At 35.6% G+C, this 144,179-nt stretch overlaps 1 protein-coding gene across 10 annotated transcripts; it reads right to left on the reverse strand.

Annotated features, from left to right (window-relative positions):
• Nucleotides 1-339: 339 nt before the first annotated feature.
• SCN2A (sodium voltage-gated channel alpha subunit 2) lies at nucleotides 340-90,301 on the reverse strand (the record flags this gene model as incomplete). 10 transcript variants are annotated; one of them, XM_082658533.1, is made up of 26 exons in its annotated part: nucleotides 340-1,535; nucleotides 3,267-3,537; nucleotides 8,303-8,400; nucleotides 8,769-8,910; nucleotides 11,893-11,946; nucleotides 13,242-13,523; nucleotides 14,521-14,643; nucleotides 18,360-18,533; nucleotides 20,124-20,278; nucleotides 28,594-28,714; nucleotides 38,442-38,921; nucleotides 44,510-44,866; nucleotides 46,778-46,951; nucleotides 52,827-53,065; nucleotides 57,352-57,484; nucleotides 63,232-63,579; nucleotides 68,523-68,810; nucleotides 70,612-70,818; nucleotides 70,960-71,101; nucleotides 72,661-72,724; nucleotides 75,774-75,986; nucleotides 77,057-77,148; nucleotides 77,537-77,665; nucleotides 78,397-78,486; nucleotides 89,034-89,152; nucleotides 90,035-90,301. In XM_082658533.1, 26 exons carry the CDS (start codon nucleotides 90,299-90,301, stop codon nucleotides 340-342), a joined length of 5,958 nt encoding a protein of 1,985 aa, XP_082514659.1. The 10 variants fall into 10 exon arrangements, with proteins under 10 accessions (XP_082514659.1, XP_082514656.1, XP_082514662.1 ...); XM_082658530.1 differs by having other exon boundaries at nucleotides 63,193-63,579; XM_082658536.1 differs by having other exon boundaries at nucleotides 63,379-63,579; nucleotides 68,523-68,807; nucleotides 75,714-75,986.
• Nucleotides 90,302-144,179: the final 53,878 nt, after the last annotated feature.

Below are 144,179 nucleotides of genomic sequence, written 5' to 3' on the forward strand. Positions count from 1 at the left end.
TGTTATCAAGTGTCACGTGTTGAATTTACATAAAAATTTAACTTCCCTCCCCCCTTTAAATTGGTTCCTAGAGTCTGAGTAGCCATTACTCTCTGCTCTTCAGCAGTGTCAGCTGGTTGTGAACACAGAAACCTCCTGTCGATGTTGTTTCTCTGGTTTGTTGAGTCTCAGTTTGCTGACCAGAGGCCCCTGTCTTGTTATAGGCACTGACCTTAAGTATACAGTTGTAAAAACAGTCAGTTTGGCATTGACCTCCTGTGGGAGTCCTGTTGACACAAACACATCACCATCACAGGCTGTAAACAATTGATCACAAAATGGAATATTTTTTGTTTCTTTTTACTTTTTACTTTCCCTGATATCTTTCCCTTTGTCTTCCTTTTCTGATTTGTCTTTTTCAAATTTTTCTTTTTCTGGTTTTGTCACACTGTCATAGGAAGGTGGAGACGTGGTAGAAGGTGTCACATCGGTTTTCTCTGGAGTTGAATTCTCATTTAGTTTATCAGTGAGGATATCTTCTTTGATGGGTGTCCCATCACCTTCTTTACCTTTGTCCTTCTTATATATACATGAAACTTTTTTAACTTTTTGCTTCAAGAGGTAGCGTCTATAAGCCCTCTGGATAACAATAGCAGACACCTCCTCTTGTTTGCGTTTCAAAGTGGTTGTAATGGGCTCATAGGAGACTTTGGAGGGGTTCGATGCCATGAATCTCTCTTCCATCTGTATTCGAAGGGCATCCATCTCTCCACTCTCACCCAGAACACGCTTTGTAAAGGCAAATAAAATGTCGAGGCAGTGGATCCTGTCCCCACTGACCATGGGCAGATCCATGGCAATGAGCTGGACTTTGTTTGGTTTTGCTATGAGAAGAGGAGGATCCAGGGCAGCCGCAAAATCAGAGAGCTTGGAGAACTCTATGAACTGGGTGGCATCAGGATCAAACTTCTCCCAAACCTCATAGAACATCTCAAAGTCATCCTCACTCAGGGGCTCTGCACTTTCTTCAGTAGCAACACTGAAGTTCTCCAGGATGACAGCGATGTACATGTTCACCACGACCAGAAATGATATGATGATGTAACTGACAAAAAAGAAGATCCCCACAGATGGGTTCCCACAATCTCCCTTAACTGAGCTGCCAGGGTGATCTTTTTCAGGGTCACAGTCTGGAGGTCCACTATTAAGAATAGGTGCTAGCAATCCATCCCAGCCAGCAGAGGTGGTAATCTGGAACAGGCAGATCATGCTGTTGCCAAAGGTCTCGAAGTTGAACATGTCATCAATTCCAACCTCCCTCTTAACATAGGCGAAGTTGGACATCCCAAAGATGGCGTAGATGAACATGACCAGGAAGAGCAGGAGGCCGATGTTAAACAACGCAGGAAGGGACATCATCAAAGCAAAGAGCAGCGTGCGGATCCCCTTGGCCCCTTTGATCAGACGCAGGATTCGGCCAATCCTGGCAAGACGGATCACTCGGAACAGGGTAGGGGACACAAAATATTTCTCTATCAGCTCAGCCAGAAACATACCTATGGAAAGCCAAGATAAAACAAAAATAAGGTTATACTTAATGGCAGTAAATGAAAATTTACATTTCTAAGATAAGCACTAACTAGTTTTACAAAATGTGGACATGAGAATTAGGTATACACATACACACACTTACATACACACAATCTGTAATATTTGTTTAGCAAAATGAAACTGGTATGTTTAGTGTTATAACATTAACACCTTTATACTAACTGAAGGTACTAATGGTCATTTTTTCTGGTTCAAGAAAAGCATCCATAAAGGACACAATGTATATGGCAGCCAAGCACAGAAATTTATGTTTCTTTTTTTTTTTTTTTTTTGCGGTACGCGGGCCTCTCACTGTTGTGGCCTCTCCCGTTGCGGAGTACAGGCTCCGGACGCGCAGGCTCAGCGGCCATGGCTCACGGGCCTAGCCGCTCTGCGGCATTTGGGATCTTCCTGAACCGGGGCACGAACCCGTGTCCCCTGCATCGGCAGGCGGACTCTCAACCACTGCGCCACCAGGGAAGCCCAAGAAATTTATGTTTCTTAAATACTAGTTCTAGTGTTTGCATAAGATTTAATGGATAAAGCATATGATTTTTGGATCAGGAATATGAGAGTTCTTATTCTTCTGAGATGGTTTTGATCCATCTTATTTGGGAGGCGGCAGCACAACGTACTGGAGACAATCCAGGCTTTCAAGACAGACATACTTGGGACTGAATCCTGGCAATGATTTTATGCATTGCTAAATGATGATAATAGCTACTTTTGTTGTCGTCGTTAGGCTTAACATTTACTAAGTCTTTTCTTTGTGCTAGGCACAGTGCTAAGTGCATTTACTTTCATAATCTCATTTAATCTTCATAACACCACTTCACAAAAATGTTCCTTGGAAAACTAAGGATTGGAAAGGTGAGGTACTTGCCATAGGTCACAGAGCTGGTAAGTAGTGAAAATAGGGAAGCGCTCGGTCAGGTCTGTATGACCCAGGAGTCTCATCCCTTAATCACTGTATTATCCTGCATACCACAGTCGTCAGGATCAAATGGAATGCTACCTTGTCTTTCTATTTAACCAGCAGAAGTGTATAAATAGTGGAATACTATTTGTCTCTCTATGTATATGTTCTCTTTCCTCAAACAAGCAGAACCTTACTTCTAGCACCTGATTTAATGTCCTACACACAAACACTTAATATGTATTGATGAAATGAATTTGCTTTGAATTTTTGAACAAAATATGTACTTGTGAAAAAGAATATTACACACCATAGAAAACTATCTGAACCCAAAGATAACATGAAGCTTGTATGAGTGTGAATATATATAAACACACAACATGATATTCCAATTATCAAGGACAATTATTTATGGACTATTTGACTACTTGTAAGGATTTATATGTGTACATGTGTGTGAATTGTTTATTCAAAACAATACTTGTCTATACTACAGGAGTATGACTGAGGACAGGAGTATTATGCTAAAGTTGCAGTTATTTTCTTCTGAAATGAGACAAGATGATAAATGAAACCTGCAGAATATAAATTCCTTTTTTTATACATCATTTCATACACAGCATGCAATTAGAGAAATGACAAGCTGAAAATGGACTAATAATTAGACTTTTATTTGAAATTTCGGGGTGAATGAGTAAGATTAGCGAAAAAAACTTTAAAGCTTTAAAACACAAATTTTCACCACTAATTTCCTTAACTGAGTAAAAGCAGCTCTTCTTACCTACAATGGAGAGAATGACCACCACAAAATCAAAAATATTCCATCCAATGGTGAAATAGTAATAACGAAGAGAGATTAGTTTCAGCACACATTCTCCAGTGAACAGAACAATAAACACCAGATTAATCCAGTACAGAATGTTTGTCATTTCTTGACTCTGGTCATCAGTTTCTACCATCATGGTGACCATGTTGAGGCAGATGAGGATCATGATGCTGATATCAAAGACTTGTTTGGTTACAAAATCAAAGACCATCCCTTGAAATTTGTTCTGAAACAAAGAGTAGGTAAAGTTCACTTAGAAACTGAAAAAAAAAAAAAATCAAGTTCAACTTATCTGATTTTAATATAGCAATATGAAAATGTAGCTTTTATTAAAAAACACTACATTTGTTTTACACTTGGAAGAAAATGTGTATATTGGAATATCCAGCTCTTTCCAAATGTATTTGTTTTATTTATACTGTTCATGATACCAGATTTTATAAACTGATTTTATGTTAAGAACCACCTGTTAAGTTCTCAGTGCCCAGAACATCACCATGTGTACGATGGACAGTTAGTAAATATTTGCCACTATAATGAGTCTTTGTTATTGCCTGTGTTGGGGGTGAGCATCAAAATTAACTTTGAAGAACTAATGAATAAGTACTTCTCTTGCTTTTCCTGTCATTTCCCCCCCCAGCTTCTCCCTTTATATACCCCCCAACCCCCGGCAAAGCCAAAGCGTCTTAAATTCTACCTTAATTCTACCTCAAGGTTCAGTTGAGAAGATGTTTCTAGAATTATAGTTCAAGAAAAAGGACATTAGTGGAATAGTTGGTGAAATCCAGTTAAATTCTACATTTTATTTTATGGTATTACAGCAAGATTAATTTCTTAGTTTTGCTAACCAATCTATGGTTATGTAAGAGGTTAAAATAAAGGAAAGTAGGGTGAGGATTTTGTGAGGTAACTCTTCTATAAGAATAAATTATCTTTAAAAAATTACAGTTCACAATTCAAATGTTCAAACTCTGCCCTATTCAATTTGGACCTTATTCCAAGCACTAACTGGCCTTACGTCTTGTTTATGAAATTAAGTCCTCATCTTGTAAACCAATTAAGCCCATTGGACCCTATTTTCTTCCTTTTTGCCCCTATCTGCTTGGTATTGAGGCACTCTAGAGCTTGGGCCTTGGCTTACCTCTGCTAGGTTGTCCTCTACCTTCTCAACTAGAACTACAGACGTTCTGCTACCTCTACGCTCATAGTCTGCTTTCCCAGATCGACACATTTATTGGTCTGGATTCTCTATGTTAGTGTTTTGTCCTCTCCCTAGTGGAAGCATCCATTACTCCCTATTGAAATTCTGGGACATCAAACACCACCTGTTTGTTATATTTTGCTATTTTCTCTGAATACATATTTAGCCTGCTGGGTTGGACTTACATTGTTTCAGCTGGGTCTGTCCTTCTAGGGCCTTCTTCAACCTAATAAATGCATCTAATTCCAGTTCTAAACACTTCATTCTTAGCTCTTGTGTACTGAAGTTTACTTTTCCAAGGCTAGTTATGGTCCCCTTATTTCTACCCTTCTGATACTTCCTACCACTCTTGTACCATATCATTTTATCTTGTTTATCTGTCTCCTCTGTCCTAACACCTCTGTCAAGGGATATTATCAGACAGCCCTTCTCAGTCTGGTGAATCCTAACTCAGTTTTAAGTTTTAAGCACTCTGTGATCTCAGAAAACTTTGTGCTTACATTTGTCATAAAAGTGATGACATTTTATGACATCAATTGCTCTTATTTAATTAAAACCTTTTTCTCTTCCACAGATATAGCACCTACAGTGTAGTAGATTCAAAATTGCATAAAATCAGAAACTTGGTGTTTATTTTCATATCAGCATGATCAATAAAAAGCTCCTTAGATTCCCTGTCCATTTAGTTTTCCAGTGGATTACCTCAACATACAACTCCAATTCCCAGTTATAGATCACTGTCTCCAATTTAAATCCCAGAATATGCTGGAGGAAGCTATATAACCTTGGAGGCCTTGTTCACCAAAGATTTATGTTCTCTCACTTTACCTTGGCCCTTGACAATGATTAGCAATCCTTTGTTCCTCACTTGGTCCCAGGATAATTTCAAACTTCTCAGAAATTTCCCATTCTCTTGCCCTCTATTCTTCTTTTTTGAGAACACCAAAGTCAACTGGTGTAAAGAAACTCTTCTACTTCCTTTTTCATTTCATATTATCTTGTCTCCCACACCTATCTTTTTTATATATTACTCCAAATTCATTGGAGGACTCAGTCCCTTTTGCTCTCTAACCTAGACTACACTGTTCTTGAGCCACATCCTGTGCAACTTTATTCTATATTTATTCCCTTTCTCTTCAATCTCTTCTTCTTCAGAACTCCTGCTTTGCTCTGCACCTAATCTCTCAATCTTTAGAAACTTTATTTTACTACTTCTTCTAAACATTCATTCTCTTTCAGACTCCCTTTTTGATTGTAAAATTCTGTAAACTAGCATCCCCAATTTTTTCTCCATTCATGTCCCTACTTCATATTCTGCGTGACACCATTATTCATCCAGTTGTGTGAGGCAGAAACTCATAAGTCATCTTTGTTGCTTCCTTCTTCACCTTTCATATTCAATTAATAAACCTTTTAATTTCATTCCTGTGATAGCTTACAAATCCATCCATTTTATTCTTCTCCACACCACTCTACCTATCCTCTCTGAAATAGTTCCAAAACAAGTCTACAATGCACATACTGCCTCTGTCAGTGCTGGTTGAGTGATATTCACAAAACCCAAACGGACCAGGTCCCCTTCAATGACTTCCCATTGCTCTAAGGACAAAGACTACTCTTGAACATGGCCTATGAAGCCCAGAAAAGTGTGGACCATCCTAACCTCTTCATTCTCCCCATGTCCCAAATGAACCCCCACGCTCTGCACTCCAATTCACTGGCTTTCCTACCTCAGGGCCTTCACATATACATTCCTCTTCTCTTCCCACATTGCCTACTGACGCTTCCTCATTCTTCTCCATGCCTCAGTTCATGCTTCAGTGAAGCCTTCCCTAACTTCCCTGATTCATCAGTCCCCTCTTTCTTATCAGCTCTCATAGCCAAATGGATCTTTCCTTCTTGGATATTTCTATATTTGTTGGGGTGACTATTTGATTACCAAATAGACTCTTTATTGCTCAATATTTAAATCCAAATGTTTAGCATAGTACATTGTTAATGAATGACTGAAAGGATGGATTTTACCAAATCATTTCTTAATTTGCCAAATTGTTGCCAATAATAGTCTAGTTAAGTGCACTGATCGTTTCCTGTGCATCCCTGTCCCTGTCCAGGTAAACCTATGTCATTTGATGTAATTAAACAGCCATTTAAAAATTTCTTTCTCAATCATTTATCTACATATATATGTTGCCTATTGATAAATCTCACTCCTTCACTGATTTACCTTTTCCTATAATGGTGAAGTGCCCAAGGCTTCATGCTCAGAACTTTTTGGGTCTTTTTTTTAAAATATATATTCTAATTATCTTTCAAAAATGAATCTAAGCTTCAGAGCTCAACTGAATTATGTCTGACAATGACAACTCTAAAATCTTTGTCTCATATTCATAAGACCTAATTTTTCCAAATGCCTTTATAAGACTTTATGTTAGTGCAATCAGTAATTTCACAAAACATTAACTGTTTTACATTTTTCATTATCTACATAATGAAATGTAGATAATAATAATCCTCCCTCTTTTCCTATATTTTATAGCTGCCTCATCCCACTGAGTCTTCTTGTTGGCTCATTTATTTCCTATGTTCCAGTCCTACTGGCATGACCCCATATTGTGGACTCATCTTCTTGTCCAAGGCCCAGCACTATTTTGTCTCTAACATCTTCTCACGCCAGTCTCTAAAATTCTTTTTCTTCACATTACTATGCTGTTCACTTAACTATATTATATTTTCATTTGGCTTAATTAAGATCGATTTCTTCAGACTCATAGGGGTAACCTTGACTCATTTAACCCAGAAAACCTTGTGTTTACTACTCACTATTTCAAATATATCACTATTCTCCACTGCAATATTTATTTCCATGGCTTTGGAGTATATGTTTTTTTATATAGGGCATTACTCTGCTTTACTCCCCATCCATTCAAGTTGTATTATTTCTCAAAGAGTAGGCTCAAATTGTCCATTCCTAATGTTTTGTCCAATATAACTATCCACTTTCTTTGAGCTTTTGGCTAACTTACAAACAAAACATGGGCATGGCCAGTTTTAGCTTGGCCAGTTTTACATCGTCACTAATGGAGTCATAGAGTCATGATTCCTTGGGAACACTGGATTGCCTTGTACCATGTATACCTTGGGGGAGGACTTCTGAAACATAGAAAAACTCAGGAACTCTCCTGACAACAATTCCTTGAAGCAACCAAACAGAACCAGTAGACATTGGCAAATATACAATTGGAATAGCCATGAAAAGTCTTAAAGAATGATGTCATCTGATTTAGGGGCAAGATGCTAGGAGGAAATAGATTTTTCTTAAAAACCAGGAAAAAACAAGAACTGTGACTTTTTCCATTAATAATTCCATTCAATCTGCAAAGTTGGACAGAATATGGGGCATATTCAAGAGGTACCAGTTATCCCAATTGGTCCCCACTGCACTCTGAGAACGTTCAATATTCCCACACGATGTATATATGAATATGTTTTCTTCTCTGCATTATTAGAAGCTCCTCAATGACATCAATCCTATGGAATAATATTGGCATATAAGTCTGAACATTATTATTAATATGTATTTTATGTCTGTATATAAAATATATTACATAATTTCTACATAGTATGTATATATAAATTACAAATACTTAGGCTATTTAGGCTAGCTAGTCACATTGCTAAGGCAAAAACTTTGTTTTGCAAATGCACAAAAATTAGTATCTAGCAATTTGGGCTGTAAAAGTGATAGATAGCATAGCTTTTATTGATGATGAAAGTATGTTATTCTTACAGCAGGTCGAGGTATGGGCTTTTGTGGTTTCTTTGAACCCAGTTTTTTCATTGCATTGTAGTATTTCTTCTGTTCTTCTGTCATAAAAATGTCTTGACCTCCAAAGTAAAGAAATGAAAGAAAAACTTGTAAAAATCACGTTCTTTGCTAGCTACAAAATTCATCTTAGTAATTGTGTGAAAAATGGCTCCACATTCTATTCTAATGCTACTAATTAATATATGTATTTTAGAGATGCATATATTCAATGCATAAATTATGCCATATTAGTCAGATTTCTATACTGGAAATATCAGTACATGCTATCTGAATTATCAATCACTTAAAAACTCATAGATGATTAAGTCTCTCAAAACAATTTCTGAATTTTATATTCTTTCTTTTTGTTGACTGCATTTGGAGCCAAAAGGAAACGGTGTGATATGTTTAGTTCACATTTTAGAGCAAAGATGAAGTTTTAGTATACTTATCTTCTTTTTCTGTTGGTTGAAGTTATCTATGATGACACCAATGAAAAGATTCAGAGTAAAGAATGAACCAAAAATAATAAAGATGACAAAATAAAGATACATGTACAGATTGTCTTCATACTTGGGTTGTAATTCTACCTACAAAATATGAAAAATGATAACTATTAGACCTACTCCATGTTTCATAAAAAGACATCAGTGAATTTTTGATTCTCAAAGCATGTCTCTATCACTGGAAATTTAAAAAAATTAAACAGATTTTATGAAACATCAAATCTAACACCTATTGAAGAGTCTCTAATAAGGTTCACTGACTTGAGAAAATGAAACAATTCATAGAAAAGTCTGAATAATTAAAATTAATTTCACCCAATAAATGCCTAGATTATGAATGCACTTGCAATGCAGTTTCAAGACCCCAATGGGGCATGCAAAGTGAGGATTTCCTCTTCCTACAGAAGAGGTGTTGTAGTCACACTGTTCTATGTTAAAAACTTTCAAATTTTACCCTCTCTGACTCAGCTTCTTCATCTGTAAAATGGAAAAATATAGAGCCTACTCCTCATATGGTAGTTGGGAAGGTTAAATGTTACTATTGTATATGAGAGGTGTTAGAACAGCACCTGGTCAATAGTAAAAGGTTAAGAGTAAAGGTTTGATTTCTAGTACATATTTCTGTTGATAGACTAGAATTATTACTGTACGTGTGGACATAGGTACATCAGTAGGATCTTTCCATTCTGAAAATGAGTCTATTGATTCATCCTATTCTGCAGGCCTTAGGCATTGTTTTTGTAACAATGATGCCCTCTCTCATCCAGCACAGTTCTGATGAAAAAAGTATGATGGCTGGTTTAAGCTTCGGCTGTAATCTGTAGTTCAGGTCTCACAGGACATTGTTCTAACCAACTCAGTTAACTAGTCACAGGTGACAATGAATGCAGGTAATGACACATTGTGTCATGAAATCAATTTAGAGGGTAATGGCCAACATGGAATTTTTTTTTCTAATGAAATAGGGTAAAATAGAAAATATTGGAAATATTGTAAAACTGCCTATTCTTTGATAAGACTTCTATTTTATTTATGCATGTGTGTAGTGGACAGTGATATAAAATATTTTAAAATGTCTTAAAATTAAATGCTATGTAAACACAAAAGTGCACAGTACATAAGTGTTAGATGTAATAAACTCTTTTAAAGTGAACTTTACAACCCAAGATGTCAGAAACCCTTGGTATATCCTTCCCAAACATAAATTCTACCATCCCTGCTAAAGGTAATCATTATCCTGACTTTTACAGTAATTATTTCCTTGCTTTTTCTCTAGAGTTAGAACCTAAGTATGCATTCTTGAACAATAAGGTTAGTTGTGTCTACATTTTGTCTAGTAGACACATTTGTTATAACAGTTACATTTTAAGATTCATCTGCATTATGTATACTGGATTCATATATCATTTTCAATACTGTTTAATATTCAATATTTGCCTATTTCTACTACTTTTGAGTTGTTTCCAGTTTTTCACTAATGAAAAAAAGTTATGCTCATTCTTATACATAGATTCTCCTATATATGTACATAAGTTTCTATAGAATATATTGCTAAAAATGGAATTGTGGGGTTAAAGAATATCTTGAACTTTAATGAATAATGTTGGTAATACTCAACTTTTTTAAAGGAATATTTATCCATTTCCCCCCAATCAGCATACTAGAGTTCTTGCTGCTGTTTATTCTTAGCAGCACTTGGTACTGTCAAACTTTTTAATATTGCCAATCAGGAAGGTTTGTAGGTAATATCTAATTTTGGTTTAAATTTGCATTTCTCTATTAACTAATGAGAGTAAGAGTGAATAACCTGTCATAATTATAGTGGCCAATTGGACTCCATCTTTTGGGAAGTGCTTGAATGCTGAGGGGTTACATAGCAGATAGTGTATGCTAGGTTATTAAGGAAGAAACTGAAAGCAAGTTGTGTGTCATGTAGGTTATTGATGAGAAAGGTGGAGAGAATTTTAAATGAATTAATCAAATAGGTAGGAAACCACTGCAAAAAATGAGGTAATGTAAGAAAGCCAGCACAGTGAGTTGTAATACATAATAAATTGTAACTATTATTCAAAAAAACCCATAACTGGGATTCCTGACAGTAATAGATACAATGCAGGGTGTTAAGCGCTTTCATTCTTTTTTTTTTTTTTAAATAAGGTGAAAAAAAAATCAGGAATTCTTTCTAAGTTACCACCTGGTTTTTGGTGTCAGGGATATAATATTTTGAGCTTAATTACTATACTCTGGCAATATATCAGAAGCCAATCTCTTTTTCAAAATGTGATTTCCTCCCTTATTGTTAGTGAGAAATTAATGGAGATTATACAAAAAATTTCAAAAGTGCTGATGTGTATAAGGTAGATTATGAAAGCCCCTTTTTCTACCACAAAAATCTCACTTCCCAGAGAGAAACACCATTAGGATTTTTTTTTTTTTTTTTTTTTGCGGTACGCAGGCCTCTCACATTGCGAAGCACAGACTCCGGATGCGCAGGCTCAGCAGCCATGGCTCACGGGCCCAGCCGCTCCGCGGCATGTGGGATCTTCCCAGACTGGGGCACAAACCCATGTCCCCTGCATCAGCAGGCGGACTCTCAACCACTGCGCCACCAGGGAAGCCCAGGATTTTTTTTATATGTTTATTTTGCTTTCTGTTTGCTTTTTTCACCACTAGTCAGATCCTTCCTATCAGAGGAAAGATCAAAAGCTGGAAGAAATCTGTGACAGATGAAGAAAGTGCCTGTGCAGGCTTTTAATTCATGGCCAGAACTATCAGAACCAAAAATAAGATGTCTCATTTTACAAATAGAGTCAACAAATTTTTAAGTGCCAGGCACCATGCTAGATACTAGGAAAGATATGTTAAAAGATTCACAGTGAGTAGAGAAATACATTTAAATCAAATTTTGGAAAGTGTAATATAAGGTTGAATATTTTATTTTTCTAATATAGATGTAATCTATAAATTTACCTATGATTTCACTTTATTGACAATATCACTAAATAACAACACTTCAGAAATATTCACTGGATCAAATTAAACAATTTTCTCTCTAAACAGACTTACATTTCGTGAATCAACAGCTGCATACATGATATCCATCCATCCCTTAAATGTGGCCTGTAAAAAAAGTCACATCATTTAATTTTTTCCCTCACAAATTATAATTCTAGAAAAGAGATTAAATATCAGATTGATTGACCAAGATTCATTCAAAATGGGTATATAAAATAGTTTTGAATTAATATTTAAACTCTTTGGGCAAAGTTTTATAACATATGCATTGAAAACTCTTCCTTTGCATTCTTCTATAACATCTTTTTATGCAACTTTAACATCTATAATGAAATCATGATGGATTACAACTATATGCTATCATAAAAGCAATTATCAATAACTTTTGACTCTGCTGTATCTAAAGAATATAACATGAAATAATTTCACGTATATAGTACTACCTTCAGACAAATGAAAACATATGCTGTGTTGTTTGATCTTAATGCTTTCTTTTCTGCTCATCCCTTTCTAAGTGGTATTATCACTAACCATCAATCATGATGGTTTGTTCTTGAAACTCTCCTCAGTATTGCTAAATATACTATTTTGAGGCAGTTATTCTATAAAAAGCAGCATTATAATCTGAAGCAAACATATTTAATTGCAATTTACTTTTTAAAATATTTTGGTTTTGTGTGTTTGTGTGGGCATAGTAATCCTGAAGACAAGTCTTGTACATTTTTTTTCAGTTCCTTAGTGCTACAGGACCCTGCAATATTTACCTAGTGTTGGGTATTGTGTAGGTGGATCATCTCAGGGAGCATGTGGACATGACTTAGAGAGGTCAGTTGAGAAGTTGAATGGATATTTATGAAATTATAGCAGACATAGTAGACTTGATAGGAAGGTTTTCATTTGCAAGAGAGCAATCTCCCTATCTGAAAGCATTCAAGCAGCAGGAAGGAAGAGGGGAATCAAGGTAGAGTTCGTGTGAGGGTACATTTGGTTACGGTGTTGGTGAAGGTTGGGCGGGTGGAGACTTGGCGAGGGTTTAGAGACTGTCTGGTACCTGAGAAGGAGGACAGAAATCTACCACGCCTCTCCCCACCACCTTTCCAACCCCACCCTCAGGCCACTGCCTCTACTTTGCTCAGATTAGGGATGGGGGAAAACAGTAGGAACCTACACAGAAATCTCAGTAACAAAGACCTGTGCTGGGAACCTAAGGCTTAGTCTGAGAGACTATAAACTTTGTAGAGCTGTCCAGTTTTCAACATGGCACAGAAAAGACAGTTCGGCCATGACTGAGGAAGAATCTAGGCAAATGGGCTCGAGGAAGTATGTATTTGCAAACACTGAGAAGAATTTTGGACTCCTTTTCATAATACATCACGGTGAATAATAAGGTGGTTACTTACTACTTGAAGTAGAGAAAGATACCCGAGTCCCACATTATCAAAATTGACTTTCACGTTCTTCCACCGGGCAGTTTGGTTGCTCTCTATGAGGGCCTTACACTCACTGTAGTTGTTGACCACGCTGACATCAAACATTTCTCCAGTGGTGTAGTTAATACAGTGATAAAACTTGCCAGCAAAAAGATTCACTCCCATGATACTGAATATTAACCAAAAGATCAGACAAACCAGAAGTACATTCATTATGGATGGAATGGCTCCTAAAAGAGCATTGACAACAACCTGGCACAGAAATGAGATGGAAAAAGAAGTGAAGAGAGTTAGATCTATGGAAGGACTAGGAATTTAGGTCATTATATATGCAAACTTGATATAGAAAATATGAAAATCATTCTAGTACTGAAAGTTTGATTCTCTTTTTAAAAAATTAAAACAGCTACTTCAAAAACAGTAGATTTTAAATTGGTAAAGTGAAAAGAATTTAAGAGCTAGCCATTCCTTTCTATGCAACCATGTGCATACAAACATAGGAGCACACACACCTACACACATCATCTGCTTCTGGTTGTTTTTGCAACATTCAGAGAAAGTCCTAAGTAACTATTTTAAAATATCACAAAAAAAAGCATCTAAAAGTTCTTTTTTGAATAGCTAAATGTAGGGAGACAGGGCATCACCATTTCCTCAGTGCTGAGGGTATGTGGTCTCAGGTTTTGTGCCCCAGGGGATGACAAATGGCAGCACAAATTCCTCTGAGTTCTTTTGTACCACCTTTCTAAATGAGTGTTAGATTTCCACAGCTGACCTACTTTTTAGCCATCTCAGCCTTCGTTTGAAAGCTAAAAGGCCAGATTTGAACTTTAAAAGGCTCAAAATACATCATATGGAACAGGGAAGAAAAATGATGAGGAACGATGTGGTGGTTTCAAATTACAGTGAGTGGGATTTTGTGCACGTTTATAAATGGAAGGAATATAACTAATCTTGATTCACATCAGAAGCCTATACAACATGCTAGAAATTTCCCACAGAGTGAACAAATCTAATTAGAAGCAATCTAATTGTTTCTAATTAGAAGCAACCATTCAGGCATTATGTTCTGTGAGTGCCTCCAACAATGTCAAGTTTATGGATGTCTGGCAAATATTACTGATTGATTGGCGATGTGAGTCTGAATGTAGAAGACACAAATTCAGCATGGATTTGTCATGTCTAAGGTTCAAAGCAGCAGTTTGTTCTCAATTCTAATTCCAACAAATTCTAAAGCATTTGGTCTTACCCTCATTCCTTCAAACCGGGATAAGGCTCTCAATGGCCTCAGAGCTCTTAGTGTTCTGAGGGATTTGATGGCACCAAGTTCTGAGTAACCCAAAGCATTTGCAGTTAAGCTAACCAATGAGACCTATACAGAAAAAGCAACACAGTTTTCTCATTTACAAATAAAAATGCTTATACAATTCAACCTTGCTCTATGTAATAAACCAGTAGTTCTCAAACTTTAGTATCAGAATCACCTGGACAGCTTGCTGTAAACACAAATCGCTGGCCAAGGTTTGAGGTAGGGCCTGAGAATTTGCATTTCTTCGAGTTCCCAGGTGAGGCTAATGATACTGGCCTGTGAGCCACACTTTGAAAACCACTGCTATAAACTTATGAAAAAGAAGAAGCTATATGTGTTTTTTTTCAAGATTCTTGACAAGAAAATTTTTAAAAATTAAATGTAAAGCAAGAAAAAGAATGACACCGAAATGAAATTTTCATCTATAGATCTGTAAAACTTTATCATTCCTCATATTACTGAGCAGACCTGAAAGAGAAATTAAAACTTAGTACAAGTATGCAAGTAAACTACGCAAACCACTATTGACTCTGAATATAAACACATTCAGAAAGATCTAGGTTTCTAAACAGTGGCTTAGTCTTCCTGTAAATGTCAGTGTGAGGGCATAAGATCATTAATTAGGGAAAATTAAAATAATTCATTAAAAAAAGTTGAGATTTTAGTATAACTAATTAGAAATTGTCAGAAAAATGTTTTCTTTAGTCATTTACACAGATGACAAATGCAGTTGATAGAAGTTCTAAAATCTCAGCTAAAAAGGAAAAGAACAACTGCCATAGGTGGCACAGAAATGTCTGATTTCCTTTGAAAATACATAGAAAACTCATTAAAGCCATATAAACTAAAAAAAGATATTTTCTCCTAAAGTGCACCTGAATTTCAAAAGTAGAAAACTGAAAACAGATGTGTAATATAGGTTTTAAGAATATGGTGTTAGTGTATATTTAAAAAATACATTTTTTAAGAAGAATAAGTGAAGCACAGAGAAAATTTTTACAACAAAACTTGACTTATTCGAACTAATTTTGCACATGTCCTCTGAGATAGAAAAACCTTTAAATTTAGAAAAAATTAATCTATAAAAATTTCTGAGGTGGTTTTTATATTTTTCCTAAAATCTAAACTTTTAGACTTTGTAAGTCTCCTCTTCACAGATAACTGAAAAATAGTTACTGAATTATCATTTGTTGTGAAGATCTTCTACATATAAAACAAGAGGACCTATAGTACTTTATCTTCTCTAAAGACAAAATGAAAAAGAGATAGGCATACATTAAAGGAGGAAAGATAAAAGTTAGACATAAGAAAAAAAATTCTGAACCGGGGCAGTATTTATTGGCTAAAGAAGTAGTAAAATATTCAAATTTACATGTCTTGTGTAGCTGAATATGAAAAGGAGATACCTGTAGACCCTCTTCTTTTTTTTTTTTTTTGCGGTACGCGGGCCTCTCACTGTTGTGGCCTCTCCCATTGTGGAGCACAGGCTCTGGATGCGCAGGCTCAGCGGCCATGGCTCACGGGCCTAGCCGCTCCGCAGCATGTGGAATCCTCCCCAACTGGGGCACGAACCCGTGTCCCCTGCATCGGCAGGCGGACTCTCAACCACTGCGCCACCTGGGAAGCTCCCTCTTCTCTTTTTGATCTTTATTGGTCTTTGGCCTGTAAATAGTAATCTCCTTCTATTCCATCACTGACACCTCCACCAAATTTCTCTCCCTGAAAGAGCGAGCTTTTCTTGTCACTTTCCATAGACAATTCTTTAGTGGCTTCATTACTAAATCATAAATCTAAATCTCTTTGTATGGCATCTCAGGTCCTTCAACCTCTTCTCCAACTTACCTTTCTTACCTTATCATCCAATTACAGAACGCTTTCCCTCACTTGTTTTGTGAACAAGCCCTGCTTGGCATGCATCAGTGTCTTTAAGACTTTGGTGTCCTTCCCCTCATCTGTACCTGCTGACATGTCATCCCTCAAAAGCCAGCTCACACTGCCCTGGCCTCATGAAGCCTTTGCTCCTTCCTCAGTGAAGCAGATAGCACTTTTAATATAGATGTCATCTTCTCGCTGTATACTATCTGTCCTCACTAGTTGTCTGTAAGCTCCCATAGGCCCAGAAAAATGGCATTCATATTTGTCTCTTCCATAACAAAATAGATGCTCAATAAATATATTTGACATAAAGCAAAGTATGGATTAGTTTAATGCATTATAATAATAGTTTTCTTAAATCTAAGAAGGTAAATATCAGGGTATGCTAGGTAATATGAGTAGCAGCTTATAGACTTCAACTAGATTTCTCTTAAGAATTTCTTCATATTTAGGTAGTGTTGACTTAATGCCTTTATTATCACATAGATATATTAAATGCCAGATATTTTTATTAAAAATCATAACCACATACAGAAAATAAAGAAAAGTATCATCCATAATCTCATTATACAAATAAAATAACTGGTACTGTCTTGGTATATTTTTCCTTTGTTTGTAATGTCCACACAGATGTGGTTTTAAGTATTAGTTATTGTCTTATTTCATTGCCAGTAAACTTTTGATATAATTCTTCATGTAGCTCTATATGTTATTTAAGAATAGATTTGCTTTAGGCAGATTCAAGGGAAAAAAGATATTTTTGTCTCTTAAATTCAAAGAATTCTCTTTGTCTCTTACAAATTTTTTCCTCTGTTTGGTGATCAGAAAACTCCTACTACATTAAAAGTTGATATATTTTTCACCTGAAGTTGTAAAAAATAATTTTCTCCATGAAAGGGTCCGTTTTTTTCTTTGCTAGCAATATATGTAAATTTTATATTTCAAAATACATCTTTAATTGCCAAGGAATTATTATAATCAACAGAATATTATCTTTAAAGTACACTACTTAACACATTGTGCTTTCCTGAAAATTCCAGAGCCCTCCTCCTCCCTTAGCTCTGAGCATCACCCATCCCCTCCCCGCAGGTGTTCTGTCCCCTATTCTCACTGGCTCGCCTAGTCTTTTCTAGACAAAAGGCCTTTAAGTTCCTTTCTAGTCTTTCAAAATGGACTATTAATTTAAAAGGAGTTTAAGAAGTAAATCTCCAAAACTAAATGAAAGTGATTTAAATTTTTTTTTTTTAGTTAAGATATTATATGCATTAAAAAAGGTGAGATCTTCCTCAGAATTTTCCCTCAAAAATCAGGGAATAACCTCATATTCATATTTTTAAAGCTTCATATTCTGATACTGCATCTTTATTTTCAACACCATCGTGGTTTCACTAAACTTTTAAATAATTGGTCCAATAGCCAATCTGTTTCTGCCATCATACAAATCAAGAAGTGTCTCTTGCTATTTGGACTTTCAAATTTTTTGGAATTAGTAATCCACCTGTGGGACAAACACTTTGCAACAGGCTCTGGTGATGATGAATATAGTAACATCAAAGATGCCCTTGAAGAATTTAAATACAGTTATTGTATGAAATGTGAGAGTGATAAAAGCAAAACTTCTATGGTAATATATTATTTTGTATAACTTGGAATCTTAAATATTAATTTAAACTAAATCAATACATACAATAAGTTCCATTTGACTGTTTCATCTCTGAAAGTATATACATTTAAACCAGCAAAAAAATTGTTTTGGGGCATTTTCTTATTGGGAAGATGGGAACCATCATTTATATTTGGGGCCATGCAGTACTTACTGAGTGCCTTTTATATGCCAGGCACCATTGCTAGCACATATCATTCACATGCCAACAGAATGAATCAAGAATGTGCAGAATACTCACATCGACAATCAGGAAATCTAGCCAGCACCAGGCATTGGTAAAATACACTTGAAAGCCGTATGCAACCCACTTGAGAAGCATTTCCAGGATGAATATATAAGTGAAAACTTTGTCAGCATATTCTAACATGGTCTTAATGGTTTTTCGCTGTTCAATATATATATCTTCAAAGGCCTGTAAGTGAAAAAGCTTCACTGAATTTCATTTTCATAAACTGTCTCTAATTGGTATGTTATTAGAGAAAAACATGCTGCAAGCCTGTTCTCAGGTGCTTAAGGGTGGAACACTTTGTGCTTCCCAGAGCTGCACTTTGCTTTATAGTTATCTATATGCAAATGACTGTTGACTGAGCATTTATCAACCAATTAATTCAAATAATTTTTAAATTTTGGTATCAGGGTACCCCAAAAGAGCTTAAAATTTTTGAGACATTGCCAGCTGCTTCTCTCTACAGCAGGAGGCAGAAAATCATCTGCAAGCAGATCTGCTTTGTTCAGTGCAGAGTTGTGGACTGTAGCCTTTCAGTAATGCAAATGTAAGGCAAGGAGCCCCCTTAGCCTGGGAAAGGGGAATGGATTATGATCTCTAGCTTTCTCCTCTATCTCTCTTGCTCAATCTGGGCATGTGTGTGGTGTATATCTAGAACCTCCTTATTTTGCAGAGCTCTTTGGAAAGGGAGGGGGAATTCATTTGCCGGAGTCCCTAGGCCTTCTGGAATGAAAAGAGCATTTATCTAATTCAGTCCTCTTACAAGAAAAACTATCAGGGTAACCTGGTGGTCTGGATCAAGGAGAAAGGAGAATTTTATTTTTTTTTTGGAGAAAAGGGGGATCTGGGCTTGTAAGTGGGGCTCAATACAAGGGCCTAAATGCTTTTCAACTCTATCTATAGCTGAAGCTAGAAGCCCCTCAGAAGCCAGCCTTTGTGCATGTTGGTGCATTTTGGTGATCTCTGACTGGGTGTAATTGATAACAGTGAGCTGCTACAGCAAGGGCACTAGTCACCGACAAGATGTCACAGTTCCCTCTCTACTTGGCATTAAAACACAGAGCTGACCTTCTTTGCTCCAAGTACATGACAGGCTGCAGAATCCTTAATCAAATCAGAGGTGGGCTTTGAGGCCTCCAGATATAATGCCATGATCCTCCTACTAAAATCAACTCACCAAACACTAGCAACTAATAGAAAAATAAACAAATAAAAGAAAGGTAACCACATTTACATTAACAAATGGAAAACGGGACACACTGTTTTCATTATATTAATCAATATTTTGACCAAATTGACCATTCTGTGGAATGAAATCAGATATAAAATAAGTTTGTAATGCTTTCACTTTGCTACTCATTGGTAATTAAGTTAGTTTACTATTTGCCATTCAATGTGATTGGCACTAGTGAATCAGCATGAACAAGACAGGTGGGTTTTATGTAGCAATGGAGCTTATGTTAAACAGTTTGATATTTAGCTGATAATCCCATATCATGTCTACATACTCATTCTTAACAGGAACTGGTTCTGATGACTAAAAAAAAGATCCTTCCTTAAATATTCACAAAAAATCATACTGATCTAAATTTGATTCAGTTTGAGGCCTATTCCAGAACAATGAAAATTGCTCTTTAAGTACTGTGCTAAAAATGTCATACAATGTCTCTCATATTCACAAACACCTTGCTGTAAAAACATGTAAGAGGAGGTTCATTAAGGGGAAAGGTGAAGGATTTCAGGTAAAAGTAAAAGAGCAAATCATATTTCACCTACCAGTGCCCCACTGCTGAGTAGAATCATGAAGACAATGAAGGTTTCAAACCAGTTATGCTCCACTATCTTATAGCAAGTTTTTCTCAAGTTCCACCAGAGTTTCCCTTTGCCTTCTTCTATGCTTATCTGACAACACTTAAACTTCCGCACACAGTCTAAAATATGTCAAAGTAAATGAAGAAAAAAATTACTCTTTGATTATGTATATTTGTGCTGGTGTGAGAGTCATCTACATTATTACCTGATATATTGTAAATAACTAGTTGTTAATATGGCTTTCACTTGTAGAAATAGAAATCATCTATACTTTTTTTACTCATTCATTCAACATTTTTTAGTGTTTATGGGACTATTATAATGAATTATATTGCATTATAAAAACATATTATAGAACAACAGAAAGAAGTAAAATCACCAAAAGTTGATATTTCCATCCTATCCTTATCCTATGAGTATGATTCCACTCATATACAGACTTTATATATATTTGATTTCTAATTAGTTAACTTAATGGTATAATATAAACATTTCCCTTTTTGTTACAAGTAAATAGAATTTTGAAAGGTTTCACATGCTTCTCTAAATAAGATTACCAGACATAAACAAAATTTATATAAAGATTCCACTATTATTGAATATTTTTTTGTATTTTATTTATTTTTTTATACAGTAGGTTCTTATTAGTTATCCATTTTGTACATATTAGTGTACATATGTCAATCTCAGTCTCCCAAGTCATCACACCACCTATTATTGAATATTTATGTTTCTTTAACTCTAGCTATTATCAGCAATAATGTAATAGACACCTTTGCAGTCTACTATATCAAAGGCTTGTCAACAAATATTTCTTGAATAACTGTTTATTCAAGGAATTATATTGGACAAATTATAAAACTAGAATGTGTGAAACACAGCCTTGTTCTAAAAAGAATGTGTATTTTGAGTAGGGGAGATTTGCCCACAGATATTACAGTTATAGAAAGCAAAATAGGTATTGTGAGAGTTTACTAGCAGATTAATTTCTAATACTGCGCTCACTTTGGCAACACATATAAAACACTGGAATGATACAGAGAAGATTAGCATGGCCCCTGCACAAGGATGACAGGCAAATTCATGAAGTGTTCCATATTTTTTACAAGGGAATCCCCATAAGGTTAACAGCTGATCTTTCAGCAGAAACTCTGAAAGCCAGAAGGGAGTGGCAGGACATATTGAAAGTGATGAAAAGGAAAAACATACAACCAAGATTACTCTACCCAGCAAGGATATCATTCAGATTCAACGGAGAAATTAAAACCGTTAGAGACAAGCAAAAGCTAAGAGAATTCAGCACCATGACACCAGCTTTACAACAAATGCTAAAGGAACTTCTCTAGGCAAGAAACACAAGAGAAGGATAAGACCTACAATAATAAACCCCCAAAATTAAGAAAATGGTAATAGGAACATACATATTGATAATTACCTTAAATGTAAATGGATTAAATGCTCCCACCAAAAGACACAGACTGGCTGAATGGATACAAAAATAAAACCCGTATATATGCTGTCTACAAGAGACCCACCTCAGACCTAGGGACACATACAGACTGAAAGTGAGGGGATGGAAAAAGATATTCCATGCAAATGGAAATCAAAAGAAAGCTGGAGTAGTAATTCTCATATTAGACAAAATACACTTTAAAACAAAGACTATTACAAGAGACAAAGAAGGACACTACATAATGATCAAGGGATCAATCCAAGAAGAAGATATAACAATTGAAAATATTTATGCACCCAACATAGGAGCACCTCAATACATAAGGCAAATACTAACAGCCATAAGAAGGGACATCGGCAGTAACACAATCATAGTAGGGGGCTTTAACACCCCACTTTCACCTATGGACAGATCATCCAAAATGAAAATAAATAAGGAAACACAAGCTTTAAATGATACATTAAACAAGATGGACTTAATTGATATTTATAGGACATTCCATCAAAAATCAACAGAATACACTTTCTTCTCAAGTGCTTATGGAACATTCTTCAGGATAGATCATATCTTGGGTCACAAATCAAGCCTTGGTAAATTTAAGAAAACTGAAATCTTATCAAGTATCTTTTCCGACCACAACGCTATGAGACTAGATACCAGTCACTGGAAAAAATCTGTAAAAAATACAAACACATGGAGGCTAAACAATATGCTACTAAATAACCAAGAGATCACTGAAGAAATCAAAGGCGAAATAAAAAAATACCTAGAAACAAATCACAATGAAAACCCGATGACCCAAAATCTATGGGATGCAGCAAAAGAAGTTCTAAGGGGAAGTTTATAGCAATACGATCCTACCTCAAGAAACAAGAAAAATCTCAAATAAACAACCTAACCTTACACCTAAAGCAATTAGACAAAGAAGAACAAAAACCCCAAAGTTAGCACAAGGAAAGAAATCGTAAAGATCAGATCAGAAATAAATGAAAAAGAAATGAAGGAAACGATAGCAAAGATCAATAAAACTCAAGGATGGTTCCTTGAGAAGATAAACAAAATCAACAAACCATTAGCCAGAATCATCAAGAATAAAAGGGAGAAGACTCAATAGAATTAGAAATGAAAAAGCAGAAGTAACAACTGACACTGCAGAAATACAAAGGATCATGAGAGATTACTACAAGCAACTATATGCCAATAAAATGGACAACCTGGAAGAACTGGACAAATTCTTAGAAAAGCACAACATTCTGAGACTGAACCAGGAAGAAGCAGAAAATATAAACAGACAAATCACAAGCACTGAAACTGAAACTGTGATTAAAAATCTTCCAACAAACAAAAGCCCAGGACCAGATGGCTTCAGAGGCGAATTCTATCAAACATTAAGAGAAGAGCTAACACGTATCCTTCTCAAACTCTTCCAAAATATAGCAGAGGGAGGAACACTCCCAAACACATTCTACAAGGCCAGCATCACCCTGATACCGAAACCAGATAAAGATGTCACAAAGAAAGAAAACTACAGGCCAATACCACTGGTGAATATAGATGCAAAAATCCTCAATAAAATACTAGCAAACAGACTCCAACAGCACATTAAAAGGATCATACAACATGATCAAGTGGGGTTTATCCCAGGAATGCAAGGATTCCTCAATATACACTAATCAATCAATGTGATAAACCATATTAACGAATTGAATGAGAAAAACCACATGATCATCTCAATAGACGCAGAAAAAGCTTTTGACAAAATTCAACACCCATTTATGACAAAAACCCTCCAGAAAGTAGGCATAGAGGGAACTTACCTCAACATAATAAAGGCCATATATGACAAACCCACAGCCAACATCGTTCTCAATGGTGAAAAGCTGAAACCATTTCCACTAAGATCAGGAACAAGACAAGGTTGCCCACTCTCACCACTGTTATTCAACATAGTTTTGGAAGTTTTCAAACAGCAATCAGAGAGGAAAAAGAAATAAAAGGAATCCAAAACGTTAAAGAAGAAGTAAAACTGTCCCTGTTTGCAGATGACATGATCCCATACATAGAGAATCCTAAACATGCTACCAGAAAACTACTAGAGCGAATCAATGAATTTGGTAAAGTAGCAGGATACAAAATTAATGCACAGAAATCTCTTGCATTCCTATACACTAATGATGAAAAATCTGAAAGAGAAATTATGGAAACACTTGCATTTACCATTGCAACAAAAAGAATAAAATACCTAGGAATAAACCTACCTAAGGAGACAAAAGACCTGTATGTAGGAAACTATAAGACGCTGATGAAAGAAAATAAAGATGATACAAATAGATGGAGAGATATACCATGTTCTTGGATTGGAAGAATCAATATTGTGAAAATGACTATTCTACCCAAAGCAATCTACAGATTCAATGCAATCCCTATCACACTACCAATGGCATTTTCCACAGAACTAGAACAAAAAGTTTCACAATTTGTATGGGAAAACAAAAGACCCCAAATAGCAAAAGCAATCTTATGAAAGAAAAACAGAGCTGGAGGAATCAGGTTCCCTGACTTCAAACTATACTACAAAGCTACAATAATCAAGACAGTATGGTACGGGCGAAAAAAAAAACAGAAATATAGATCAATGGAACAGGATAGAAAGCCCAGAAATTAACCCATGCACATATGGTCACCTTACCTTTGATAAAGGAGGCAAGAATATACAATGGAGAAACAACAGCCTCTTCAATAAGTGGTGCTGGGAAAACTGGACAGCTACATGTCAAAGAATGAAATTAGAACACTTCCTAACACCATGTGCAAAAATAAACTCAAAATGGATTAAAGACCTAAATCTAAGGCCAGACACTATAAAACTCTTAGAGGAAAACATAGGCAGAACACTCTATGACATAAATCACAGCAAGATCCTTTTTGACCTACCTCCTAGAGAAATGGAAATAAAAACAAAAATAATCAAATGGGACCTAATGAAACTTAAAAGCTTTTGCACAGCAAAGGAAACCATAAACAAGACAAAAAAACAACCCTCAGAATGGGAGAAGATATTTGCAAATGAATCAATGGAAAAAGGATTAATCTCCAAAATATATAAACAGCTCATGCAGCTCAATATCAAAAAAACAAAGAATCCAATCCAAAAATGGGCAGAAGACCTAAATAGACATTTCTCCAAAGAAGATATACAGATTGTCAACCAACACATGAAAGGATGCTCAACATCAGTAATCATTAGAGAAATGCAAATCAAAACTTCAATAAGGTATCACCTCACACTGGTCAGAATGACCATCATCAAAAAATCTACAAACAATAAATTCTGGAGAGGGTATGGAGAAAAGGGAACACTCCTGCACTGTTGGTAGGAATGTAAATTGATACAGCCACTATGGAGAACAGTATGCAGGGTCCTTAAATAACTAAAAATAGAACTACCATACAACCCAGCAATCCCACTACTGGGCATATACCCTGAGAAAACCATAATTCAAAAAAAGTCATGTACCACAATGTTCATCGCATCTCTATTTACAATAGCCAGGATATGGAAGCAACCTAAGTGTCCATCAACAGATGAATGGGTAAAGAAGATGTGGCACATATATATATAATGGAATATTACTCAGCCATAAAAAGAAACGAAATTGAGTTATTTGTAGTGAGGTGGACAGACCTAGAATCTGTCATACACAGTGAAGTAACTCAGAAAGAGAAAAACAAATACTGTATTGTAACATATATATAGAGAGAGTCTAAAACAAAAAAAAGTTCTGAAGAACTTAGGGGCAGGACGGGAATAAAGATGCACATGTAGAGAACAGACTTGAGGACACGGGGAGGGGGAAGGGTTAGCTGGGATGAAGTAAGAGAATGGCATGCACATATATACACTACCAAATGTAAAACAGACAGCTAGTGGGGAGAAGATGCATAGCGCAGGGAGCTCAGTTTGGTGCTTTGTGACCACCTAGAGGGGTGGGATAGGGAGGTTGGGAGGGAGACGCAAGAGGGAGGAGATATGGGGATATATGTATACGTATAGGTGATTCACTTTGTTATAGAGCAGAAACTAACACACCATTGTAAAACAATTATACTCCAATAAAGATGTTAAAAAATAAATTTCTAATACTGAGCTTTACAGAAAAAGTGGACTTGGGGATAGACTTTGAAGGATGTGTAAGAATCAGGTCTAGTACATGGAGCTGTAAAGGAATGCAGAAAAAGTGATATTAATAAACCTTGGTGATAGAAAAGTCTAGAAATTGTATGAAGCAGAGAATTGGGAGTCAAGACTAGAAAAGACACTTGAAAGCCAATCTCAAAAGGACTCGAATGATTCAGTTAGAGAACTTAGATTTTATGTGCTATATAATGGGGAAAACATTGAAGGATTTATTTGGGAGTTATGGAGATTTACCTGATAAGAATACTGATTTAGAATGATCTTTACCTGCACAAGGCAGTGGATGACTAGAAGAGAGAAGATGGAAAAGGAGTCCAGAGTCTATGAGATTCAATCAACTTAACATTAAAGAAAGTGAAAGCAAGGGTAATGCTAGTGATAGTGGTCAGGAATCAAAAGATACTGCTGAGTTGACAGGACCTGGCAGCACACAGTATATTGGGGAGCTGGGGTGTGAGAGAGGAGTCATGACATAGAGTTTTAACCATGACAGAGAGCTCTCCTTCAATGAATAGAAAAATGGAAACCTCATTTTGAAGGAGCTTAATATTTTAATGCATAAATATTTAACAGATGCTACTTTATAATGTCAGCCAGATCATATCCTTTGTTTCATGAAAATTTAATGAAGTCCACTTAAATGTTATTAGTTTCTCAAGAAAGAAAGAAATAGCATTGTATTTCTTGTTTCTTTGAGGCAAGATCTTTCTCACGTTTCTGACTCCCAAAGGATTAAGAAGAATTACATGCCCTGAAAATATTTGTTGTAATGAATTAAATGGAACTGGATTTAAGGGGTTTTTTTTCCCCTAAAGAGGATATGGGATGAAAAAACACTGTTTAACATAAAAAGACCAACATTAGTGGGAAGGATAAATGCCGAATTTGGGATACTGATTCACTTCTGAGAGAAAACCAAGGGAATGGGACACTGAAAGGGTACAAAAGGGGCCAAATCTGTATCTGTTTTATTCCTAAATAAAAAGTCTGAAGCAAATATTACAAAAATATTCAAATTGTTAAAGTTGGTTGGTGGGTGTCTATGTATTATTTTTGTTTTCTATAATGTTATGTTGGTGACATTTCATACTTAAATGCTTTTTTTTAACTTCACAAAAGACAAATGCTGATACTACCATAAATATTATTATGCATATATTGTGACCCTAAAAATAAGCTAATGGTCTGGGAAGGAGTAATAACTAATGCTACAGAAATTATTTTTGTGATATACCACTTAAATGTTTTGTGAAGTCATAATTTTTTCATAATCAACGTCACTGAAATGTGTGTAGAATTTTGGAGGAAATAGTGAAGAAAAGTGGCTTCCCTCATAACTTATGCTGAACAAATAGCTCTTTCTCTGAAATAATTTAAAAATTGACAATTAATATATAAATATTTGTTTTCTCCAATGCATTTAAGTCCAAAAGCAATAGGTGTATGCAACATAATCATCTGCAAAAGCCTTGAATCTATTGACCTCAATTTTGATTTCTAACTTTGTATAATCACATATTTTTAAAGTTAGCTTAAGTCTAAATTAAAACTGCTTTAACGTTCTTAAATAAAATGAAAATGAATGAAACACTTTTAGAATTAGTTGTAATTAAATAGCATTACTACAGTCATTGTTATTAAAATAAACTTTTGCTTAAGCAATTACTTTTGAATCTGGGTCTAAGACATAGTATGAATTGTTAAATAGCTGTTAACTAAAAAAATGAGTTAAGAATGAAGTGATTCCTAGGGCTTTAGAGAAAAAGTTCTGTACCTACAATAGTGATTTATATAAGAAATATAAGGAATTTCATACTCTGCAATATTGCACTAATTTTTTACGCCTCTTTGTATGTAGCGCATTCCCACATTGAATCTGGATTGGTGACTGCTTTGGTGAACAGGACAGAAGCAAACCTGATGTAAGTGGAGGATTAAGTGCTTGGCATTTAGGCTTCCTCTCCTGCTCCTTTGCTTTCGCTATGAGAACAAGCCTGGGCCAGTGTGTGGATGGAGCTGAGTCAGGCAGCAGTCTCATCTAAGAACTCAGCCGTATGACTAATCTTAACCAAGATCAGCAAAACCACCTAGCCAGCCATGGGCTTGTGAGCAAAAATATACGTTTTTTTGTTATATGATAAGAAGTTCTGGGTGGTTTGATACACAACATTATTGTTCAAGAGATAACTGATGCATACCTCAAATAACATAATTTTAGTTTTCTTCACAAAATCCTCTTAGTATTACTCCAATGGCATGGAGCCCGGTATTATATGGCTCAGTATATTTTGGCATTTCATTATCTACAATCTAGTATCATTCAGAGCTAATAAAAAATATTTGACCTTGACAGATACAGGTAATTGTTATTCATGGACAGTTTGAAATATACATTAATCAATTCATACCCATTATGACCTGACAAAACAGTAAACAATAAATTACTTCTTTGATTTAAAATTTTTTTTTTTTAAAGCTAAAGAGAGAGATGTATGATTTGGCTTTCTCTCCTATCAAAGATTCTAGAAGGCCACCAAAAAACCCAGACAGTTAACAGCATTTCTTAAAGTTGAACAGGATTCACAAAAATAGAATATCTGATTACATAAATTAAATCTTACCTTTTCAAAAATCATCTGTGTTTTGATATAGAAAAAGCAACGAACAGACAAGTAAAGGAACAGTTGCTGGATAGATATGGACGATTAGAGAGAGCCCGGGAGGGAGAGAATAGATGGCTAGATCAGAGAAGTCTAATGAGCATACACACATTGTTTCCTCACCTTCCGTAAAACAGGCTTCAGGTTCCAGAGATTCTTCAGGTTCAACCTCAGGTTGTTCTCCCTCAGCGGGAGCTCCTATGTCAACAGTGCTGCCTTCAGATGAACTAGTTGCATTTAGCTTCTGAAAATCAATTCCACAGAAAAGCTTTTAAAATATTTTCTTTAATCTACAATATAAAAATTTCAAGGGCGTGCCCTTAAGTCTTCTGTATTCATTTCCTTGATCTGTAATTTAAGAATATCTTAAACATAATGCCAGTCCGCTTTAGTAGAAGTGGGGGTCACAAGATTAGATACAGCACCACAAAATTTTTTCCTTTAAAAATATGGTGCTAACAACTTAAATAATTTTTGATTAAGCTCCTGCATAGAGAGAGATTCTGAAATAAAATCATGCAGAGAGCTTACGTAAGCTGCCAGAGTAGTATTGTGGTCTGTGATCTTGCTTTTGTAAATTAGTTTGCAAATGGTCTAGTTTGTTTTATTCTAAAATTGTGACCCAACCAACAAAAGCTGTATGAGTGTATTTTCATGTCAAATGCAGAAAAGATTTGATCAGATGCACATAAACAGCAACAATCTAAATTTACCCACTTTTCATTGACATGAAAACATATACCACTTGTTGTTATTAAATATATTCTATAGTTTTCTAATTCTGAAGAGAGCAGCACATTGTTAGCTTTATAGCAAGAGCTGATATTTTGCATTCTCTTTGGCCAATGCACTCCTGTGTTTCATTGTGCATTTGGAAACTACTTGTTACTCTGGCACTCTTACCTCTCCGGTTAATAAAGGCAGAAATGAATCTTTGGTTGTTGTTTTGTTTTCCTTTAGGTTAAATCAAATACCACCAAAAGAAAAATATAATAGAAAGAAGTTGTTTTAAATCTTGAAATACAACAAACTTTAGCCAGGTCAGGTCGTTCATGGGATCAGTATAAATGAAGGGATCCAGTCTTTAACCTGGTCTTCAAATGCTGCAGGAATGACACAGGGCCAGGTATGAGTGCCACATGGAATCAGAGTAGTTTGGGCCACAGCATTCTCGGACCTGTTACAATGTTATTACCATTAGTGCATAACATTAGGAAATGGCTGAGCTGATAGGAGCTACTTTATAGAGGGGATGAGGTAAGCATATGATAAAATGCACATTGAAATATGTTGAACCCACTCTAAAATAGATGTTGTAGTCAGTACTGGAAACATTATATTTGGGCTAAGGATTCTATGGATTTCCGGAGGAAGCTGGCTCCTTTATTTCCTGAAAATAATTTTCTTTATATAAAATATTTCCTTGGCATAGTGGTGCTGATAAAGTAAAAATATTTATATAAGCTATAGATAAGATTGAAAATGCTTTTGTGTGTGTAATTTAACAGTACCAATGATAGAAGCATAAATATATATGTATCCTCAATTAGAACTCGTTCAGGATTATTTTTAAATCTAACCAAACTACTTAAATCAAGGATTATATATTATAAGGTGCCTGAAGTTTGTTGATTTCTTTTTCTACTCACCAAGTATATCACAATACTAGACACTCAATTATAATATCTTTACTGTTAAAATTTGAATATATTTTGTTTTAAATGAAATATTATATGACTTTTTCTCATTTCCTGTCCTTGATCTTTTGATTAGACTCTTTCTTTGATAAGTGTAGCTGTGTTTATAAACATGTAATTGACTAAGAAATGGCTAAATTAACCTATCAGTCCCATCCATCTGATTCACATAAAGCTGTTACACATTAGGGACCTGAAAATACTGATCTTATCATTTACTGGATATTGAAACATGACATAGGTAATCAGAATAAGTGAAGCTTGGTCATATATAATCTAACTACAAACAGCCCACAATAACAAATGGAAAACATTCCTTTTAGGAAAAAGGATAACACTGCAATTACAGATTGGGGGATGACCTGGGGGTAAATGAGAATCCTTATTCAGGGTGCTCCACATTGGCAAATGACTGCATCAGAGCCTGCATCAGTGCTGGCTATATTACACGTCAGGTACTCAACAATTTTTAAAAAATGAATGAATGAATGAACTTCTTCATAACAGAATGAAGGCTAGTCCTTGACAGTGATTGGGAGAAGTCACCAGACAACACATTCCAGGGAATCTTGGTTCAAAAGTTTCCAGAGGATCTCTGTAACATCAACTACAATGCCTTTCATTTAGTGCAGTGCCTTAGTACTGACATAGAGTTAATAGATATCTTTTTAATTGAAGCCAAACATTTATATATTTAAAGGTCAAATCATTACTTTTTCAAACGTACAACATAAAAGTATTCTGCTTTTCTAGAAGATGTATCTCACCAGACAATCTTTCGAAGCAAAGATCATGCTTTTGCCACCTCTGCATCCCTAGCACCCATCACAATGTTTGTGTTTAATAGATGTTTATTGGGTAAATGAATGAATGACCAATGCATGCACTATTTTATTCTACCACTAACTACTTCTAACACCTCCTATCTAATACTTACTTTCACATTCAATGGAATTCATATAATATTCTCATGTAAGTACAGAGAAACACAAATCCTTCAAGATTCTAAATTGTGTAGGTAATGACCAACAACCCTTAGAATCTGAAGTGCTGTCTAAACATCAGGCTTCCAATTAACCAGACCTATGATGAAACTACGAAGTAAACTGTACTTTAACTCTGGAGTCAGGAAAACTAAAACTGACTCATTTTGACAATGTTTTTCCTGTTTCTACTCTATGTACATGGATCTACAATCCCAGCAAAGAATGAAACCTCTCTAAGGAAAGGCAATATCTCATCCTCCTCCATCTTTTCCCTGATGTGGAACAGCACAGGATCTACCTGTCACATTTATTACTTGAATAACTTTATTTGGTTTACAAATAAAAAATCTAGGGTACACATTAATCCTCAACACCAACCAATCCAGTGTCTAGTTAGAGAAGAAAATGTGGCTTTAATCATCTTGTCAAAAGTCATACCGAGTCAGTAGCTGGACTCTAGGTCTTCTGTACCCCACTTTGCTAGGATTCCCTAGAGAATTTCTCTGATGATCCATAAGTTAAGCCAATCTTTATCAATTTAAAACATTTAGTAGATGTGATATGTAATTAAACATCGTAGGTTCAAGATAGTGTTGGGATACTGTTGATTCCCATGTTTCATGACCATGAACTTAGTATTGGTTTCTTATATTCATATCTTTATATGTATTAATGTAGAATGAAGCTAAACATATGTTGGGATATTTTATAAACAAAAGTTTACTTTAAACAATAAGCCTGAGATATAGGCAAGAAATTCTGATTTATAAAATCTTTCTTGATAACATCAATTCAATGACTTCCTTAAAATCACATAAGAGGCAAATATCATAATATCATAAAATATGTTGACGAAAACAGTTAAAATGTATAAAGAGCCAATAAAAACCAAATGAATCAAATTAAGAATATAAAACTCTTCAGCTTCAGATAAGGTCATAATTATGATTAATTTTAACTACAGTGCAAATTCACCAATTAGAATTATCAAATACACATCATTTTATGGAATTATTAGTACTCATATACTTAAAAGAAGAATTTTCAAATAAAGATTATTTGTAAATTCTCCAATCTAGGCACCATTCACTGTAAAATGCCACATGAGTAAGAGACCAATATATTAACTACTTAGAAATAGAACCAGTTTTTTATTTTCAAGTTCTATTCTTCCCTTTGGTAAAATTTAGATTTTTAGGTTCCTTTTTTATTATTTGTGCTTATTTGCTGGAAGACAAGTGGACTGAATGATGTTGTTAGAACAGCCCTTCCTTACTCAACCTTTAAGAAAATATGGATGTTCCCTCAATGTCAGGATAGTCAAGAGATCAAACAGGAATAACAAACTGTTATTTGCTATGCCTGGCATTGACAATCATTTATTTTCAGATGAAAATATTAGCTGAACTTTTTTTTTTAGTGAAAACTTCATGTTACAGGGCTCTTACTATTGAAAATCTGCTGGATTCCTCTAAGTGCTGGGGAATTATAATCATAGGAGTTAAACAGGGCAGAATCATATTTTGCTTAATGATGTAATAAATAAATTTCAAGACACACAGTATTTCACTTCACGTTTTTAAACATTATACTTCTAACTTTTACTTTCCAAACTATTGTTAAACATCTACATGCCAGACTCATAGTCCTTCTTTCAGAAAGTAAAAGTATTTTTGAAAATAATTAATCACAACAGAAAAAGGGAGGGAAAACATCACTTCTTGTTAAGTTTTTCAAAGGCACACTTTTTTTTCTCATTATGAAGTTAAGATATATTTTTGAGAAAACGTAATTAGTAAATATTGTATATATTTTGGGGAAAATGTATATTCTTAACTTAGTCAATAAAAGAAATTGGAATTTTTTTAAAAAAGAGATAATTCAAATATAGATTAAATCAAATATTCCATATCTAACTATTTTGGTCACCACAAATGGCAATCTTTTGTTCCACATGGATCCTAATCTGTACTTAAAGAACTCTAGGTCATTTTACATGAAAAATCTTAACATCGAAACAATGCAAGTGATGGTTATGCTTACTTTGGAATAGGCCTAAGGCCAAAGTGATACATTAATATTAGAAAGGAACTGCTCTTCTTAATAAGGAAGAAGGCAAAATCAAAACTATCATTATCATCATACTATATTATCAGATAATCATTTTTGTCTCTATAATAGATACATTATAAAATTCTATAATCCATAAATAGCAGGGTCTTAAATATGTCTTGGGATGGCAAAAGGAACCCTTATGTCGTGCTGACCTACCCCTCAGCATATTAACAGTGCCCCAAAGACACATGTTTGGTCAATTTTGTTCTTACATTAAGGATATTTAGAGCTTTTTTTATCCTTTAATCACTATCCCATTGGAAAACTTTCCCTTGAAGACTACACATTCTCCAGTATAAAATTATAGATGGGTTTCTATTGAAACCACTCTACCAATGCTTACCCAAACCGTCTCTACACATCCTTCTCTCCCTTCCTACCCCTTGTGTTGGAATTCAGTATACTACTCTTTTAGGGAGCAGACAATGTTTTCTGGCCAGAGACATATTCAAGGAAGTTGGAAAGTGTAATAATGTGAGGGTGAGAATAAATGAAGTCACTTGCATCAGTTCTACTTAGTTTGTGTTCCACCACACTTACTCCAGCTAAATCTCTTAAATACTGGTAGATGATATTCCTGATTGTCACTTTCCCTCATACACCTCTCTACACAGGAACTTGGAAAATGATACTCAGAGAATAAGAAAACTAACTTACCTCTTTCTAAGAAACTAGGAAAAACAAGCCATTATCCTAAGGAGTCAAATCTCACACTTTTCTGAAGAATTAACATATAATAGGAAAAAATAATTCTCTCTAGTCCCTGTGTATATGTTTTTAGTATGTATCTGTGTTTAGTTGTGAGCATTTTTTACCTTGGGTCTCACTTTATATGACCAATGATATTGGTTTCATTCCTCCAATATAAGGCATTATCTTTCATGAATGTAGAGTGCCAGTGACTGAATATTTTGTTCTAAGATATAAAAGAATGTTCCCAAAATGACATGATTATTGCTCCTTCCAAAGAGGCAAATATGCTTATGTTAGGGTTGTTTTATGATTTTAATGGTAGAAGGAGAGGAAACTGCATCTAAGTGACAAAACATTTAATTAACATTTCTTGAAAATAACTAAGTTGGGTTGAGCAATTTGGTTAACATATTTTAGCACAAAACTGTGATTTCAACATCAGGAAATGAAAGGTCCTCCAAATGGAGCCCATAGAAAGGTGTTACATTCACTGCCTTAGTTGCGTGACTAGGAGGTCCCTTCATTTAATAAACACGAAAGGAGCAAAAGCTCACACTGATTCTCTTCCTATATGAATTTGCAGTGCATGATATATTTAAATAATATTCTTCAAGAGAAAGTTTCCCAGCAGGTCTGGATGAAATAAAAGAGAGACAAAAACACCAAGTACAGAGGAGCAACACGATGAAGAAAGTGGATTCCAGATCTCTTTTCAGAATGAATATACCACCTATAACACTTATTTCCTTCCTTCCTTCCTTCCTTCCTTCCTTCCTTCCTTCCTTCCTTCCTTGCTTCCTTCCTTTCTTTTGGTGTATAAAATGTATTTCCTTTTCTTTCATTCTCAAGAGTTTTAGGGGTAAATATCAACAGATTCTCCAAGGGAATTGTATTCTAAATACAAAGAGCTTTTGGTAAATTGCTAAATAGGGAGATGGCATTTTCTCTGAAATGAAGCAGATAAAAATTGTACCCATGCTGGTAGCAGCCAAAACATAACATTCCAATTCATTTACATTCTAATCACATTAAAACATCCTTTAGGAAGTTTGCACATGAATAAGGGATTGCTTTAATTTGCAGATTACCCTTCAGAAAAATTTAATATGACACTGAACAAAAAAATACCAACAAAGTACACTCATTGGGGCTTTGTTTATTTAAGGAAAGGGCAGGGGAGAGAAAGCTTTCTGCAAGAGTTTTTCAAAGAGTATCTTATATTTCTCCTTTTAGACCCTTAGCACGTTCAAAACTCTGTAATGTTAAATGGTAACTAAATAATTCATAAAGGCATGCACTTTTACTTTTCACTGAATGTAATTTCTATAAAAATCTATGTAAGAAAATTAGCAGCTAACTCATTTTTTAAAAAAAGTTAGGGTTGCCAGACTTGCCTGACCATGCTTTATGACTCAGCATAAGAGCAGCTGTGCATGTTTTTATTTTACTGCCAATGGATGGGCAAGGAATGTAGCTGAGTAACATGCAGGCCAGTCAAAATTCATTTAGAAACTAATTATATTTATATATGTACAACTTGCTTAGGTAACCTGGATAAAAGTGGTGGCACGAGCCTCTGGCTGGTTAAAAAACACCAGAGCTGCATTCTTGATGGCTCCAGCTTGATTTTACCCCTGTGAGAAGTAAGAACGGTAAGCAGTGAAGGTCACCATATTGCACTAGTAAATTTCACTTTGAAAAATAATCATTGCGGCTTCAACATTATTAAAACTCTATAAGAAAAATCAATCATTCAAAATCACAAAGTATGAAAGGAATTACATTATATATAGTCAAAATAATATGAGTTAAAACATATAATTAAGATATGAATTTAAAATAATATACTCTAGAGAATCTACAGAAAGCTGTCAAAGAATCACACAAATTTGGCAAAGATAAAATAGAAGAGGATTTAGTTCAAACACCTAAACAACCTCTGGGTCCACTTGGTTAGTCTGCCCTATAAAAAGGAATTCATTAGGTATTCCAAAAATTAAAAGGTGCTCCGTTTTTTTCCTTTAATTTTTCAAATCATTTAGAAAAGAATGTCAATTAGCCTTATTCCATTTATTACTACTCCACATGTGATATTTAACAGCACAATCCAAACCTACCAGTTAAGAAAATGACCAGACAAAACTAACTTGAAGGCAGAACACTAAAAAGATATCTGAGGTGGGAATATTTTCAATTCTTGAATAATTATGTCCGTTCTCTTTTGTTTTCTAGTATAGAGTTACAAGGTAAAATACCAAAAAATTAAAACATGCACATAGTCCCTTCCTAGACTATTGCTCTAATCCTTTATTTGTCAGTGAGCTTATATTTAGGAAGTCTGATATAAAGCCATAATTAAAAATTTCACCAAATAATAAATTTTAGCACACAAGTAACAATCACTATGATGGGAAAGTATTGAAAGGACTCTACAGCTAAAGCAATAAAATAATTCTGTCTACTTTCAACTGGCAGATCAGTTCTCTGCCTCCAATTCCAAAGTACTGACTTCACATATATTACTTTGGAGTACCTAACTCAAACAGAAAACAGATGAAAAAGCTCAATGGTAACAAGAGAAACTGGGAAGAGTTTGGATTTTTCCTTCTATAAGTCCCACCTTAACTAGATAATTCTCTAATGTCAAACACAATGGTTTGAGATGAGGCAAAATACATGCTCCTTTGGAGAAGTCTGAGGCTTTAAAATTTCTGAAAATTAGGAAGACTGGATGATGAGTTAACCATACCTCAAAAGATCCTCAGCCGGAAGTTTAAATTGACTGATGGCTTCAACATTTGATTCTCCATAATTCATTCTTAGTTAATATATTTTTTACTAGCTAAAAATAAAAATTGACTTCTGTACTGTAAGGGAGATATTTGCTATTAGGTATAATGTCAAAATAATGAGAGGGGAATATATATTAAAATTTAATGACCAAATTCTATCTTCCAAATGCTGACTTTAGTTTCTAGTAATATACAATGCCAGAAGTTAGTCCCCACCCTTTCAGCATAGCCCAATCAAATATGCTTATTATCCAACATTTTATTAACTAGATCTTAAGATATTAGTCAGTTTTAAAATAATGATCTTATTAGTGAACAATTGAGTTCAACTAATTATAGCAATTATTTGTCCAAGGCTATAAGGTTTTAAAATTTTCCCCTTTAATCTCATCTGTTATTTTGTGAAACTAGTAGCTATGGCCTTGTTACCTATATGCTAATTTTAGTACCTATATTTAAACTTTCTCTGAATTTCACATTTAACATCTACTTCTATGTAATCACTGAATTAGCAATACTACCTATCTTACAAACAAGAACAAATGGAAATAGCGTCTTCTTCAGTAATCTTATAGAATAAATATAGTAATACTGATTGAAATATCTAAGGTTCCTTTCTTAGAAATATATTTTTGCTCATAATTTTATTAACTGATCCCTAATTTTTGTGACTTTGTTGCACTACTTAAACTGTACCCTTCAGCATCTCAAACTCCCCCAAATCATCTTTCTTAGGATGAGAATAATAATAGAGGTATTTTTGTTCCCTGCCAATCACTTCAAATGACAAAAAAAGAATGAATCTTTTTGTTTTTCATTGTTATTTTTATTTGTTTATGCAAGCTTTAATTGTTGGGAATTCTGTCTTCATTTTTGTGTAGTTGAACATCAAGGTTTTAATTCCTTCTCTTTATTCCCAACTCTGTGCTTATTAACCTATAAACAAACCAGGAACATATCCTGGTATTTACACTCTTCTAGTAAATCAAAGAATTCTTTAAACTGCCAAGACTCTTAACTGTAGTTGGTAAATTTAGAATTTTACATTCTATAATGTATCAAGGCTTTTTGTTTGTTTAGAGAGCATGTACCGGGTTCAGTAGGGTTAAAAACATTTTCAACCTGATTCTTCATCACTACCTTCACTTCCTTTAAAAAATTATTTACTTCAGGAAACATGAAACTATATGTAAATATCAAGTCAATATCCCAATCATACTTCCATTAATAAATATGCCTGTGAAAACTAAATAAGATCACAGTTTATAAATTATTCCATAAGAGCCAAGAATGTAGCAAAATGAGAATTGGAACTGCCCTCTCACCAAGTATTGTTCTAGTACATACAAAAAAACCACCATTGTGAGAGAATTATAAGGAAGAAAGTGTATAAACTGAGGCACTGTTCACAAATCAAAAATTATTTAAAATCTGCAAAAATTCATATTAATCTGAATATTCATATTATCAATAATTCAAAATGGTGAATATTTGAAAAAATGAGTCAACATATCATTTGTCTAGTTATATATTAAGGTACTGTTAATTTATCTATCGCCAATTTTGCCATAGAAATTGTGTCAATAGATATTTCCTATTTTCTTACAGAAAGAAAATATAATTTTTAAAAGTCTGATAGTTTAAAGCATACATAACACCAAAATATCTTCTGACGTAGAAATTCCTACCTCTTTGCTTTCCTCCATATCTGACTCGCTGCTGAATTCTTCAGTATTTAAATTTTCAAAGTCAGATTCTCCGACAGCAATTGGTACAGTCACAGTGAGGCTGGGGTTGTTTATAAAGGACATGTAATCACTTTCATCCACAACATATTTTTCTACACTGCTGCCTATGCCACTGGTCGTTCCATTTCCATCTTTGAGATAATTGAGGTCTTTGCCTATTTCTATGGTGGTATGGTTGGAAATACAGCTGTCTTTTTTGTTATTTAGATCTTCAAGAGGTTTAATTTCATCTAAAGCTTTCTGCTTTCGAACAAAGGCTTTCTGAATAAATTCACGTATTTTTCTTTTAACATAATCAATTCCTTTCTGCATCCTTCCCACAGCAATCTGGAGATTATTCATTTCATTATCATCATCAGTGGCGGCAAGATTGTCAGAACTGAATGAACTCAAGAGTAAGGCCAGGAAGAGGTTCAGAACCTAAAACAGAATAGGAAAATTGGTGATCAAAACATTCTGTTGTTTCTATTCCTCCGAACTACAAATTTTCCAAAACTGTTCTTACACCTCACTTTTTGCTGATAGGTATTCTTTCTAGTTTATGGTAAACTATCCTGGAAAAAAAAAAAAGGTGAATGAAATAAACACCTGGCCAATATAAAACAATACTATTAACACTAATTCCTTTTTAGTCATTGCAAAATTACTGAAACCACTGTTGCGTAAAACTTCTATATTAAGTTCAATTCCAAATTTAAAATTTTAGCTATCTAGATATCTATATAGTGAAAAAGAAAAAAATCTTTTATTGGGATGTTAAGAATTTTCCCCATGTAACTTGGGTTTTCCAGGACACTGATAATTTTTTATAGTTTTATTCCTGAAGCCAAAGATGATTCCAATATATTTAAATATGATTTTATTTTTATGTGTTTGTACTAATTTTTGCACTTTGGATAACTTGTCTATTTAAAAAATATATATACTACTGCTAGATCAAAGTTCCCAGTTTTTGGTTCAGAAAATAATGGCCACTAGATTTATACAGTGGTTGGAAATACTATAAAGAAATGGTTAGAGACCACTAATTAGTCTATAACTTGGGTCTCCAAAAATAGGACCCACTGATATGAGTGAGTGAAAAGATTAGTGACCATAAACCCACTGTGTACACTCAAAAAGAGGTAATTTACTAAGGAACAGAGTACTCCCATAGGCACAAGACCAAGTAATATAATTTTTTTCAGAATTTGATTGATAATGTTCACGAGTCCCTGACTATTCAAGCATACAGAACAAAAAAGAAGGATATGGCCCTGAAGGGATCCAAAGACAAAAAGTAAATAGTACAGAAGAGGAATCCTAGAAAAAATTTTAAGTAAAACTCCAGTGAAAAGGATGCTGCATTCTTGCTATATTCCTATCTTTCCAATAAGATAATGAGGCTCAGAGTTCCTTTGTCTAACCAGTACGAGTTAGTCTAACCAATTGTGGTAAGAAAGGTGAAAACCTATAAGACCCAACAAGGACTGCACATAATTCTGTGAGTCTATATTGACATCTTTCAATTGCTATACCACGTCTGCTAGTATTCATACTAAGACCTGCTCCTTCACATCAGAAATTTACCAATAAAGTTATATTTTATTGTGATTTGCCTTGAATTTACTTTTTGGATGAAAAAACAGATGCAAGAGAAAAAAATTAAATGCTACATTTGGGTTTTATCCATTATAAAACAATTTTGGTACCATAATTTTTTTCTAGATTTGATTTCCTAAGGTTTATTAATGAACTTTTCTATTAGGAACTTTTTCTTGACAAATATCAATCAACCTTCCCAGAGTGAGATCCAACTTATAGTTCCTCTTCAAAGCATTGGAACAGGTATCTACTTGTGTCATTTACTGTTATATCTATATGGCCTGCTCCCCTTTCTCATTAGAATTATAATGTTGGGTAAGAATCCAGTTTCTGTCAATTTTCCCAGTGCTAAGCTTACCAGATTGTTGTAAGGATTCAATTAGAAAATCCATGTGGCTCTCACAAAGCTACTGGCACATGGTAAACCCTTGAGAAAGTTTAGCTGTTATTATCACTGTTATTAATACTATGATACAACCTACCCTCTGTTATACTATCTTTCAATTTATCTTTTTTCTTGGAAATGTTTGTGTGAGCAAACATTTCTAGGGCTCCTTTGTTACCACAGGGGATTGATCTGCATAACAACTGGCCAAGGTGTTGGTTGTGATCAAAGGAAATTTAAGAGAATACAGTTCAACTAGCTTACTCAGGGACTGAAACCTGGAAACCTGTCTCACACGTGGTTATGGGCAGACCTGATAGCTCATTGAGTGAAAATGATTCACACGTCCCCCAGTTTCTTGGAATAATAATTTCCATTTGGGGTTCAGGATTGAAATATATTGCACGTATCAATACTGTCTCCATCCTGATTCTATTTTTCTTTTTTTTTGGCCGCACCACAGGCACGCAGGATCTTAGTTCCCAACCAGGGATCGTGCCCCCTGCAGTGGAAATGTGGAGTCCTAACTACTGGACCGCCAGGGAAGTCCCTCCATCCTGATTCCTAATTGGTGAGAAGAACCCAAAACTTTCACATCCCTCCTGTGTGCTAATGCTCCACCTTCTCTTAGACACAGACGAGACTGCGGTGGCTACTTCTAGAAGTGGTAATCTTCAAAAAATCGTATTTTCCTTCTGCAGCACTTGCCTTGAACCTATAAAAGGATTTCTGGCCATAGTGTTAGCAAACCAAGAATAATAGCCTGGGGAAAAGCAGTCTGTGGCCAAACCTCCGTCTTGTCTGTGGACTAGGCCGTGGTTACTCACACTTCTCGTGGTGGAGCACCATACAGAAGTTTACATGTGTTAACAGGAAGTTATGTCAGCTTGTCTTTGGGGGACATTATCCTTTCTGGTGAGGATGAGAAGGAAGGATTGTAGGAGGCACTGCATCAGTTTCAGTCAGTCTTATTTAAGCAAATGTGATATGAACACATTTCCTTAATAGTGGTAAACATGACAGATACTATTATTACCTAGTTACTCCAGAAAAAATATCCAAGATATCACAAAAGGAGGACTATTTTTTAACTTATAGTAAAAAAAAAAAAAGGGAGGTTCTTTAATTTTTAAAAAAATGTACAGAACTTAGGGCTTCCCTGGTGGCACAGGTGTTGAGAATCCACCTGCCAATGCAGGGAACATGGGTTTGAGCCCTGGTCTGGGAAGATCCCACATGCCGTGGAGCAACTAAGCCCATGCGCCACAACTACTAAGCCTGCGCTCTAGAGCTTGCAAGCCACAACTACTGAGCCCACGTGCCACAATTACTGAAGCCCGTGTGCCTAGAGCCCGTGCTCCGCAACAAGAGAAGCCATCACAATGAGAAGCCCGTGCACTGCAACAAAGAGTAGCCCCGGCTCGCCGCAACCAGAGAAAGCCCGCGCACAGCAACAAAGACCCAATGCACCCAAAAATAAAAAAAAATTTTTTTTAAATGTACAGAATTTAAATTTATGCCAATAGATGGAAATTATTCTTTTATAGGCTATATCTTTTTATGCATATCCAGCCATCCAAATTAATATTAAATGTCATCCATAGGTATGGATACTTCCTGAAATTCTCTTTCAACTTGAATCTTCCATACAGTTAGAGACATGTGTCTTATTTCAGTAAAGTAATAGATGACATGTGATATGTTGAGTTTCCTTCTCTTTAAGTTCACTCTGTGTTTTCTGGCTACATGAATTCTACCAAAATCCCACTTGCTCTTTGTCACTTTCCTGATAAAAAGCCATCTGTAGCTCTGAATTGCCTACAGAAAAACTCCAATTTTGTTATGCAAAGTCAGCCTTTTCATAAATTAAACTCTACACAGTTTGGCCCCAAATTTACTTTCTACTACTCCCACTATGAATTCCCTGTTGCTTGTGTCTGATCTGCTCATTCATTGTTGTCATAAAGGGTTCTGTTCTCTGCCTTTTATTCTTTTCTTCCAATGTATGCCAAATATATAAATGAAATCAAATCAAATCTAAAATCAAACCTATGACCTTTTCTTTGTTTCTTTTCTATTAACCCTATGACCATTTCTTTCTGTTCTATGCAATATTGCACTTTTCTGAAAGCAAGCAAGTTGTATTCGGAATTGTGGTGGCTTTAAAGTAAATCTACAGGGGAATTCCCTGGCAGTCCAGTGGTTAGGACTCCACACTTCCATTGCAGGGGGCACGGGTTTGATCCCTGGTTGAGGAACTAAAATCCTGCATGCCACGCAGCATGGTCAAACCCAATATATATATATATATATATATATATATATTTATGTATATAAATTATTCGATACTCTTCTCTTCAAAAGTGAAAGCCTAATCCCTTTTTCTTAAGTGTGAGTTCTTTTTAGTGACTAGCTTCTAATGAATACAATATGGCAGAAGTGACAGTACGTGACTTCAAGATTAGAACGTAAAGAGGGCTTTCTCCTTGCCCTTTGTTTTGTGTCACCTGCTCTGGGAGAAGCCAGTTGCCATGTCATGAAATAATCAACAACCCTATGGTGAGATACATGTGGAGAAAAACTGAAGCCTTCTACCAACAGCCAACAAAGAGGAATTGGGACCTCCTGCCAATAGCCATGAGAGTGAGCCTTCTTAGAAGCTGATCCTCCTGTCTTAGTCAAGATAACTGAGTTCCCTGCCAACATCTTGACAGCAACCTTACGACAGACCCAAAGCCAGAAGCACCCAGATAAGGTGCCCCCAAATTTCAGACCCACAGAAACTATGAAACAATTAATAAATGTTTATTGTTTTAGGCCACTGTTCATATTTCTGGATTGTACACTGTTCATGTTTGTTGTTATTTTAAGAAGAGGTCAGAATTATCTAAGCTAATACTGAGAAGGTTGAAATCTTGGGATAAATAGAAATAAATGATAATCTTTTGCTTTTTTCCCCCCCTCCCTTTTCTTTTCCTCTGGGGAATTGGAAGTTGCTTTGATGTGAAAGGAAATTAAGTCTATAAATTGTATACTTTAAAATATTGGTTATGATTATTCCACTGGACTGGGGCCTAATCAAGCACCTTAGTATAATAACTTTATATTTAAAGTATAAGAGCCTGATCCCTCTTAGAGAATCTACTGTCCTTTCTTCCCCAACCACTGGGTCCACTGTTCCCTGGCTTGGGACAGTCTACCTTTCTTCTTACCGAGCTAAATCTTACATCTCAGTAAAGATATTTCAGGTCTGAACTCCTTGACAAAGCCTTGCCTGATCATCCTTGCCACTGTAAAGCAAAGTTTCCATCTTGTGAACTTGACATATAACACTTCACTTTCACATTTTTTCACTTACTAGTTCCTATTTTTACTCCTGTTTAGGTAAATGTCATATCACAATGCTATATATATCTTCCTATCATCTTTCCCATGCCTCCAGGACTCAGCAGAGATGTGTTGGACATGGTTCATTTTACACAGAAATGATAAACAAGTGATTCTTGAGTCAGTGTTACTTGTTCATACTGTAGTTTCTAGGCAACAATTACCTTATGTGCTTTTAATGGACTGAGATTATCACTATTTTTTTTAAACTCCAACTTGTAGAGAACCCAAATTTGAAACATTTTCAAGTGATACTATTATTAGTACTTATAAATAAAATGAATGACTGCTCTTCATGGTACTTCCATGCTTTAGTACAAGAACTGAAATATAAAAGCCAAAACTGGCCCTCTCCATGATCAATAAGAGGTACAGAGATGAAGAACAGCTTTGGTTCAAAAGACATTTTAAGAGTTTACGTTGCATATCAATTATAGCTCAATAAAACTGGAAAAAATAAAAATAATGAATAAGGAAATATTTAAAAAGAGTTCATGTGGATTTCAATAGTCTGAGCTATACCTGACTCCTGCTATCATGAAAATTGAGAATTGATTTAAAAAAAAGCATTCAAAACATTCCTCAGTTGAACATACTTTTTCATGGTTACATTGTCTTTTACTGAAAATGAGAAAAATGTTTTACCACATACCACCAGGTTTCCAATGACCATGACCATCATGAAGACAGTAAGGCACATGGTTTGACCGGCGACCTCCATGCAGTCCCACATGGTCTCTATCCACTCTCCACACAGCACTCGGAACACAATCAGGAAGGAGTGGAAGAAGTCATGCATGTGCCAGCGCGGGAGTTCACAATCATTGGAAATCTTGCAGACACATTCTTTGTAGCTCTTACCAAAGAGCTGCATGCCGACCACGGCAAAAATGAAGACGATGATGGCCAACACCAAGGTGAGGTTACCCAGAGCCCCCACTGAATTGCCAATGATCTTTATCAGCATGTTCAGAGTCGGCCAAGATTTTGCCAATTTGAAAACTCTGAGCTGGAAACAAAAGCAAGAAGGCCATTACTGCTCTGCATTCTGAAGAATCTGCATATTTGTTTGTAGGAAAAGTCTACAGTGTCTCAATTTTAGGTGATGGATTATTCATGTGCCAAACTATTATCTGGCAAATGTATTAGTTTGTTACCATGGGATATTTTTCATTTTGAAATAGTTTATATTGTAAATAAAATAATTATACAGTTTTTCATCAGCATTCAAAGAATAAGATTCACTAAATATTCCTGAATCTTACATAAGCATTTATACTATTCTTTTTGTTTTTCTGTAAGGAACTGAGATATCTAACATTAGTGGTGATTAATTAGAAAAGACTCTTTCAGAAAAGTAGAGGCTCTCATTATTTAAAAGCCCAAAGTGGATATATTTTTCAGTGTACTTGAAATATAATGCTGAAATGCACAAGTGCAAACAACATTTATATAAGGTACAAGAGAAAAACCAACTAATTTCTTTAAATCTCTGGACTGCTATATCTGTAGCTTGCTGTAATATTAGGCTGTATTTTAAAGGAGATTTATTATATTCAAGGAAGAAATACTTGGACTTGAGTAAAAAGCTGTATTTTGTCAACCTTTATGTCTTCAGTGATTTAATTAATCAACTCATTATAGTGTGGAATGGCTCTCCACTACTGTGCCTGACACATTGGTTGTATTAGAAGCCTCTAGAGTACCATTTACCATTAAATAGCAGCAGCATTTTATTTCCGATGCTTCAGTAAATGTCAGGTCAAGAGTCGTGCATTATTTAACGGCAACTAAGTGACCCAAAGGAGCAGATATAAGAACCAAAAATTTTAATTTATTCCCAGAGAATAATTAATGCAAAAGGGCCTGATATACTAAGCAAGACACTGATGATATTATGCCTTCTATCTCCCCAAACTGCATCACATTATCACAAAGATTTACTAAGCTTCTTAAAAGTAGTTGCCCATATTTACTTGTTATATTATCATTGCTAAATTTTGTTTTGTTTTTTTTTTTTTGCATCCTTCTAGCTTCAAATTAAGATCTACAGCTATCCATGAAGACTAGGAAAGGAAATCACAGCTCTAAGGATCTTAACACAAATTTGAAAGTGGTAAGGGAGTTTCTAAACAGACTTCACAACAAAGTCTTGAAACTAATCACTGTTAAGATAAGTTGCCTATAAGAATCTGTCTTTACTAACTATATACAACCTCTGTTGTTTCAAAATAAATCACAAAAAGTTAGAGCCAACTCAAATAAACAGCACAATAAAACATACCAAACTTCAAATGGCAATGTGTCAAGTGATATTTTGTCTCATCTGTAAAAGATCCATAAACTTTGAAATATAAAGATCAAATGAAAGACCCTTTCTTTAAAATTAAAGTATAACACAGGCAACTCTTCTCAGAGAGTGTATTTGGTGACTTCCTGACCTGGCTGAAGGAGCAGATGTATAGGAGCTCTGTCTTCTTTCCCTGTACACTCTACCCAGTCCCGGGTCTTGGCTTCTACGGGGGCAAAGTGGGCAACTCCATGATCCCTTAGCCTCTGGTAGAAAGATGAGCCCACCCAAAGCCCCAACCAAGCCTTATCATGGGTAAGCAAACCCTATATAGCTGAGAGGTACATATTCTGTTGTTTAATTTGATATGCGTTTATCTATGACCTCCATTTTCTCTCTCCCCATTAGCCTTGCCATTCAATTACTAAGGACAGAACTATTGCCTGTTCATTTGAATAAACTTAATCTATGCATTAAAACTATGAGGAAGAAGAAATTACCAGCTGCTTTGTTAGAAGTATATTCAAATAATATTAAAGCTATGGGACATCTTGTAATTTTTTTCTAGAAAGGAGTGACTACTAATTAAATTATTTATAAAAACATTATGTTTACTCTCAGTTAATTTACCAGTCGAAATGATCGGAGAACTGACAATCCTTCCACGTTTGCCAAACCAAGTTCCATTAAACTAAGGCTCACAATTAAACCATCAAAAATATTCCAGCCTTCTTGAAAGTAATAATATGGATCCATGGCAATTATCTTTAGAAACATTTCTGCTGTGAAGATCCCAGTGAAGACCTAAGGGAGAAATGTTTATTACACAAGTGAAGACTCTTGAAAACATAAATAACTATTGAGCAATTTAATTTAGTCCCAACAAATCACAATTCAATTCTGAGTTTTAAAAATTGGTTTGGGGGCTTCCCTGGTGGCACAGTGGTTGAGAGTCCGCCTGCCAATGCAGGGGACACGAGACCGTACCCCGGTCCGGGAAGATCCCACATGCCGCGGAGCGGCTGGGCCCGTGAGCCATGGCCGCTGAGCCTGCGCATCCGGAGCCTGTGCTCCGCAACGGGAGAGGCCACAACAGTGAGAGGGTCACGTACCACACACACACACACACACAAATTGGTTTGGGTCCAGGAAATTAGTATCCTCAAATGGTTTGTATTCAAATCAATATTTAATTGTTTACTATATTTAAGGTTTATCAAGTGATAAAGAATACAAGAATTAAGACAATAAAATTAATATTCTTCTCCCTAGCCCTCCAAAAACTCACCAAATAATTACCTAATAGTTTGGTTCCCTCCCTTGGCCCTGCAGGCAAGGCTGGTGCTAAAAAGGCTTTATATTGGCTGTAATAAACAAGGTCACCACTAGCCCTATAGATGTTAAGGATGCTTTAAAAAAAAATTATTTTCCTGGCCAAAGAGAAGCAGCAGTCTCTATTCTCCATTTTCTTCCTCTACAACTATTTTAAATTTTCCACGTGTCTTCAACCATTTTTCTTTATTCTCCACTCTCAGTACTTCTGCATCTCAGAGGTAATGGAAGTCAGTCAACCTGAACTTACTCAGTTTCCTTGTATCTACCAAACTACTTACAACCACACCATACTTTGCTTTTTCTTTTCCTGTTAAAAATTAAAGACATGTCACTGCTTTGCTCTAATTTCTGCAGCTGCAATTATGTATCTTCTTTGGACTTCTTGAAGAATTCACTTTCTCAATTAACCTGTAGTTTCAACCTCTTCCTGCTACTGACTGCTTCCTTTTGGGATTTTACAAGTATCAACAGATACTCAGTCCCTCTCCACCTTAAAACTACCACCAGCATCATAAAAGAAACTCTCCTTGCATTCTACTTCCCCCATTAGCTACCACCATCTGTCTTCTCTTCATAGCCCAACTTCCTTAAGAGTTTGTGTACTTGTCTGTACTCACTAGTTCCATTTCTTTAACTTATCCCCCTGACCTGCCAGCAGCACAAACTGCTTTAACCAATTTCACCAACATAACCGAAACTGCCATTGATAAATTCAATTGAACTTTTAATAGTTATCTTGCTTGCCTCTTTAGGAGTTTTTCACAACGTTGTCTGTTCCTTGTTCCTTAAAATAGTTTCTGTCCTGGCTTCAGTGATCCACATCTCCCTGGATACTTCTCAGTTGCTTTTCCTCCTCCAACAAATCATTCAACACTGGATTTTTTCAGAGGTCTTTCTGTCCTCAACCTTCTTAATCTAATTTTCTTTTTACAATAACTTTACATTTTGAGATCTATTTTCCCATTCAAGCATATCCCCTGAATTCCAGAACTACATCCTTATTTCCTTATTCAACACCTCCACTGGATAACTGTCTCACAGGTACCTCAAATTCAACAGGTCCAAAATTCATTTCATCACTTTCTCTGCACAACCTTGCTTCTCTTCTGATATTTGTTAACTCAGTAAATGGAATGGCTCTCTACCTCGGTGGCCAGCTCAGAAACATGAGAGTCTTGCTAACTTTTCCAAATATCTCTTGAATACTTCAAGTTGAAATTCACCCATGCATGTATTACCAGTTTTTCCTCCTTTTATTGTTGAGTAGAATTCTATTGTTTGAATATTCTATAAATATTTAAATAATGTATAGCACTTTTTGTCTCTTTTCCAAGAAATCTTGGCCACCCCAATCACATGTGCTAATATTTTCATATATTTTATACTTACATATGCTATAAATGCTTGCTTTAAATAATCAGTTGTCTTTTCAAGAAATTAAGATAAGGGGAAAAAAACAGTATTTTCTATTTACCCAAATTTATTCATTTCTAGTGACCATCATTCTCAAATTTCCATCTAATACGTTCTTCCCGTTCAGCCTGAAGAACTTCCTTTAGCATTTCTTGCAGCATAATTCCGGTGTAACAACTTTTTTAAGGTTTTGTTTATATTAAAATTCTTTATTTCACACTAGTTTTTGATAGATAATTTCACCGTAGAATAATGTTTTAACTTCTTTTTTTCATCAGGCCACTTTCTTATGGCCTGAACTGTTTCTGACGAGATGTTAATCCCTTGTATATAATATATATTTTTCTTCTGGCTGCTTCTAAAAGTTTCTTTTGCTTTCACAGCTTGGCTAAGATGTGCCCAATGTAGTTAATTTTATATTTATCCTTGTTGATGTTCACTGAAATTTTACAATTTAATATTAAGGTGTCTAAGTTAATATGTTTCATCAAATTTGAGAACATTTTGGCCATTATTTCTCCAAATATTTGTTTTGTTCCATTCTCTCTTTTGTCCTTCTGAGTCTCCCTTATGTAAATATTAGACCACTTGATGTTATTCTGCAGATTAGTGTGACTTAGTTCATTTTTCCTGTAAGTTTTTCTCTGCTGTTCAAATTGGATAATTTCTACTGGTTTGCTTCAAGTTTGACACTTTCTTCTGACATCTGCAATTTTCTTTTAAACTCATCCAGTGAATTTTTCATTTTAGAATTTGTACTTTTCAGTTCTAAAATGTCTAGATAATTCTTTTATATAGTTTCCATTTTTTCTGCTCATATTCTCCATCTGTTTATTCTTGATGACCATTTTTTTCCTTCAATTTGTTAAATGTATTTATAATAGGTCCTATAAAGTCCTTTAATGCTAATTTTAGTAATTCAGCCATCTCTGGATCTATTTCTATTGAGTATTTTTTTCTCTCAACTCAAGTTACAGTTTCCTATTTCTTCATATATCATGTAATTTTTTATGTGATGTGAATAATGTAGAGAGTTTTGAGTCAATTATTTTCCTCTAAAAAGTACTGATTTTTGTCCTAGCAGGAAGTTAAATTATAGGTTGGCCACTTTGAACTTATGGTAGTTAGGTTTAATACTTAAGTAGGGCACAGCTATTTTGGTTTGCTCTTTGTCCTAGTTGAATCTTCTGGTTCTCTGACATAGCCTTTACTCCTTAAGTGTAACCCCTTTGGAGTTTTAAAGGCAAGCCCAAAGTCTTTGTTCAATTTCTCCATCTTGGTCAGCTTTAAATTCCAAACTCTTGGGAAGTATTTCCTTCTATTCTTTTTTTTTTTGGGAACAATTTGTGAAGGATTGGTGTTAATTCTTTAAATATTTGGTAGGATTCACCAAAGAAATCATCTGGGCCTAGGCTTTCCTTTGTGGGAACATTTTTTGATTACTAATTCAATTTTTACTTGTTATAAGTTTTTTCGTATTTTCTATTTCTTCTTGAGTCAGTTTCAGTGGTTTGTTACTTTCTAGGAATTTTTCCATTTCCTCTAGGTTATCTAATTTGTTGGTACAACTATTTATAGTACTCTGTATACTCCTTTCTATTTCTGTAAGATCAATAGTGATGTCCCCTCTTCATTCCTGCTTTTAGTAATTTGAATTTTCTCTCTTTTTCTTGGTAAGTATAGCTCAAGATTTGTCATTTCTATTGCTCTTTTCAAAAAATCAACTTTTGGGTTTGTTGATTTTTTTCTGATGTTTTCCTATTCACTATTTCATTCATTTCCACTCTATTCTTTATTATTTCCTTTCTTATGCTAGTTTAAGATTTAGTTTGCTCTTCTTTTTTCTAGTTTCCTAAGATGAAAATATAGATTATGGATTTGAAGTATTATTTTTTTACTATAGGCATTTACAGCATAAATTTCCCTCTAGGCACTATTTCAGTTTGGTGTGTTTTCATTTTCATTCATCACGAAGTATTTTCTAATTTTTCTTGTGATTTCTTTTTTAACCTATCGGTTATTTACAAGTCTGCTTTTAATTTCCATATATTTATAAATTTTCCAAATTCCTGTTTATTGATTTCTAATTTCATTCTATTTTTGTGAGAAAAAATACTTTGATTTCAATCTTTTTAAGTTTAATGAGGCTTGTTGTATGACCTACCTATCGCTTATGCTGGGGAATATTCCATATGTACTTGAGAAGAATGTGAATCCTGTCTATATATTTTCTACTATTTCATTATCTTCCTTAACACATAAGACAAGTCCTATTTTGAACTGTCCATTTGTTGTTTACGTCTTTCCACCATCCACTCTCTCTTCTTCTGATAATGGTAGACCTAATTTTCTTCTTCATAATTGTATTCATTTACTCTGTTTCCAGTGATAAGACATGGTTCTGGTTTGGCCAAATAGGGCATTCTAACCCTAGAATCAGATTGACTGACTTAGAAATGGTCATGTAACTCCAACCAGGCCAATGATATTCAATTCTTGGGCTTTTGTTGGAACCACTAGTTAGGAGGCACAATCCTTCTGCTTAAAGAGCTGTGTCAGGATAAAACTTGGTAGACTGTTGCCATCAATAGAATACCCAGCCAGAGATGAAAAAACATACTGGGAAAAAGTTGGCAAGAAGCTAACTCCCAATGACATTGACTGAGAACCTGAATCTAGCCAGATTAAAATGTGGATCTATGCCCAAATGGACTTTAGTTACTTGAAGTAATGAATTATCTTTATTTTTGCTTAAGCCCATTTGAGTTGTTTCCTAATATCCACCTCCATAACGCTTCTTTGATCTCTTGCTCACTTTTTGTAGATAATGTTGAAGTGATTCCTATATATGTGAAAAAATTTAGACTAGGGAATGTTATTGTTCTTTCCTAAAGTTTTGTGATTTTTGGCCAGAGCTTAAAATAGTCTCCGAAATATCTTTTAGAGTCTCTGATACAGTATTCAGAGCTTCCATTGCTCTGTGAATTTCTCATGGGTATAGTTTCTCCCACTGTAAAATGCAGACATTCATAGTATCTACCTGAGGACTGACTTTGTGGGAACCTAGAGAGAGGGATTTTACATAAACCATTTAATACAATGCCTGGTACAAAATAAGTGGTCAGCATATATATGTTAACTTTATCAGTTAAGAGCTATCTGGATTATAATAAAAAAATAGTGGTTACTTCAGAGCCTAAAAATATTGTGTATTATACTTCAGAATATATCATTTACTATCTATATAGAACCTGTTTATATGTTCATTTATCAAGTTGGGAGGTTCATGAGAACTTAATAAGCCTCATATTGATATTAATATACTTTTGTTGCCTGAATTTATTCATTTTGTTTCTCTGTAAAAGACCACTTTACTTTCATTTCTATCATTCTACAATGTATCCATGAATGTTAATACAAAATTTTAAGTAAAAATGTATGCAAAAATTAATCATTTATAAATTCTTAAATTTATAGGACAAATTCAAACAGAAATAATAACCTCTATGATGTTTCCTCTCTTAAAAATCCATCTTCAGTTATGAACAGATGATATTTCAAAATTATCTGACTTGGCATATTTTATAATTTGTTTGGCAAATGTAGACATGTCTGAAGGAATCTATTCTAAATACCTGAGAAACACATCAGGATTTTATCATAAATCAATATCCTCCATAATTCATAATAATCTTTATAATGAATGGGCAATTTATATTTAATTCTAAATCAAACTATACATAAAATCTTTGAATCTCTTCCACTGCTAAAGTGTAGCAGTATATTTTTGTTATAAAAAAGTGATGCTGAACTTTTGCTGTCCAGGTATATACGACAATTAATTCATATTTAATTTGAGACTGATATGTGAAATTCATTAAGGAAATCATGAACTCTTTCAATGGGTAGAGTAACCCTCAGTGAGCCTTACCAGGTTCCCGACTGACAGCACACTGCTAAACTGCTCCGTCATGGGATAGTGCTCCATGGCCATGAAGAGGGTATTTAAGACAATGCAGATGGTGATGGCCAGGTCAACAAAAGGGTCCATCACAACCAAGTTGACGAGATGTTTCACCTTTAACCATGGCTTACAGCAGTCCCAAATCAAGCACATGTTAGCAAATTTATACCAGCAGGGTGGGCATTTCTGTCTGGATTCTTCAAGTTCTGGAAGAAAAAGGTTAGAATACTTATGAAAACTGCTTCCTTCCTATTAAGCAGCCTTTGGTTTAAACTGAAAGTGATTTTTAAAAAATCTAAAGTTGTTAAAAGGCATTATGGGTTAATCTGATGGTTGAGCAGGAAAGCACTTACAATGGATTAGCTGTCATAAAAAGTGTGGACACAGAAAGGCTAGTAAACTTTCCAAATTTATCTTGGTTAAACATGGTTTCCAAAATTCTATCTACAATATTAAATTAAATATTAGTCTGCTAATTATCTTTAAGGCTATCAGAAATTAATGGGTAGAACTTGTGTTAAGTATACTTAAAGCTCATCTATGTTCCAGATAGAGCAAGACATATATTATCAAAGAACACCTCTCAGGAGATGTCTTTAAAACCTTTATCAGTCATGCTGAATCTCAGTTTCTTGGATTAGATATGTTCTTTGTGTATTTTAATGAGATAGTTTTGTCAGTGTCACCAGTCTTAGTTAAAAAGTTTCTAGTTAAGCCTAATTAGATATAGGCCTGTATATTAAACTCAGCAGTATTCTTAATTTAACTAGATGGCACAAAAGAAGAGGAAATATCAAACCTAAGAAACTGAGAACTTCACTGTTTCACAAAATGGGACTTATGTACTACTGGTAAAATACAAGAGGAGCTTAGGTAGAACATATGTAGAATTCATAAATTTTAATGGTATGCATTTATTTTAATATATTAAAATGTGTAACTATCACACCAAACCTATGATATAAGATTTCATATAAAAACACATTTATTTTTAAAAAATACAATGATTTCAAAAAGAATTTCAACTAAATAATAGGAGAGAAAAGACAGAAATGCACAGATCTATAAGGTGATACTGTAAATACTGAAACTTAGTAAATAATGGCAAATAAATTGGGAGAATTAGGAAGTGGGTAATTATCTGCTCTTTTCCTTTGGTATATTTCTCTCTTAATCAACTCTTGAGTGAGAAAAGAATTCAGAAGTTGTTGTTTTCTGCCAATATCATTGCTGCACTCTGTTACCTGCTCTGCCAAATGTAAGACCATCATCGATTAGCACTAAAATAGAGGAAAAGATTCTTTGTTCATCCATAGCATGACTCTGGTTGGTCACTTTAGTATTACTACTGTGGCAACTGGACTATCCCTCCAAACCTGGTACAGTTTACTAAGAATTAAACTTTTCAAGAGAGTTTATGCAATGGACAAACATGACCATAGGTAGTGATTTTTGCTTTGCTGATAAACATTCACTACCAATATTATAAAGTTTACTATTTCCCTAAAGTAAATTAATTTCCTTATTATTTTTAACAGAATTCCATGAGATGTAGATTCTTCAATTGTCTCTTTATATACTGAAATTCTTCAAGCACCCAGCTTATTTCCTTTTCTCTTAAATGTAATTTTGTAAACAGTAAACAATAGTTGAATTGTAAATCAGAAGAAAAATATAAATATAGTTATTATGCACTGTTTTGTAGAAGCTTTTAAGACTCCCGAATAAACTCATATTTATACTGAAGGTAAAAAGGCTTTACTACTTACAGTAAATAACAAAAGAGAATTGAAAAAGCTCTTTGCCTGTGTACAGTCAGAACAAGTATTTTTTAAAATGTTACTTGTAATTTAGCAGATAAAGAGAAGCAAATAGAAACTGTGTGGAAAAAAGTAAATCAGAGAAAAGTTCAAAATGCAGCCAGTGTTGCTCGTCTTGACACCAGGAAAAAGTGGAGCGGAGTTGTTAAAGTCTAAAATAAAATCATTCAATTATTCATGCTAAAAAATAAAAAAGAATATCACACTTTGAAACAAAACAAAGCACTCAGGGAGAACTACAGCCACGTCTCCATTTTTCCTGGGTGGGTTATCCACACTGAAAATCATTTACAGCCCAGTTTAGATCTTTTGCTGGCTCCCCTCAATTCCTCCGTGCTTGTACCTCACCCTCCCACCACCTTCCCAAGGATTTGACCTGGAAACATTTCCATATGGTTTTTGCATTTAAAAAACTTGAAAAGCAAACAATTCATTTTTCCTTATCTCCTACAGTGTCATTAAGTAGGAGGCCATTCATTCATTGCCTGGACAATGGAGACTTAGCTGTAGTTCAAAAGAAGGAAAACAAAAGCTGCCAGCCTGGATCAACAAGCCTGGTTCTAAAAAGGAAAGGTGAACTAAACCATGATTAGACATAGAAGGAAGGATCTCCAAATAAACAGATTATGTCAACCTAAGACACCTTTCCACTGTTATTAGGAACAAAAAAGGATTATATTAAAGACAGCTCTAGTTGCATGTATATGCTATGTACTGCTAACAACAAGCCTTGATTAATGTCAGATTCAAAATGTTTAGATATAATCGAATAAAAAAAAGTAGGCTTTGCATTCTACACAACCAATGAAAAACAGAATGAAAACTCAGCCATTTTTCCCCACATAAATATAAAGTTAAAAGCTCTGCAGATATTAAAACCAAACACTCAGTCTCCTGCTTCCTAAGTTACACTTATCTCTAGGACATCCTTTTCATTCTAAGCAAGTCCATGAGACACATTTGCATGGAGGGCGACGTGGGTGCACTCATTTTTAACTCCGTATCTTAATTAGTGGACAAGTCCAATCTTGTGGTGGTGGATTGATGTTTTTTAAGTAATTTCTTAAGTTAGCCCAAACTTAATGCTATCAGAAGTTCAAAGTAGGACTGTTAATTTAGACTTACCCTGTCTCCTTCTCTACTTCTCGCTTTAGGGAGCAGACATGCTGCTGACATCGGTAGCAGAACCACTGGCAGCTTCCTCTCAGTGGTTTTGCTATGGCAAGGAGCAGAAGACCAGAGAATCTTCAAAAGATTTACCTGGAGGGACAGGGAGGAGCAAGCTACTGGCAGCTGGGGGGGGAGAGGGAGTGCAAGCTAACGCAGGCGAGGTTGGGGAAGAACGTACTGAGTTTAATATTCCATAGAAATCAGTGAAAAGATTTCTGATATTGCATTAGGACATTATGAAAATTGGGTCCTGCAGTAACTGACATGGCTGTGATATGTAAGGCCATCTACACTGTGAGATTTTCCTAGCTGTGACTTTTAGGCTTTTGGTACTGATATTAGTATCACGGGATCTTTGCCTTCAGACTGGAAAATAATTATTGCAAGAATCTATCCAGTGTCAAGAGAAACTATAACTAACAGGAAGAAAGGCATAAGCACATGTTCGCGCTCTCTCCTTCATTCTCCATCTTTCTTTTTCCTTTGACACATCTACACACACACACAAACACACACACACACACACACTTCGGAGGGGAAGAAAAGGGAGGGGTTATAAAAGAGAAAAGGAGAGAAGGGGAAAGGACAGCAAGGGAGGAGGATAGAATATATTTTACATGAAAGTATTTTCCAAGTAGCTGAAGTGGATGATGTTTGAATTCACTTACAGTATGGAAAGGCACAAACATGTGAATTAACAAAACAACAATAAAACAACCAATAATAATATTTATTGACTGTCTTCTACATGCCAGCTGCTTCTACATACATAAGTACTTTATATATGAGGCGTTATTTAATCTTTACAACAACTTTAATCTAAACGTCATTATCCACACTTTACTGATGAAGAAACAAGTGTAGAGTCTCAAGCTAACACACAGAGCCAATGATTGATCGCAAATCAAGCTGTCCTCAAAGTCTTTATTTTGGAATTATAAGATCCAGACCTCTAAACAATATATTCACTACTCACGTATAATCTGCAACTAAAGAGAAAGCTGAGATATTGTAATATCTGATCAGAGAGAGACAAAAGTAGTTTTACAAAATTTTGAAAACTTTGCTTCAAAGACGTTAATATCAAAACCTAATTCTCATTTTTTCATTTATACATCTGGTTAAATCAAAAGAGTTTATAGCTTGAGTCTCAAGCAGTTAATACAATTTAAATGGGTTAGCATCACCATAAAAATAAACATTTATCATTACATTCCTTTTTATGTCATGCACATAAGAAGCTTCAACAACTTAGAACTTAATCTACCAAAGTGGTATTCCAAGTATACCTCGAATTTGCAGTAGATTCCTGGAGGCTAAATGTAAAAATCTGTATGAGACAATAGAATCCATGTGTTGTACATGGATTTTACTTTTATTTAGTAAAAGACATAATGATGATTTGGTGTCAAGTCAGGAAGAATTTTCTTGGAACTTATGAGAGCTTTTTCATCATTACCAGAGCACCGCAAAGTAATTGTGCTGTAAGACTTTTGACATACCTTCCATGGTGTTGGTCAAAATACTAGCCATACTCGTTGCTCTTTGCTTTGCTGTAGGATCTTCCAACAGATCCATGGAAACATGATAAGAACTGGACCGTCTCTTTCTTATTTCCGTTTCAGTAGTCGTGCCCTAAAAAAAATTTCATATGAAATAACTATTATTTTTAAGGGTAGCAAAATCCAAAGTGTTCCTGTAATAGGTGTTACTTAACTAAGTATTCACCATGCTTTCTCAGATGTAAACAGCTCATTAAGACATTGCTGGAATCACCATTCTTGGAAGTGTTTAAAAGCCCATGATATTCTCAGCTTTCAGGGATGCCTGGGTTTGTGATCAAGATGGACTTTTCTAATTCTTCCATCTTGGAGCTTTGGGCTGGAGGGATCATGCCTATTACAGGATAGATAACCTTTTAGCATTTCAGCCAGTCCTATCTAGGACTTCATACTGAAGCATATCACTCCTTGATTTACTCACAGGTTGAGCTATTAGATCTTTATTTATATACATTCATGTGGCTTAATGTATGAAAAGAACTTTAAAGGCTTCCCTAATATGTTCTCCTAAAATGAGAATTCCACTTTAAAATGCTTCTGTTCATTATAGACAGGTAACATTTCCCAACATCCTTAATAATAAAACTAATTTTTAGAACTATCTATAACTTTGTCTTACACTTACAAGACAACCCATCCTTGGCATTGAAACTCTAATTTAAGGCAAAACATCAAATTGGGGGGGGAGGGTCTTTGATTTTTAGCAATGTTGTAATGACTTGACATGTTTCTATTCCAAAATAAACTCAACAGAATTTCAATATGGGCAGAAATTTATTCCTACGTTAGGAGCTCAGATAATGAAGTTAATGGTCACAGGAAAAAAGGGCAAAACTCAAGCATTCCTAATGTGGGTCTGAGTGCTAATAATAAATAAGAAGTCACTTTTAGTTCTCTGAGGAGTTTCCTTATTTCTAAAACAGTAATATGAGTCCTGTTCATCTACTTTATTGTGCTATGAATATTTAACATTATTTTATTAACCTGCATGCCTCTAATGCATACATATCAAAAGCAGACTTTCCACTCAATTGATAGGACTGTCATTAATGGGAATAAACATTCATTTAGGTTGCTCTAAAATTAATTTTACTGTGAAAGAAAAGTAAAATTAATGAGAAAAGAAATAACCCCTCTCTGAAACTAAAGCTCTTTAAATCAAAAATTGCCTCTCAGAATTTAAAATATTTTGCATTGTCAGAGAAAGGCAAAGTTGGAAGGAAAAAATAGGGTCACTTATGAATTTGGTAAAGTAGCAGGATATGAAATTAATGCACAGAAATCTCTCATTCCTGTATACTAATTATGAAAAATCTGAAAGTGAAATTAAGAAAACACTCCCATTTACCATTGCAACAAAAAGAACACAATATCTAGGAATAAACCTACCTAAGGAGACAAAAGACCTGTATGCAGAAAACTATAAGACACTGATGAAAGAAATTAAAGATGATACAAATAGATGGAGAGATATACCATGTTCTTGGACTGGAAGACTCAACATTGTGAAAATGACTATACTTCCCAAAGCAATCTACAGATTCAATGCAATCCCTATCAAACTACCACTGGCATTTTTCACAGAACTAGAACAAAAAAATTCACAATTTGTACGGAAACACAGAAGACCCCAAATAGCCAAAGCAAACTTGAGAAAGAAAAACGGAGCTGGAGGAATCAGGCTCCCTGACTTATAGGAATCAGACTATACTACAAAGCTACAGTAATCAAGACAGTATGGTACTGGCACAAAAACAGAAATATTCATAACTGGAACAGGATAGAAAGCTCAGAGATAAACCCACGTACATATGGTCACCTTATTTTTGATAAAGGAGGCAAGTATATACAGTGGAGAAAAGACAGCCTCTTCAATAAGAGGTGCTGGGAAAACTGGACAGCTACATGTCAAAGTATGAAATTAGAACACTCCCTAACACCATACACAAAAATAAACTCAAAATGGATTAAAGACCTAAATGTAAGACCAGACACTATCAAACTCTTAGAGGAAAACATAGGCAGAACACTCTATGACATAAATCACAGCAAGATCCTTTCTGACCCACCTCCTAGAGAAATGGAAATAAAAACAAAAATAAACAAATGGGACCTAATGAAACTTAAAAGCTTTTGCACAGCAAAGGAAACCATAAACAAGATGAAAAGACAACCCTCAGAATGGGAGAAAATATTTGCAAATGAAGCAACTGACAAAGGATTAATCTCCAAAATTTACAAGCAGCTCATTCAGCTCAATATCAAAAAAACAAACAACCCAATCCAAAAATGGGCAGAAGACCTAAATAGACATTTCTCCAAAGAAGACATACAGATTGCCAACAAACACATGAAAGAATGCTCAACATCATTAATCATTAGAGAAATGCAAATCAAAACTACAATGAGCTATCACCTCACACCGGTCAGAATGGCCATCATCAAAAAATCTACAAACAATAAATGCTTGAGAGGGTGTGGAGAAAAGGGAACCATCTTGCACTGTTGGTGGGAATGTAAATTGATAGAGCCACTATGGAGAACCATATGGAGGTTCCTTAAACAACTAAAAATAGAACTACCATACAACCCAGCAATCCCACTACTGGGCATATACCCTGATAAAACCATAATTCAAAAAGAGTCATGTACCACAATGTTCATTGCAGCTCTATTTACAATAGCCAGGACATGGAAGCAAGCTAAGTGTCCTCTGACAGATGAATGGATAAAGAAGATGTGGCCCATATATACAATGGAATATTACTCAGCCATAAAAAGAAACAAAGTTGAGTTATTTGTAGTGAGGTGGATGCACCTAGAGTCTGTCATACAGAGTGAAGTAAGTCAGAAAGAGAAAAACAAACACTGTATGCTAACACATATATATGGAATCTAAAAAAAAAAAATGGTCATGAAGACCCTAGGGGCAAGATGGGAATAAAGATGCAGACCTACTGGAGGATATGGGGAGGGGGAAGGGTAAGCTGGGACAAAGTGAGAGAGTGGCATGGACATATATACACTACCAAATGTAAAATAGATAGCTAGTGGGAAGCAGCCGCATAGCACATGGAGATCAGCTCTGTGCTTTGTGACCACCTAGAGGGGTGGGATAGGGAGGGTGAGAGGGAGGGAGACGCAAGAGGGAAGAGATATGGGAATATATGTATATGTATAACTGATTCACTTTGTTATAAAGCAGAAACTAACACACCATTGTAAAGCAATTATACTCCAATAAAGATGTTAAAACGAAAAGAAAGAAAGAAAGGAAGGAAGGAAGAAAGAAAGAAAGAAAAAATAGGGTCGCTTAAAGGTCATCTAGTCACTTCTGCTCTATATAAAATTATATGTGTAATCCTATATCTGTCTAATTTTTAGTGCTAGATTCCAAAATCTCTAATGATATTACCAAGGAAATTCTTTCTTAAGTTACATTGCTTCAGTTGAATTTATGTGTAAAGTGTAGGATATTGTGTGCTTTGGAGGGTGGCATTTGTTTGCAGCTCTTTATTTTCTGTTCTCTTTTCCTCTCTGCAGTCTTGCAAAGTCCCTTCTTTGGCCTGCACTTTCAGCTCATGTGACACCATATGTTGCAGCTCATGTTGCAGTGCCCTGCCTCACACCTGACTGTAGCACTGAAGGATGGACACAAGGCAGCAGGAAATAGAGATCACACTAGGCTTTGTTTCAAACTGCCCCAATTTGCCTTCAGAGATTATCCCACCCTCTCTGATTGGTAATTATTGATAAATGCTAAATATCTTCTGACAGACTTACATTCTCTTTGTATTTATGCAAAGAAGTTGTGGATTTATTTTTGTTTGTTCAATTAACCTTTATCAAGATCAGTGATACTCATACTTTATTATGTGTAAGAACCATGTGAGATACTTTTCAAGGAAGAAGAAATTTCTGATCTTGCTCTCCTCGGCCTTTTGGTCTGAGTAAGTGTGGGCCCAGAAATCTCCATTTCTTTCTTTAAACCACTTTATTGAGGTATTATCAACATGTAAAAAGCTGTATATATTTCAGGTATGCAACTTGATGAGTTTGGGGATAAGTATACACCCATGAACCATCACCACCGTCAGGTCATAAACATTTCCATCACCTTCTAAAGTTTCCTTCCACTCCTCGTATTATTGTTGTTGTTGCTATTTGGGGTAAGAACACTTAACATGAGATCTACCTTCTTAGCAAATTTTAAATTTACAATTCAGTATTGTTAGCTCTAGGTCCTATACTATATAGTAACATATCCAGAATTTATTTATCTTGCATAAATGAAATTTTGGACTCTGTGGTCATCAAACTCAGAGAAGCAGAGAGTAGAATGGTGGTTGCCAGGGGTGGAGGGAGGGGGAAATGAGGAATTTCCACTTTGAAAAGTATCCCACGGAATTCTGATGTAAGTAGTCTGAGGATGAAATATATTTTGAGATACACTGGGTTAAAATGAAAGTTTTTGTTTCCTTGGCCATGTCTTCTTTTCCATTTAAGAAAATTAATGGGAGGTAATATTGCAATACGCATAGAATGTAGGTTCAGTAGTCAGCATACCTGGGGTCAAACCCTAGCTCCACCGTGCACAGGCCTCAGTTTCCTCCTTATAAAATGAGGATAATATTAGTAACTACAATAAAGGGCTGTTGTGAGGACTAAATGAATTAATGCACGTAAAGTGTTCTGGACAGTATCTAGTACATAGTTAGCCATGATTATTTTTTAAGAGAAGTTGACATTCCCTTTGCATTCGTCCAGTTTCTTTCACAACAGAGTTCTACTTCTTTCATGATTTGATCTGACTCCAGGATACCTGGACATTTCTCTGGGAGAAAGTGGTGGGGAGAGGCTATGTGAAAAAAGTGAAGATCAGTGGCTATGTCTATAATCCAAGGTAAGAATCTCCTCTATTAGGTGACTGAAAGCTGACTCCATATGATTTTAATGTAGCTTAAAGAGCTCGTCCAACTATAATGAGTAGAATTGTGTAAAAAAAAAAAATCATACTGAGAAGATTTTAATATGACTCTGTAAGCTATAAAGTATAACTAATGACATTGCTAGAATATATTTATATTGGCAAATGAAATCTTATTTAATACCAAACTTAAAAAGCACCTATGTTTTACAAAGGAAATGTCAATAACATATCCCTGTAAGTGTCTGGTATTTAGTTGAAACCCTTTTTCATATGCATGATTTAGGGCCACTATGTTAATTAAAAAATTCATGACGGTAATATAAGAATTGAAATCTGCCCTAACAATTACAACACATGACTTTACCAGGTACTTCGAGTGGCTTCTTTACCACACAGATGTACAATGGTCATCTGGGTGCTAAAAATGTTACAGCACTCTGACCTTCCAAGAGGAAGAATGCTGCATTGCAGGATTTAGATGTATTTAGTAATACTATCTACTTCAAGTGGAAGTATCAAGTTCTTCTTTTAAAGGAACAGAGATAACAAGATCCTTAAGATAAGTATTTATATCACTTCTTGCATTTACTTTGCTTATATTAACTAATCATAATGCATGATAAATTGTTGCTATACTTTTTGGCAAGTTTCATTCTGTAGTAATAATGATGAAGGAACACTTCTAATTATAGTCTATGAGACCCAACCTACGTTTTTAATTCATTTGAGAAAAGTCTGAATTGAACAATTTGACAAAATAAGTTCATAACTTATTTCGGCCTTTGAACGTTAGACTCCGTAAAATTCACACGTGTGGATATCGAAACCCATTCCTGCCTGCAACCAGCCACAGCTCCCTCGCCAACAGCTGCAGTTTTCACTGGCCTCACCTCTGGCAGGAGCTGTCCAGCGGGAGATGTGAGAGCAGAAGGGCCCCCGACGAGGGAGACCACGCCGTTGCAATCCACAGCACTGTGCATCTTCCCGTTCACGGGCAGAACGGGGAGCACCCTGGAGGCGCGGCTGGCCTGGCTGACGTTGCTGGGGCGCCGCTCCCCGTGTCTGTGCGGCACAAACAGAGAGTCTCTTCTGCTGTCATTGTCTTCGAAGGTGCTGTGCTCATCATCGGCAAAGTCATTCTCAGAGCCAATATCCTTGGCTCGACCTCTGAAGCTGAAAAGGCTCGCCCTACTGTTGCGTCTTGGAGAGAAAAGGGAGCCACGGATGCTCAATAAAGACTATCAATAACAAGAAAGGAAACAAACAAAAAACAGATGAACAGAATTAAGTGCTGGTGTCCTGAACAATATGAGCCTGGACTCTTCATTTCATAGCTGTTGACTCACCAAAGGTAAGGCATTGGACAGGTGGAAGCAAGGGCTCCTGTGGCAACTGCTGGTGGGGTTCTGGCACTTTCTACAAGGTACAGGTCTTTTGTTTTGCTCTCCCTTTTCCTCCTTTCCTTGATTTTCATCTTCTGAGCTCTCATTTTCTACCATTTTCTTCTACTTTACCCATGACTTCAGATAGTCATAAGTACCCCCCCCAAAGACTGTTTTGTCTCATTTCTGGCACCTAGAACTGAAATCTTTGCTAGACCCTTCTCTAGAAACTATTCTTATTTAACAATCCAGTGGAAAGCAATTAAGTACACAACTAAGTTTTGATCCTTTGAAGCCAAAACTACACCAGTAAGAGTTCACTAGTGCCCACACCCAGATGCAGATCTCACCACCAAGGAAAATAAAACCAATCTTGCTAGTAGGTCTGTTTAATTATAGTACAAGGAGCAACTTCTCTCCTTCCCTTTGCATATTTTATAACAGTCCTCATGAATAATTTAAACAAATCTAGCTGAAAGAACTGTACGATTCATTCCCTGATTTTCACTCTTCTGTCTCAAGAAATCTAAAGAGCACCATATTTACAAACCTGGTCTTCACTAAGTATCTGGTCAAAACCATTTGACAATTTTCTAGATGACTACAATGTCACTGTTATCATTCAGTTTACTTTGATTCTCAAACATAGTACCATTGAGCACAACGAATCATTTCCTGTTAATTACTAGTCTATTTTTACAACCTCACTCTAGTGAGCACTTGTTTCTGTTTGTCCAATACCCATTTGTTCTTTTTCTGTTGACAGTACCCCGATTATCTCCAAGAACTGCCCCCCAGGCAAGACCATGGCCCAGGTCTAGTCAATGAGTGTATTCCATGCCTCTGGCCATAGAGCCTGGTTTGAAAATGGGAAGGAGACCCTGCATGGTCCCTTGACAGCCACCAATTTCTTGTACAATTGTAGAGAAAGAGGTGCATTTTCGATTGAGGTTGCTAAAAAATATTGAATGTAAGTTTGGAGCCATGGTGGGCATCTTATCAGCATATTGGAGGAACCTGGAGATGTGGAGTAATACTTGACCCTGATAACATGTTTTGAGCCTTTGCATCTAGCTGTGCCTAAAGCTACTCATTGATATCATTTATATAATTTAATCCTCTTTTTTGCTTAAGCTGGCTTAAGTTGGATTTCTATGATTATTAATAGAATACCAACTTTATCATTTAACCATTACTAGTTTCATCTTTTTATCTCCAAAGGATTTAAAGCTAACTAAAATTATTATTTTGTACCTATATATTTTTAACATTCCCTGACTAATAAGTATACATTTAATTTTATTTTCAGCTAAAGAATGATTTTCTCAATAACATCTATAAACATCTATAAAATGTCTATGATCTTTAAACACTATCTTATGTTATATGATCTTATTCATTATTTACAGAAACACATCTAAGAATACGGATCTGCTCCCACAGCAGAACTTATTTCTTCTTTTCCTATACCCATGTTTTATCATCCTGTTATCAACTTCATTATTCTTTTCTTTTATTGTTTCCATATGAGTATTATTTTTTTTTCTATTTTTTAATATTTATTTATTTATTTGGCTGTGCTGGGTCTTAGTTGCAGCACACAGTATCCCTGACCAGGGATCAAACCCGGGCCCTGTGCATTGGGAGTGTGGAGTCTTAACCACTGGACCACCAGGGAAGTCCCCAATACGAGTATTTTTTAAACTTCTCCTACACTATCCAATTTCTTTCATGTCTCCTTTCTCTCCCTTCACAAGGGACTTTAAATTAGCTATAAGGACATAACAGTTACAGAATTTCTGACCTACTGGTTATCATTACCTCAAAAAGAAGCCAGATAAGAAATGCTTGGCAATAAGAAATAAAGTAGAAATTATGTATACGTACCACTCTTAGTAAGAGTTTTTATTTTAACTACAAGTACTCCCCTCAATTAGAGCCAATAGAAGGGCTGGAGAGAAATGTTATTAAATTGCACACAGTGTTTCTCAAAGTTCAAAGGTGAATTATGCCACACAAGAGCATAGTTTACATATGGCAGCTATATGAAAAATGATTGTTTCCCATCCGTTAGCATCAACTTCCACTGTTTACATTGATTACATAAATCCATAGCAATCAAATGCTATGCCACAAATAGAGGATGGACAGTAAGAAAAAAATCTGCCATACCAAATGGATCTCTAAAAACTCCTCGTTTATCACAAATATGGAGGGAAATAATAACTTCAGAAAGTCAACAGTATCTTATAAAGGCTTCAAAATAAAATATTCAGGTTGTCCTGAGACGTCATTAGAGATTGCAATCTTGACTTTCTTCTTTCCCTTCTCCCACACTAACAAGTCATATTGAAGTCTAAAAAATATTTCATACAATCCACCTACTCTACTGAGAAAATTATAATCCTATGATAAAAGTATACATTATATTTTTTTCAATATGAAAGTAGAAATGGTTACCAACACAGTTGCCTATCATGTCACTACAAAACAATAGTTTTTAATACTTTGGGGCCTTAGGCCCTTGAAAAATCTAACAAAAGCTATGGACCCTTCATCACTGTACCCAGGTTAAGAACCTGGTTCACTATTTTCAGTAGTACTTACAGGGTCTTGCAAAGTGGGATTAATATGATTTCAGCATCCCTCCCTTTCTTCTTCTTCCTTTATCCCTCTCTCTCTCTGTGCCTCTCCATTGCCCTCTCCATCTTCTTAGTTACTTGTCTACTTCTTTATCAGATAAAAATCTTTAGTTCTATTTTTATACACACACCACTTCAGAAACAAATATCAATTTGAGCCAGATATTACATGTTGTATGAGTGATCACCTATAATGCCCAACTAGGAAGCAGAGGTTTTAAGAAGACAGTATGGGGAAAATGTTACGTCTTTGGACAAAATTTACAGAAACAGATGGGATAGAGCCTAACATTTTCAGACTTTACTATTTTGCCTAGAATTAGTTCTATAGGACTTGAAATGAAGCAAATTGGAATAACTCTGTGGTATCTGTTGGTTTGCAGTTCAGATTTAGGTAGTTTTTCCTCAGGTAAGTTACTTTCCTTCTTTCCTCCTTCCCTCCTTCTCCTTTTCCCTTCCTTCAAAATAAACAATGCTCTAAAAAGGGGATTTGATTTTTAAAAATTCACATTTATTAAGATTAGTATCTCCACTAATGTAATCATAATGATTGTGACAACAACATGAATAGGGGTAAGTAAATGTTGGTATTTATTTAAAAACAAATTCTACTTCAAATTTGAATTCAACCTCACTAAGCCTTTAATTTATCCTATCTTATAATGTTACCTGGACTTGGAATGAATCAGGCTGACATAAAAATTTATATGTATTAAACATAAGGCTATGTGAGACTGTGTATACTAAAAAATGTACAAAGAGCATGTATAATCCTAAATATACGTATCTTTTAAATGAAATCAAATTGTAAATTTCCTCAACAGTTTCTTAAGATTTTTAAAAATATTTTAATTTCTTTTATTATTATTATTTTAAAAAAAATTTTTGGCCATGCCACATGGCATGTGGTGTCTTAGTCCCTTGACCAGGGATCGGACCTGCACCTGGCTGCATTGGAAGGTGAAGTCTTAACCACTGGACTGCCAGGGAAAAAAAAGATTTTTTTTTAAAGATATTCTTTCTAGTCAGCCTGATACAGTGGAAAGTTCAAGGGTATCAGTGTCAGGCCAAATCTGAATGCCGCTTCAACCTTTAATAACCAGATGACATTGGGCAATTATTTAACTTCACTGAGCCTAAAAAATAGTGAAAGTAGTACTATGCAGGGCTGTTAACATTAATTATGGTAGAGTAAGAAGAATGCCAAGCACAAAACAGGCACTCAGCGAAGAATACCAGCCTTCCCCTGTCTTCACATCTGCAGATTGGGGATGAAGATTATAGTACAACCCTAGGGCTGCAGTGAGTGGCTTCAAGTAGAAATGCACCACCTAGGTGTTAGCTATTATCACTGTTATCGGTGTTGTTCAAACTGTGACTGTTAACTGTATGGATATTAAGCTTTCACTACCGAAAAACTGTATTTCTGGTAATTCTCTTGGTAATTTCAAAGACAATTAAGGATCCTAAATTTCAAAGTTTCAGCAGCTTGTGTTGGTACATAAGCCAGAAGCATCTAGATATCATTTTCTACACTATGTAAGCCAAGATATTCTTTTCATGCAAGTCTCATTAAACATGAGACAAAGATAATCAAGAGCAATTAAGCACAACTGTTTACTTAGTGTCATAAATCTTCTTCAGTGCATGTCTACCTAAAATTTTTGATTACATTTCTAGAAAAATTTTGCTTCGGTTTCCCTTGAAACAAGGACACGAAGAATACACTCCTCATATGAAGTTCACACATGCAGGGGAACAACTGCACAGATGGTCTGAAAGAATCCACTCTTCACTTTTAGGAACCTGTCACTCAGAAAACCTACAATTAACTGGGTCCAGGCACCACAGCTAAGAAGGGACAGTAATCATCTGCTGATTATTCCTCATGTAGAAAACTGCCCTGAGAAGTCTCAGAATCACAAGCCTTCCCAAGCCCAGTGGGATCTATGCTCTAAAAATGCGTTCCTGAATTCCAAAAAGTCGTAAAACTCACAAATTCCTTGAGGTAATAACCAAAACACTCAATGATCATTACCATTCTGAAAGCATTGTGCCATCCAGGAAGAAGGCAGTTTTATCTAAACAAATTCTGGCAAATCTTAAAAGAATTGTGTTTGTTATGACAATGCAATTTACATAATCTAATATTTTTACCTGGTGTGGAGAGGAAAACCTCTTTTCATATGTCAGCCTGCTTCCTTCTAAGGAAAAACGGAAACCTTTTCTTCTTATGCTGTCTTCAGATTCAGATTTGTGGACCCCATCTTCCTTCTCTTCTTCTCCAGACTGTTCTTTCTGTTTCTTTTTCTTCCGTCTGTTTTTCAGCTCTTTTTCACTCTTGGAGCTCAACTTTGATGCTACTGAAGAACTTTCTGAGAAAACCCCTATCCCACCAGCACCACTGAAGTCTCTTGATTCAGCAGATGCTGCTGCAGCTGCTGCCTAGAAGGGTTCAAGGGAGATGGTAGTTGTATATACACTTTGAAAAACTCTATCTATGTTACTGCTTACTTTAATTTTGGTATCATGAATATGTGATTTTGAAAAATGATTCTCCATTCTAGTATGTATTTGTAAAACAATGCATTGTCGTTAGACCGATTAAAGAATTAAAATGAAAAGAAAAGTGGAAGATGATACATGTGACTTTAATGAAGATCTTCAACCTGTAGCCTCACACTACACTTTCTAATTATCTAATAAGATAAATACGATACTCAAATATCATAATGATTTTTTCTGTGATTTAAACAATATCATAAGAAGGAAAGAATTTAAGAACTAAAGGTTTCCTTTTTTTTTAAATTTTATTTATTTATTAATTTATTTATCTATGGCTGTGTTGGCTCTTCGTTTCTGTGCGAGGGCTTTCTATAGTTGCGGCGAGCAGGGGCCACTCTTCATCGCGGTGTGCGGGCCTCACTATCGCGGCCTCTCTTGTTGCGGAGCACAGGCTCTAGAGCGCAGGCTCTAGAGCGCAGGCTCAGTAGTTGTGGCACACGGGGCCAGTTGCTCCGCGGCATGTGCGATCTTCCCAGATCAGGGCTCGAACCCGTGTCTCCTGCATTGGCAGGCGGATTCTCAACCACTGCACCACCAGGGAAGCCCTAAAAGTTTCCTATTTTAACCTGATCCATCACACTTCCACTTGACAATGACTTTTAGTGCCAGTCTAAATTATTAAATTTAATTCAGTCAAGTATTTCGTTTCAATAAACCTTTTTTTCTCTTTGACTTAAAATGATTATTTCACTAAGAAATGCACAACAAAAGCAGATTATAGATTGTATATAAGAAAATCCCAGATCATGGCATCTGAATGAATTTGTAAATTTCAACAATACAGTTACTGGACAGAAAAAGTGCTCAATGTTGTTGCTGCTACCCCAGTATATTTTATCTGATCTTTATTACATATTGATATTGTAAATTTCAACAGTTCAGTTATTGGAAAGATAAAGTGCTCAGTATTGTTGCTGTTAGCCCCGTATATTTTATTTATCTGATCTTTATTACATATTGATATTCAGGATATTCTGTGTTAAAAGGGAACTGTACTCTACATTCAAGAAAAGACGAATATAGGCAATTGGATTAGTGACATTAAGTCAAACAAACATAACTAGAGAAATTCTTGCCTTATTTTGAAGCCTCAACAGTCCAAATTACAGGATTTACAGAGCGGTAGGCAAAGAATGTAATGATTTAGTATGTTTATGTACCAGTGTTTTCCTTATGCAATCCACAAACTTGCATTTAAACACTTGAAATAGAAAATAAACATTAAATAGGTCTTTGTCTTTCTTCCAGACTCTATGAAATAATCTTCTCAGTTTGACCCTGGTTTTCTGACCTTTCCCACCTCTAGCAACACTAACGAAGAAGCAATTATAACTGAATTCTGCTTCCTCAGAAGATTAATACTTCGACTGAAGGTATGTAGGTATAACTACTTTGTGAGCTTGAGTGAATAAAAGGTCACAAGGGAGAAAAAAAGGTCAACAAAGTTCATTATAATTCATCATGTTTGGATGCCATTACTATTGACCGTAAATAATCATCAAAACAAAATAATAATCTCCTAATAACCAAACAGGCTCCTAACACTTACCAAATACATATGACTTGTTTCGAACATCAGTTACCACTGCTGATTTTGTGTGTTAAATGACTCTGATCTCGACAGTGTGGTTAGAGAGCTGAGATAAACAAACACAAAAAGGCTCGAAGTTTGCTACTATACCTGAGCTTCTTCTTGTTGCTTTTTTAATTGTTCAAGCATCTGCTGAAATTCAGCTTCCTTCTGTTCAGCCTCTTCCAGCGTTGCCTGATTCTGTTCCTCATAGGCCATGGCCACCACAGCCAGGATTAAATTTATAAGGTAGAATGAGCCCAAGAAAATGACTAGCACAAAAAATATCATGTATGTTTTCCCAGCAGCACGTAATGTCTGCAAAAATGGAAGAGATATTTTGTTAAATTTTATACAGGATGTTATGAGCTCACACTCTAAGTAATAAAGTATATTATAGCAATTCTCTTGATCTCAGTATTTCATGCTTCCCAGAAGAATCATTTTATCTGTTCTCACCAGTTGATAAAGGTTTTCCCAGAAGTCTTGAGTCATAAGACGAAATAAGGACAAGAAAGCCCAGCTAAAGGTGTCGAAGCTTGTGTAGCCATAGTTGGGGTTTCTACCAGCCTTCACACAGATGTATCCTTCTGGACACTGGCTGTTATTAGGTTAAAGGAAAGAGAGGAAGTCAGTAACTATAAGTTGGATGGCTGGCTTTCCTGTTTTTATAGACGCCAATATCCATTTTATGAGACACCAGGGAAAGCAGATTTCTCTCACTTTAGCCAGTGCTCAACCCAGCACTTAAGTGGACTGATTTACATAACAACAGAATCCGCTAAATCTATTTGTGGATTCCTCTGTGATTCATGATTGTCATTATTATATTTATCATGTCTCCATATAAAAGCAATCATATTATGATTACTATCTTCTGGGATTTGTGAACATGAGCAGAAAAATAAGTCTACAGGGAAAAATTTGATTTTCACTGAAGATATCTAGAGGCAGAAGTGTGCTGAATGTGGAGGTAGGCAAGAGGGCTAAAGAAAAGATGGTGGGGGCACATTGAGAGGAATGAATGAGTCTGCAGAGTGAAGATTTCATAGTATGACCTTAATGATCAAGCTGACCTGGCCTCAATATTGTGCCTGACACTTCTGGGCTGTGAGACTTTGGGCAAGTTTCCCACACTTGCTAGTCTTGGAGAACCCTCATATGTAAGAAAGGGCTAATAACAGAACCTGCCTCCCAAACTTACAATCATTGAATACGATATCATATGTAAAACATTTAATATAGTACAGAGAAAGAGTTAAAATCAGTCTGTTTTACTTATAAGATCTGGAGATAAAGGCAGCACAATCTTTATCACATGAGCCAAATAAAAAGCCTGATGCTGATACCATTGGGAATTTTGCTACAGGTATTAGCTACTAATGTCCACAATATCATCTTCCACAGAAAGAACATTAGATTTCTGTCTATGATTCTAAAATCTTGTCAACTAGAGAAAGGTAACTATTTCTCTGAATTTTCCTCCTTGCTTTAGCTCCAGGTACAATACTTCTTAATAATAAGCATTCACATGATGCCAATCATAATAATTAAAAGTACTTATTGAATGCTGTAATAGCTAAACATTCATTAATCCATTTAATTCTCACAGCCACCCTATAATTATTCCTATTTATCACATGGGGAAATCAAGGCAAGGAGAGGTGACATTATATGGTGAAGTCTGGGTTTGAATTCATGTAAACTCTCCAGTCTATGCTGTTAACCGCTTTGCTGAAATATGCTAAACATGTACTCACCACACCTCAGATATTGACATTATCTTCAGATATCTTACATTTTATGCCATGAAGACCACATTAGCTTATATAGAATATCACACTTATAAAAGAACATGCTTATGAATTCTATTAACTTAAGCTTCTTATGTATATGTACTGCTTTTCCCTATATTTTCCATTGAACTAATTTGCAAGATTAGCTGTGACCTAGTATGGAAAAATAATTGCTGCGTATGAGTGAGTGTGTGAAGGAGGTGAGAATCCACACTTATCCCAGCTATTATGAGAGTCAGCGTGAAGTGGAATTTACGCAGGGCTTTGAATGAGGAGCAAGCGGGGGCTGGATGGGTGGAAGGTAGCAGGTTATTAAGGCCGATGCAACAGTGTGGACTGAGACTCAACACAAAACATCACTTACCCTGCATCTGAGCTGTTGCCACAAAGCAGAGCATCATTTTGCCCTTCCAAAAAATAGAAGTGACCTATTTAAAAGAGCAAAGAATAGAAAGAATCATTAAAAAAAAAAACCTCAAAACACTTCAGCCATTGTGCCTAGGTAACAAAGCTTACCTTTTCTTAAACCATGATGAAATTGATAAAATGATAAATGCATATAGGGCTAAATGAAAATATTTTAATAATAACTGAATATTAAACAAATATCAAAAAACATTTTTGATTAAACAAATGTTTAGAAAATTGATTTAGAAAGAAATTTTTTGGTAAGGAATAACTATTATAGCATTCTCTATCAGAATTTATTGCAAATATAAACTCAAATTGCTTGGGATAATTCAAAAAATAGCTGTCAAATTAAGGCTGTTTGGCACAAAAAGTGAGAGATAGGAAAGCCCTGTTGCTTCTAAATGCTGCCATGAAATAACATTTTATTTTACAACTATGCTTTGCCTGGACCCAAACTAGATTCAGACCTTTGTTTTCCCTACCAATTTTAACTTAATTTCTTGTGAAAAGTGGACTGATACTCTTTCCATGATACTGTAAGTAAGTGTTTTGCTTTGAGTTTGCTCTTCCATGATACTGTAAGTAAGTGTTTTGCTTTGAGTTTTGGCTTGAATACTGTCTTTCAAGATAAATTTGCTTCTTTGGAGATATGTATTTTCTAAGTATACTTTTTTTTATTCTTAAGGAATACCTTATATATAAATTTAATAAGTTGCAAAGATGATCTCAGGAAACATACACATATATAAACATACATATTTACATATTCACATACAAAAACATACAGACACATATATATTAAAAAAACACACACACACATAACCCCCACAAAAAAATTTTACTATAGTTTTCAGGAATACTTAAAAGCCTATATTCAAGGAATACCCTAATATATTATGTAGGTCAATCTGGGTCATAGTTTCACAAAAAATTTTAGATCCTTACCTCATAACATATATCAAAAAATCATTCTAGATATTTAGGGATTAAAGATTTAAAGACAAGTCCATTAATATAATATAAAAATATGTAGGTTTTCTTTTCAATCTAGACTATACAGGTGGCTGTTTAAATGCAGAATATATAGGTGGCTGTTTTACATGCAGAATATCTAGGTAAAAATTTTTATTATTTCTGAATCCAGAAGCATTTTATAATATTAACTATAGAAAAAAAGAAAACAAATTTGATGACTTGATTGCCTAAAAATTAGAATCACTTAGGGATCAAAAACAAACAATAAGAAGAAAAAACAAGCTGGAGAATATATTCGCCAAAAAAAGTCAAAATGTTAACATACTTGATAAATTATAGAGATCTTATGAATTTCCCAAAATATACTATCACCTGATAGAATAACAGGTAAAAATGTCAACAGATAATTCACATTACATTAAATATATAACTTGCTAATGATACTAATAAACAATTTTAGATTCTACTACATTAATAATTAAAAAGAGGATACACTTTTCCTTCTATCAGAAGATGTTAAAATATGGTAATAATCAATATTAATGAGAATTCAGTAAGATGGCCACTGCTATAGGAGGTATATAGTGGTCTGACCTCTTTGGAGAGCAATATGACACTATGTCTCCCTAGCCTTAATGTCGTCATACCCTTTAACCCCCCAAAATTCTACTAATAGAAATCTATCTGAAGGAAACAATCAGAAATAGAGAAAAGATTTATGTGCAAAGATTGTCACTGTGCTGTTATTATAACATTAATAAATGGGAAATTTCATAAATAATGAAATCATTTGTTTTATTTATTCACTTGTCCAAAGAATCTTAATCTCTTCAGTAAAAATCTTCATGAGAATACTAATTCATAAAACATTAATATAATGTGAGAAGTGATAAAATTTCACATGGTTCTAAAAACCATGAAGGATACCTCAGACTAAGTATCCCAATGGAGTATTGATAATCAAGAGATCAATGGAAGTAGGCTAGCTAATTGCACAAGGAGAAGGAGGGGGGCTTTCCTGGTGACACAGTGGTTGGGAGTCCGCCTGCCAATGCAGGAGACATGGGATCGGGCCCTGGTCTGGGAAGATTCCACGTGCCGCGGAGCAACTAAGTCCATACGCCACAATTGCTGAGCCTGTCCTCTGGAGTCCGTGAGCCACAACTACTGAGCCTATGTGCCACAACTACTGAAGCCCACATACCTGGGGCCCGTGCTCCACAATTAGAGAAAGCCCCGCACAGCGGCGAAGACCCAACGCAGCCAAAAATAAATAAATAAAATAAATTAATTTAAAAAAAAAAAAAAGAGAGGGAGGGACTTGGACATTCCAATGACAGAGGGGCAGGCTTCAATGATAAGAAGTTATACTAAATCATAAGTATATTCTGATGTCCATCTATAAAATAAAATCAAACTGTATTGATAAACAACTCTAACACAATGATTAATACCAAAGAGATAAACTGGAATAAGAATATTATAAAGGTAGGCTTTGAGTTTACACTTTCTCATCAATAAGTAACTTGCTGGACTGAGGTTGCTTAACTTTCTGATGAGTACACAAATTCAGATTTCATCTTAGTTTCTCCATTTCCAGATACATCATATGCACTCAATACATACATTGAGTCAAACCAAATAGGGCCGATTATTTTTTCCTCAGTCTTCTTAATAATCCATTTCAGCAAAATACATTGAATAGTTCAAACTACTGATTTATTTATTAAGATGACTGAAAACTCCTGATCAATCCCCAACAAATGAATATTTTTGTTTATAAAGCATTATACTGTATTGCTGTCAAGACTGGTTTAGGAAAAGAACACATCTTCAAATGGTAACTTTTATCGCGTTGATTGAAAGATAAGGAAAAAGGAGTAAGATACCATTTGATTTCTGTATCATATATATTATCTTAAATTGGTCTAAGTAATTTGGTTCACATCAAAATTGAGACAATTTTCACTATATATATATTTTAATATTTAAAGGACTAAACAGCTTAATGGTCAAAAGAGTATATCTTACTTTTATCTTCAATATATTCATCCCAGTTAAACATGCTCACTGTCCTATTGAAAGTGGTACCATTCCCATCCAATGAGTTATTAAAGAAGGAAGTGATGTTTATTTCAAAGGAAGAATTATCTGGGGGCCATTGCAAACATTTGTTTCGCAGGTTGCCCATAAACAGCTGTAATCCTATTAGTGCAAACACGCTCAGACAGAACACAGTCAGGATCATTACATCTGAGAGCTTCTTCACTGACTGGATTAGGGCGCCCACGATGGTCTTCAGGCCTACACATAAAATCAAAGGGAGGAATTTAAATATACTATTCGACAGCTACTTCACAGACAAAAACATCATGAGCTTGTCCTGGAAAATAAAGATGTCATGCAGAATGCCAACAATATTAGTTTAATGTTTGTGATCGAATAACATTTTCATGAAAAGCCTGCTAGCCGGTGAAAATGAATGAAAGCAGAATTTGTACGTTCATTAGAAAACCGTGAATGGAAATAAACCAAAAGTGTATTTCCAAATACTCCTTAGAGCAAAAGAAATAGTTTTGTTATTCATGCTTAAACATCAACCTTGTATAAATTTTTTGCCTTTATTTGCAGATGTCTTACTCCCTAACCTCTTATTGATTTTATAAAAATCTATATGAATGAAGTAGTAAGAAATCTTGAAGTCACTGAGTTATGAGGTTATATATTTGTGAATTCTGCAAGCTTGAGTATGGGTTAAAAAAGGAAGACATCTGAAAACTGAGCCCCATGCAGCACTCATGCTATCCCTTGCTCTTTCATTTATCTGAAGTTAAGAAAATTACCAGTTTTAGACCTAACTGGTCAAATCTGCAGCAGTTTGAATGCCTTACAGTTTAGCTTCTATGCAGAAAGCTTGATGTTACAGGACACAAACCATGTAGCCTGTTACTGCAAATGCCTCATGCAAAAACTTGTTAAACTCAAAGGCTGATTTAGAACAGATCATTTTAAAGAAAGCAACTAGTAAAAGCAAAGAATCAAATCCACCCAAAATATGATGTACTGATTCTTGCTTTTTTACAAATTTATTTGCAATAGGTGAGAAGCAACAAGGCTTACGCACAAAAGTTGTGATTGTAGCACCAATGCTGCTAAAGTCAGCCTCGGTGTTTAACCTAGCTCTCACCTGGAATGACTGAAATTGTTTTCAGTGCTCGGAGAACTCTGAATGTTCTCAACGCTGAGACATTGCCCAGGTCCACAAACTCTGTCACATATCTGTAATAGGGAGTTCACACACAAACACAATAACAGAACACAAGAAACAGTTGGAGATATAAGGGGCCTACCACCTTATACCAGTTTCTTCTTACCTGGAATTACAGAAATAGTTTTCAAAGCTCTCAAGACTCTGAAAGTTCGAAGAGCTGAAACATTGCCTAGGTTTACAAATTCTGTTACATACCTGTAGAATTAAATCAGAGTTATTCAGAATTTAGGGAAATCTAAGTCTAAGTTGGTCTTTCATCAAGATCTTTCAGCTTCAATGAGTGTTGCCATCAGATTTCCCAATTAAGAGAAAAATGGCATTGTCATCAATCATAATCTCTGTTACTTGGGAAATTTATTTTATTGCTTTACAGCACTAATTGAAATCAAAGCCATGTAATTTACTATGATAGTCCCTAATTTCTCCAAAGTGCACAATCTGATTGGAAGAAAAATATCCTAAATTCACATAATAACCAAGAAAAATGCTTGATCTGTTAAGGGAAACCACCAAGGAGAAATACAGTATAGGCTCCCACTAATGATTTACTCTTCCCGGATAGGAAATGTATTAAGATACTTACGCAAAAGTAATGACTGTGAAATCCAACCAATTCCACGGATCCCGTAGAAATGTGAAATCTTCTAAACAAAAGCCCCTTGCAAGTATTTTTATAAGTGATTCAAAAGTGTAAATTCCTGTAAAGGTGTACCTGAGAGAAAATAGCCAAGCCCACATTAAAGATCTAGTAGGTAATTTACATGTACATATCTTAAAGGAGAAAAACAACAAATACAAATTAGAGGCTTCCATATAGTTCTATATTGGTCTCCCTATAATGTAGACCTTAGGTAGTACTTAAGGAAGAAAGAAACATTACCTTCTGAAAGACATTCTCATTGACTATAAATGAGTATTGTACTTGCTACACTAATTCATCTGAAAGCCCAAATAATATGGTTCTATATGAAAATATTACCCGAAATACACTAGTTTTGGTCAAATTTAAGGAAATAGTTATTAACAAAAATAAATGAAGATTTTTTTGTCTAATAAAATGTGCATCATTAACAGCAATGAAATATATACTAATAAAACATAGAAAGGTGATAGCCATGAGGAAAAGAACATACAAACTAGGTATAATTTTTATCATCAGATATTAGTAATCACTGATTACCTTTGAAAGAGTGTGAGACTCATAAGGAAGATAAAGAGCTACAAATATTGGCAGTCAAATCAGTGCAGTAATTGGAGCAACTTAATGAGCCAGTGCAAGCTTTGTCCTACAGAAAATCAGTGGTTGAAATGAACTTGAATCACTGTCTAACTGGTTTGTAGTAGCTAGTATGATTTGCTAAAGGAACTGATGAGGTCTCAAGATGTTAAATGCACATAAAGGGACAACAATATTGCAAGATTTTTAAAAAATCTTCTACTTACTCCACATTCTTTGTCCAGTCTGGAGGATTACTCATGGTCATAAATACACAGTTGGTAAGAATAGTGCACATAATGAGCACATTGAATAAAGTAGAATACCGTCAAGGAAGACAAAATTCAGTGGAAAATTTCACTTTCATACACCATTATGTCTTTCACCACCATGAAGTTTAGAACTTTTATGCCCTTATTATTTTATTATTGAGTTTGCTTTTTCCATTTCTGTAATTTTAACAACTCCATAACCAAGTCATGTCAGGCCAAGCCATCAATTATTTGGAGGCTACTTATGTGATTTTAGTAATGAAAAAGATTAAATGAAAAGAAATTAGCTCATTGGTAAGTAATTTATCAATTTAAGTTTTTTTCTTTCTTTAATGACAGACTCAACGACTGAAGTGCAAGCTCAGCATGTATGAAAACTCTGACAAAAATTCAACAAGAGAATACCAATAATTACAGTCGTCCCACAGTATGCGTGGGGGATTGGTTCCAGGACCTGCAGCGGATACCAGAATCCACGGATGCTCAAGTCCCATAGTGGGCCCTCTGTATCCATGGTTTCTGCATCCTCAGATTCAAGGAACCATGGATCCTGAACACTGTACACCACCTACTGTTGGTTGAATCTGCGAATGTAGAACCCATGGATATGAAACCCATGGATGAGGAGGGCCGACTGTAACTGAATGCATTATAACTCCATCCTAAGGGTCATCTGAGTGGAATATCTTCAATAAAATTCTTTCTAAGTGGAATATATAATATACAGTGATTGCTCGTTAAATTCTGAATAGTAAGAGAAGATGGCTGGTGTTAGTACTGACATTTCTTGGGTTTGTAACTGTGGCCAAATTACTTATAATTTCCCTAAGCCTTGGTTCACTTTGCTATAAAAGGGAGAAAGAATAACCATTCCACAGGATTGCTGTCAGGATCAAATTAGTTAAAATATATTAAACCTCCTACAACTTAATGTGCCTTGTACATGGTAGATACTCAATAAATTACTTTCTTAATTTCCTAAATCATAGAGAACACTACTTATAAGAAATATGTGGTTTGTTTCACTCTACCCCACTTTGCCTGTGTAGACATAGCCAATGCAGTTCACTCTCCTTTATACTGAAAAACAGCAACAAAAGCTCTTTAAGAAAACTTTCAGTAGTAATACTTGAAATAACTTTCTTTTCATAGTTAATAAAAAGCACAAGAAGAATTCAGCTGTACTTATGCAAAACAAGAGCTTTATCAATATAGATTTAGAAACTGTATAAAAATTCCAGTGAATAAATGCTATTAATATCACTTCTCACTCTTTATTTTTATTTTTATTTATTTATTTTTTTTGTGGTACGCGGGCCTCTCACTGTTGTGGCCTCTCCCGTTGCGGAGCAACAGGCTCCGGACGCGCAGGCTCAGCGGCCACGGCTCACGGGCACAGCCGCTCCGCGGCATGTGGGATCCTCCCGGACCGGAGCACGAACCTGTGTCCCCTGCATCGGCAGGCGGACTCTCAACCACTGCGCCACCAGGGAAGCCCTCACTCTTTATTTTTATTATAAATCTTCACATTACTTACACATAGTAAAATATCAGCACGATTTTAAGTGTAGTAAAATAGAATAGTGTGTTATCTATATGTTGTGTTATGTATTATGTGTTAATCTATAAAGGAAGCTTCTTTGCACCCGCAACTGACTTTAGTCAAAGCAATCATTGAGTTTTCATTTTGACTGGCAGTGATGCAAGGCACATGCTTGATTCTCAGCTTGTTAAAATGCATCCACATGAAAACAGTCATAAGTGAATGGTGTGGATCAGCCACATGAGGGCACTACAACCTAGAGAACACAGAAAAACACCATTTCAAAGAAGAAACATTTTTCCTTTATTGCTACAAAGAAACAAAGAGTAAGACAAAATTAAAGATGACTTGCTATTAGTATATAAAACTAGAGGATCCTCTGTGTCTGTTAGGCTGCTAGGCTCTACCGGAGAAAATGACTCCCCTTGGTCGGTTGGCGCCATTCAAAATACATGGTTCCCAGCCTCACCCACACTCAACACAGTCTAAATATTTCTCCACTTCACTGCACCTCCTACTCTGCAAAGACAATTCCAAATATTCTCCACTCTTCTCTGATCTCCAATCTTCTTCCTTCCCTCCCCGTTTCAAACTCATGACCTTATTTCCTACTTCACTGAGAGAAGAGATAGGATCAGAATGCCATATCTTTACTTCCCACCCCCAAATTGACAAACCTCTCTGTAATAAGATCCTTTCCTCCTTCTTGTTTCAATGGGGGGAGTTTTCAATCCCTCTACTCATACTCTGGACACCTTCTACCTTTCCAGAACACTTCAGAAATCTCTTATCTCTTCCTTCTCTTACCTTTAACACTTCCCACTCTATCTACCTCTTCCTATCAGCACAAACTTGCTTAAGTCTCTCTCATCTTGGAGGAAAAAAAGAAAATACTTTCCTATAACCCACAATCCTCTAACTACTTACTACTAACTACTTCTCTTTTCCATTTCACAGCCAAACTTCTTGGAAGAGATGTTTATCTTTACTTTCCCTCATTTATCTATCACTTCCTTAGCCTACCAGTTTTCTTTCTAAATAAGACAAACATCTTCATGTTTTGTCCCTGAAAACAAAAGGATAATTTTGAGCTCTTATTTGACTTGCTCTCTCAGCAGCATTTGACAAGCATGATTCTTCCCCCTTTCATTATGTTCTCTTATTTTTGATTTCATGAAGTCCCAATCCCTTGATTTTTCATGTCTCATGGACAATTTTTTTGTAACCTTTGAAATGTTATATTTCCCTTTTTGAAAAGGACATCAGATATCCAAGCCATTTTTCCCTCTCCTGCTATATTTATCCTAGTAAAGCTCATCAACATACATAGCTCCAAGTACATTTACATGCCCACTGATCTCAAGTATTTCTCTCCAGACTAGCCCTCTCTTCTGAACTCAACTGTCCATGGTACCCAATTGTACATATTACATCTGCATTTATGTTTACTCATTTCATTGACACTTCAAATTTTTTCAGTTCTAAAACTAAACTAAAAATCTTTTCATCCTATTCCTCTGCTCCTCTAAAATACTGCCCCTTTGACATCTCTGTATCACAGAAAATGGCTCACGATCCAGCCAGGAACCTAGGAGTGATCTTGCATTTTTCTCTTCCTTAAACCTCCACATTCAACTTAACACCAAATATTGTCAATTCTACCTGCTATGCCTGGATTCAGTGAACTTTTCCCCCAATCCTCATATCACTACATAGCCCAGGTGTCCATCAAATCTAACCTAGATTACTGCAATTTCATCTAAACTGGTCTTTCTGAATCCATGTTTGACTCCTTTCAATCCTTTCTGCATACTGTACCAAATGACCTTTGTAAATGTAATTTCAATAGCTTTCCACTACCTTAGGATGGCGATCAAATATCTTACAAAGAGTGAAGGGTCTAGGAGATCTAACTCCTCTCTACTTCTCCAATTTCAGCTTCTTTACTCTTCATTCCACTCTCCCCAGTCCAATATTATTGCAATTGTTTTAGGTCATGGAATTAAATAAGCTCTTTTTCAAGTCAGGATCTTAGCAAATATCACCTCTTTTCCCTGGACATGCTCTCTACTTCACCTAGCCAATTCCAACTTTTTCTCCAGCACTCAGATTAAAAGTTATTTTCAGTAAAATGCTGTGCACAATAGCACATTTCCTGATTAGGTCTATCAGTAATACACACTTGTAGCACCTGATACCATTCCTCCAATGACTAATTTTAACACTGATTTTTTTTCTGCTAGGCAGTCAACTTCACGAGGGCCATGTCTCTATTGTTCACCACCATACCCTTGCCATTTTGCAGTGTCCGTTGACTATTGAATGATGTCAGTTCGGAAGATTGTTTATTACTAAGTGAAGTAAATTTTCCCTTTTTAATGATATATTTATTAATATGGATCAGAAATACAGCATGAAATTTGTTTTCACATATATCAAGTTCACAAGTTTCTACACTTTTTTTGAAAGAGAGAACACTGGATAAATATAAAGTGGAAATTGATAGCCTCATGAGATTTATGTCACATAACAGACTAAGCCATGGTTTTATGACCCTTAAAAATATTTACTCCTTATAATGGTAAAAATTAAGTACATATAATAACGTAAAAAATATATTCAAATATTAATAAATAATAGAAAGAGTGAATATTACCCAGTAAGTCAAAATTAATAAATCATTACACTCAAACTCATGTTTTTCACATTGTATGACTATCATTTTAATAATAAAAATATGCTTAAGTTAAAGATCCTGACAGATGCTCAAAAAGGAAAGCAAATAAAACTATTTTGCTTTTAAACCAAATAAGAGATAACTAGAGTCAGGTTTTTATGCTATTAGTTTAATAGATAATCTCTAGATAGAGAGTTTCAAAACCCATTACTTTTTAAAATCACTATAAATGTATTTTATCAGTCACATATCTTTAAGATTCTCCGAGTTTGTGAGTGATTGAAATAGTAGGATTTCAGATAATGATAACAAATATACAAATACGGAAAAAAATGTAGACATGGTATTGGTGATACCATACATTGAAAAAGTATAGAAACTCCATGTCAAGGTAGATTTCAAGGGGTTAGAACTAGTAACAAAATGCATATATTTATTTTCTAAATATATATTCCATGACATCAACTAAAGTACATTTTTCGAAAGAACAATGAATCCTAGAATAGTATTTCCTTAAGGGACTTTGTATATAAAATAAAATAGAGGTAGTTAACCTCATATAATATCAGGAAAAAAAGGATTTTAAAATCTATTAATTTCTCTATACCAGGTATTAATAAAAATGTGTTAACCTTTTGATTGATACTAACCCGTCAGTTGGCAAGTCTAAAATATTTCCTATGTGTGTAAGATGAGGAAAGACTTCAAGTTTATACTGAAAATGGTTTATGTAACTTTTGACATGGAAACTAGATGTCTACCCCTATATCCATGTAGGTAGGATGAAGCAGCATGAGTTTTAAAGTGATGAACTGTGGATCAGATGCATCCTTTACCAAACACATGGGCTTCAGCAAGTTAATTCTTTAAGGCTCATTTTTCTTGTGTAAATGCAGATAAGAGTACTAATACTTTTCTTAGAGGATACAGTCATTTTTATTACTATTAATCATTTGTTTATTTAACATAAAAATGTAGGGCGTTTCTTTGTTATTCTTTTTTTTCTTTGTTATTCTTAAGGAGAAGACATCGTTTGTTCTGTCCAGGGACTTTGTAATAATACATAATATCCAGAGAAGTTGCAGAGAAATTTTCAACTTAAAATATATACGAACTAGAGGTAGAAGATAGTTTTATGTAAGAGGTTTTCTAACATAAAAATGGAGAATTCAAAGCAAAGTAAGACAGGCCTTTCTACATATTGATGCGTATTTGTGAGACAGCAGAAATATTGACTAAATGTCACATATATATGTGACACACACATAATGTTAACTCTTGAGTTGTTTAATTTTGTTATTAACAAATTCCTAACTATGTGATAACTTTTGAGCATTAAAGCAGGAAAAATAGAAATCGTAAGCTGTTTACCCTCCTTTCCCTTAGACCTATATAATTTTGGGGTTTTGATTTCTACATAGATGAAAACCGTGATTTTTTAATTTCTACATAGATACCATATAATTTTGGGATGAGCTAAAAAGCTCGCTTCCTATTTAATGAAATAGTAAGTTGGAGCCACTGAAAATAACCTTTGAAATACACAGAGACAGAGATACTGGCAATGCCCCTAGTACATTATTTATACCCGAGGGTTCAGAAATCAGTTTTCTTCTGTTAGATGGAAATTGCAAAAGACCTAACCTGAAATTTTAGCTCTGCCACTTATATAAAATGTAGTCTTAGAAAAAGACTAAACATGTGTGGGCTTCAATGAACTCATCTGCAAAATGAGAAGGCTGGAACTGACCCCATTATGTTTTGGTCGATTAACAGCTCCTAACTCTGGTGCTGTATAAACATTTTGTTTGCAAAATCAAGCCTCAAGACAGTAGAGATTTGTACAGAATTCTTTGTGGAATTCCTTAAACAATATGAGAGTGCTCCTTTGCTAATCTTGCAGCAGCTGCTCCTAGAATTGTAGCTACTACTACCAACAATAGCTGTCCTGGCTACCAGTTATCATGTTCCTACCAAGTGTTAGTCATGGTGTCAGGTACTTATGTAGTTATTATTACTGATGTATAAATAACGATTGCAGTTTTATAGATGGAGAAACTGAGATTCAAAACAGTTGGAGTAACTTGGCCCAAGGTCATGGAGCCAGTAAGTAAATCTCAGAGGTGGGGGTTGAATCCAGGTTTTCTGAAACCAAAAGCTGTGTATTTTCCTACCCCTTATGAATGATAGGTAGTTCTGCATTATTGTGTGATTTGGAGTGTTTCAGGTCTTTGCCATCACTTTAAATACCATCCATACACTGACATCTCTAGTTATACCTCCAGCCCAACCCTTTTCTGAACTCCAGACTTGTATTACCATTTAACTTCTCAACTCCTCCACTGAATGTCTAATAGACCCCTCAAAAAAAAAATATATGTTCAAATCCACACTTTTGATTTTACCCAGCATATCCCTCCACCTAATGTTGTCCCAAGCTCAAGTAACTACATTTTTCTTTCTTGACCAGACTAAACACTTGGAGTCTTCCTTAGCTCTGCTCATTCCCTCACACCCCATGTCCAACTGCTCAGCATATCCCGTTCAGCTCTTCTGAAAAACACATCTGAATTTGATGACATCTGCTACCCTCATTGTTTCCACCAAAGGCCAAGCCACTGGTGTCCCCTGCCTTCATAATGGCAGTAAGCCCCCAATCTATCTTCTTGCTTCCATTCTTTCCCCCCAGGCAGCCTGTTCTCCATGCAGCAGCCAGAGTGATCTTTCTCAAATTTGAGTCAGGTGATGACACTCTTCTGCTGAAAACCCTCCAGTCGTCTCTCCCCATCTCATGCAGCATAAATTTGGTGTCTTCACCACAGCCTACAACTTCAGCTCCGACCTTCACTCTCACTGACCTCATCCTCTCCTACTCTCTGCCTTTCCCACTCTCCTCCAGGCACTCTGGGATCATGGCTGATTCTAGAGCACACCAGGTACACTTCCACTTTTATCCTTTGCCTTCATATTTGCTATTCCCTTTTCCCCTCAGATTTCCATGTCTCACTCCCTCACTTCCTTTGGCTCTCTATTCAAATGCTATTTTTTTCAGAGAGGACTTCCCTGATCATATGATTTAAAACAGGACCTTGCCACTCTTCTCTTTTTACACTGCTTTATTTTTCTTAATAGCACTTATCACTAGCTGATTTATTTTTATTATCTCTCTCCTCTCAAACACACACATACACATGAATGTAACCACATGCGAGCAGGGACTAGGTGTGGCTCTATGTTGCATCCCAGTGTCTAGAAGAACATCTGCCACACAGTAGGTACTTAGTAAATATTTGCAAATGAACAAATGAATGAGTAACAAATGCAAAGTAAAGGAAAGTGTGCTTATTAAAGTAAAATAATAAAAACTGACATGAAACACATTGAAAATTCTGATAGGGAATTTTAGGAATATGGATTATTTTTTACTTGTTTACTATCTAGAAAATATAACCATATTTTATTTAACTATTGAAACAAGGTAATGGGCACATCAACAGCATTTTCAGTTTTCAAAATATACCCTGACAAAAATATAGTAAGCTAAGATTTTTCTGCCAAAATCAAGAAACAAAGCTAATTTGATATGCAACAGCTCCTAATGAAGATAACAACTCTTTAAGAAATAAGTCAGGATTTTCGGTGGAAATAGAGATACCAATCTAGGTTTAAAATACAAATTTCTTGATTGTGACTGGCCATATTCTGGATTATAAACTAATGATAATAAATACACAACAACCTCTTAACTGTGCCCAAGACCCACCATTACCAACCCCAAGCATTGTTATCTTATAGCAAAAGACACTTGAAGTCAGAAAACCAGGATTTGAGCTTAGGATTTGCGTTGTGAGGAATAAGACAAAATCACTGGGAAAATCACCTGCAAACTGTACAGTATTATTTACATCAAAGTTTACTAGGATCTCTAGGCAAATGTGCCTTATCACCAAAAGACTGAAGAATGTGTCTATCAGTCTACCTGCCTTTTCTCATATCTCTACTCCAAGGTGAGATATCTGAAATATAGTATTTTAATTCAGGCAATCAGAGATTTTTAAGAATCTACTTTTTCTACGTTGGAAGAAATCTGTAGCTATATGCCATTTGTAAGGTTCTGGGAGAGTCAACCGTTCAGTTTGGCAAATCTTAGATTTACCTGGCTGCCTTAACATTTCAACTTGCACCACTGCAGGCCTCCTAACAACTTTGCCCCTTGGAGGTTTTCTTTTTTACTGGGAAGCAAGTGCAAACCTTCAAATTAAATTGTATCTTGATTCCTGAATAGCCCCCACCATAAACTCGGTCCTCAATGCCCAGAGTCTCTGATCAGAACTTCTAAAACTGCTCTCATCCTCTACCACTGGAAGTCTCTTTTCCCAAACGGCATTAAGTTAGGGCTCCTGGGTCTCCTAATATAGAATTTTTTGGAGTGGAGATTATAGATTTTCAAAAAAAATACTATCTCTCCACAAAAGTTTTAAAACAACAAAAACAACAAAAAATCCTGCCTTTTCCTTTAACATTGGGCATTCTTAATTTTATTTCATCATTCAGTTTCAAGAAAAACAGATTTTTCTGACCTCTTCAAACCTTCCATTTTGTCACTTGTTTTGCATCTAATTATTTAACCTCTTGACTCATTTGTCACTTATTTATTCAATATGTACTCTCTCAGTATTTACTATGAACAGAGCATTGGGCTAAGTCTGAATTTTCCACATAATTTCATGTATAAATTGTGATTATATAGGGATGTACAATTATTTTCAAATATAATAAATAATTTATGAAAAGATTTATTCAGTGCCCAGATTATAAATACTCAAACATAATAATGGACCATAATTTATAGTTCAAGAGACTCAAATCTGAATCTCAATTTCATTATTCATTCCTAAAGCTAACTCAAAGCATTTTTTCTCCCTGTACAACTGGGTTCTCTTACTTGAAAAACAGAAGTAAGGAATCATTATTGCTTAAAAAAAACTCACAAGAAATTATTAAATGTTAAAACATGAAATTAACGTATGAAATTAAAATATGTTGATGTCTATGCAAAACTGGGGGCGGGGGTGGAAAAGGAATGACCTAGAGGTTAAAAGGAAACTTAATTCCAGAATGCCACGCTTCTAAAGACATCATTTGCCACAATGCCAGGCAAGTCTGGGGACATGCTTTACAGCCCCTCCACCCAGAAATTAGATGACTTCCCTGTACCAAGCTTATCCCATCTCTTGAATTCCTTATCTTTTCTAATTCCCTACCATATCTAATTCAAATATTTTCTGGGCCTGCTAGAGGAAGTTAAGTTTTTACTTTGTAAGCCTTAAAGCCAAGCCCTGGGCTGACCATGTTGTAAATTGCAGGCAATGACTCTTTCTAATTAGGAAACAAAATTTAAAGTTGTCCTACCTGAGACTTTGCTTAACTTTCAGTTTCCCCTTCCTTACCTCTAGGTCCTGATATATATCAGTTCCTCATCCCAAGGCTTCGGTGCGCTTCCTGTAAATGCCTCTGCGTAGCACAGCCAGTCTTGCAAACCTTTGCTTCCTTGGTTGTTGCAGGGCTGGCTGTCAGCCAGATCACTGTCCCTGGCCTGGAATAAAACTTCTCATTCACAACTACTCTATTTACCTTCAGGAGTAAATCAAATCACCATCTCCCACCAAGGTGTCATCAATCCCATCTCTAGGAAGTAGATACTTCATGAGGAGAATGAAGCATGAAATGAGGATGTATATGTATAAATAGAAATTAAACCTTTGGAAAGAGATAATTGTAGCAGGACCTGAGACTTGAATAAAACATAGGAACAAGTGACCCAAAAAAGTGACATTTGAAAGGCTAATGTGTATTCCATCACAATTATAAACATTTATAACTCAAAGCTTTCAAATGCTAAAATGAAAAGCAGAAAGTAGTAAAATTCAGATGAAAAAGATATAAAATTGTATAATTCAGATTATGCATATATTTTCCAAATGTAAAGTAGTGAAGAAAATTAACTCACAGAATTTACCCATTATATAGATAACCTTGTAAAATTTGAAGACTTATAAAAGGAGAGCCTGGTAATACTGTCAAAATTAATGAAGAAGTCTTGGATGTAGTAGGTAATTCAGAGGGAGAAGAGGAGGAAAGAAGAAAGAAAGAAGTAGTAAGTCAGGGAAAGAAGAAATACTTGGAAGATGGGGCAAAGTGTTTCACTTACCTATGATCCCATTTTGCAATAATGCGAACTGTTGAGTAAGAGGGAAAAAGAAAGAAAGAGCACATAACATTGCCAACCACGCATATTTCTGAAAAATTCCCAACTCAATAAGTCAGTCAAAGAGCAAAATCATATTAAATGACTATTTGAAAAAAGGATATGAATGTACCAAAATCTTAATAGCTAATTTTCTAATAGGGTTGAAGGGAGTTAAAATGTACAGGGCAGGGGTGGCACTGAACCGAGAGATTGCTTTCCCTTTATTCAATACTATAAACGTCTGAAAAAGAAAACAAACACATAAAACAGAATTTAGAATCTTAGTATTAAAATTAAGAATATTTTAAGAAAAAAGTGAGACAACTTTTTAGAAATATTGTCTTATAAAATAATATAATAATATACTAATTACCAACATATGACATGATGCTGTGTACTTTCTCTATAAACTCTCCTAAATTTCATAAGTGATATGCGGATTTAAGAACATAAAGAAAATCTGTAGTCACTGCCATAGGAATACTTAGCATCCTTATCAAGTTTTAATATCAGTATTTTAAAACTGTAATTATAATCCACAAAGAGCTCAAAAATGAGGCTTTGATTCATTTTTCTGTTAGATAAAAATTTTCTCAGAGGAACTTCAGGGTTTTCCAGAGGTGTTGTTTGATCACACTCTTTTTTGGGCACTTAAAAGCCACCTGCTTTTATTTCTTCTGGGGGGCGCCATGGAATGGGCAAAGTTTATGGTGTGAAGGAATAAACCTGCTGAAGATCAAAGTACCTTATGTAGAGCTAGATATTGTAAAGAGGAATTTGGATACTACTCCTGGAAATATTTTTAATGCATAAAAAAATATACTCCTTGTCTTAACTTTCTGCTTCACCACACTGTAAGGTAAACAGACTTTTGCCCTTCCTCATTTCCCCCACTGCAGGATGCCCCTTCAGTTCTCTGCCTGTCCTGGACATGGGTTCAAATGAGTGCTTCCAAAAGGCTTCTAGGGTAATGGGGCCATTACATGGTCAAGCCTACCTAGTACCCTAATGATACTTCAGACAGAGGGGAGGAGGCGCAACATTCTTCACCTGACATCCCTGGCCCTAGTCCGGAAGCAATTAGGAAGTAGGGGAAGTAAAGGCAACTTGACTAAGAACTCACTTTCTTATTGATATAGTAGGGGTCCAGGTCCTCCAGGGGCTCTGACACCATCTCTGGAGGAATGTCTCCATAAATAAATGGAAGGGATTTTCCTGCTTCCAAGTCACTATTTGGCTTTGGGCCATTTTCATCATCTTCATCCTTGCGTTCTTGTTTGGGTCTCTTAGCTTTCTCTTCTGCAATGCGTTGCTCAATAGCAGCAAGGGATTCCCTGGTAAAGAAGCGGAAGCTGTCAGGTCCTGGCGGTACCAGCACTGATTGTGCCATCTTTTCATCCTGCTCCTTTAATCACTGTTTAGCTCCTTGCATAAGAAAGTGCTATGGAAACGAGAGAGAGATAGAGAGAGAGAGAGAGACAGAGAGAGAGAGAGACAGAGAGAGAGAGAGAGAGACAGAGAGAGAGAGACAGAGAGAGAGACAGAGAGGGAAAAAAAGCAACGGTCATTAGGATAAAATGTGACTGTGGCCAATTACATGATACTGAGATAAAATATATAAACCAAGCTATCTGTAATATTTTACTAAGGAAGCTGCACTTGGCACTCGGGGGATTCTCCTGCATGCATTCATCTGCTTGCATGGAGATCTATCTTTCACATTCAGTAGGTGTCTATGAGGTAATCTAATCTCCCACTCCCAAAATGTTTTAAGTGAAAATATCCAACTCAGAGCTCAGAAATGGAGAATACTGGTTTGTGCTTGCTGTTTCACTTGTGTGAATATTTTGGCAGCCATCTTTTTCAGCATCCCTTCTGAAAAAAATATCCGAGATCCATAACAAGAGATGAATAATTATCAAAAATTGCAGAACCTGGGCTGTGCAAAGATCTTGCATGTATCTCTCCATTTTTTTCCATGTTCCCTTTGGCCTACTTTTCCACCTCAAAGAGCTTATTCAAAATCAACGCACCTGGTAAAGAGCTCTGGAAATCCTGAAATGCCAGGCTGTGGAAACATAGGTAGATACTGCTTGAAAGCAAGGGAGCGGGAAGGAGCAGGGAATGCCGGATTGCATTTGGAACTGCTCGGAAGCTGCACAGGAAGGGACCCAGCTCCTGCCAAACCAGGCAGGAAGTCACCCACGTCAAGAGGTCTGGAGCTTGGACCCCCTGGTTTAGCAACCTGCTGCTAGCTAGTGTAATTGCTTCTTAGATTAACAAATTTTCAGTACCTTAGGAAATACTGTAGAGATAGCTCATTTTCTCAAACAGTGCCCATTTCTTAAGAATCCACGTAGCAGATTTGGACTTGAAAAAAATAGTAAGTTTAAGATAGTTTATCTTTTACATGAACTCCTATTATGCTGGTCTTTGTGATAACATAAATGGAGTTTTACTGTATTCTAATCATATTTTACTGGGCTAACATATATAGCTCAAGAGAGCACACCAATCATTTCAAACGTTATCTCTGAATCAGTGGCAAGAGTTTCTATGCTTTTTGAAATAATACAACCAAAATCTTGACTCCAGAATGCCATCTATATACAATCACTTATCTGTTTTTCCTTCTTTTAAAATATCAATCCATTTTAACCCTTACCCTACAGGAATGAGAATTACCATTTAATTACATGAGGTGCATTTTCTAAAAGTAAAATTCATTCACATCCAGATCATTTCTGTAGATATGCTAGATCAAACAGGGAAATCTAAAATAACATAAGTTACTGTACCATTTCCACATTTTTTTTTTTGAAGTAGACCAGGACCTTTCAGCCACCAGCTAGAAGACTGCCTTCTCAGTATCACAGAGCCTCCAATACCTCCCTCATTTTCCTCACCCATCCCCAGAGACCCTTAGGCCTAGTGACAGGCATAGGCATGAAGAAGGTCCCTGCACATTTCAAGGAGGAACCTGCCATGCCTGGATGCTCTAATAGAAGAGACATGCTAAAACATGCAGACAGCAGCTTCAAAATGAAAGTGGTCCTCTGCAGATTCCCCCAAGGATTCTACTGTAAAGGTAAAGAAGCATCACAGAGAATAAGCATAATAAGAATATTAAAACATTACCCCTGCAGAATCTTTTACACCCAGAGTTTAGGATTGATAAGCTGGCACCATGAAGACTGCAGCTAAAATTCCATCATGCTTTTTTTCTTTTTTTCATTTTTTTTTAATTCTCCTTCAAAGACCACACCTAACTTCCTGTGAAAGGATTCTGGTAACTGAAGTAAGAACAGGCATTTCCTGTGCGGGGACTACAAAATGGCATTATTATAACTACCACTAGAGGGCGGGGAACTGTGAAGAGAAACCCCTCAGTGTACACACAGAAGCATGTTTGAAGCAGCCCAAAGCTCTCAGTAATGGAGCTCTAATCTTCTACAAGCTTTTCTTAGAACAGAACATTAAGACTTAGCTGGTTTGAATTACTAATTTTGTTAACTGATAATGCTTCCATTCATGCTTTTTATTTGCTAAGCCAAATTGAATCGACACAAATAACTCAAAGTAAAAAGAAAGTAAATAAAGAAGGGTTAAAAATAAAAACTCATAAAACAGCAATTATATTAATGAAAGTCTTACATACATGAGCTTTAACATTAGCCTCAGCCCCAGAGTATCTGAAATCCAATCAAGGGCTTTGATAGTTCAACAAAGAGGTGGCCTTTGTGCTATCTAAGTTAACTTTCTCTAGAAATAAAACTAAACTAATGGGACACCAATATTATTTTATCTCTAATTTAAGCGGCTGAAAAGAAACCAGAAAAAAATGAAAGCCAGTGAGATACTAGATGCCAATACTTAGTTTAATAACATAGTTAAGATTTGCAGGCTAACTATGTGCCTGTCACTGACCAGGCTGAGTCTGTATGCACTATATCATTTAATCCTCCCTGTAACTCCATCAGATAAAGGCTTTCATGATCCTTATTTGAAAACTGAAGAAAGGAAGTACACTGAGGTTAGGAAAAGTTACCTAAGATCACACAGGCAGGATTCAAACTTAAAATCTGTGAGCTTTATTCAGCCATAAACAAAATAAAAACAAAAACAAAGAATGAAAACACCTCATGGAACTAAATCCTAAAATAAAGATTAAATAAAAATCAGTAAGTGGCATCAATTATAATCAGAAACAGTCATAATGATTAAGTCAATATATTTATTACATATTTTCTAGCTTCACCATTTTCATTAGAAAAGGTATTTGATTGAAACAAGCAAGAATAAGATATAGCCAAAAGAATTTTTTAATTCATTCTAGCATGTCTGTTTTGGTTATAGAAGCAAAAGAATGACCCAAAGTGGCTTAGGTAAGAGAAAGAAAGAAAGGAAGAAAGGAAGAAAGAAAGAAAGAAAGAGAGAGAGAGAGAGAAAGAAAGGAAGGAAGGAAGGAAGGAAGGAAGGAAGAAAGGAAGAAAGAAAAAAAGAAAAGGAGGAAGGGAGGAAGAAAAAAAAAAGAAAGAAAGGAAAGCAACATGGGAATTCATTGTCAAGGTTTATTGTTTAGGGCTAGCTATAGGCATGCCCAATTGATGTTACCAGCACCTAATCATACTGCATCCTTTGGCTCTGACTTCTATGGTGATAGCTTTTCATTCCTCATTGTAGTAAGATGCTATAGCATCTCTGGCCTCCCAATCTCCCAGATTTAAATCCAATCGGAACAAAGACCCAGAAAAACTCTCAGAGCATCTCACTGGCTTCAGTTGGGTCACATGCTCATTATGAAGTAATCAGGCTGTCCAGGATGATGCAATGCTTTGTGCTTTGATTGGCTTCTCCTAAGCCAATGCCTCATCCTGGACTAGGGAGGAAATCCTACTTGAAACCTATGAACAGTCAGGGTTGTGGAATCACTCAGTAACAGGAACACACCAAGCTATGTGCATTTACATTAATTGTAGGGTTACCCTTTTCTCTCCCATTGATCCTAGCCAGTGAATGTGTCTTAGGATATTTAAAATGGTGAACACAAAATATTTTACCAAAACATCCAAGACATACGATGAACAACAGCTGACTATTTTTTCCGTCTCAAAATGTCTTTTGTAAAATATAGATAAGAATCACGGTCTCTTGTTTCTGATTTCCCAGGATGATGTTTTCAGAAGTCAACATATTAGTTTTTCTTGCATTTGCCCTGACCCTTGTTAACATCATGCTGACATTTTATGAAAATGCTAAATGACATATGTTACATGGTTTTTAAATTTCATTCAGTTGTACTACTTTTCAGACAGAAGATTTTGTACAACTTTTAAGGCCAGACACTATATTTGGAAGACCCATAAATAATGGGAAAGGCAAGCAATATAATTTTAAGTGGTTAGAAAGAATATTAAGAATTGGATTTCTAAATTCCAATGACACTTCTGTTTTCCTTTTGATGTCTTGTTTTTAAAATTTGTCTCACTTATAAAAGAGGAACATTAATTTTCTAAATTAAAATATAAAAGAAAAATTAACGATATTATTACACATGCTGATATCTACAAAAAGTTGTATTACAGTGATATGAAAGAGCAATAACAAAACAAAGAAATAATAGTATATGACTCAATTCCTTTCCACAAAGATTCACATTTATATTAATAAGTACTCTAAAATTAAATTTATACTAAGAAAATTAGTGGCTTATTACATTTTATGGATAAGGAAATAACTATAAAATAGTTTATAATTGATGATTGTGGATAAGTGCTCAAAAACCTTAGACGATTTTGTACCTAAGAGTTAAGAAAGCTGAGAAAGACTAAGGAATATCTTTTTCTGAAAGTGATCTTTTAATCCTATTTTACAATTGTAATTTTTAATTTTCTTCAGCACATTAAAGTAATACTGGAAACATAAGCTAAGGAAAGATTTGCTAAGTATTACCTGGAGATTAATTTTCTGTATTTTCTAGTTTCCTTAATCTATAGGTTTGAGTCTATTTTCTCATGAACTTTTTGATTGTCACTTACTGTGTTTTTGCATATCCTTCTTCCTTTAACCTTGATCCACTAGCTCATTTCCATAACTAACAATTTCCGTAAGAGTGAGAAAGTTCTGAACTACCAGACTTACATGTTTTCTCACTACAGATTAGAAAAAGAGCATAACAGAAAATAAAAGACATATGCTCAGTACGTACTGTTCAGATAAAATGTCATTTTTCTTTAAATGCTAGTTTTAGTTACAACACTTTTTAAAAACCTTATTTTCAATATTTTATAATCATATGATATTTGTTGAGCAACACTCTTTATAGAAGTATAGATATTCCTTTAAATGACTGTTATCTTTTTAAACACATTTTGTTTTTCTTTAACAGAGATGTACTCCAGTGCTATCGTGATCCCTGGGAAATATCATTCAAGGTAACAATAATCACTTTCATCAAATTTCCTGGGAAAAAATAAATTATATATGAAAACATGCCTCCATTTTTATACAAGCATTTTCATTTTATTGCAGGTAGGGTGGCAACTTGTTTCTACATCCTTTCTTTATCTTCAGATATATTAAATGCATGTTCACATCCGTGAAATACTTCAACCCTGCCAAAATGACTTATCAACTGGAAGTTCACCTCTAATCTGATTACATACTAGTTTGTTTTTGATGGATTGATCATACTAGAATCATTGAATTCTACTTCTGGATCTTAAGAGTCAACTAAGGAAGGAAATTTCCTAAGGTATGGTCCTCCCCATGAGAGTGAGACAGTTCCATGTTCTCCAAAGGCTTGAATATTTCCAGCTCAGTTTTCTTCCTTCCTTCTGTTTCACTGAGGATTGCTACCTAAAACTGTCCCCCTCAGCCCTCATCCTTTTTTATAGGGGAGAAAAAAGTGGTCTCTAACCTCGTAAGTGGGATAGTAAATCTGAATGTCTGGGCATCTTCCCCAGGAGAGAACAATCAGGCAGAGCCAGGAGCAGGTCTTTGGAATGAAAAACGATACTCAAAAGATAGCTACATTCCAAAGTGTCCTAGATACAAAATTTGTGCATGCCTGTGTGTGTGTGTGTGTGTGTGTGTGTGCGCACATGTGTGTGCCTCAGAGAGACAAAGAACTGGAAATGAGAATGAGTGCGTAAGAGACCATGGATTTGTTTCTTCACATCATGTTAGCATGACCTAAATTCTGGCACTCTACCTGGTTCTTGCTATTAGTTGCCACATTTAATTCTTGTAATATTTTGTTAAGGAAGTAGTATTGTGGTCACTTTTCTAATGTGATGGTGATCCAGGCTTACATAGGCTGTGTAACCTGACATGGTCACACAGAGCCAGCATTTAAACTCACATGTGTCTGATTTCAAATTCAAATATACTTCATTGTCCCATTTTGCCTCAGGAGTGAGAAATGTACCATTGATACACAAATTGAAAAGGATAATGTGAAATAAGTCTGATTTTTTTAAGTCACTGGATCCCCATCTATAGCTAAGATGTTTGTAGGGTACACTAAGCTCACTGCTATTAAACAAACCGGTGACCCACTAGGGTAATTCAGTTTCCCCTTCATAATCTTGCTATTGTGGGGTTCGCTTGACTTCCGCGGGAATAAGCTTTAAACTCTGAACCTCAGTGTTCTCATCAGTAGACATGAAGGCTCATTTTGAGTTTTATGAAATAAATTTATAAGAACAAACTAAGCACTATGACTGGGACATAGCAGATGCTTAGTAAATGCTGGCTTCTTTTCCTTTTTTCAGAGATACCTTAGTGCTGTTGTTTGTCATTTGAAATTTTTATTAAAGTTATTTCTGTAAAGCTTCTCTCTCCATTATCCCATCTTCCTTATCTTATCCCATTTTTGTTTGTGGTTTCCAGTGTCCAGCATAGTACTCACCTGAGATAAACCGTTCAGTAAATCACTGATGAATTAACAGTTGTAACCCTATATTTATTCAGGAGCTTTCTTGGTCTTTTTACTGAGTACACTTTCTTTCCTTTTGGGGATAATTCATGTGTCATGACACCAACTAATTCTAGGTTTCTGATTTTGTGGTCGTTGTTTCAGTTATATAGAACTTTATACGTGACCACATACATTTATGGCACCTCTATAGTTTGAGCTGACCTCACCTTTCCTAATACGTGCCCTTAACCTAAAGTCAGACTACTATCGTCACTGCCTCTCCTCTCCATCACACATGCACACACCACACACTTGTGCACATATACACAGATATGTTTGTTTCTGTTTCTCTAGCTTATTTCATCAGCCCAGGAAGTTCAACATTTATGTATTTGCTTTTCACAATCTTATCAATTCTTCACGAGCCATTGTTCTGGAAAACGTTAAGAAATTTCTTCTTCATTTTCTGAATTTCCATTATATTTATGGTAGAAAAACAGTGCAGTATTTACTTCTTAATGCATACCTCTATATACATTTTCCTTTGCTTTAATTTGTCCCTAAATTACTATTTCTAGGTCAGTTTTAATGAAACTAGAGCCTTACATTTGTCATCCTCATCCAAGTATCGTCAAGGGTTCTCCATTACCATCCACATAAAGTACAAATTCCCCTGCCTGACATTTAAAGGACGCTCCGAATTTTCTTTCCAGTCTTACATCCTGTCAACCCCTACCCCTACCTGTCATAAAGACAAAATAATTTGTTCAAGTTTTCCTAAACTTGCACTGTGATCTCTGAACCTTCACTTCCAAGCAATTGATTACGCCGTTTTCACGACCTGACATTCACTATATTACCAATTCAACCTGATGAGACAATAGCAGTTTTAAATCTCAAATACTGCATTTTCCATAAATACTTCCACATCCTTCCATCCTGTTATGTCCTTCACTTTTTTGAGCTAAATAACACTTGGTTTTTACACACTATTTGTTATATTTATGTAACTGCCTTGAGATAAGTGGATGATGTTCTCCTCTTTGTAACTCTTGAAGTTCATAAAGCAATACCTTGCACAAAGTAGATACCCAATAAAAGAAATGAATAACAAAAGATCTCAAAGAGACAGTATTGAACAAGCTGTGATGTTGAAGGGGGCCTGGATGTACAACAGGCTCTTGTGACTCAAGAGAACAGATCTAAGATGCATGTGAATGTCATAGGAAAAAAACTGATTCGATATAAATAATAATGTTCAAATTCTTAGACCTGCATAAAGCAAAACAGCTACTCTTTAATAAGAAGTAATTCTCAGTTACCAGAGATATTCAAGCTCATACAGTAGAAAGGATGCTTGTCTGGGCAAATAATTGGAATAAACAATTCCAAAAATATTTCCAACCTCCAGATTGTATGATTGCCTAAAAACCAGAGCATCAAATTATCTTTTACTAAAGTAAGAAAAATGGAGACAAAATTAAATTAGTTATTATGGTATTTTACATAAATTCTGGATTAGAGATAACAACATCCAGAAGATGGTGATAAAAACATTTTGTCTCCCCGATCAGTGGTTGCCGCTGCTTGGTAATGAGCAGCATGAGGGCAGGGAGTTTGTCTGGACCTGCTAACCACCTTCTTCTCCAGTGCTTATTGCATCATGTGGTTTCTTCATAAATATGTGGAACTGAATTAAAAATGAGACTTAATTTGCATTTGTATAACTAGACCAAAAGAGGTCAGAAAGAAGACACAGTAAAAAAGGATCTTAACATAAAATCTGGCTTGTTTTAAAAATACAATCAATTACTGCTTCTTGGAATGCAATAAGAAAACACTGAAAAGCAATGGTAGAAGTTTTTCTTGCCTCTTTTTAGGATAAAGAATGAATCTATTTGTCTTTGTTGAGTTCACATGGTAAAAAATATATTTTCAGCAAATATGTGTCCAGATACATGTCTTCCTTTTAAAAATTAGTTACCTTGGAGGTCCAGGCACTTAAGCCAAGAGGGTTATGGCTCTAAATAGTTTGGGATTTCCTTCTTTTGGGGTTGTTGCTTATTTTCTAGGGAGCTAATTTCAGGTTCTTTTTTTTCCCACCAAACTTTTTTGGCACTCATCTTCTTGATTTATGCAACATCACTCATTCTGAGGAGCTCTAACTGACTTACTATTATTTGGTGTATACCAGGCTTCTGAAGAAAAGGCAGTAACTTTGGAGCCAGACAGAACTAGTTTGCATCCTTACTCTGCTACTTTCTAGCTGTGGTTCTTTGAACAAAGTACTTGAATTATAATGAGGATTGAAGATGATAAGTAAATTACCCAGCACACACACAAGATGCTACTTATTCCATTTTTTCCCTATACGCTTCAAGTTCTTTTTTTTTTTTAAGCATCTTTATTGGAGTATAATTGCTTTACAATGTTGTATTAGTTTCTGCTGTATAACAAAGTGAATCAGCTATATGTGTACATATATCCCCATATCCCTGCCCTCTTGCATCTCCCTCCCACCCTCCCTATCCCACCCCTCTAGGTGGTCACAAAGCACGAAGCTGATCTCCCTGTGCTATGCTGCTGCTTCCCACTAGCTAACTCTTTTACATTTGGTAGTGTATATATGTCCATGCCACTCTCTCACTTTGTCCCAGCTTACTCTTTCCCCTCCCCGTGTCCTCAAGTCCATTCCCTACGTCTGCGTCCTTATTCCTGTCCTACCCCTATGTTCTTCAGAACCATTTTTTTTTTTTTTTTTTAGATTCCATATGTATGTGTTAGCATACGGTATTTGTTTTTCTCTTTCTGACTTACTTCACTCTGTATGACAGACGCTAGGACCCCTTCAAGTTCTTACAAATAACACCGTATGAAGCAGAATAAATAAGACTAAATATAAAGCTAGAAGTCTGATCTTTTGCAATTTACAATCCAGTTTATCATTTACCAAAAAAATTTTTAAGCGCTCACTAAAACCCAGCATTCTTCCAGATGCTTACAGACAAATCTCTGCCCTCATGAAGCTTATATTTTATGTATCCTAGTACTACAGATTATGTACAAGAAAATTAATTATAGAATATAGCAGGTGGTGGTAATTGCTATGGAAAAAGGTAATGTAGGAAAGAGAGAGAGAGAAAAAAAAAAGACAGGGTAGAGAGTGAGGGAGAAGAAGGGTGTGTTGTAACTTGAAATAGAGTGGTCAAGGAAAGTCTTGCTGAGGAAGTAACATTCAAGCAAAATCCCTGAAGGACTCACAGAAGCCAGCCATGTCATGAGCCTTCCTGGATGACAGGGTCGCAAGCAAAGCAAACGCATCGAGAGTTGCAAAAAGGTATTCAGGTTTGGAAAGGCCTAAAGAAAGGTAAATAACATTGAAAGAATGAAATGACCATGCAAAGCAACACATATCAACAGGAAGAAGAAAGTGGAGCAGGTAGCAGGGACAGTGAGCATAGCAGCAGATGCTGCCAACCTCAGTTAGGCCTGCCATCTGCTTTCCCAGCAGTTTCACCGGGGACACCTGTGACATAAATGTCAAGATCAGAGCCCAAGCCAGAACCTGAGAAGCAACAATCATACCAGAAATGAAGGAAAGCTCACTGCCACTCAATGTCCTTAGCCTGAGCACAAAATGGGGATGTTAAAAGCAGGATAGCCACGCCCGGTGCCTCAGAAAAATCTAAACCTGGATGGCCGTCTGCAGAGTGGACCCAAGAACCGCCTTATGGATAGATACGGAGTATACAGGAGCCAAATTTAGCAGCTAGAAACAGCTCAACATCAGAGAAGCAGGCAAAGCAAAATGCTGCCTATCCTTAATGCCTAGAAATATTTGTTGAAATTTTAAAAGATTAGAAAAGGGATATTCCTTTGGGACCGTGATGCAGTTTTAAAATAGACCAATGAAAAGATATAGCACCAATTAAAATCACAGCTGTGAAACAGGTATTGCTTACAAAACTTTTTGTTTGTTTTTATGTATGAAAAGTGTGCTGCTAATGCATTTGTCTATTCAACATGGTGGCAGCTATCTTCACTAGCATATTCCCTGGCTTCTAATCACTCCTAAAACATTTTAGAGAAAACAAATAGAGAATTAGTCACTCTTCCCTCAAGCCTTAAGGGCTCCTTCCTGCCTCTCTCCCTCCCTCCCTTCTCTCTCTCTCTTTCTTTATTTCTATTTCTTCTTTCTTTTCCCCCTCTCTTTAGAACAAGGATAATTCCTGTCCTGATCAAATCCATAAGGTTGCTGTTGGGATGAAATTAGATTATTTAAAGTAAACCATTTTTTGAACTATAGAGCCCTATAACATTGTTTACTCATTTTATTATTTTTCTTCATATTATTAAAACATTAAATTTGCCTGTAGAAATGAATGGAGAAAGGGTATTTTAAACAAAAAGAAATGACCACTTACGTTCTATGTTTAAAAGTTTCCCTACATAACTCCATGTATGTGAATTATAAAAGTATGGTTAGAACTCATAAGATGGTTAGATTTTGAACAGCTCTCTATCCATGCACATAGATGCAGAAGCCCACATATGTCAGGTCACATGATTTCCCTCCCACCATATTGCTGTACCAGTTTCATCTGCAAACTAAAACAGGAAAAATAGCAGGCTTAAAAAGGGAAAAGGGCAAAAGCCTCAGGAAAACATACCGCCTCTCCCCAATAAAGTGATCATTTGCCTTCTACATATTCACTTCCAGGCTCATATTCATGAATGACATTTCCCATTTATTTTTCTCACTCCCAACCAAAATATACTGAAATCATTAAAAGCAAGGACCGATCTGTAAAAGCAGCCTCATCACTTGGAAATTATCAAAGGGCAAGAAACGACACACATTTTTTTAAAAGTTCGAATCATGATCACAAATTACAAACTGAATGTTCTTTTGGTTTCTCATAAAAGATACAGAGAGAGAGAGAGAGAGAGAGAGAGAGAGAGAATGGTTTGAGTTCTATAAAGAAAATGTTCTTCCAAATAAAAGAATTTGCAAATTAGAAGATATGATTTATATTTAGAATTAAACCCCTACTTTCTTTATGGCACTGAGCAAATTCTTTTCCTTGTATTGGCACCATAACCAATGCTAATTAAAATCATAGGTTTTGTGTTTGGAAGGGGGCCTCCCAAGAGATCATTTAGTCAGACTACTTATATTCATTAAGGATTGAACTAAAATCAGAGACAGATGGCTTTGTCTCAGATCTCAGAACAGAGATTTCTCAATTTTCCTTGGTTGTCTATTCGACTCTTTAATCACCATCTAACTTACTCTTTAGTTATAATCTGTTAACATTAACGCTATCCAGACTATTTCTGCTAGTGTTTCATTGGATGGAAATGGAAGCACCATACACATCTCAGTATGGGATTTATCAGGGTGAAATTGCCAAAACATTTATTTAGCATTCTTTTTATTGACATTGAAAGGATATTACCTATTAGTTCAATCAAGGTACAGTGACTCAATAACAACTGTAGTAAAAAAAAAAAAACACTGGCTGATGGTGGGTTGATTCCTATAATTCTAAGCCTTTAGTCTGCTTTTCTGCCCATTCTCTTCCCCAATTCTTCTGAAGAAAATGTAAATTTGATTAATCAGTTCCTGAGACAACATTATAGTTAATAGTTATAGTTATAGTTAACAACTTTTAACATGTTGTAGTCTGTCATTCAGTATAGAACACTTCCTAATTTTCCTTATGATTTCTTTGATTCATGGATTGACTTAAAAGTGAGTTGATTAATTTTTCAAAAAAAAGGACTTTTTCTAGATGTCTTATTGTTATTGGTTTCTAACTTAATTCCACTGTAGCCAAATAATCAAATAGATTGAGACTTATTTTATGGCCCAGCATATGATCTTTGGTGAAAGTTCCATGTGCACTTGAAAAGAATGTATATTCTGTAGTTGACTGTAATATTCTATAACTGTCAATTTGAGCCTCATGTTTGGTAGTTGATAATACTATTTGTCTCCTATGTCCTTACAGGCTTTTTCTACTTGCTTTATCAACTACTGAAAGAAGACTGTTAAAATCTCTAAAAATAATTGTGCATTTGTCTATTTCTCACTTTAGTTCTGTCATTTTTTTCTTCTGTTTTAGAATGTTATGATTTTGTCATACACATTTAAGAATGCTATGTCTCATTACAAATCTGACCTTTTATCCCAATGAAATGACCATTTTTATCTGTATTAATATTCCTTGTCTTGAAGTCTACTTTATTTGATATTAATATAGGCATTTCAGCTTTCTTTTCCTTAGTGTTTAAAGGCTATATCTTTTGCCATTCTTTTACTTTCAACCCGTCTGTATTTTTATACTTAAAATGTGTCTCTTAAAAACAGCATATCATTGGATCTTGTTTTTTATCCAGTCTGCTGAGAATCTCAAGAGAAGTGAAAAAAACCTATACAGGAATGTTCATAGCACCTTTTTCATAATAGCTAAAACTAAGAAACAACTCAAATATCCATCAATAGGTTAATGAAAAATAAATAAAGGTGTATTTATCCAATGGAGTACCACTTGACAAAATGTTATGAACTACTTATATATGCAACAAAATGTCTGAATCTAAAAAAAACACTGTGTTGCGTGAAAGAAGCCAAGAAAAAAACACCACATACTTCACGGTTTCATTTATGTAAAGTTTTTGAGCAGGCAAAACTAAGATATGGTGATAGAAATCAGAACAGTGTTTGTCTCTGGAGGCAGAAGGAATTGACCAGGAAAGGGCATTGGGGATGTTCTGGGCATAGAGATGTTCTACATCTTGATCAAGATGGTGGTTACACAAGGAATACATTTGTCAAGACTTAAACTAATTCATATCTTATTTTATGCAAATTATACTTCAACTAAAGAAAATGGGATGAGCCCAAGTTCTACTGCCTTTCTTCTACCTCCTGTTTTCCAGTAAGTCTGTGTGACTACACCAAGCCAGATCTGGGTGAGCTGAGGCAAGCTAACCATCTTTGTTCACTCTCTTGTTGACCCTCTTTCAGTTGATAGAGTGTTTCTATCAGGTATCTTCAATTTACTCTCTCCATGTGGTCGAGATAAGACTATAAGCTCCTCTGACATGGATTCACACTTTAAAGGGAAGTACAAGCCAATTATGCACCTAAGATAATTAGCTCTAAGATCATTGGGAGTTGGCTCTTTTTGGTCTTTGATCATATCACTATCAATCTTCCTTGCCCCCCCAGCCCCGCCCAAAGAATTTGAAACCTAATTTAGTCCAAATAAACACATGGAAATTTAAATGACAGTACTGAGTACAGTAACAGTATAAGAGAAAAATGTACAAAAACAATACAGCTAACAAGTTGATTTGTTTGTGACAGATTTTTTTTAATTTAACAAAATGTTTGTATATATGTTATGTATTTATCACTTACAACAACCCTAGGTGGTAGATCAGGGACGTATGAATAACTTCATCTAATAGATGAAGAAGCTAAAGTTTTTAGTCAGCTATGTCACTGGCCACAGCAAATACACAACAGATGCAAGAGTGCAACTTACATATTTTGACTCTCCCCCCAAAAGAATTCATTTTATATCCCTCTCTGTTTATAAGAGGTTAAAGGCATTGAGGGCTGAAGTGATCAACAAAAGCTTCTTAGATGAGGTGGAACTTAGGCTAAGCTTTAAAAGCTGTACCAGAAGAAGAGGACATTCCTATGGGAAGGGAAATCATAATCAAAGGCTCAGCCCTAAGCAGGGCTTGGCTCTGACCTACAAGAGAAAACAAGACAGGTCAGGGCAATAGCAAATGAAAAGATCAATTGAACTGAAGTGGAAGGTCTTGCCTAGATCAAATTGCAGATCTAATCAGGGAAGGATATAAGAGGCGAGAGCAGGGAAGGTGTCAAATAGAATGCCAAAGGTCAGTGCAATTTGCTGAAGTTTTTAAGAAGGAAAATGAAATATTAAGAAGAAAAGTGTGTATTATAAAATACCTTAAATATTATAAAATATTAATATGAAAATACTAAACTAATACACATGTAAGATTACAATTTTAGTACAGTAGTGAGAGTAGATAAGCAACAAGTACATTATAAAGAAATAAAGGAAATTGGTACACAAAACTTGTTTAAGAAATTCACTTTCAAGGGAAGAAAAACAGGGACAAAATAGAACCAAAGAGCACATCATTTTTCAATGTAAGAGAGAGCTATGCTTGCTCGAAGGCAGAACAAAAGGAGTTAATGAAGAATAGGAAATTAAAGATATGGAGAGAGTACTTGCTTAAGGGGACTTTCTCTTGGAATATGAGGATAGGACAGGGTCAAGAACAAAGAATAAATCATTAAGCTTTGAAATCAAGAAGAATAACATTAAGTATGGGGAAAAGTCCAAGTAAATGGATGAAAATACAGTTAAATTAAGATTGACAACAGAGAAGATCAAATTCATCTGATCACCTCAATCTTCTGAGTAAAGTCCTGTGCAGATATTGATTTTAAAAAAAAAAGAAAAGATTTGGATTGGAAAATACAGGAAAGAATAATAAGGTCATTTAAATTATCACTGATAAGAAGCAGATTTTTTGGTTATTTACAAAAGAAATAAGATATAATAATAAAAATAGAGAAATGGAGGAGACTTTTAAAAAAACATAAATTTAGGTAATAATTCATACATATATAGTGTCATTATTATATTAGCATTTTTCCCCATTTGAATAAAAGAGGATATGATGTCCTTGTGTGAGATGAATTTAAGCTTAAAATTAGGAAAAATTTACTATCGGACTTCTCCAGAAATGTAACACAATGGAACATCATAATAACCAACATTTTAAAAAATTAGTCAAAAAAAGCTAATACTTGTTGAAATCTTACTAAGGACAAGTACTGTTCTAAATGTTTTACATGTACACTGTATTATTTAATTCAATCTTCACAATAACCTATGGGGTAGGAACAACTATTTCACACAAGGAAGTCCAAAGAGGTTTATTTCTTGCCCAAGAACAGATGACTAACTAGAAAAGTCAGAATTTGGACTGGGGCAACCTAATGTCTGAGTCCAAGTTCTTAACCATGCACGCTGACTAAAAACATCTATGTAAACTGTAAAATGTTAGCCATGGCTCTATTTCCTGCTACAGTGTTAAGATTTCAAAATTTTATTTTAGGTCTACTATACCAGGTCAGACTGTGACCATTGCCATCTCCCCAGGCTTTGTATCCAGTAGAACTGGATGTATATGGACTGGAGTATAAAGTCCATGGGGTAGAGTTCAAGTGCAAGTTAAGCAATCTGGACTTTATACTAAGGGCACAGGAATTCTTGGGGAACATTATTCAGAAAAGCAACCCAACCAGGTTTGTTTCTTAGATATTATTCTGATAGTGTGGAAGAGGTCTGGAGTGTGAAGCCTTTTAGGGCGCAAGGTAAGACAAAAGCCTATTGTAAGCGCCCAGATGAAAGACAACGAATGTCAAAATGAGGCAGAAGCGATGGGATCAGGAGGAGATGATCTGAGCATTTCTGAGGTTGCTTCAGTAAAGCTTTAAGTTTTCACATTGGTGGAGGAGAACTGCAGAAGCTCAAAATGACTCCAGGGTTCTTGTCCAGGGGACTTGATGCACAGGAGGTAGACAACTTCTCTGGTTTTCCCAGCCCTCACTAATCTTCATCTTTAAAGTCTAATTGCACGTGAAGCCATCCCAAATTTATAGAGGAAAAAGAATGAAAGCTTTATTAAAGAAAAATTATTCAGCTTTGAGATATTGGAGAAAGAGGAAGAGTAAAATCAAGGATACTAGTGCGGAATCTTTTGCAGGAAGAAATCCAAGTCAGCTGGATATTGAACTGTGAAGAATGAATATTTCTTATTATTTCATAAAAGAAAAAAACGGAGTGAAGTTTGAATGATTAATAAACATAACCTTTATTAATATAAGATACATATGTTTTTTAAGAGTAAGTGGATATTTCCACAGTTCATTAGATTATCATAGACTGTTTTTTCTATAATAAGGAAAAAAATAATAGTCTTCCAGAAAAAGGAGTTGAAAAATTAGATTTATCTTTTACTAATATAAAATATTAGAAAAATTATTATAGTAGAATGAAATGTAACAAAAAAGTAAAAAAAAATCTTTCCCTTTATTTGAATTTTGTTAGCCTGGCTGAACATGAAAATAGTATTAAGAAAGAATATTTTAAACAGTCAATCAATATAAAAAGTGAATAAAGGAATTTTCATTTAAAGGAAAGTTGAGTTAAAGCTTCACCAAAGAGGCCAATAATGAAACAAAAAAAAGCCACCAATACTTAAAAATTCAACAAAATGCAGCTTCATCATTAAGGGATAAGGTGGAAGAGCATGCTAAAAGAGTACCAATCATTATTAGAGATGAACATAAAAGACATACACACAGAAAAGCAAAACATCCAGACCTCAGTATTTTGTGAACCGTAGTCTGTACATTTTTACCATTTCCAAACAGGATAGCCATCTGGATAAAACACTAGTTGACTTTAAGACTTTGAACTGCAACTTTTTTTTTCGCTTGCAGTATTTTTCATTATCAGTTTAAAAAAATAGAAGCTGGGCTTCCCTGGCGGTGCAGTGGTTGAGAGTCCGCCTGCCAATGCAGGCGACACGGGTTCATGCCCCGATCCGGGAAGATTCCACATGCCGTGGAGCGGCTGGGCCCGTGAGCCATGGCCGCTGAGCCTGCATGTCCGGAGCCTGTGCTCCGCAACGGGAGAGGCCACAACAGTGAGAGGCCCGCGTACCGCAAAAAAAAAAAGACAGAAGCCATTCCGTTTGAGAGATAACTATAGTACTCAAAAGCCACTTTTCATTGTACAGATTAAGCAATACCCAAAGAAACAGTATTAGTGATAGTAAATTACAATTTATTACAAATCAACACTTTAGTAAGATGGAAAGATCATAACTTTTCTCTTTTTCAAACAGCTAAAACACATTCATCATCATACGCAGTGACGCAGAGTGATAAAATGATGGGATGCTCAAGCATGTGAAGAAGGAACCATAGCAATATTCTCTATTAAGGATAATTTGCAGCAAAAAAAAGGTCCATATGAGGTATCCCCCGAATCACTCTCACCTCAAAGATGTACCCCTACTTCAGGTAATTCAGCATACTTTATTTTTGCAAGTGATACAAAATCAATAGGACCGAGAAAGTTAGTAGGGGAAAGCCAAGTATAAATCATTTACAGCACTCTGTTTACCTACTGCATAACTTCTGTTTTACTAGTATTCCAGACGTGGAGTTGAGAGGAACCTCGTGTCTTCTAAACAAGAAATAACCTTGTCCACCTATAACTCTATAGTTTTTTGAACATGTCATCATCAATAGTTCTATTAATATGAACTAGAAGAACTATGGAGCACTTCAGAGAAATGTAGTCCATTTTTTTTTCACTTTAATGGTGGTAAAATTGAAGCTTATAGAATTTAAGAGTATAGGTAGTTAGTATCAGATCTGGCCCAGAGCTCTGTTTTTCTGATTCCCAGTCCAGTCCTCTTTTCACTGGTAATGATTTGTTATCTCTAAAGAAGAGAAACAAGCTATGAGATTTTTAAAAAGAAAAGGAACAAAAGTTATTTGAACTGAATAATAAAAATGGGAATTGTTTTCTATTAATGAAACTATACATATTTATTAGAGTCAGTGAATACTTCTACTATATCTCTTTCCTTTATTCATGACTAATCTTAGGTTTTGAAGGCACTTACTTTGGGTGAAACAGTCTCTCAATCACAGACACAGAATTCCTCTCCTTTCAATGCACCACCCTCTCAAATGTCAGATGCAAGTGAAAAGAGCGTTGCACACTCTGAGACGAGTTGAGGAGGGAAAATGTGTATCATTTCTGGAAACTAGGAAGACAGATCTGCACATGCCATAAGTGTCTTTCTAGATATAGACCACCAGCAGCAGACTGAAGGAAAGCCAAACATATGCAGAACTGCGGGCATAAGATAGATCAGTTTTCACTCAGAAATAAATGAAAAATGTGTCCATAGAACAGCATCATCACTGCTGGAGCCTGTGGCAAAGGTTGGAGGAAGAGTAGGTTTTGTAGCAATCATAGGACACTGCAGATTTCACCAATATTTCTGGGATGTTCACTGGATGGCAAAGTCTCTGCACAGCTTACAACAGGTGCAGGCAGCCATGCCAGACAAATAACAGGAATACTGCTCCCCATGAAGACAACTGAATTCAGGAAATAATGCTTTATTTCCCAAGATTCGATCCTGGCTGCCAAGCTTACACTGTCCCTGCTGTGATTAGCTCTTGTTTTCCTTGGGCCACTGGACCGTTCAAATGGCAAAGTTAAAACAACTGGGAATTTAAAGCTTTCTCTTCTGCCTAAAGGATCTCTAGATAATTAGAGGAAACCAATAATACTTGATAGAACCATCACAAATTCCAATACTATACAGCATAGAATTTTCTCTGTAAGGATGAATGAACAGAGAAAAATCTCCAGACATATAATTGTTTAAAGTAAGGTGTATGTTTGTAATAATCGGTGCAGATACCTCCTTATGAAACAAAATTACTACAAAAGAGGATATGCTAATGTTGAAATATACTCTAAGATTAAGAGGACAAATTTTTTTTTATTGGAGTAAAATTGCTTTACAATGTTGTGTTAGTTTCTGCTGTACGATGAAGTGAATCAGCTACATGTAAACCTATATCCCCTCCCTCTTGGACATCCCTCCCACCCCACCCCCATCCCACCCATCTAGGTCATCATAGAGCATCGAGCTGAGCTCCCTGTGCTATACAGTAGGTTCCCACTAGCTATCTATTTTACACATTGTAGTGTATTTATGTCAAACCTAATCTCCCAATTCGCCCCACGTTCCCCTTCCCCTGCTGTGTCCACATGTCTGTTCTCTATGTCTACGTCTCTATTCCTGCCCTACAAATAAGTTCATCTGTATCATTTTTCAAGTTTCCACATATGTGCATTAATATACAATATTTGTTTTTCTCTTTCTGGCTTACTTCACTCTGTATGACAGACTCTAGGTCCATCCACATCTCTATAAATGACCCAAGCTCGTTCCTTTTCATGGCTGAGTAATATTCCATCAAGATCAGGAACAAGACAGGGATGCCCATTCTTGCCACTCTTATTCAGCACAGTTTTGGAAGTCCTAGCCATGACAGTCAGAGGACACAAAGAAATAAAAGGAATCCAAATTGGAAAAGAAGTAAAACTGTCACTGTTGGCAGATGACATGATACTGTACATAGAGAACCCTAAAGATGCCACCAGAAAACTACTAGAGCTAATCAACAAATCTGGTAAAGTAGCAGGATACAAAATTAATGCACAGAAATCTCTTGCATTCCTATACACTAATGATGAAAAATCTGAAAGTGAAATTAAGGAAACACTCCCATTTACCATTGCAACAAAAAGAATAAAATACCTAGGAATAAACCTACCTAAGAAGAAAAAAGAACTGTATGCAGAAAACTATAAGACACTGATGAAAGAAATTAAAGATGATACAAATAGATGGAGAGATATACCATGTTCTTGGATTGGAAGAATGAACATTGTGAAAATGACTCTTCTACCCAAAGCAATCTACAGATTCAATACAATCCCTATCAAACTACCAATGGCATTTTTCACAGAACTAGAACAAAAAATTTCACAATTTGTATGGAAACACAAAAGACCCTGTATAGCCAATGTAATCTTGAGAAAGAAAAACGGAGCTGGAGGAATCAGGTTCCCTGACTTCAGACTATACTACAAAGCTACAGTAATCAAGACAGTATAGTACAGGCACAAAAACAGAAATATAGATCAATGGAACAGAATAGAAAGCCCAGAGATAAACTCACGCACATATGGTTACCTTATCTTTGATAAAGGAGGCAAGAATGTACAATGGAGAAAAGACAGCCTCTTCAATAAGTGGTGCTGGGAGAACTGGACAGCTACATGTCAAAGAATGAAATTAGAACACTTCCTAACACCATACACAAAAATAAACTCAAAATGGATTAAAGACCTAAATGTAAGACCGGACACTATAAAACTCTTAGTGGAAAACATAGGAAAAACACTCTGTGACATAAATCACAGCAAGATCCTTTTTAACCCATCTCCTAGAGAAATGGAAATAAAAACAAAAATAAACAAATGGGACCTAATGAAACTTAAAAGCTTTTGCACAGCAAAGGAAATCGTAAACAAGATGAAAAGACAATCCTCAGACTGGGAGAAAATATTTTCAAATGAAGCAACTGACAAAGGGTTAATCTCCAAAATACACAAGCAGGTCATGCAGCTCAATATCAAAAAAACAAACAACCCAATCTAAAAATGGGCAGAATATATGAATAGACATTTCTCCAAAGAAGATGTACAGATGGCCAACAAACACATGAAAGGATGCTCAACATCACTAATCATTAGAGAAATGCAAATCAAAACTACAATGAGGTATCACCTCACACCAGTCAGAATGGCCATCACCAAAAAATCTACAAACAATAAATGCTGGAGAGGGTGTGGAGAAAAGGGGACCCTCTTGCGCTGTTGGTGGGAATGTAAATTGAAACACCCACTATGGAGAACAGTATGGAGGTTCCTTAAAAAACTAAAAACAGAATTAACATATGACCCAGCAATCCCACTACTGGGCATATACCCTGGAAAACAATAAGTCAAAAGGACACATGTACCCCAATGTTCATTGCAGAACTATTTACAATAGCCAGGACATGGAAACAACCAAAATGTCCAATAATAGATGAATGGATAAAGAAGATGTGGTACATATATACAATGGAATATTAGCCATAATTAAGAGGACAATTTAAATATGAAAGTAAAGCCAACAACAAGAGAGTCCAATTGGAGACTGCAAGGATACTTCCAAAAATAGCTAAATTTATATGTATAATATGAATAATAAACAAGAGATTTGAAAATGCTGAAAATTAAATCCACTAAATAAAAGACAAACTCAAAAAATTTCCACAGATTTAAGAGCGAGGAGAAAATGAGATAGAAATGATTATTAAAAATATAAAAAATGTACAAGACAAAAGCCCAGAAGATGATATAATTAAAGCTAGCAATTCAGAAGGAGAAACTAAAGCAAACATGGTAGTTGCAACGATTTCTAATCTCAAGAAAGAATGAAAATTTTATATCAAAAAGCGTCCGAACATTAAAAGGGACCAGCAAATAACACATACATTAATGAAAATAAACCCAAATTTAGACATATTCTGTTAGGCTAGAGAAGGTTAAAAGATACAGATACAAATCTTTCAAATTTCTGGTAGGAAAAAATGGTTAATTTGCAAGAAGAGGAAAAACACTAGCAAAATTCTGGCTGTATCTTATCTTCCCCACATTAGATGTCAGAGAATAAAAGAACAAGATATTATAGGGAAAAATATTTGTATACCAACTGAAATTGTCATGCCTATATGAGAAACAGTCTCACACGTCGAGAGGTAAGAAAATATATCATCAATGTATCCTTCATGAAAAGATGATTTTAAGATACACTTCAGCTCTACAGAAGATGATGCGAAAAATATGTCAAAATTGTGTATAAAAGAACTCTCAGTTAGGACACAGAGTTAAACCACAGGGCTATATGTAAATCACTATATGTATATCCATGTCAACATGGATATAAAACAATACACTTATTAAGAACATTTCTGTAAATTTGTATAAAATACCAGATTAACTTTAAAAAACACACTAGGAAATAGTTGTACAGGGAAGGAAAAGTAAATATTTTTATCATACAGGGAAGTAACTAATAGATACTGTTTCATTCATGATGCTGGCAATTTCTTTTAAAATAATGGAATGAAAACAAGGCCATGTATGCATTCCAAATAACTAGAAAAAAAACAAGAGGGAGAAAAAAAGAAAAAAGTAAAAATGATAGCTGATACAGTCCAATAGACAAATCAGGAAAAATATTAAAGAATAAGAGTAGAAATCACAAAACAAGTTATCAGAAGAAAGACCAAATATACCTAAAACTTTTGATAATAAGTTGTGAATTGGTTTATTCATATTAAATAACAAAAAGAACCAAATTAGATCACAAAGCAAAAGTTGAACAGATGCTGTTTATTTAAAAGAAGCATAGAAGAAATTGCCAAAATTAAAACTAAAAAATAGGCAAAAATATATCAGGCAAATACAAACAAAAATGTAGGTTTTACAATGTTATTTGAGACAAAATATATTTCAAGGCAAAAATAACTTAAATGGATAAATAAGGTAATTTTATATTTATAAAGGTAAATCTTCCAATAAAGTTGTACTAGTCATAAATTTGTAAAGTTAATAGTAGTACGTTATTATGCAGAACTGTTAGAAATTCAACATAATTCAACACAATTTTAGAAGACATCAATTCATTTCTCAGTTTTTGAGAGATCAAGTATAAAAGCAAGATAAAGGCATTGAAGATTTGAATAAAATAATTATTTTAATAACTAGGTACCAAACCTTGTACTGTACAGAGAAAAATTTCTTTTATAATTTCCTAAACTGATCAGTTGCACAGCAACAAAGCAACAAAAAACAAACAAGCAACTATACAAGCCAAAATATCTGACCTTAACAAACTCTAGAAGGTAGAATTTGTGGACCTAACCCACATTCCTTGACTACAGTACATTAAACTTTTAAAACTTATTTTAAAATTTATAAATAGTTAAAATCCTCTATGAAATGTTTATCATGTATGAAAATGAAATTGTCAAATTAGTATAAGGTAAGAAGTAGAAAACTTGACCAGGCAAATTGTAAAGGAATTAATTGAACAGATATGTAAAACTACTTTAAAATAACAATTAAGGTGTTGTTTTACAGAAGAGTTATTGATATCCTCTAGAAAATAAATATTGACAGTATCTAGAAACATTTTATTTCCACATTTTTAAATTGACTCAAAGCATAGAAAAGCAGTAAATTACTCAAAAGATTTAAGAAACAAATATAAGCTTGATAGTAAAACTTTACCAAAAATGCAATCTACAACCAACACCACTAATGAATACAGATATAAAAATCTTAAATAAAATTCATCAGCTACTTAATAACACACCAAAAAACAACATCAAAAATAGCAATTAAAAATAATATAAGAAAATATATTCATGAAATATATTATGTCAGGGGATCAATAAAGAATATGAACTATATCCAGATGCTAAAATGGCATTTAATGTCTCACATTTACTTGTAAATTATTATAAATTCTTTTTGTCAGAGAAATAAACATCCTTACATGATAATGTCTATCTGTCTCACATCAAAATTGCATCAATACAATTACATCACTATGGATACTGATGTCAATATATTTTAGTGATGAAATATTATAAATATTTATTTCAAAGTAAGGAAAAAGCTAGAAATTTTCACTATTAATTTTTGCCAGGATAATCTGCCAATAGTAATTAGAAGAAAACAATATTTAGAATTAAATAGAGCAACCATTGATTAGAAGTATTGGAAAAGAGTAGATATAATTATCATAATTATTTACAGACAAAATTATATACTTAGGCTAAAAGAAGCAACTGTAAAAATGGTAAAATTAGTAGGTTATATCTGTAATACAGGTATACCAACACATTTCACTGTATAAGATCATTCATCCAAAAGTTTAAATACTATCAAACACCTACACTTTGCAATTGGACGGCAATGTGAGTATATAGGCCAAGAGGTCTGCAACTCAGATCCTATAAGGGCCATTTAGTAAATGCTTCAGGCTTTGTGGGTCATGTGGTCTCTGCTGCAACTATGCAACTCTGTCTTTGTAGCATGAAAAACAGCCATGGAAAATATATAAAGAAATAAGCATGGACATTCCAATAAAATTTTATTAATGGACACTAAACTTCAAATTTCATATCATTTTTACATATCATAAAATATTCTTCTCTATTTCCCAACTGTTTTAAACAAAAGAGGCTATAAAAGGCCGTAGTTTGCTGACCCCTGATATAGGTTATAAGTGGACTATCAGTGGTATTACCACAAATCACTCAGATAAGTATTATGCGGATCAGACAGCACTGTCAGAGGCTATGTCAATTAAAAAAAATTAAAAATAAAATAAAATAAATAAATGTATATGTATATATAAACAGGGAGTGTGAATTTGGGGAGATAATAAGTTAAATGCATTTACTGATTTTACATTTACAAATATTTAGGGACTTAAGTAGTTTTTTTCACCTTTAATTCATCTGCTTTTGATCACTGAAAAAATAATCAGACAGCAAATACATTATTTCAATTAATTTTATGACACACTTATATTAATAAGAGGTTTTCTTTGTGTACTGTAAAAAAGGCTGTCCTTCCCAGTTCCATTCTTCAAAAAAATTAAGATACTGAATAACATCCTGAAGCATTCAGATATGCAGAGCGTGTTCAGACTATTTCTAAATCCATATCTCTGTGTCTTATGTGTTTAGTTTTATTACCTATGAACTAAATCTCCTGTCTTGTTTCTATTTATTCTATTTTTTTTCTGTACTTATTCTTGTTTATGGGATTTATATAGATACCAAATATATGAGATTATCTTTTAAAGCATATTAATTTACTACCACATCTAAGTTCAACTATGGAGTCAAATTTCCTAGATTCAATTTTGGTTTACACATTTCTTATCTATGTGACCATCAAGTTATTTAAACTCTATGTTTTTCAGAATCCTTATATTTTAAATGTGGTCATAATAGTGCCTAACTCACAGGATCATTGTGAGAATAAAATAATCTGATTTATGTGAATTGTTTCACTAGTGCCTATATTATAGTAAATACAGCATACCCCATTTTATTATGCTTTGCTGTGTTGAGCTTCACAAATATTGCATTTTTTACAAAAATTGAATGTTTGTGGCAACCCTGTGTTGAACAAGTCTATTGACACCATTTTTCCAACAGCACTTTGTGCCACTGTGTCACATTTTGGTAATTCTTGCAATATTTCAGATTGTCTCCTTATTATTATATTTGTTAAGGTGATCTGTGATGAGAGATCTTTGCTGTTATTATTGTAATTTTTTAGGGGCACCAAGAAACACGCCCATATAGGATGATGAATTAAATCGATAAATGTTGTGTGTATTCTGACTGCTCCACCAATCGATGGTTCCCTGTCTCTCTCCCTCTCCTCAGGCCTCCTTATTCCCTGGGACAGAACAATATTGAGATGAAGCCAGTTAATAACTCTACAATGGCTTCTAAGTGTTCAAGTGAAAGGAAGAATCACGTTTCTCACTTTAAACAAAAGCTAAAAATAAGTAAGCTTAGTGAGGAAGGCATGTTGATAGCCAGGACAGGCCAAAAGCTAGGCCTCTTGTGCCAACTAGCCAAGTCGCAAATGCAGAAGAAAAGTTCTTGAAGGAAATTAAAAGGTTTTTTTTTCAGTGAATATACAAATGACAAGAAAGTGAAACAGCCTTATTTCTGATATGATGAAAGTTTTAGTGGTCTGAATAGATCAAACCAGTCACAATAGTCCCTTAAACCAAAGCCTAATCCAGAGCAAGGTCCTAACTCTCTTCAATTCTATGAAGGCTGAGAGAGGTGAGAAAGCTGCTGAAGAGAAGACTGAAGCTAGCAAAGGTTGGTTCATGAGGTTTAAGGAAAGAAGTTATAATCACAACATCAAATTACAAGATGAAGCAGAAAGTTATCCCGAAGATCTAGCTAAGATTATTAATGAAGGTGGCTACACTAAACAACAGATTTTCAAAGTGGACGAAACAGCCTTCTATTGGAAGAAAGAGGACATCTAAGACTTTCATAGTTAGAGAAGAGAAGTCAATGCCTGGCTTCAAAGCTTCAAAGGACAGGCTGACTCTCTTGTTACGGGCTAATACAGCTGGTGACTTTAAGCCAATGCTCATTCACCATTTAAAAAATTCTAGGGCCCTTAAAAATTATGCTAAATTTACTGTCTGTGCTCCAGAAATGGAACAATAAAGCCTGGATGACAGCACATCTGCTTACAACATGGTTTACTGAATATTTTAAGTCCACTTTTGAGAATTACTGCTCAGAAAAAAAGATTATTTTCAAAATATTACTGCTCTTTGACAATGTATCTGGTGACCCAGGAGCTCTGATGGAGATATACAATGAGATTAATGTTGTTTTCATGCCTGCTAACACAAAATCCATTCTGCAGCCTATGGCTCAAGCAGTAATTTAGACTTTCAAGTCGTATTATTTAAGAAATACATTTTGTAAGGCTACAGCTTCCATAGATAGTGATTCCTTTGATGGATCTGAGCAAACTAAATTGAAAACCTGGAAAGGATTCACTATTCTAGATACCATTAAGAACATCCCTGATTCATGGGAAGAGGCCAAAATATCAACATAACCAAGAGTTTGGAAGAAGTTGATTTCACGCCACATGATGACTTGGAGGGATTCAACACTTCAGTGGAGAAAATAACTGCTGGTGTGGTGAAAATAGCCAGAGAACTAGAAATAAATGTGGAGCTTGAAGATGTGACTGTATTGCTTCAGTCTCATGATAAAACTTTAGTGGACGAGGAGTTGCTTCTTATGGATGAGCAAAGAAAGTGGTTGCTTGAGATGGAATTTACTCCTGGTAAAGATGTTATGAAGACTGTTGCAATGACAACAAAGGATTTAGAGTATCACATAAACTTAATTGATAAAGCAGCAACAAGGTTTGAAAGGACTGACTGCCATTTTGAAAGAAGTTCTACTGTGAGTAAAAAGCTATCACACAGCATTGCCTACTACAGAGAAGTCAGCTGTGAAAGGAAGAGTCAATCACTGTGGCAAACTTGTCTCTATTTTTAAAAATTGCCACAGGCACCCCAGCCTTCAGCAACAACCACCCTGATCAGTCAGCAGCCATTAATACTGAGGCAAGACCTAAACCAGCAAAAACATTTTGACTCACTGAAGGCTCAGATGATGGTTAGCATTCTTCAGCAATAAAGTTGCTTTTAATTATGTACATTTTTTAGACATAATGCTATTGTACACTTAGTAGAATGCAATGTAGTGTAAACATAACTTGTAAGTGCACTGGGAAACCAAACAATTCATGTGACTTCCTTACTGCAATGTTCACTTTATTATGGTGGTCTGGAACCAAAGTCACAATATCTCTGAGGTATGCCTGTGTTCTTGACAGAATAATAGATGGCATAAGAGAATTTAATTGAAGAGATTAAAACAAAAAATGACTATTCACAAAGGCATGTTAGGGTTAAGGAAAACCAACAAAGCAATGGTCACCACCGCAGGGCTAGGGGCAGTAGGAAGCAAGAGAAGGAAGTGATTCCTGCAATCAAGAGGGAGTAGGGGCCTCTTGGCAAGAGCTATGGCCTTCATAGTCTACCATGGCAATCTGACAGGGAGATATGTGAGAAATAAACACCCTAACTTCATTTTCTTCCAACTCTCCAATCCCTGCTGGTGCCCATCTTTGGCCATCCCTGCCAGAAGCCACAGGCCAAGTGTGCCTCTTGATACAGTGCCAGCAAAGAACCTCCCAGGTCTCAAAGCATGGTTTAGAAGAGTAGAGGAACAAATGATATGTATCCAGCACAGCAACTATCCCATCATCATTTTTCAAGCAATCTTTTTTGTTTAGAAGTGTGACTATGACTTATCATTACCATGTCTATTTGCCACTGCAAACCACAAATGCCCCAAATTTACTTCTTGACAGTAAGAAAGTCGAATATGAATAACCCAACCTATGCCTTCAGTTCACCTGATAGCCATTGATAAAGTTGAAAATTAGTCTTCCTTTGTCTATAAAGTTGACAACATGCATCTCAAATTAGCCCTTAAGGAATAAATAACAGAGGCTCACTGGTAATATTTGATGTATTCCCCTCCTTTATATCATCAAAAATTGACTCACATAGAAAAAAAAAATACAGGTTATTGGCATTAAGGATTCTAATCTACTGAATGCCCTAGTCATTTCATACTTAATAACAAAGTGTATTAGTTTTCTATGGCTGCTGTAACAAATTACCACAAACTTGGTGCCTTGAAACAACATAAATTTACACCTTTACTGTTCTAAAGGTCAGAAGTCAGATGTGAGTTTTACCTGGCTGACACCAAGGTGCTGGGAGGGCCACACTTTCTCCAGAGGTTTTTCTAGATTCTGGAGGCCACCTACATTCCTGGTTCTATGAACTCTACCTTGCATTATTCCCACATCTCCTACTTCTTCTGTACGCACATCTCCCTTTGCCTCTCTCTTATAAGAACTCTTGTGATTATATTTAGGGTCCATCCAGAAAATTCAGGATAATCTTCCCACCTCAAGATCCTTAATTTAATCACATCCGCAATCCCTTTTGCCATATAAGGTAACATTTATAGAATCCTGAGATTAGGACATGGATACCTTTGGAGTCATTATACAGTGTACCATAAAAGGCTATGAAAGTTCGTAGCTTACAAACTGAAAATCACATACTAGAAACCATGGACTTTTCAAGTTGTCTCTCTCTCTCTCCTTTTAATCTGCCCTCTTTTCTCCAGGAACCACTAACTGTAAAAATAACATATTAATGTATATTATAACTCAAAAAATGCATTAGAGAAGTTAATCTCTCTATTCAATCTAGATCAATTTTCATTTCCTAAGCTATGAGGTCATGGATTAATTTACGCAATGCAAGGTAAGAGAATCACTGGGGTGGAAGACACCAAACATTCCAACACATGCAGCACTTTGCATAAAATTCCTGAGACAAAATGTCATGCTTTCTTTGAAAATCTAAATGTAAAAATACACATCCCAGGCTTCCCTGGTGGCGCAGTGGTTGAGAGTCCGCCTGCCGATGCAGGGGACACGGGTTCGTGCCCCGGTGCGGGAGGATCCCACATGCCGCGGAGCGGCTGCGCCCGTGAGCCACGGCCGCTAAGCCTGCACGTCCGGAGCCATTGCTCCGCAATGGAAGTGGCCACAACAGTGAGAGGCCCGCGTACCGCAAAAAAAAAAAAAAAAAGAATACACATCCCATTGGCTTTTTTCTTTTATTCTTGTTATAGCTTGTTTTATTTTGTTTTCTGCTACCCCCTTCCAGAATTACTAATGTTCCACTGATTCTTACCATCTATATATTGGAACATCCCAGTATGTGTCCTTTCTTATGATATGTCTGTGAACTACCCTATACTTAGCCAATACATTCCCTTTTTTCCCCTTGCTAACATTTTTGTTAGTCTTTTTCTGTTACTTGTTGTAAAGAACACTTGATTTGCTAGAAACACTGTCATAAAAACTAAGATGGTATTTACTGAAATATAGCCTAAATCAACTCAAATCTTCTTAGAATGTTTCCAGTTGTAAAATGTATTATATTGATTTATTAAATCATATTTTATTTCATTTATAACTCTTTCTGGTCTTTAGTAATGACCAGAATTTTCCTGAAGACTTAACCAAGGTCAGGAATCTGAGAAAGCAGAAGCTCATGGAAAAATGATGAACTACATGGAACCAGAGATTAAATTTATTGGCTGAACCTTATCCAAGTGATCAAGGTTTCCATCATCAGTAACAAGTCATGCTGATAGCAGGAACCCCTCATGGTGTGAGGAAGATCAATAATACACATGTCTGTCCTTAAACAGTAAACAATTTTACATGAGAGATGACCCAGGTGCACATATATCTGGCTAGTCCACATTATGACAAGTGTAAAGATAGCTGCAGGATGCAGTGGAAGTACAGAAGAAAATGTGACGCTGTATGTGAAAACATCAGAGAGAGCATTATAAAGGAAGTGACATTTGAGTTAGATCTAATTAGGACAAGAGTTCACATATATCTTCTGAAGCATGGAATATTATAAATTTGTTTTTTTCAATGGAAACCTGGAATCTATTGAGGACAGAAATATATTCAGTGGAAATATTTTTCAGTATGATTAAGTGGAAAAACATACATTTTCTAATAGAAATTTGGCATATTTATGTTAGAATTTTCTATAAATAAAGTAATAAAGACATATACTAGGCATTTAACAAAAACAAATACCTAAGCTGAGATTTAGAATACATGCATGAAGACACTTTAGGAGAGCTAAACTGGGTAATTTCAATTAAATCCTACTGGTTTAATGAAGCCCCATCAGCAATATGTCAGCATAAGATGTCCCTTGTATTTCCCTTCCCCCACAACAAAAATAATTTTGCATCTATCCAAAAACAAAAGTACCTCTCTGGAAGCACCATATGCCAAAGACCCAGAATAGCTAAAACAACCCTGAGAAAGAAGAATAAAGCTGGAAGAATTACATCTCCTGATTTCAAACTATACTACAAAGCTACAATGGTCAAAACAGTATGACACTGGCATAAAAATACACACTAGACCACTGTAACAGAATTGAGAGCCCAGGAATAAGCTTTCACATATAAGGCCAACTAATATTTGACAAAAAACTCAAGAACACTCAGTGAGAAAAGGATAGTCTCTTCAATAAATGGTGCTGGGAAAACTGGATGATCAGATGCAGAAGAAGATATTGAACCCCTATCTTACACCACACACAAAAATTAACTTGAAATGGACTGAAGAGTTAAACATAAGATCTGAAACTGTGGGCTTCCCTGGTGGTGCAGTGGTTAAGAATCCACCTTCCAATGCAGGAGACACAAGTTCAAGCCCTGGTCCAGGAAGGTCCCACATGCCGCAGAGCAACTAAGCCCGTGAGTCACAACTACTGAGCCTGCGCTCTAGAACCTGCGAGCCACAACTACTCAGCCTGTGTGCCACAACTACTGAAGCCAGCATGCATAGAGCCCGTGCTCTGCAACAAGAGAAGCCACCGCAATGAGAAGCCCACACACCGCAATGAACAGGAGCCCCTGCTTGCTGCAACTAGAGAAAGACTGTGTGCAGCACCACAGACCCAATGCAGCCAAAAATAAATAAATTAAATAAATAAATTTTTTAAAAGATCTGAAACTGTAAAATTCCTAGAAAAAAATAGGAAAAATCTTTCTGATAGTCATCTTGGCAACAATTTTTAGGCAGTATGACACTAAAAGCACAAGCAACAAAAGCAAACATTAATAAGTGGGACTACATCAAACTAAAAAGCTTCTGCATAGCAAGAGAAACAATCAACGAAATGAAACAGCAACCTTCAGAATGAGAGAAAGTATTTGCAAACCATATATTGGATAAAGGGTTAATATTCAAAATAATATAAAGAACACATACAATTCAATAGCGAAAAATCAAACAATCTGATTTTAAAATGTCAAAGGACATGAATAGGAATTTTTCCAAGGAAGACATCCAAATGGCTAACAGGTACATGAAAAGGTGCTTCACATCACTGATCGTCAGGGAATTGTAAATCAAAACCACAATGGGATAACACTCACACCTGTTAGAATAGCTATCATCAAAAAGACAAGAGATAAGTATAGGTGAGGATGTGGAGAAAAGGAACCCTCATGCACCATCCATGGGAATGTAAATTGGTGCAGCCACAATAGAAAACAGTATGGAGGTTCCTCAAACAACTAAAAATAGAACTATTATATAATCTAGCAATCCCACTTCTGGGTATATATCCAAGGACATGAAAACAGAATATTGTAGAGATATGTGCATTCTCTTGTTTATTGCAGCACTGTTCACAATAGCCAAGACACAGAAACAACTTAAGTGTCCATTAGTGAATGAATGGATAAAGGAGATGTTGCATATATCATATATATAACTGAATATTATTCAGCCATGAGAAAGAAGGAAATCCAGCCGTCTGAGACAACATGAATGGCTTGGGGGATTCTGTTAAGTGAAGTAAGTCAGACAGAGAAAGACAAATACTGTATGATATCACTTATATGTGGAATCTAAAAAAGCCAAATTCTTAGAAACAGAGAGTAGAATGGTGGTTACCAGGGCCTGGAGGGTGAAGAAAATGGAGAGATGTTGGTCAAAGAGTATAAACTTCCATTTAGAAGATGAACAAGTTCTGGGGATCTAATGTACAGCATTGTAATTACAGTTAACAATAAGGTATTATATAGTCAAAAATTGTTAAGGGAGTACATCTTAAATGTTCTCACCACAAAATAATAATGGCAATTATGTGGCATGATGGAGGTGTTAGCTAACACTACATTAGTAATATTTTGCAATATATGTGTGTATCAAATCGACATGTTGTATACCTTAAAGTTACACAATGTTATATATCAGTTATATCACAATAAGATGGGAAAAAATCCTGGTGGTTTATATAAATTAAGATAGTAAATAATTTTGTAACGGTTACAGAATTAAAAGGACAAAATATAAAGTCAATTTTCCTAACTTATTAAAAAAGCAAAATAAAATTAACTATATGTTATCCAAAGCTAAAGATTTGTTTCCAACTGAAAACAAAAACAAAACATTCCCAATACATTTGACATTGCAACCATTACTTCTAGTCATCTCTAAACAAGGGAATATATTTAACTTTCTATGATATGGTCACTAAAGATTACACAATGAGGATACTGCAATAGTTGAGAAAGAATGGAGTCCTGGGACAAACAACAGTTTTATCTCATCTGTAAAAATGAAACTTAAACTTTCCTCTTCAGGATTGTTGCAAAAATTAAAGGAATCCACGTGAAGAAAGTTCAGGACACATAGCATACACTGGATCATTATTAAATTTTGAGTATTTTCAGTCTATGATTAATCTAGTATGTTTTAAAAATGTCTTATGTGCCAGGCACTGGACTATGTGCTTGAGAGATGGAAATGAAGATTAACTTCCTGACTTTGAGAAGCTCACAATCTAGAACAGTGGCAAATAAACAGAGAATAAAGCCCCTTGAGAAACATATTAAATGTTACATAAATCAGGAAAAGTCCATCAGCCAGTATTTATGGTATGTTTACTCTCCTGGAAGGCCTGATTTTATAACATTAATATATATTTCACTCTTACTGACATAAATACTGAATGAAAAATCAGGCAGATTGTTCTGGGCATTTGTGTGAATCAGCTCAATAAAAGTAAAAGAGGAAACACACTACCCTTTCAGCATGCTTAAAGGAATACAATTTAAGTTTCTAAGGTTCATTCATTTACTCAACAGTTACTATTTTTGTTACTTCTCTATGTCAGCAACCATTCTGAGCACTTGTGATAAACTGCACCAAACAGATAATAATCTTTGCCCATTTGAAGCTTACATTATTGACAAAGGAGATAGAAATTATACAGGGTGCTAGAAGTTGTCAGTTTTAAGAAGGGAAAGGAAGCAAGGAAAGGAAATGAAAGGAAAAAGTAAAGCAAAAAGGAAGTGCAGCCGAGTATGGAGGATCAGAAGAATGGAGTAGGGGAAGGGAGAAGAGATATTAAATTGTATAATCAGAATAGGCATCATTTAGAGATGCCATTTGAGCACAGATCTGAAGCAGGTGAGGGAGTTAGTCATGCAAATATCTGAGGCAAAAGCCTTCAATAAAGATGTGGATGTTCCTGCAATATTCAAGAAAGAGTAAACGTGAATAAGGGGAAGAGAAATTAGAGATGAGGTCAGAAAAATAATGGAATGGAGACCAGATTCAATCGGAAATTATAAGGTAGTTTTTAGTCTGAGAGCAATTGGCATTACTTAGAGGATTTTGAGCAGAGATGTGGCATAAGCTTACTCCTGTCTGCTGTGCTGAGAATAGAAGGAGAAGGAGTAGAAGGAGTAGAAGAATAAAGTCCAGTTTGAAAAAAAAAATGTTCTGAAGAACCTAAGGTCAGGACAGGAATAAAGACGCAGATGTAGAGAATGGACTTGAGGACACGGGGAGGGGGAAGGGTAAGCTGGGACGAAGTGAAAGAGTGGCACTGACATATATACACTACTAAATGTAAAATAGGTAGCTAGTGGGAAGCAGCCACATAGCACAGGGAGATCAGCTCGGTGCTTTGTGGCCACCTAGAGGGATGGGATAGGGAGGGTTGGGAGGGAGATGCAAGAGGGAGGGGATACGGGGATATATGTATATATAGAGCTGACTCACTTTGCTATACAGCAGAAACTAACACAACATTGTAAAGCAATTATACTCCAATAAAGATGTAAAAAAATTAAAATATTTAAATAAAAAAAAAAATCTTAAAAAAAAAAAAGTCCAGTTTGAAGATAGTAAGACAGAAATCCAGGAGAGATATGGTGATGGCTTGGACCAGGGTAGTAGCAGTGGAGATGCCAGGATGTAGTCAGTCTCTGGATATATTCTGAAGATGAAATCAACAAGAATTCCTTAGGGACTGGATATGGGATATGAGAGAAAGAGAATACTCAAAGGTAATCCTGAAGTTTTTAACCTGAGGATAAGTAAGACTGGCATTACCTCCCTAAGAAGTAAGATAGGGAAGGCTGGCGGTAGAGCAGGTTGGTCAAGGAGAGGGAAGTTCAGAAACGTAGTTTAGGGCACGTTAACTTTGAGATATCCAAGAAATATCCAAATCTATATGTCAAATATGCAGTGGGACACATAAGTTTTTAGTTCAGCAGAAAACTGGAGGTAAACATTTGGAAGTTATGACTATCTACATAGTGTTTAAAGCTGTGGGACTCAATGAATCACAAGAAAGTGAGGAAGGTAGAGAAAAAGAGAGAATCAGTGACTGAATCAGGGATACTCGCAAATAATGAACTTTGGAAAGGCAGAGTAAACAGCAAAGTGATGTGGAGGAGTAAACAATGAGACGGGAAGAACCAAGATCGTGTGCTGTCCTGGAATCCAAGGGAAAGAAGTGTATCAAGGGGAATGCAGTGATGCACTGTGTCCAATACTGCGATGTGACCAACTAAGACAAAGACTGAGAATGGACTATTGGACAATGTGATGGTTATTGGATTCCTATCAAGAATTGTTTTGGTAAAATGGTGAGAGTGAAAACTTGACTAAAGTGGATTTAGAAGGGAATGGGAGGAGAAAAATGGACACAGAATACAGAAACACTTTCGATAAGTACTTTTGCAAAGGGGAGGACAGAAACAGAGAAGTAGCTGATGAAGAAAAAATTTTTTAGTATAGGAGCAATAATGAAAGCTTGCATGATGATATAGTAAGGAGCTAAAATTACTGATGTAGGGGAGAGAGAAAAAAATTGCTGAAGTGATGCCCTTGTGTAGTGTAAGAAGGAATAGGATCTAGCGCACAGATGCAGGGATTATCTTAGGTAGAAGCAGGAATAGCTGATTTAAGGGAACAGGTGGGAAGTCAGAGTATGTGGGTGCAGAACTTGGTAGGGAGGTGCATTTAGTGATGAAAGTCTTGAAGGAAAAAATATCTTCTGATTATTTCAAATTTCTTAGTAATGTAGGAAAAAAAACGTGGTCAACTGAGAGTGAAGATGAAGTAGGAAGTATTGGTGGTTTGAGGAGAGAAGAGATGGTATGAAATCCAAGTCCAGGAAACTGGGACAGTGAGTGGTCCAGGGAATTGTGGTATGATTGCTAGGCAGCATCAAGGCCCCCTTGAAGTGGGTGCTTGCGTCCAGCTACATGGTTGTAGCATGGAGTAAGGGGAGAGTTGGATATAAATAGGATGGGGATTTTGCCAGACAATTAAAAAAAGAGGGAGGGGGAGTTTGTTACATGTGTATGTAAGGAGTGATTATTATGAATGACCATGGAATTTAATCTATTTAATAAAAGGAAAGAGGACATTAAATAAGTGAACAGTGAAAGTGTAATAAAATCAATGAGTTGGGGTCCCGGTTGGGTTAAAGGATGGTTCAAGCTGGGGTTAAAGATGAAACAAGCCAGAAAGATAAATAGTACAGGATGCATGCAGTAGAGATTATAGGCAGGTCATAGATACTGACAAAGAAGAGATCTAAGATAAAACCACAGTGGTGAGGCCCTGAGAGAGGGTAAAGAACACAACCATTGGAGGAAAGGAATTTAGGAAGCTTAGAGACCTAAGTTGGTAATTAGGTTTGCATCTAGATAATGTGTTGAAAGGCTATCTGTAGGCAAACTGAAATTACCAAGATTTTAGGCAGAGGTCATGCTGGAAAGTGTGCCAGTGAGGATGGAGCTAATTTCCTATTTTCAAAGGATTATATACTTGTGCAAACTCCTAAGAAGATGTATATCCACATGTAGAAATATTTTGAATCAATATTTTATCCTGTATTGGCTTTTAGTTTTGAATAGATTTATGATGCTAAAAAGAGAAAGAATAAAGCATACACAAAATAAAAACCTCTGAAGAACCTCACTTAGGATAAAGATTATTAATCTATATCCAGTCAGTACGGAGGCACAACGAAAAATACTTTTGTATGAATTGTAACATTTATACATCAAAGGTGAAATACTATCTTCTTGTCAGATGCAAATAGTGAAGAATATTTTATTTGTATTTTTAACCTACAAAAGAAATGCATGATTACTATTAAAAATGCAAACTGAATAAAGGAAAATAAAGTAAAAATAAATATCCTACATACCAATCTTCCCAGACAAGTCTTCCCTCAAAATAACCACTGTAAAACATACCTTGTAGAGTCATCAAAATAGTTCTAAATATATACCTATATATATGAAATTACAACCCTTTTCTTTTCCTTTCTTTTTTTCCCTCAGATGAGATAATGCCATACATACTGTTATGAAACCTGCTTTTTTCACTGCACAATATTCATCATTCACTTTACAGTCTTGAACATTTTTCCGTATCAGTATATGAAAGTCTAAAATTACTATTATTTATTTATTTATTTTTGTGGTACGCGGGCCTCTCACTGCTGTGGCCTCTCCCGTTGCAGAGCACAGGCTCCAGACGCGCAGGCTCAGCGGCCATGGCTCATGGGCCCAGCCGCTTCGCGGCATGTGAGATCTTCCCGGATCGGGGCACAAACCCGTGTCCCCTGCATCAGCAGGCGGACTCTCAACCACTGCACCACCAGGGAAGCCCTAAAATTATTTTAAATGTCTATGGAATACTTATTATATAGATGCACTAAAACTGATTAAATGTGTTCCTCTTAATGGATATTTAGGTCATTCCCAGGTTTTGCTTTTTACAAACATTGCTGTAATGAATACCATGTGTGAGAATATCTATAAAACCAATTCTTAGAAGTAGAAATGTTGGATCAAAAGATAAGCATCTGGGGCTTCCCTGGTGGCGCAGTGGTTGAGAGTCCACCTGCCATGCAGGGGACACGGGTTCGTGCCCCGGTCCAGGAAGATTCTACATGCCGTGGAGCGGCTAGGCCCGTGAGCCATGGCCGCTGAGCCTGCGCATCCGGAGCCTGTGCTCAGCAAGGGGAGAGGCCACAACAGTGAGAGGCCCACGTACCGCAAAAAAAAAAAAAATAGATAAGCATCTTTTTTTTTCTTTATAAATTTATTTGTTTTTATTTTTGGCTGTGTTGGGTCTTCATTGCTGTGCGCGGGTTTTCTCTAGTTGTGGCAAGCAGGGGCTACTCTTCATTGCAGTGCGCAGACTTCTCACTGTCGTGACTTCTCTTGTTGCAGAGCACAGGCTCTAGGCGTGCGGGCTTCAGTAGTTGTGGCGCATGGGCTTACTTGCTCTGCAGCATGTGGGATCTTCCCAGGCCAGGGCTCGAAGCCATGTCTCCTGAATTGGCAGGCAGATTCTTAACCACTGTGCCACCAGGGAAGCCCGATAAGCATCTTTTAAATGTTGGTAAATACTGTCAAGTTTTCTTCCAAAAAGTGCTCATTTCTCTGCACTCTTACTAACACTGGGTACTAGTAAACTTTATAATCTTTATTGATATAATAATATAAAAGATGATTTCTTACAAAGACTATTTTGAGAAAAAAAAGTATAACAGGGGACCCATTCTCATTATATATTAAAATATATTGTAAAGTTTCATATTTAAGTAAAATTAAATAAATTAGTCATTGATATGGAATCAAATGCCCATGACAAGGCTCAAGACTAGATATTAAAAACTAACATAAAATAACAATGGCTTTTTAAAATAAAGATAAAAGTTATCTTACTGGAAAAGATTGTCATGGAACTACTGACTAATCATTAATTTTAAAAGTAGGATCCCCATACACCATATCAAGTAGGATTTATCCCAGGGATGCAGAGATGGTCCAATATCCACAAATCAATCATTGTCATACACCAAATTAACAAATGAGACTAAAGATAATATCATCATCTCAACAGATGCAGAAAAAGCTTTTCACAAAATTCAACATCCGTGATAAAATTTCTCAACAAAGTAGGTATAGAGGGAAAATATCTCAACATAATAAGGACCATATAAGACTCGCCCACAACTAACATCATACTCCAGGATGAAAAGTTGAAAGCATTTCCCTCTGAGATCAGAAAAAAGACAAGGATGCCCACTCTCACCACTAGCCACAGCAGTTGGACAGGAAACAAATAAATGGACTCCAAATTGGAAAGGAAAAGGTAAAACTATCACTGCTTGCAGATGACATAATACTATAAATAGAAAATGCTAAAGGTGCCACCAAAAAACTACTGGAACTCATTAATAAATTTAGTAAAGCTGCAAGATACAAAATTAATACACAGAAATCTGTTGTGTTTCTATACACTAACAACAAAGTATCAGAAAAAGAAATTAAGAAAACAATCCCATTTACGATCACATCAAAAAGAATAAAACTAAGGAGGTAAAAGACCTGTACTCAGAAAACTATTCAATACTGATGAAAGAAACTGAAGACAGCACAAACAGTTGGAAAGATATGCCATGCTCATGAATTGAAAAAATTAATATTGTTAAAATGACCATACTACCCAAAGATGATCTATTGATTCAATGCAATCCTTATCAAAATACCAATGTTATTTTTAACAGAACTAGAACAAATAATTCTAAAATTTTTAGGAAACACAAAAGACCCCAAATAGTCAAAACATTCCTGAGAAAGAAGAACAAAGCTGTAATTATCATGTGCCCTGTTTTCAAACTATACTACAAAACTACAATCATCAAAACAGTATGGTACTGGCAGAAAAACAGACACATAGATCAATGGAACAGAATACAGAGTCCAGGAATGAACCTACACTTATATGAGCAATTAGTCTATGATAAAGAAGATAAGAATATACAATGGGGGAAAAGACAATCTCTTCAAAAACTGGTGTTGTGAAAACTGGACAGCTACCTGCAAAGGAATAAAACTGAACTACTTTCACACACCATATATGAAAACAAACTCAAAATGGATTAAAGACTTAAATGTAGGATTTGAAACCATAAAACTTTTACAAGAAAACATAGTATGTTATTTCACATCAGTCTTAGCAATATTTGGGGGGGGTTATGTCTCCTCTGACAAGGGAAACAAAAGCAAAAATAAACAAATGAGGCAAAACATAAGACTAAAAAGCTGTTGCACAGTGAAGAAAACTATCACCAAAATGAAAAGGCTACTTGCTGAATGAAAGAAGATATTTGCAAATGACACATTCAGTAGGAGGTTAATATCAAAATATACAAAGAACTCATACAACTAAACATCAAAAAAACCCAAACTACCCAATTAAAAAGTGGACAGAGGACCTGAATAGACATTTTTCCCAAGAAGACATACAGATGGCCAACAGGCACATGAAAAGATGCTCAACATCACTAATCAACAGGAAAATACAAATCAAAGCCAAAACAAGATGTCATCTCATACCTATCAGATGGGCTATTATCAAAAATACAACAAATAACAAGTGTTGGTGAGGATGTGAAGAAAAGGGAACACTTGTGCACCATTGGTGAGAATCTAAATTGGTATAGCCACTGTAGCAAACAGTATGGAGGTTCCTCAAATAACTAAAAATAAAACTACCATAAGATCCAGCAATTTCATTCCTGGGAATCTACCCAAAGAAAACAAAAACACTAACTTGAAAAGATATGTGCACCCCTATGTTCACTACAGCATTATTCACAATAGCCAAAATATGGAAGCAACCTAGGTTTCACTCAATAGATGAATGGATAAAGAATATGTGCCATATATATATATATATATATATATATATATATATATATATATATATATATTACTAAGCCATATAAAGAATGAAATCTTGCCATTTGCAACAACATGGATGGACCTAGAGGGGTTTATGTTTAGTGAAATAAGTCAGACAAAGAAAGACAAATACTGTATGATTTCATTTATATGTGAAATCTTAAAAACAAAACAACTGAAAAAACATAATTAAATAGAAACAGAGTCATAGATACAGAAAACAAACAGGTGGTTGCCAGAGGGGCTGGGGGGAAGAGAGAAATAGGCAAGGGAGACTAAGAGGTATAAACTTTCAGTTACAAAATAAATGAGTCACAGGTATGAAACGTACAGCATGGGGAATATAGTCAATAATTATGTAATATTTTTGTATGGTGACAGATGGTAACTAGATTTATCATGGTGATCATTCTGAAATATACACAAATAACAAATCACTATGTTGTGTACCAGGAACGAAAATAGTGTTCTAGGTCAATTATACTTCAAAACCAACCAAAACAACAAACAAGAAAACTCAGAGAAAAAGAGGTCAGATTTGTGGCTACCAGAGGCAGGGGGTGGAGGGAAGGGAAAGTGGATAAAGGTAGTCAAAAGGTATTAATGAACTTCTGGGCTTCCCTGGTGGCGCAGTGGTTGAGAGTCCACCTGCCGATGCAGGGGACATGTGTTCGTGCCTGGTCCGGGAAGATCCCACATGCCGCGGAGCGGCTAGGCCCGTGAGCCATGGCCGTTGAGCCTGTGTATCTGGAGCCTGTGCTCTGCAACGGGAGAGGCCACAACAGTGAGAGGCCCGCGTACCGCAGAAAGAAAAAAAAAAAGGTATGAACTTCCAGTTATAAGATAAATAAGTACTAGAGGTGTGATGTACAACCTGATAAATATAATTAACACAGATGTACCTTATAGATTAAAGTTGTTAAGAAAGTAAATTCTAAGAATTTTAATCCCAGGGAAAATATTTTATTTCTATTCTTTAAGTTTGTGTCTATATTAGATGATAGAGGTCCTTTAAACTTACTGTGGTAATCATTGAATGATGTATGTAAGTCAAATCATTATGCTGTACACCTTAAACTTATACTGTGCTGTATGTCAATTATATCTCAATAAAACTGGAAGAAAAATATAAAGATTATGAAAGAACAAAAAGTTGGATCCCTAGCTCACACTACTTATTGTCATAAGACACTAGATAAGCTAAAACTTAAAAAAATAGAACACTTAAAATGCTGAATATTTACATAACCTTCAGATAAGTAGTATTTCTGTTACCCAACTATGGGAGAGCATCAAAATTTTACACATATATAAATAATGTGTAATATAGGTAAGTATATATATAACATATATAAATAAAGCATATGTATAACTTCTGCATACATAAAATATTAAAAGACACTACAGAGGGGCAGAGTCAAGATGGCAGAGTAGGAGGACATAGAGTTCACATCTCCTCACAACTAGGGCACCTACTAGGTGCTGGTGGGGGACCTTGGACACCTCAGGGGAAGGGAGGAATCCCGTGAGTCCAGGTCCTCATCTCAGTACCATGACCTGGCTTCACCCAACTGCCTGAAAACTCCAGTGCTGGATGCCTCAGGCCAAACAACCAGCAAGACAGGAACACAGCCCCATGCATCAAAAAAATTAGATGACAGAAAAATATGTTACAGGCAAAGGAGCAAGGTAAAAACCTACAAGACTAAATATATGAAGAGGAAATAGGCAACCTTCCTGAAAAAGAATGCAGAGTAATGATAGTAAAGATGATACAAAATCTCAGAAATAGAATGGAGGCATGGACAGACAAAATACAAGAAATGTTTAACAAGGATCGAGAAGAACTAAAGAACATACAAACAGTGATGAACAACACAATAAGTGAAATGAAAAATACACTAAAAGGAATCAATAGCAGAATAACTGAGGCAGAAGAACAAATAAGTGAGCTGGAAGACAGAATGGGGAAATAACTGCCACAGAACAGAATAAAAAATAAAGAATGAAAAGAAATGAGGACAGTCTCAGAGACCACTGGGAAAACACTAAACACACCAACATTCAAATTATAGGGGTCCCAGAAGAAGAAGAGAAAAAGAAAGTGTCTGAGAAAATATTTGAAGAGATTATAGACGAAAACTTCCCTAACATGGGAAAGGAAAGAGTCACCAAAGTCCAGGAAGTGCAGAGAGTCCCATATAGGATAAACCCAAGGAGAAACATTCAAAGACACATATTAATCAAACTAACAAAAATTAAGTTCAAAGAAAAAATATTAAAAACAGCAAGCGAAAAGCAAAAAATAACATACAAGGGAATCCCCATAAGGTTATCAGTTGATTTTTCAGCAGAAACTCCACAGGTCAGAAGCGAGTGGCAGGATATATTTAACATAATGAAAGGGGAAAACCCTACAACCAAGATTACTCTACCTAGCAAGAGTTTCATTCAGATTCAATAGAGAAATCAAAAGCTTTACAGACAAGCAAAAGCTAAGAGAATTCAGCACCACCAAACCAGCTTTACAACAAACGATAAATGAACTTCTCTAGGCAGGAAACACAAGAGAAGGAAAAGACCTACAATAACAAACCCCAAACAATAAAGAAAATGGTAATAGTAACATACATATCAATAATTACCTTAAATGTAAATGGATTAAATGCTCCAACCAAAAGGCACAGACTGGCTGAAAGGATACAAAAAGAAGACCCATATATATGCTATCTACAAGAGACCACTTCAGACCTAGAGACACATAGAGACTGAAAGTGAGGGGATGGAAAATTATATTCCATGCAAATGGAAATCAAAAGAAAGCTGGAGTAGCGATAATCATATCAGATAAACCAGACTTTAAAATAAAGACTGTTGCAAGAGACAAGGAGGGACACTACATAATGATCAAGGGATCAATCCAAGAAGAAGACATAACAATTATAAATATTTATGCACCCAACATAGGAGCACCTCAATACATAAGGTGAATGCTAACAGCCATAAAAGGGGAAATTGATAGTAACACAATAATAGTGGGAGGCTTTAAAACCCCACTTACACCAGTGGACAGATCATCCAGACAGAAAATAAATAAGGAAACACAGCTTTAAATGACACAACACACCAGATAGACTTAATTTATAGGACATTCCACCTGAAAGCAGCAGAATACACTTTCTTCTCAAGTACATACGGAATATTCTCTATTATAGATCACACATGGGGTCACAAATCAAGACTCGATAAATTTAGGAAAACTGAAATCGTATCAAGCATCTTTTCCAGCCACAACGCTATGAGATTAGAAATCAATTACAGGAAGAAAGCTGTAAAAAACACACACACAGAGGCTAAACAATACGCTACTAAATAACCAAAATATTACTGAAAAAATCAAAGAGGAAATCAAAAAATACATAGAAATAAATGACAATGAAAACACGATGACCCAAAACCTATGGGATGCAGCAAAATTAGTGCAAAGAGGGAATTTTATAGCAATTCAATTGTACCTCAAGAAACAAGAAAAATCTCAAATAAATAACCTAAACTTACACCTTAAGCAACTAGAGAAAGAAGAACAAACAAAATCCAAATTTAGAAGGAAGCAAATCATAAAAATCAGAGCAGAAATAAATGAAATAGAAATGAAAAATACAATAGCAAAAATCAATGAAACTAAAAGCTGGTTCTTTGAGAAGATAAACAAAACTGATAAACCTGTAGCCAGACTCATCAAGAAAAAAAGGGAAAGGATTCAAATCAATAAAATTACAAATGAAAAAGGAGAAATTACAACTGGCACTGCAGAAATACAAAGGATCATAAGAGACTACTACAAGCAGCTACATGCCAATAAAAAGGACAACCTGGAAAAAATGGACAAATTCTTAAAAAGGTACAACCTTCCAAGACTGAACCAGGAAGAAATAGAAAATATAGCCAGACCTATCAAGTAATGCAATTGAAACTGTGATGAAAAATCTTCCAACAAACAAGAGTACAGGACCAGATGGCTTCACAGGTGAATTCTATCAAACATTTAGAGAAGAACTAACACCTATCCTTCTCAAACTCTTCCAAAAAATTGCAGAGGAAGGCACACTTCCAAGGCTTATTCTACGAGGCCACCATCACCCTGATACCAAAACCAGACAAAGAAATCACAAAAAAAGAAAAGTACAGACCCATCAGACACAAAAATCCTCAAGAAAATACTAGCAAACAGAATCCAACAACATATTAAAAGGATCATACACCATGATCAAGTGGCCTTTATCCCAGGGATGCAAGGATTCTTCAATATACACAAATCAATCAATGTAATATACCATATTAACAAATTAAAGAAGAAAAACCATATGATCATCTCAATAGACACAGAAAAAACTTTTGACAAAATTCAACAGCCATTTATCATAAAAACTCTCCAGAAAGTAGGCATAGAGGGAACCTACCTCAACATAATAAAGGCCATATACAACAAACTCACAGCAAACATTCTCAATGGTGAAAAACTGAAAGCATTTCCTCTAAGATCAGGAACAAGACAAGGATGCCCACCTTCACTTCTGTTTTTCACCATGGTTGTGGAAGTCCTAGCCATAGCAATCAGAGAAGAAAAAGAAATAAAAGGAATCCAAATTGGAAAAGAAGTGAAACTGTCACTGTTTGCAGATGACATGATACTGTACATAGAGAATCCTAAAGATGCTACCAGAAAACTACTAGAGCTAATCAATGAATTTGGTAAAGTTGCAGGATACAAGATTAATGCACAGAAATCTCTTGCATTCCTATACACTAACAATGAAAGATCAGAAAGAGAAATTAAGGAAACAATCCCATTTACCACTGCAACAAAAAGAATAAAATACTTAGGAATAATCCTACCTAAGGAGACAAAAGACCTGTATGCAGAAAACTATAAGACAGTGATGAAAGAAATCAAAGATGATACAAACAGGTGGAGAGATATACCATGTTCTTTGATCAGAAGAATCAACATTGTGAGAATGATTATACTACCCAAAGCAATCTACAGATTCAATGCAATCCCTATCAAACTACCAATGGTATTTTTCACAGAAGTAGAACAAAAAATTTCACAATTTGTATGGAAACACAAAAGACCCCGAATAGCCAAAGCGATCTTGAGAAAGGAAAATGGAGATGGAGGAATCAGGCTCCCTGACTAAAGACTATACTACAAAGCTGCAGTAGTCAAGACAGTATGGTACTGGCACAAAAACAGAAATATAGATCAATGGTACAGGATAGAAAGCCCAGAGGTAAACCCACACATCTATGGTCACCTAATCTATGACAAAGGAGGCAAGAATATACAATGGAGAAAAGACAGTCTCTTCAGTAAGTGGTGCTGGGAAAACTGGACAGCTACATGTAAAAGAATGAAATTAGAACACTATACCCAAAAATAAGCTCCAAATGGATTAAAGACCTAAATGTAAGACTGGACACTATAAAACTCTTAGAGGAAAACATAGGAAGAACACTCTTCGACATAAATCACAGTAAGCTCTTTTTTGATCCACCTCATAGCACAATGAAAATAAAAACAACCATAAATAAATGGGACCTAATGAAACTTAAAAGCTTCTGCACAGGAAAGAAAACCATAAACAAGACAAAAAGACAACACTCAGAATGGGAGAAAATATTTGCAAATGAAGCAACTGAGAAAGGATTAATCTCCAAAATATACAAGGAGCTCATGCAGCTCAATATCAAAAACAAACAAACAAGGACCCAATTAAAAAATGGGCAGAAGATCTAAATAGACATTTGTCCAAAGAAGACATACAGATGGCCAAGAGGTACATGAAAAGATGCTCAACATCACTAATTATTAGAGAAATGCAAATCAAAACTACAATGAGGTATCACCTCACACCAGTCAGAATGGCCATCAAAAAATCTACAAACAGTAAGTGCTGGAGAGGGTGTGGAGAAAAGGGAACCCTCTTGCACTGTTGGTGGGACTGTAAGTTGATACAGCCACTATGCAGAACAGTATGGATGCCCTTTAAAAAACTAAAAATAGAACTACCATATGACCCAGCAATCCCACTACTGGGCATATACCCTGAGAAAAACCATAATTCAAAATGATACATGAACCACAATGTTCATTGCAGCAGTATTTACAATAGCCAGGGCATGGAAGCAACCTAAATGTCCATCGACGATGAATGGATAAAGATGTGGTACATAAATACAATGGAATATTACTCAGCCATAAAAAGGAATGAAATTGGGTCATTTATAGAGATGTGGATGGACCTAGAGTCTGTCATAAGAGTGAAGTAAGCCAGAAAGAGAAAAACAAATATTGTATATTAACGCATATATGTGGAATCTAGAATAAACGGTACAGTTGAAGCTATTGTCAGGGCACAAATAGAGATGCAGACGTAGAGAATGGACATGTGGACACAGGGGGAAAGGGGAATGAATTGGAAGATTGGGACTGACATATATACACTACCATGTGTAAAACAGATAGCTAGTGAGAACCTGCTGTATGGTGCAGGGACCTCAGCTTGGTGCTGTTTGATGACCTAGAAGGGTGGGATGGGGGTGGTGGTGGTGGGAGGGAGGTCCAAGAGAGAGGAGATATATGTATACAGCTGACTCACTTCGTTGTACAGCAGAAACTAACACAACATTGTAAAGCAACTATGCCCCAATAAAAATAAATAAAAGGCACTATGAATTGGAAAACAATTGCTATGATAGAGAATTTGTTTTTAAACGCTGTATTTAAAACACATTAAAAATCCTCATATAAATCAGTAAATATGATCACAATAAGACAAACTGGACAGGAATTCCCTGGCAGTCCAGTGGTTAGGACTTTGCACTCTCACTGCCAAGGGCCCGGGTTCAATCCCTGGCTGGGTAACTAAAATCCCACAAGTCATGTGGTACGGCCAAAAAAAAAAGACAAACTGGGTGACAGATATGAGAAAACAATTCATAAAAGAAAGACACAAAGTCTCATTTTTTTAAAAATCAGGCAAAAATTTTAACTTCACTCTCAATTTAGCAAAGGCATTATATTTTCAACTACCAAATTTGAAAAAAATTAATGCTTCAACCTAGTATTAGCATGCTTACAAAGAAATTGGCATTTGTATGCAACGCTTATGGAAAATGTAAATCACACAAATTTTCTATGTGGCAATTACACAAATAGAACCTTGAAAATGTGCATATCATTTAATCAAGCAGTTCAATATCTAAAAATTTATCATAAGAACACACTAAAAATGTATATAAAATTTTAGCTTACATACTGCTTGTTGAAATATTTGTCACAATGGAATATTGAAAAAATCCAAGTGCTCAACAACAGGATTTTTGCTAAAGAAAATTTGATGTTGTCATATGATAGAATAATATGCAGGCATAAAAATGACTGCATACGAGAACAAAGAAAACAAAAAGCAGTTTTTTAAAAAGGGAGTACAGCATGAGCACATGTTTATAAAAGAACTAACCAAGTAACAAATAAAAATATTTATGGTATAAAATGTAGGAATATATATGTCCTTTAGTTTTTTCATGTGTGTTTTCTAAATGGACTCTAATGAGCATATGTTCCCTTACTGGCAAAGGAAAATTCAAATTAGTTTAAATTTAATGGGAGGAAGAAATGGACACTGTGGTCCAGCAGAAGTTTCACCGAAACCACACTCAAAAACTGAAACTGTGCAATTAGTGCTGCATCGATAGTTTTAAGAAACAAAAAGTTTGAGTCCTTGAGTCTTTTGTCGACTTGGGACTGCTCGTGAAATGGGGATTTCCCCTGAAGGCTTCTTCCACTCTCACTGAAATCCCACAGAAAAATTTAACCCTGGCTCTTTCATCTCTAGCTTCATCACCCAGAGTCAGGTTTACTATGTATATTCACAAGATTCCGTGAACTCTGCTCATACATCTCCATCATCACTGCTACCAGCTAGTCTAAACCAGCACTGCCTCTCACCTGGAGAGTAAACTATCTCATTAAGGATTTCTCTAATTTCATTCCTGTTTCCCTATAATCCATTCTCCACAAAGAGCCAGAATGATCACAAATCAGATTATGTCAGTTTCTACTTAAATCCTACTGATGGCTTCTAGTTGCACTTCAAATAATAATTAAACCTTTATAATAATTTACAAATTCCTATAAGGTTTGGCCTCTCTTTCCTTAGGGTATTTGCACTCACAGTTCTTTCTCTTTGAAACACACAGCCCTGGATCTTCTCCTGGCTGAAAATTTATTTCAACTCCAATGCCACCTCCTCACTGATGCCTTCCTTAACCAGCCAAAGCTAATTGTCCTCCCCTCTTGCAACCATGTCCTTTTTTCATATTGTTCTATTTACTGGTGTTCATTGCATTTATTACTCAGAAATTACCTTGTTCATTTACATTTTAAAATAATTTATTTTCTGTATCAACTGGAATTTGATGACAGGAGTATTGTGTAGTTCTCCATTATATCTCAAGTCTCTAGATCTTTGCCTGGAAAAGAGCAGGTGATTCACTGGAGACATATAAATTATAGGAAATTGCCTTTAACAAAGAGAGATGAAAAGAATTACCAAACTTCCCAGCAAATTTGAAGCCACTTCCACAATTCTATTATAAAACATTTGGTGTTTTTCCAATTTTCAGTTTACTCTAATTGTGTAAAAAAAAGGTTGAATCCACCCAGTGCCCAGATCTTGGTTTCCAACACCACTCTCCAATAAAAAGCAACAGTGCTCCTTACAGATATGGCTGATTATAAGACTAGGGCAGGGAATACAAGATGAGCCTGGAACATCTTGTTCTAGTGTTAGAACTTTTCTATTTACTTTTCTTCAAAATTTTATAGTGGGTGTACCTTCTGTAAAAGAAAGTAGATTACAGCTATTACAATGTTTGTGGTGGAAATGTGGACTACTGACTATCTGGACTATTGGGTTGGCCAAAAAATTCATTTGGTTTTAAGTAAAAATAAAAGACACTTTTTGTTTTCACCAAGAACTTTATTGAACAATGTATTCACTAACCAAATGAACTTTTTGGCCAACCCAATATGATCAAAGGGGTGGAAATGTCAAACAGGATGTTTGACCTACCTACACAAACTCATGTGTAGATAAAGACAAATATATCCAGATGTTCAGGGCAGCATTCTTTATAATAGTGAAAAAAAAAAGTGGTAATAACCCTAAATATCCATTGCTATGGAATTGTTAATCATTTGTGATACATTCCTAGTTTACAGTTTAATGTAATATCACCAGGAAAAATTTATACTTTTGATTTGCAAAGTCACCTCCACCTCTGCTTCCACCCACTCGAATTTCTCTAAACCCAAATGCAATAAGGCAAAGAACACACTAATATGTTAATGTTACAGGGAGATAAACGAACAGCTTTTACTTTTGAGTTTTAATATGATTTCACTTCATGTTCTTGATGCAGGCCATCTTTTCCTGCATAGAAATATTTCGGTAGGCACTACTATATAGCTAACGGTATTCATCATTACCATTAAAATGTATATAAAATTCTAATGCTCTTAAAATCAGTATAATATGAAATTACATTTTGATGATTAAAAGCTTAGTTGCCGGGCTTCCCTGGTGGCTCAGTGGTTGAGAATCCGCCTGCCGATGCAGGGGACACGGGTTCGTGCCCCGGTCTGGGAGGATCCCACATGCCGCGGAGCGGCTGGGCCCGTGAGCCATGGCCGCTGAGCCTGCGCGTCCGGAGCCTGTGCTCCGCAACGGGAGAGGCCACAACAGTGAGGGGCCAGCGTACCGCAAAAAAAAAAAAAAAAAAAAGCTTAGTTGCCTTCATTGGAATGATGACCTTTCTTCTTTTTTGAATCCTAAAGCAAGAACTTTTCCCAACATAGCAAATAATTTTTTTCATATATCTTACTTTGTTATATTTAAACATTAGAGAAAAGCATGTTAAACTTGTATTCTAGACATAAGACATGTGACATAGGTACCAGCAAAATCCAAATCCACAGTATTTTAAAATACAAAATTTATATTAAAATCACTTGAATTATTTTCCAAATTGGTTTCCCTTTGAAATAAGCTTGTTTGTAACCATCATCAGTATTTAAAGCACACTGAGCAAATTGCATTAATAATTTATAGAGCAAAAGGTGATACAAATAGGAAAAGTAGTGGGTTTTTCTTTTTTTTTCTATTGGAAGCATCTGAAAGTGATATGAAGTTGATATTAAAAGTATTTGTGAACTTTGTTAGAAAAGCTTTTTTAATAGAAATTTTAGAAGATCTTGATGTGTACCTTTTAGCATGTTTGCTTAGAACAGAAATCTGAAAAATATTATTCTAAGACCTGCCTTGTGTTTCCTATGACTTATTATAAAATTACAACATTATAAAATAAGTATTTTTCAAAGGGAATTAACAACAAACAAAAGATAGAATTCAATCCCTTGAAAGTACACTGAGTTGAGAAGTGATGACCTAGTGTAACTGTGCAGGATCCTATGGGGCCTTCCCAGGACAGACTACCACCGCCCCTTATGATGTCTTACACCTGCCTCTTGTCTGTAGAAAAACTTCAGCCAAAGAATAAATTTAATCAGAGAAGTAAGAAAATGCAGAAAGAAAGGAAAACTGTCAAGCAAGACAAAATAATATCAGTTTAGCCATTAAACAAAGTCAAGGAAGGACCTTTAGTTCTTCCTCAAGAGCTAGAGATAATATTCCGAGCCATGTCCTTTGAGCTGTTTTGCAGATACTGAAAACCCCACCAGGTGGAAGAAGTTGACTGTTTGCTGACCACAACCCCATAGACCCCAGACCGGTTGGAACCAGAAGGACTAGCTGACCAGAAATTTGTGGCTCAGATCACAAGCAAGACGTGATGGCCACTTGGAACCACATGATCAAGACAATCATCTCTACAAATAAGAGATTACCCCCTTCCCAGGAGGTAACCCTTTCCTCTTTTCCCTATATAATCTCTGAACAAAACCTGGGGAGTTGGGGAATTGGTTTTCTGAGACAAGAGTCCACCTTCTCCCCAGGATTGAAGGTTTCCTCAATAGTTATCTTTCATTTTACCCAATACTTGTCTCTCAGTATTGAATTCTTCAGCGACAAGCAGCCCAACCTGAGTTTGGTTACACTAGGTTTGCTGCTGCATAGTTAGCACTTTCCTCAGAACCTCTACTGCCAAGCATTGTCCATGACAATGGGTGTTAATGGAATTGAACTTGAATTAGGGTTACCATTTCAAATCACCAATTATCCCATCTGTGCCCCCCAAACTGCCCATGCTGCTGGTCAAGAAAATATGGAGACAAATAAACATCAAGTTCTGAAATGGATAAGGGTTAAGAGTTCCACAGCTGGCAATAGTAACCCCAATTTTTTTAGTAACAAAAGAATAAAAGCAAACACAAATAAAATTTAATTCTGTCTTAATATTTTAATAATTGCAAATTTGAGGCTAGACAATGATACTCTCATTTATAAAGCTTAGAAGCTGAATGAGGTAGTTAGGAACATATCTAAAGGTGAGCCCTGAAAGAAGAAGACAGGAGGGAAGAAAAGAACACAGGAGGGGCAGGGGTGAAATCTGCTTTACAGTGTTGCCCAAGGTCAGCCCTGAGGGAAGGTAAGTCATCTGTGTCTGTACTGCCACCTAAATGTCTGCTTCTGTTCTCAGTATGGCCTGTCAGGCTCACCATATAACTCAATAGAGTCAGGTCTTAAAACAAGGAAGTAATATTCTACCCAAGCAATTCTAAACTGAACTGAATTAATCTGACCCGAGAAAGCAGCTCTTTCAGAGGCTTCAGTGTGAAGGATGGGATTCTTCATCATGCCTGTGCCTTCTTCAAGGCTTCACATTCCTGTCCCATGGCATGTGATTGCAATGGAATGCCTAGAAGAGATGGGCTCTAGGAAAGATGTGAGAGGATTCTGGAACTGTCAATAGAAAGGGAGAAAGAAAGAACTTCTTTATAAAGGAGGTTAGTTCGCCCTAAGGGAAGGAAACGTAATTAAATTGACTTTCTTTTCTCTTTACACACACCCTTGTGAGAGTACTTATGAAATGGAGGAAGGAAAAGGCAAGAGTTTGAATATTTAATGCAGATGCTGGCAAACCAGCCCTTACTAATCAAACTAACTAGATACGTATAATAGATATGTGTTGGTATAATCTTATGCATGTTCAAAATAGAACCTGTTGTTTCTTGTTTGTTTTTTGTTTTTGCGGTACGCAGGCCTCTCACTGTTGTGGCTTCTCCCGTTGCGAAGCACAGGCTCCGGACACGCAGGCTCAGCGGCCATGGCTCACGGGCCCAGCTGCTCCGCGGCATGTGAGATCCTCCCGGACCGGGGCACGAACCCGTGTCCCCTGCATGGGCAGGTGGACTCCCAACCAGGCGCCACCAGGGAAGCCCAGAACCTGTTTTTAAACAGGTCATTCCGACTAAGAAACAGATAACTGAAGCGGGTACAATAAGCTTACTGTGAAACAATGTTATTAGTTGCCAAATCAAGAATTAATGTGACTAAAATATTCTCTGATGGAAAGTGTTTTGATACTGAGGATTAATTATTTCTTCCAGAAAGTCCATATGCCACAAATAGCCTTTTCTGAGGAACCAACTGATTTAAATAGAAGAGATATTTTATCCTACAGACAAGGATTTAATTTCCAAGAACAGGGCATCTAAAGTGAGCTATATTAGCTTTCCTTTATATCATCTCCTACCCCTTCTTCCGGTCTCAAAGAAAAAAACATTCTTGAACCTTCCCTGTCTTGTCTCCTGTAGGAATTTTATTTATTTTTTTGTTTCTTTTTTCTTCACTTTCTCTCTACTGACTTTATATCCTTACTCTGTGAAGGGGCTGAGGTTTCTCTAACCCTAACTAAAATCGAACTTTACTCCTCAAGATTAAAAAATGTTATCTTTATTTCCTTTCACTGATAAATGTCTTAAAATCTAAAATCACTCTTCAGCTTTCTGTTTCCCATTTAGTCCTCTGTCCAAGCCCATGTCTATGCAAATCTACTAAACCTCTTCTTTTAAAATCCATCCATGACCTAATAATAACAAAGTCCATCAGCTCCTACCTTATTCTCTTATTAATCACTTTATGGGTTTGCTATTGGTAGTCAGTTTAACTGCTTTGTCTCCTATGA

Source organism: Grampus griseus, assembly GCF_964374135.1.
Source record: "Grampus griseus genome assembly, chromosome: 7".
NCBI classification, from domain to species: Eukaryota; Metazoa; Chordata; class Mammalia; order Artiodactyla; family Delphinidae; genus Grampus; species Grampus griseus.